The sequence below is a fragment of the Microcebus murinus genome, chromosome 11, assembly GCF_040939455.1.
Source record: "Microcebus murinus isolate Inina chromosome 11, M.murinus_Inina_mat1.0, whole genome shotgun sequence".
Classification (NCBI taxonomy): Eukaryota; Metazoa; Chordata; class Mammalia; order Primates; family Cheirogaleidae; genus Microcebus; species Microcebus murinus.
Window position 1 is genome coordinate 672,416 of NC_134114.1, and position 107,585 is coordinate 780,000.

At 62.7% G+C, this 107,585-nt stretch overlaps 4 protein-coding genes across 5 annotated transcripts; 2 read left to right on the forward strand and 2 right to left on the reverse strand.

Annotated features, from left to right (window-relative positions):
• The first annotated feature begins 516 nt into the window (after nucleotides 1-516).
• On the forward strand, nucleotides 517-20,503 carry SLC6A19 (solute carrier family 6 member 19). The gene is made up of 12 exons (XM_012774129.2): nucleotides 517-845; nucleotides 7,574-7,714; nucleotides 9,470-9,607; nucleotides 10,364-10,545; nucleotides 11,978-12,088; nucleotides 12,333-12,445; nucleotides 13,417-13,545; nucleotides 13,631-13,787; nucleotides 15,760-15,964; nucleotides 16,045-16,204; nucleotides 16,380-16,542; nucleotides 18,425-20,503. The coding sequence occupies exons 1-12, from the start codon at nucleotides 644-646 to the stop codon at nucleotides 18,626-18,628; spliced, it is 1,905 nt and encodes a 634-aa protein (XP_012629583.1). The 5' UTR covers nucleotides 517-643; the 3' UTR covers nucleotides 18,629-20,503.
• A 251-nt stretch (nucleotides 20,504-20,754) lies between these two features.
• On the forward strand, nucleotides 20,755-35,476 carry SLC6A18 (solute carrier family 6 member 18). Its single transcript, XM_012774127.2, has 12 exons — nucleotides 20,755-21,009; nucleotides 26,823-26,963; nucleotides 27,234-27,371; nucleotides 27,655-27,836; nucleotides 29,794-29,904; nucleotides 30,653-30,765; nucleotides 31,643-31,771; nucleotides 33,285-33,441; nucleotides 33,910-34,114; nucleotides 34,438-34,597; nucleotides 34,784-34,946; nucleotides 35,204-35,476. The coding sequence occupies exons 1-12, from the start codon at nucleotides 20,826-20,828 to the stop codon at nucleotides 35,366-35,368; spliced, it is 1,848 nt and encodes a 615-aa protein (XP_012629581.2). The 5' UTR covers nucleotides 20,755-20,825; the 3' UTR covers nucleotides 35,369-35,476.
• A 4,293-nt stretch (nucleotides 35,477-39,769) lies between these two features.
• TERT (telomerase reverse transcriptase) lies at nucleotides 39,770-62,685 on the reverse strand. Its single transcript, XM_076008361.1, has 16 exons — nucleotides 62,529-62,685; nucleotides 60,781-62,442; nucleotides 57,004-57,196; nucleotides 55,540-55,720; nucleotides 54,834-55,013; nucleotides 54,194-54,352; nucleotides 51,373-51,468; nucleotides 51,069-51,154; nucleotides 50,036-50,149; nucleotides 49,158-49,229; nucleotides 47,050-47,238; nucleotides 46,320-46,446; nucleotides 45,196-45,257; nucleotides 42,848-42,972; nucleotides 42,207-42,344; nucleotides 39,770-41,911 (listed from the first exon to the last, which is right to left on the reverse strand). The coding sequence occupies exons 1-16, from the start codon at nucleotides 62,683-62,685 to the stop codon at nucleotides 41,808-41,810; spliced, it is 3,645 nt and encodes a 1,214-aa protein (XP_075864476.1). The 3' UTR covers nucleotides 39,770-41,807.
• Nucleotides 62,686-74,792: 12,107 nt separating this feature from the next.
• CLPTM1L (CLPTM1 like) lies at nucleotides 74,793-97,296 on the reverse strand. Of its 2 annotated transcripts, none has more exons than XM_012774123.3 (17): nucleotides 96,918-97,296; nucleotides 96,506-96,606; nucleotides 94,496-94,685; nucleotides 92,958-93,103; nucleotides 91,894-91,972; nucleotides 89,163-89,280; nucleotides 88,841-88,935; nucleotides 86,865-86,949; nucleotides 85,579-85,682; nucleotides 84,863-84,928; nucleotides 83,782-83,832; nucleotides 80,930-81,012; nucleotides 80,321-80,355; nucleotides 79,230-79,285; nucleotides 79,103-79,147; nucleotides 78,255-78,370; nucleotides 74,793-75,377 (listed from the first exon to the last, which is right to left on the reverse strand). In XM_012774123.3, the coding sequence occupies exons 1-17, from the start codon at nucleotides 97,077-97,079 to the stop codon at nucleotides 75,293-75,295; spliced, it is 1,617 nt and encodes a 538-aa protein (XP_012629577.1). In that variant the 5' UTR covers nucleotides 97,080-97,296; the 3' UTR covers nucleotides 74,793-75,292. The 2 variants fall into 2 exon arrangements, with proteins under 2 accessions (XP_012629577.1, XP_012629576.1); XM_012774122.3 differs by having other exon boundaries at nucleotides 92,958-93,106.
• Nucleotides 97,297-107,585: the final 10,289 nt, after the last annotated feature.

Sequence of the window (107,585 nt, forward strand, 5' to 3'; positions counted from 1 at the left end):
CAGAGGTGGCCAGGGTGGTTCCGGCCCGTGATAAGCCCAGGGTCCTCTTGGCCCAGCCTGGAGGGCCCCCTGGGCCCCTGGGTACTGGTGGGAACCCCCGGCCCTTTGAGCAGCTATTCAGCGCTCGGGCTGGGCGGGGCTGAGCTGGGAGGGGCGATGGCCACCCCCAGGCCATGGCTCCACTGCCCCCCCTCCAGGCCAGCAGCCCCCACACCCAGCGTGGGCTTCCTGCAGGTGGGCATGTGCGGGCGGCTGGGGGCAGGGCCTGGGGTCCCGCTGAGCCAGGCGGGTCAGCAGAGAGCCTGTTTGCCTTGGGTCCTTGCTCAGGGGAGTGTCCAGGCAGCCACCTGGCCGGGAGGGCGGCTCACCTGTGCGCGTTTGCACAGGGGAGGGGCGGCCTGCGCCTTGGAGCGGCCTCCGGTGGGCGGCCCCGCTGGCCCCAGGGCGGGCGCCCCGCAGATAAGGCATTAACAGTCCAGCGGACGGACGCGCCCTGCAGATCTGCTGACGGCTCCGTTCTGCCCAGTGCCTGGGGTGAGGTGCCAAAGGTTCTCTATAAAGCGCGGCACTCTCGGCCCACGGCCACTCGCCCTCTGGCTCCTGCCCTGCCCACAGCGTGCTCGGAACCGGCCCAGAGACCACCATGGTGAGGCTCGTGCTGCCCAACCCCGGCCTGGAGGAGCGGATCCCCTCGCTGGACGAGCTGGAGACCATCGAGCACCAGGAGGCCGGCTCGAGGCCCCAGTGGGACAACAAGGCCCAGTACATGCTCACCTGCGTGGGCTTCTGCGTGGGCCTGGGCAATGTGTGGCGCTTCCCCTACCTGTGCCAGAGCCACGGAGGAGGTAGGCCGGGCTGCCGGGCGGGCAGGAGCTGTGGCATGCGCAGTTCACAGCGTGGGCGCCCGGTGCACGGGAGATGGGGCCACGCCGCACCCGTCCCGGTACCCCGGCTGCTGCTGAGGCAGCGGAGCCCTTTGCTGGCCCCAGAGCACAGCCCGACGGGAGGCCGGGGACAGGGGACAGTGGCCTCCCAGGCAGAGCCCCTGCCCTGAGGCTGCGAGGCCAGCCCTGTGCAGACACCTGGTGAGGTGCATCCTCTTGTGCCCCAGCAGGGCGGGCCTGTGGCCCTGGGACAGAGGCGAGAGCGTGGCTGGGGCAGGTGACCTGGATGGACGGGCGGGCAGCCAGAGCTTGTGCTGCTGGACTCCAGGCGCAGAGCCGGGGAGCCACTGAGGGTCCTGCTGTCCCCAGCTGAGCCGCCTCCACACTGGCTGCAGGACGTCCCTCTGTCCGGCCTCCTGGTGGCCCCAGGGGGGCGCAGGAGTTGCCTGAGTGATCCCCTGGGTGCCCTCCTGCATCTGACAGGTGCTTCCAGGCCTGTGAGGCCCCCGTGCCCCACCCTGAGGGGCTGTGCCTGGACCTTGGGCCACAGGTGGCCGTGGGCGCGTGGGCACAAGGCTGCTGCCCTGTGCGTGGGCGGCTCACTCACCACGGGCTCTGCCGGCTGGCCCGGGTGTGTTCTCAGCAGCGGCCTCCTGTGGGTTTTAACAGTCTCCCCTAGATGATGTGCTCTCCATAGTGGTGGCCGTGTCTTTCCCAACCTTGAAGGACTTGCCGTCACTCACGTGGGCTTTGGGACGTGGAAGTCCCGGAGGGAAAGCAGGAAGGTCCTCCTGAGTCAGCTTTTCCTCCCGCGTGGGCAGGGGGTCCGGTCGGTGTCGGGGCGCAAGCCGTCTGTCTCTGCACTGGCGGGGGGTCAGCACGACGCCCAGGAGCGTGGCCCTCTCGCCCGTGGCAGCATGTCGCTGCCCCCCAAGGACGTGCCGTGTGGTGGGCGTCCGGCGGGCCGTGCTGCAAACTCAGGCAAGGAACCTTGGGGGATGGACGCACTGGCAGAGCGTGCGGGGCCCTGGTTCTCTGTGCGTGGCCTGGCAGGGGCTGGGCGTGGGCTCCGGGTGGACAGGCCAGGGCAGAGCAGGGCCCTGGGTGGGTGCACGGCGGGGTCCCATGTCCCTCCCGCCCAGGCAAGTGGCACCTACACCTGGCCCCTCGCCCGCTGGGATACCAGGTCCCCTGCTGGATTTTGAGGCCACTCGTCGCTGGGCCCCCCAGCTGCAGTGGTGGCAGCTGGCACCCAGGGTCTGGCCACCCCGCTGGCCTGGCAGGACGCAGGGTCTCTCTGCTGTGTGCTGGGCAGGATGCCACACCCCAGCCCACCCGCCCGCAAGGACGGAGGCCCCAGGGGGGCAGGGCGGGGGCCCGGCTCTGTGCCGCTCACCGCCTGTCACCGGCGCACCTGTTTCGTGACATGTGTGACCCGGGTGTGGCTCTGGCAGCTGGGGCTGCGGAGAACAGATGATGGACTCTGAGGAATGCAGGGTGCCCTGGGGGACAAGAGGCTACCGCTGGCAGGGACGCCAGGTCCGCCGGCTTCCCGAGGGCTCTGCGTGCAAACCTGCGTCCGTGACAAGGCCCCTCCTGATGGACGAGGGTCCTCGGCACTGACCAAGCAAGGTGGCCAGAGCGACAGGTTCGTCCTGTCTGGGATGGTCCTTTGGGGTTAACCCCCCCCCACACACACACACACAGCCTCCTGCGGGCTCCAGACCCCACAGTTCTGCCCCCTGGGTGAGCACAGGCGGGCGGCAGGCAGGGGCATCTCCAGAGCCAGCCGTGCCCACCTGCTGCGCCCACCTGCCTGGGGCTCACCTGGAAACGGACGTGGAGGGGAGTCCGCCCGCCGGATGTGGGGGCAGCAATGGAGGGTCGTGCCCACTTGCCCCCTGCTGGGGTCAGCCCCGCCCCACCTCCCGGTCCGGGTCCCTATCACCCACGGTGCTGAGAGGGCAGCACAGGTGGAGTCACCTTCAGGCCCAGGGCACCTGCCCAGAATGCGAGGTTCTCCACGAGTGTCCCCCACGCCGGCCCCACGCTCTGGCACAAAGAGCCCACTGCAAGGACCACGCCTGCCCTGCCTCACCTGTGGCTGCCACCTCCCTGCTCCAGGGAGCCCGGGCTGCCCAGCGCCCACCGGGGGCTGCCTTTCCCCTTGGTCCTGGTCCTGCATCTCCGTGCTCAGCAAACCCTTCAGCATCACCCCACACCCCAGACACCACCTGCTGGACAGAGGGGAGGGGACAGCTTGGTGCCTGCTCTCAGAACCTGCAGCTGCCCCTCCTCCTTCTCCTCTTCCCTCCTCCCTCCTTTTTCCTCCTCCTCCCCCCTCCTCCTCCCTCCTCCTCCCCCTCCTCCTCCCCCATCCTCCTCCCCCTCCTCCCCCCTCCTCCTCCCCCTCCTCCCCCCTCTTCCCTCCTCCTCTCCCCTCTTCCCTCCTCCTCTTCCCTCCCCCCTCCTCCTCCCCCCTCCTCCTCCCTCCTCCCCCTCCTCTTCCCCCTCCTCCTCTCTCCTCCTCCTCCCTCCTCCTCCTTCCTCCCCCTCCTCTTCCCCCTCCTCCTCTCTCCTCCTCCTCCCTCCTCCCCCTCCTCTTCCCCCTCCTCCCCTCCCCTCCTCCTCCCTCCTCCCCTCCCCTCCTCCCACTTCTCCTCCCCTCCCCCTCCCCTCCCCCCTCCCCTCCCCCCTCCCCTTACTACTTTTTTCCTCCTCCCTTCCTCCCCTCCTCCCCTCCTCCCCTCCTCCCCTCCTCTCCTCTATTACTCCTCCACCACACCCTCCTCCTCCTCCTTCCCTAACTTTTCAAGAAGAGAGGGGACTGTGGTTCATGCTAAGTGTCTTTTTCCTTCTGGGCACTTTCTCTTATCCCTGTCCCTACCGTTATCTCTGCCACTTGCTTCCACCTGTGAAAGACAAAGGCCAGTGAGGCGGCAGCTATCTGAGGTCCTGGTCTCTGGGGACCTTTGGAACCTGGGGGGGGGGTGCTGCTCCGCCCCCCTGGCAAAGCCTTGGGCTCCTGGGGACACAAACACACAGCCGCTCTGCCTGCCCCAGTGGGAGAAGTGGGGCTTCAAGGAGAAAATTTGCACCCGGGGACTGGATCAGTCACTCGGGTCCTTGCTTGAGTTTCTCGGGGGAGGCTCATGCCCAGGGACCGAGTCCCTAGTCCCAAAGGGGACGCTGCCCCCAGGAGCCCCATCTGTGTCAGCAGCTGCCGGACTCCCAGGACAGGCTGCATGTGGCGCGAGGGAAGGCCCGGCACACTCGGGGTGCAGTGGGCATGTGCCACGCCTCTGTTCACTGCTCCATTCCCAGCCTGACCCGTGGGGGTCAGGGATGGGGCCCTCTTGTCCCGAGGAACTTTCAGCAGGGAGGACTGTCGGGAGCAAGGGCCTCTGCCAAGGCTTCCAGAAGAGGGGGCATCAAGTAGGGTTTTTAAGGATAAGTAGGAGTTTTCCCAACTTAGGGCTGGGTTGTGGAGGGGACGGGAGGGGATGGAGGGATATTAGGGAACCACGCACTTGTTTCTTCCTGGTAGTTTTCCCCAAAAGAGCGGCAAATCAAGCTCCTGGCTCGCCGGGACCTCAGGTGTCCCTGCAGGTGAGCAGACAGCTGCGGCCCCACCCCTGGGCCTGGCTCCGGGGTCTCTCCTGGGCCCTACCACCACTCTCTGCTTCCATCTTGCAGATGAGTCCAATGTCCGGCCGGCATGGCCCACTCCCCCTGCCCCTGGGGTCCCTGAGGGACCCTGTCCCTGGAGCCCAGGTCAGAGAGGGGCTGTGCTCGCCGGCCTGGGGCCAGGGCGGGCCCTGTGGTGACAGGTGATGGAGGGAGGAGGAGAGGGAGGACAGAGAGGAGATGGAGGTAACCTGGGAGAGGGAGGGTGAGAAGGGATGGGAAGGCCACATGGGAAAGTCCCGGGCACTGGGCTTCCTGTCCCCCTCCCCCTCCACCCCTCCCTCTCTTTCCCTCCCCTTCCCTCCTCCTTCTCCCTCCCCTTTGCTCCTCTCCCCCTCCCTCCCCTCCCCTCCCCTCCCCTCCCTCCCCTTTGCTCTCTCCCCCTCCCTCCCCTTTGCTCCTCTCTCCCTCCCTCCCCTCCCCTCCCCTCCCCTCCCCTCCCTCCCTCCTCTTTGCTCCTCTCCCCGTCCCTCCCTCCCTCCCTCTCTCCCTCCCTCCCTCTCTCCCTCCCTCCCTCTGTCCCACAGAGGGCACCAGCTCAGGGTCAGAGGTTGGGGGGAGGGGGACATGATAGGGGGACAGGGGCTAGGGATTGAAGAGATTTGGAGGATATAAGCAAACAAGCAGGGAAGGGGGAGTAGAGGAAGTGCTGGCTCTGCCAAGAGAGTCCAGGCTGCAGAGTGGCGTGGCGGGGTGTCCCCTCTGTGACAGGCAGGGTGAGGAGGGACCCCCTACTCTGGGAGCACGTTCTCAGCCCCGCCCTCTCTAGGCCAGTCACCCAGCACTGAGGGGTGGTCCTTGCAGAGAGGCCCAGGCGTGGTCCTTGCAGAGAGGCCCCGGCGCCTGGGAAAACCGGCTGTGGGTCGGGTTGTGCTGAGCCCCGTGGCTCAGTCTCAGCTCTGCACCGAGCACTGACAACCTCCGACCTTCCTGACCGCAGCGGTGCTGTCCCTAGACTGTGCCCTGAGCCTGCACCCGTGGCCACCCGGCCAGGTCGGGCGCACAGGACAGGCACCTTCCTACACGGAAGCCAGGGGACCCCTGAGGCCGGGGAGGGCTCGCTGCGTGTGGCTCTCATCCTGTGTGGGGACGGCGGCGCCGTGCCCGTCCCCCACTTGTCCGCTCCTGCTGTGGCCGGCTGGGCAGTGCCCCGCTGGGGCCTGGGTGCCGGCAGGGCCCACGGGCCTCCCACCCGCCGAGGGGCTCAAGGACAAGCCCGTCCCCTATGGGCTGAGTGACCGGGACCCTGCGGCCGCTCTGTGGCTGCGGCTCGGACGGGAGGCCGACCGCGTTTCTCAGCCGTGGCCGTTCTACAGAAACAGGATCTAAAGGGGTGGGAAACGTGAGCCTGACACCCTTCCAGACGTTGTGCTGTTTTGCGACTCTTACCTGGGTCCGCAGTCCCCGAGCAGGCTCTCCTAAGGCTGCGTCCGAGCGCCGCACCTGACTGGCACAGAAATCGAGCATTTCCCGTGGGGTTAGCGTAGCTCTCTCTTTAATTTAATTCAAGACGATCCCTAAGCAGCTTCCCAGCCCACGTGGACACCCACGTGGACCCCGCGTGGTCAAGAGAGTGAGCGTCTTGCCTTCTGGCTCCCTGGGCCGTTCCATCTCCTCTCGCGGGTCTGCCTCGGAGTCGCCAGATTCCAGAACCCAGATGTCACCCCAGTTCAGTGTTTGCTCCGTGACGGTGCCACGCTGGAGCCCACAGTGGTGGCTGGGGAGCCACGTTCCCTGTGAGACAAAGCTCGCGTCGTGACAGAGGCAGACACGTATGAACGTGGCTCTTCTTTTCAGTTTGCCGCGGTCACACCCAGAGCACACGTGGCATAAACCTGCCACGGCAGTCGCCATCACATGTCTGGCCGGGGGTCTGACACGCTCACAGAGCTTGGCGCCCAGCCGCCACCCGCCTCCACACGCTTTATTGAGTCTGCTGAGGCCCCGCGCCCGGCACAGACCCCCCGCGCCCAGCACCGACCCCCCGAGCCCGGCACCGACCCCGCGCCCTCCCGGCCCGCAGCCACGCCCTCCTCTGTCCGGGGAACCCCACGTCTCTGGGGCTGCGTGCGGTGTCTGTGTTTCTGTGATGGTGGTGCCACTCAGTGTGAGGTCCTCAAGCCTCACCCGTGTTGTGGCCAACGTCAGGGCGTCCTCTCTCAAGGCTGAGCGTGCGCTGAGCGTGCATGGGCCACGCCGAGCTTGTGCATCCACCTGTCGGTGGACGCTCGCGTGGCCTCGGCCGTTGTGGAAAGTGCCGCTCTAGACACGGGATCTGCTGTCAGTGCCCTGGGGACAGACCAGAGGGGAGCTGCTGGGTCCCGTGACAATCCTAGTTGTTGCTTTTCGAGTGAGTCACCACCTTGCCACCTAGCGCACCGCAGGCTCCTCGCTTCTCTGCCACACTCGTTACCGCCTGTTTGCCTGTTTGCATGGCAGCAGCCGTCCCGGGGGCTGCGAGGTGGTGCCGCATCGTGGCTTGACTTGTGTTTTAAGATAAAGGACATTTGGTGTCACAGATGAGCCGCTGCAAGCTCAGGGACGATCCTGGTGGCAGGAGGAGGACGGGTCTCCCTCCAGGCACAGGGTGTCCCAGGGAGCAGCCCCTCTTGCAGGTGCACTGCTCCAGGGTGCTCTTGAGCAGCTGGGGCGGCACCGCGGGTGGGCACAGCCCTCTGCCGTGGACTGCCCGGTTGCAGGCTGGCGGCTCCTGGGCAGCAGGGGGCTGGAGAGGGCCGATTCCGTGTTGCCACGGGGATGCCTGCTGTGCTGTGCCATTCAGGGCACGGGGACCTCAGTGGCGCCTCCGTGAACGGCCACAGCTCCCCAGGGCCCCACACGTGGTCTCAGCCCGCTGGATGGCTGGGACCGTCTGGCTGGGTGGTCCTTCTGGGACAGGAGCCAGCTCTGACCTGGTGCAGTGGACGGGCCCTCACGTCCCAGCTCTGTCCATGCCCGGGCACCGCTGCCTGCCCAGACTGAGCTCCCCACGCATCCCCCAGGTGCCTTCATGATCCCCTTCCTCATCCTGCTGGTGCTGGAGGGCATCCCCCTGCTTCACCTGGAGTTCGCCGTGGGGCAGCGGCTGCGCAGGGGCAGCGTGGGCGTGTGGTCCTCCATCCACCCGGCGCTGAAGGGCTTAGGTGAGTCGCGGGCCCCCGGGCACCTCCCTGCCTGCCCTGGGGAGCGGGACGTCCCGGTCAGTCCCCGCCCCAGGCCTCCGGAAGCCCCGCTAGGCTCTGTGGGCGGGCACGTGCAGTGTCCGGGGCGGGCCACTCCTGGCCTCCAGGAAACTGCCAGGGCAGCAGAGGCCACGGCAGCCCTGGCGGCACAGGGCACAGGACGCTGGAGGACAGCAGAGTGACCCCTGCCTGCCCAGAGCAGCCTCCGCATGGGCCCGGCCCCGGGAGGGGCGCTGGCCGCCTGGTCTCCCGCCCTCTGTGCGGCACCCAGGCACAGTGAGAAGGTGCCCACAGTGACCCCGGCCCCAGCTGTGGTCAAGCCCTGAGACCGGGGGGTGGCCCCATATGGCTCGTGAGACCTCAGGATACAGACAAAAGAGCTCCAGCCAGAGGAGAAGGGGGCGGGCCCCCCAAAAGGGATTCTGAGCCCAGGAGGCATCTGCCCTTCTGAAGCCTTGGGGCCTACCCCTTCCCGCACCCACGCCCACCTGCCCCCACGCCCACCTGCCCCCACGCCCACCTGCCTCCCACGCCCACCTGTTCCCACGCCCACCTGCATCCCATCCCCACCTGCTCCCACCCCCACCTGCTCCCACGCCCACCTGCTCCCACCCCCACCTGCTCCCACGCCCACCTGCTCCCACCCCCGCCTGCTCCCACGCCCACTTACCTCCCATGCCCACTTGCCTCCCACGCCCACCTGTTCCCAAGGCCACCTGTTCCCACGCCCACCTGCTCCCACGCCCACCTGCTCCCACGCCCACCTGCTCCCACGCCCACCTGCATCCCAGCCCACCTGCTCCCACTCCCACCTGCTTCCATGCCCACCTGCTCCCACACCCATCCCAGCCCACCTGCTCCCACTCCCACCTGCTTCCATGCCCACCTGCTCCCACACCCATCCCACCCCACCTGCTCCCACGACCACCTGCATCCCAGCCCACCTGCATCCCAGCCCACCTTCTCCCACGCCCACTTGCTCCCATGCTCACCTGCTCCCACGCCCACCTGCTCCCATGCCCATCCCACCCCACCTGCTCCCCACACCTACCTGCCTCCCAGCCCACCTGCTCCCACACCCACATGCTCCCCACACCCACCTGCATCTCATGTCCACCTGCTCCTACGTCCACCTACTCCCACATCCACCTGCTCCCACCCCACCTGCATCCCACACCCACCTGCTCCCAAGTCCACTTGCATCCCATGCCCACCTGCATCCCAGCCCACCTGCTCCCACGCCCACCTGCTCCCCACACCCACCTGCTCCCACACCCACCTGCATCCCATGTCCACCTGCTCCCACGCCCACCTACTCCCCACCCCCACCTGCTCCCACACCCACCTGCCCTAGCCTCCAGTTCAGTTTTCAGGGCCTCCTCCCTCCCTCCCTCCCTCCCTCTCTGTCCTTCCCCACCTCACACGTGCACATTCACCACACACGCGTGCGCACACACACACACTTGGTTTTCAACTTAAAACGTCAAGACAACATGGAGCACCTAGATGGCTCTTTACAAAGGCCCTGCAGCCCCCCTGCCTGCACCTGCCCAGGAGAGGCGGCAGGAGTCCCCGCTCTGGTGGGTCAGGGGTGGGTGTCTGCTCAGCCCGGCCACCGGCCCCCCATCGCTCCCCCCTCCCCCCCCCAGGGCTGCCCGGGTGGGCGGGCAGGGGCGGGTGCTCGGGGCCACTCCGCAGCAGCAGTCCCTCCCGCAGGCATCGCGTCCATGTTCGTGTCCTTCATGGTGGGCCTGTACTACAACACCATCATCGCCTGGGTCATGTGGTACTTCTTCAACTCCTTCCAGGACCCGCTGCCCTGGAGCCAGTGCCCGCTCAACTCGAACCTGACAGGTGAGCTCCCCGCCTCCCCCACTCCACAGGCAGACCCCCCCCGAAGGGTCGCCCCCCAGGCTTCTAGCACGGAGACACTCACGGCTCAGACCTGTCAGAACCCGGGGCGCTGCCACGGCAACGGGCATCTCCACCAGCCACAGCACGGGAGAAAAGCCCTCAGAAACGGTGGCTGCCACGTTGGGGTGGCGCAGTGGCGGGCGAGGTGGTCGGGACGGCCACCGTGGGTCCCGCCTCGCCCGGCCCTCGCCTCCCGCCCAGGCATCCCGAGGGGTCTCTACACACTCGGAGCAGCTCCGCCCGCGTGTGCCTCTCCCCACTCATCCCCGCCGCCCGTCCTGGTCCCCGGCCCCTCGCCCTCCCCGTGGCTCTGCCGGGGCCTGGGCACGTGCTCAGCCACCACAGTCACTCGCCACACCAGGGCCGGGCCGCCTGCTCGGTGACCTCTGGGGTCGCGGCTGTCACAAGGCCCCGCCACGCGCCCCGTGCCGCACTCGGGCTGTCCGGCCCTGTCCACCCTGATGCTGGCCAGGGTCAGGCAAGCGGGAGAGACCCACCGCGAGAGGCGTGTTGGCGTGTGTTAGCGTGTGAGCTGTGCACACTGCCTGTGTTCCGTGCACTCGTGTGCGTGTGCTTGGTGTCAGTGCGCCGGGAGTGTGGCGGGCGCTTCCCCAGCTCAGGGCCCCGTGGCACCTGCTCTGCCCGTGGCTCCCTCCTGGGAACACCCCCCTGATGCGCGTGCACGCGTGTCCGCAGGCTACGTGGAGGAGTGTGCCAGGAGCTCCTCCGTGGACTACTTCTGGTACCGCGAGACGCTCAACATCTCCACCTCCATCAGCGACTCGGGCTCCATCCAGTGGTGGATCCTGCTCTGCCTCACCTGCGCCTGGAGCGTGCTCTACGTGTGCATCATCCGTGGCATCGAGACCACGGGGAAGGTGCCGTGGGCGGGCCGGGCGGCGCCCTGGGGCCGGGTGGGGCAGGCTGCCCCTGGGGCCCACCCGAGGGCCCACCATGAGCCTCTGCCCTGGCGCATGCACAGATGGGAGGGGCCCACGCGGCCCGGCGGGACCCGGTGCTGGCCTGGTGCTTCCAGATGGCCCCCGGGAAAGCCCCAGCGAGTGGAGGGTCCCCATGGTGACGGCAGGGGTGGGGAGGGAGCGGGCTGTCTGCCCAACACCGCAGAGAGGAGCGGAGTCCCGCCTGGCCGGCCCTCCCCTGGGGCTGCTGCGCCTGAGGGGCCTGCGCTCCCCGTCCCCTGTGGATCCCTGTCCCACATACCTGTCCTCACGTACCTGCTCCCACACACCTGCTCCCCCACCTGGCACCACACCTGTCCTCACACCAGTTCTCGCATACCTGCCCCCACCTGCTCCATACACCTGCCCCCACACACCTGTCCCCCCACACCTGTCCTCATCTACTTATCCACACACACCTGTCCCCCACACCTGTCCTCACATACCTGCCCCCACCTGCTCCATACACCTGCCCCCACACACCTGTCCCCCCACACCTGTCCTCATCTACTTATCCACACACACCTGTCCCCCACACCTGTCCTCACATACCTGCCCCCACCTGCCCCATACAACTGCCCCCACACACCTGTCCCCCCACACCTGTCCTCATCTACTTATCCACACACACCTGTCCCCCACACCTGTCCTCACATACCTGCCCCCACCTGCCCATACAACTGCCCCCACACACGTGTCCTCACATGCCTGCCCCCCACCTGTCCTCATCTAACTATCCCCATACACCTGTCCCCCACACCAGTTCTAGCATACCTACCCCCCACCTACCCCCACACACCTGTCCCCCCACACCTGTCTTCATCTACCTATCCCCACACACCTGCCCCCACACCTGTCCCCACACATCTGTAATACATCCCTGCCACCCCACACCTCCCTCCACATACCTGTCCCCACACACCTTTCCCAACACTGTCTCCACACATCTGTAACACACCCTTGTCCCCACACACCAGCCCCACGCACACTTGTCCCCACGCACCTCCCTCCACACTCCTGCCCCCCCACACCTGTACCCCCAGACCTCCCTCCACACACCTACCACCCCACACCTGTCCCCACATACCTGCCCCCCATACACGCACCCCCCTACCTCTCTCCACACTCCTGCCCCCCCACACCTGCACCCCCAGACCTCCCTCCACACACCTGCCACCCCACACCTGTCCTCACATACCTGCCCCCATACACGTGCCCCCCACCTCCCTCCACACTCCTGCCCCCCCACACTTATCCCTATACAGCTGACTCCACATACCTGTCCCCACACACCTGCCCCCACACCTGCCCCCCCCACACCTTCCCACACCTGCCTACACCTGCCCTGCAGGCCGTGTACGTCACCTCCACGCTGCCCTACGTGGTGCTGACCATCTTCCTCATCCGGGGCCTGACACTGAAGGGCGCCACCAACGGCATCGTCTTCCTCTTCACGCCCAACGTGAGTCCCTGCCTCCGCCCTGCTCAGACCTCTCGGGCCTCCCGGGGGCGGCAGGCACCTGTCCTCCCGCCCCGGGCCGGCTAGGGCTCAACTCGGGCCGGCTAGCCCACGGCCCGCGGCCTGGCCGTGCCCCCGCGGACGGAGACTCTGCACGGGAAGCACCTGCCACGAGAGGCTCTCCCGTGGGCCACGGCGCCGGCGGCCAGTCCTTGCACGGCACCGCTGAGGTCTCTGTCTGGCGCAGATCACGGAGCTGGCCAACCCGGTCACCTGGCTGGACGCGGGAGCGCAGGTCTTCTACTCCTTCTCCCTGGCCTTCGGGGGCCTCATCTCCTTCTCCAGCTACAATTCTGTGCAGTGAGTGTGGGGAGCCGGCTGGCGGGCGGGCTTCCAGGAGTGTTTTGGTGCTGTGCCTCAGTTTCCCTACCACACTGCGGTACTCTGTTGTGAGGATAAAAAGATGGCAGAGGCAGCGGGCGCTCGCTGCACCGTGACCAGCTGCCAGGTCAGGGTCTGGCCAGGCCACCTGCACCTTCCTCGGCACCCAGTGCACGGAGGGGCCTGGCCCTTGGGTGCTGCCTGGGCCTCCACTCCACGCTGCCCAGCTCTGCCCTGCCCCGGGCCCCCAGACGGCGCCCCGAAGCCCACCACCAGGCCAGGCGCAAGGCTTCCCGCGGACGCCCGCCCTGCCCACCAACCTGCACACCCCCTGGGCAAGGCCTCGGGGACCCCCTGGGGACCTCCCAGTTCAGGACAGCCCCTCCCCCGAGCCCCGCTGGCCTGTAGTGTGTGCCCAGGCACCTCCCCTCGCAGCGGGAGGTAAGGCAGGGCCCCCGACACCTGGGGCCCCGGCGCTGGGGGGGCCTACGTCAGCGTGGGCTGGAGCTGGGGGCCCCGGGCCTGCACCAGAGGCCAAGGGGGGCGCCAAGGCCGGTGCCCCTCCCTGCCGGCTCTGCCGGCCGGCCTGGCGCGCCCTAGCCAGACCCGTGACCACTTTCCTCCTTTCACGCTGGGTGGAGGGGAACAGGGGACCCAGCCCCTCCCACAACTTCTACTAAGTGAGCACCTGCGACCCAAACCAGGGGTCTCCAAGCCACCAGGTGGCCGGTGAAGTGACGAGAAGGGCCTGGGGCTCGGGGCACGGCCTTCCGGCCACCTGTGTCCCTGGAGCCCGCTCAGAGGAGGACAGGCTCCCGCCCGCCCGGCTTCCCGAGGTGGCTGAGACCAGCTCTGGGCGGGGTGCGCCGTCTCTGACGCTCCGTGCCCAGCGCAGGACTGGCCGTCCCGGATGAGGCGCGGTGACGCTGCCATCCCCGTGTCCCCCGCAGCAACAACTGCGAGATGGACGCGCTGATCGTGTCTGTCATCAACGGCTTCACTTCGGTGTACGCGGCCACCGTGGTCTACTCCATCATCGGCTTCCGCGCCACTGAGCGCTACGACGACTGCTTCAGCACGTGAGTCTGCAGCGTGGGCCGGTGCCGCCCTGGGGCAGCCTGGGGCCCGGCGCGGGCGCGGCCGCTCAGCCCCTCTCCTCCCCAGGAACATCCTGACCCTCATCAACGGGTTCGACCTGCCGGAGGGCAGCGTGACCCCCGAGAACTTCACGGAGGTGCAGCGCTGGTGCAACGCCAGCGACCCCGCGGCCTACGCCCAGCTGCAGTTCCAGACCTGCGACATGAACTCCTTCCTCTCGGAGGTGAGTCCCCCGCGGGCGGCGCTCTGGGCGTGGCTGGGGGAAGGGTGAGGCCGCGCCGCTCGGCTGGGGCCTCTGCGCGCCTGTGGCCCTCACGTCACCAGGGTCTGGGCTGCCGCTGGCGTCTGCAGGGACACAGAATCCCACCGCCCGGCCCCCGGCCCTCCCCCCAACACTCAAAAACACCGCTGGTGGCCGCCTGTGACAGAACTCCTTCTGCAAACACTGGGGAATTATTTGACTGTTTTTGAACGTACTGGGCAACCAGAGGCACATTTAATCTCAGGCTGGACAAGTTTTCTCAGCTGTCACCGTGCCGAGGAAAGTCACGAACCCTCGCCGATTGTGACGAATGTCTTCGAGCCCCGTGCTGATAATCGGTGCAGCTCAGACGTGGCATTTTTTCTATTTTTGTTTTTTAGACAGAGTCTCACTCTGTTGCCCAGGCTAGAGTGAGTGCCGTGGCGTCAGCCTAGCTCACAGCAACCTCAAACTCCTGGGCTCAAGCAATCTTGCTGCCTCAGCCTCCCAAGTAGCTGGGACCACAGGCATACGCCACCACGCCCGGCTAATTTTTCTATATATTTTTAGTTGACCAATTAATTTCTTTCTGTTTTCAGTAGAAACGGGATCTTGCTCTTGCTCAGGCTGGTTGGGAACTCCTGACCCTGAGCGATCCACCCGCCTCGGCCTCCCAGAGTGCTAGGATTACAGGCGTGAGCCACCTCGCCCGGCCTACACTGTTATGATTTATAGACCAACATTTTCTAACTTTACTTTTGCAGCTTCCTTATTTGGGAGGCACCCCGTATTTTTGCCGTTTTGGGGGTCTGGCGCCGTAGCGGTAGTGGCCCTGACACGGGAGCCATGCCGGCTGTGGTGCCAGGCAGAGCCCGGGCAGAGAGATCTCGGGTCCTCCCAGCCATTCCCCAGGGGCATCCGGAGGGCTCCACGAAGGACCAGACGGGTGCAGGGTCTCAGCCTCCTTTCTTTTTTAAAAAACACCTTTATGGAGGTGTGACTGTGCGCCCTTGTGTGTGTCGCTGAGACTCGTCCCCCTGCAGGCTCCCGTCCACGATGGCCCCCGCTCCCCCAGCCCCAGGGCCCCCTCCGCTGCTTCTGTCTCCCCCAGTGACTTGTCTTTCTAGAAGTTCCACAGACAGGGAACACAGTCACAGGCCACCTCGCGGCCGGTCTTCCCCGTGCCATCATTCTGGGACTCACCTGGGGCCACGGCCCCACGCTCTCCTCCCCTGCGAGCCACGCGCCTGCCAGGCTGTGCCTGCCCTGCGCAAGTTCCCTTCAGACTCTAAAAGCCGCCTGCAAGGCAGCACCCCAGAGCGCCTCGGGTCAGCATCCTGCCCACGGAACTCACACATGCACCGTTAAGCTGCCTTGGGCCCCGAGACCCCACCAAGTCCTGGACCGTTCCCTACCGGGAGCCCTGTGCGCGGAACAGCGCACCCAGGCCCGGCACCCGCAGGGCTCGCTCTCCAAGTCTGCACAGCCGGGCCACCGGCCACTGGGACTGGGAACCCGCTGCCGGGTTCCGCTGACGGTCCAGGGCCCCGGGCGGTGGCTGACACACCCTCGAGCCTGTGTGCACCGGGCTGCCTGCGTGTGGCCCTCCAGGGCGCCAGCTTGGGTGACCTTGTCAGGTGACGTCTTGGAAGCTTCCCACGTGGGGAGCCCGTCCAGGGGTCGGAGGGCCCATCATGCCGTGGCTGGCGTGCGTCCCAGCACTGGGCTCCTCCACTGCTGGGGGACTGGGCCACTTGTAACTCACAGTGCAGCTTTGCGAAGTCCACGCGGGCCCAAGCGGACGATGCTGTCGCTTTGCAGACGGCTCGGAGCCACGCGCCTTTGCCCCTGGCGTGGCGGGCAGAGGCGTGGGGGGTCGTGCGGCCCGCACCCGGTGGGGGGCGCCGCGGAGACGGGTGGTCCTGTTACCGTGCCCCCGCCCGTCCCCCCGCAGGGCGTGGAGGGCACGGGCCTGGCCTTCATCGTCTTCACCGAGGCCATCACCAAGATGCCGGTGTCCCCGCTGTGGTCGGTGCTGTTCTTCATCATGCTCTTCTGCCTGGGCCTGTCCTCCATGTTCGGGAACATGGAGGGTGTCGTCGTGCCCCTGCAGGACCTCAGGATCGTCCCCAAGAAGTGGCCCAAGGAGCTGCTCACAGGTGGGTGTGCGGCCGGCCGGGCGGCGGGCCCTGGGGCGGCGCGGCCGCAGTGCCTGTGACCGGCCCTGCTGCGCCCGCAGGCCTCATCTGCCTGGGCACCTACCTGCTGGCCTTCATCTTCTCGCTGAACTCGGGCCAGTACTGGCTGTCGCTGCTGGACAGCTACGCCGGCTCCATCCCGCTGCTCATCATCGCCTTCTTCGAGATGTTCTCCGTGGTCTACGTGTACGGCGTGGACAGGTAGGCGGCGGGGCTCCCCGGGCTTCCGGGCCCTCCGGCCGGCTCCGGAGCTCCGCGCACGGTGAGCAGCCTACCAGCCTGCCCACAGCCCGAGTCCGGCGGCAGGGGCGGCCGTGCCCCCCCCCCCCAGGGACCGCAGTCCCCTGCGCGGCCCTGACGCCGGCCTTGCTCGCAGGTTCAACAGGGACATCGAGTTCATGATCGGCCACAAGCCCAACGTGTTCTGGCAGGTTACGTGGAGGGTGGTCAGCCCGCTGATCATGCTGGTCATCTTCCTCTTCTTCTTCGTCGTGAAGGTCAACGAGGAGCTCACCTACAGCGTCTGGGACCCCGGCTACGTGAGTGGGGGGCTACGTGAGTGAGTGGGTGGGGGCTACGTGAGTGGGGGGCTACGTGAGTACGGGGGGCTATGTGAGTGGGGGGGCTATGTGAGTGGGGGGCTACATGAGTACGGGGGGGCTACGCGAGTGGGGGGCTACGTGAGTGGGGGCTACGTGAGTGGGGGGACTACATGAGTACGGGGGGCTACGTGAGTGGGGGGCTACGTGAGTGGGGGGGCTATGTGAGTACGGGGGGCTACGTGGTTGGGTCTACGTGAGTACAGGGGGGCTACGTGAGGGGGGCTACGTGAGGGGGGCTACGTGAGGGGGGCTACGTGAGGGGGGCTACGTGAGGGGGGCTACGTGAGTGTGGGGCTACGTGAGTGTGGGGCTACGTGATTGGGGGCTACGTGAGTGTGGGGCTACGTGAGTGTGGGGCTACGTGAGTGTGGGGCTACGTGAGTGGGGGCTACGTGAGTGGGGGGACTACATGAGTACGGGGGGCTACGTGAGTGGGGGGCTACGTGAGTGGGGGGGCTATGTGAGTACGGGGGGCTACGTGGTTGGGTCTACGTGAGTACAGGGGGGCTACGTGAGGGGGGCTACGTGAGGGGGGCTACGTGAGGGGGGCTACGTGAGGGGGGCTACGTGAGGGGGGCTACGTGAGTGTGGGGCTACGTGAGTACGGGGGGCCTACGTGATTGGGGGCTACGTGAGTGGGGGGGCTACGTGAGTACTGGGGGGGCTACGTGATTGGGAGCTACGTGAGTGGGGGGCTACGTGAGTACAGGGGGGGCTACGTGAGTACTGGGGGGGCTACGTGATTGGGGGCTACGTGAGTGGGGGGCTACGTGAGTACTGGGGGGGCTACGTGATTGGGGGCTACGTGAGTGCAGGGGGTTTATGTGAGTGTGAGGGGGCTACGTGAGTGGGGGGCTACGTGAGTACGGGGGGCTACGTGATTGGGGGCTACGTGATTGGGGGCTACGTGAGTGGGGGGCTATGTGAGTGCGGGGGTCTATGTGAGTGTGGGGGGCTACGTGAGTGGGGGGGCTACATGAGTGCGGAGGGGTCTACCTGGGTGCGGGGGGATCTACGTGAGTGCGGGGGGGCTGCATGAGTGGGGGGGCTATGTGAGGGAGGCTATGTGAGGGGGGCTACGTGAGTGCAGGGGGACTACGTTAGTGCGGGGGGGTCTACGTGATTGAGGGGGTAGGGTCTACGTGAGTGCAGGGGGGCTACGTGAGTGCCCGGGGGCTACGTGAGATGGGGCTACGTGAGTCGGGGGGCTACGTGAGTGGGGGGACAACGTGAGATGGGGCTACGTGAGTACGGGGGGGGGCTACGTGAGATGGGGGCTACGTGACTGAGGGGGTGGGGTCTACGTGAGTGCCGGGGGGCTACGTGAGTGGGGGGGGCTACGTGAGAGAGGGTGGGGTCTACGTGAGTGGGGGGGCTACGTGAGTGCAGGGGGTGGGGTCTACGTGAGTGCCGGGGGCTACGTGAGATAGGGGCTACGTGACTGAGGGGGTGGGGTCTACGTGAGTGCAGGGGGGGCTACGTGAGATAGGGGCTACGTGACTGAGGGGGTGGGGTCTACGTGAGTGCGGGAGGGGCTACGTGAGTGGGGGGGCTACGTGAGTGAGGGGGTGGGGTCTACGTGAGTGCCGGGTGGCTACATGAGTGCAGGGGGTGGGGTCTATGTGAGTGCCGGAGGACTACGTGGGTGCGGTGGGGGGGTGGGGTCTAGGTGAGTGCAGGGGGCTATGTGGGGGGCGTGGCGGCAGGAGGTCGTGGGGGCAGGGGAGGCCGGAAGAAACCCGGGCTGCCCACCCCACCCCCGCAGGCCCTGTGCCCTGGGGCTCCTGACGCTCTGTTCCCCACGTGGCTCTCTCCCCAGGAGGAATTTCCCAAGTCCGAGAAGGTCTCGTACCCGGACTGGGTGTACGCCGTGGTGGTGGTCGTGGCCGGGGTGCCCTGCCTCACCATCCCTGGCTTTGCCATCTACAAGCTCATCAGGAACCGCTGCCAGGGGCCAGGGGAGCACCAGGGGCTGGTCAGCACGCTGTCCACGGCCTCCATGAACGGGGACCTCAAGTGCTGAGGGCCCAGCCACAGTGCCCGCAGACTGTCGGGAGGGGAGCCCAGGCCCCGGGGGTGGTGGCTGGGCTGCACGTGTGTGTGAGCGCATGAGTGTACAGTCATGTATGTATTTTACATGCACACGTGTATTGTGTATGCATGCATGTACATGTATTACATGTGTTTGTGTACATTGGTATGTGTATACATATTTATGTGTGTACGCGAGCATGTATATATGTATGCATCAGTGTATTGTGCCTATGTGTGCCGTGTGTATCTGTTTACGCATGTTTGTGTGAGCACGCATGTGTAAGCGTATATACACATGTGTGCATATGTGTCTGAGAGTGCATGAATGTGTATGTGTGCAAGAGCACATATACGTGTGTATATGTGCTATTTATGTATGTGGACACACGTGTTTGTGTGTATATGTGTATACATGCACGTGTTGTGTGTGTGAGCACGTGTGCCTGAGTGTCCATACATGTGTGCATGCATGTTTACATGTATACGTTCATGCCTGTGTGCACTTTGTAGACACGTGTATATATGTTCCCGGCACGCACGCACCCCAGGGCCCAGCCTCCCTCCGTGCTTGTTGTCCTTGCCAGTGACATGCGTGTGCTGAGCCCGAGGGAGCAGCCTCGGTTGGGACTTGCCACACCTTGCACACGCCCCACGGAGAGGTGGGAGCTGCAGCGTGGGGGGAGGCACCTGCTGGGCTTCACCTGATGCACAGCGGGGACTGCAGCGTGGTGGCCACCGTGGGGATAACGCTCACTGCCCGCCTGCCCTGGCTCCTCCCCTCGCTGCTCGCCCGCCCTGGGGACTCCCAGGGTGCGGTCAGGCCCGGTAGCGCCCGAGCACTGGCTGGCAGCGAGTTTGGGAGGACTGGGCGTGTCCTGGGCTGTCCGTGCCGGGCAAGTTCTGCGTCGCGGCTCTGCTGGTGTGATGAGCACCCGCCCCTTAATCGGTGCTCTGGCACCACGAGTCGATGCACAGTTAAATAAAACCCAACTCGGCATAATTTAAGGCAGAAACCATGGTTTGTGTTTTCTTAAAGGATATTAACTGTGTGAATTTTTAGCCAGATGTTGGAAAAGGCCAGTTACAGGGTAACTCAGCTTGGCCGCCATCCGTGAGGGCCCCGGGCGTCCCGGGCACCGTCAGCAAAGCCCCTGAGGCCCCCCACCCGTCAGGGCCACTGAGCGGAGCCCACCTGGTGTCTGCCCTTCCCCCATCACGGGGTGAATCTTTTCGGGGATGTGGCATCCAATGCCAGGCCAAAGGCACCAGCACTCAAGGTATGTCCTCAACGAGCTGGTCGCCTCTGCCTCAAGTGGAAAAACCTCGAGTTTAAATTAAGCTGGAGTTTGAGAATTTTCACAGGTAGGACGGAGAGATCTCGGTGGGTCCTGGTGCCATATTCGTCCTGGCAGCCTCGAAGCCACATTTGCCCCTTCCAGACACCTCTGTCCTGACATGCTCCGTGGGCGGCTGGCTGGGCAAGCCACGCAGGTTGTCGTCCTGGCCACGGCCATGAGCCCAGGAAACAAGCTGCGGACACCGTGGCCACGTGCAAGACCCCCAGACGGTGCCCCGTGGAAACCAACCCCGGAAGTCTGTGCGCCACAAGTCCACTCACGCAGCCGTCATGCAATGACGAGGCTGAGGAGGGTGGGTCCTCAGCTGATAGAATGTTCTGGATCTTGTGCCAGTGCCCATGTCCTGCCACGAGGCAGTCCCAGAGCTTTGTGAGATGTCACCGTTGCGGGGAACCGGGCAACAGGTGCATGGGATCTTCTCTGTGTTATTTCTTCCAGTGGAATGTGAGTCTATGATTGTCTCAAGATGAAAAAGTTAAATAAAAATAAGTAATTTTAAAAAACAATCGAATGTGCCCCAGTCTTGGGAGTCCTGGGTGTCCCCGACAGGCATCACGAGGCTGTCACTGGAAACAGCTCTCACGTTGGAGGTGGCACCAGGCTGGGCTGGGAGCGTGGGACACGGAACGTGGGAGACGGGCCGGGATGCGGGCGCCGGGCGGGCTGGGGGGTCAGGACGAGGGCCGGCCCGAGTTACCAATTAACCAGATCCACTGGTTTTCCTTTAAATAAATGAAAGAATGCGACTGAAGGGGAGGCTGCCCGTGGCTCCCACAGTCCACGGAGGTCCGGGAGGCTGCCTGGTGCCCCCTCTGTGCCCCGAACCCCATGCCCCGGGCTGACCCAGCCGGCATGGCCCAGACCCTGGCACTGGACTGGCTGGGGGACGCCCCCAAGGACGGGAGGCCCAAGTGGGACAACAAGTTCCAGTACTTCCTGAGCTGCCTGGGGTTTGCCGTGGGGCTGGGGAACGTGTGGCGGTTCCCGTACCTGTGCCAGACCCACGGGGGAGGTAAGCCTGCCGCCCGCGCCCCAGCGCCTTAGGGGAGCCGTGCTAGTGCTCGCCCCGTCCCTGGGCGGGAGGTGCCCCTGCGGGACATCGTGGTGCCGTCGCCCATGGAGCCAGGTCCCTCCAAGGTCCACCCCGTGGCCTTCTGGGTCTCTGGGGGCTCCCAAACAGGCATCAGGGCGAGAGGGGGCCGCACCTGTGACCCTCCCCCACACGGTGTTCTCTGACCTTGAGCATGGCGGGTCCCTGTCCCAGTCCAGCCACGGGCAGCAGCGGTTTGCGCTGTCACTTCCTCAGCGCGTCCAGGGTGGGCCAAGTTTCTCCCGGGCTCTGCGCGATCCCGGGCCTCACCCCTCCTGCTCGGCCTAGCGAGGACCTCCCGACGGAGCCTCCCCTCGGGAGTCCAAACCTCGGGAAATTCGGAACCGCAAGTCGTTTTATCTACAGTTAAACTCCCCCCCCACACACACACACACAGGCGTGTGGGTAGAAGGAACACGCTCTGTCCTCCGTGCCGGGGACACGGGCGGGGGGTGGGGGCAGGTGCTGCCTGGTGCCGTCACTGGTTCTCACCTTCCTGGCCGGGCTGCCCAAGGTGCCCCTGGGGCTCCGCCGGCCCCCGCCAGACTGCAGGGCTCCCGAGAGCCCCACGACTCTTCCCGGCCCTGCATTACCTCCACCATGTGTCTCGGAAGACGTTTCTCCATCTGGGAACCTGGGGAGGTGACTCTGGCCTCACCACCCAGGGCCCGGGGTCGGAACTGCCGGACGCGTGTGGCCTGGTGTCCCCGATCAGGGAGCAGCCCTGCCCCAGGGGCAAGCCGGCCGCCCGCCTGGCTGGGATGGGCAGAGCTGTGTCTGGCGTAGATGGAGGAGTGGGGAGGGCTCTGTGGGGTCTGGCACTGGCCAGGCCGTCGAGAAACCCGAGGAGGGAAAAGCACTTTCTCCTGCCACTTCCCTCGTCCCTTGTTGCAAGGACACTGCTTCCTGAAAGTTTATTTTTTTCTGACTAAAAAGGTTCAGGCTCGGCCGGGCGCAGTGGCTCACACCTGTAATCCCAGCACTCTGGGAGGCTGAGGCAGGAGGATTGCTTGAGCTCAGGAGTTCCAGACCAGCCTGAGCAAGAGTGAGACCCCATCTCTGCTATAAATAAAGAAAAATTGGCCAAACAACTAAAAATAGAAAAATTTGGCGTGTGCCTGTTAGTCCCAGCTACTTGGGAGGCCGAGGCAGGAGGATCACTTGAGCCCAGGAGTTTGAGGTTGCTGTGAGCGAGGCTGATGCCACAGCACTCTAGCCCGGGCCACAGAGTGAGACTCTGTCTCAAAAAAAAAAAAAAACAAAACAAAAAGGCTCAGGCTGGACGTGGTGGCAGGTGCCTGTGGTCCCAGCTGCTCGGGAGGCCGAGGCGGGAGGATGACGGTAGCCGGGGTCGGAAGCTGCAGTGAGCTGTGATCGCGCCACAGCACCCCAGCCTGAGCCACAGAGCCAGACCCCGTCTCTAAAAATAAATTAAAATTAAATTTTAAAAGGCTCCCTGCATGTAGAAAATTTAGAAAATGTTCACAAGTGTAAAGAACAAAAAGAGTCGCCTGTTATTGCCGCCCTGGGGGCACCGGGGTCTCTGGGGGTCTGGGGCGAGATGGGCTCCTTGGGGCTCGGGCCCGCTGGCCTCGGTGCAGTCCTCTCGCCGAATGTCTCGAGGGCAGAGGGCAGGAGGGTCCCGTGTCACTCCCCGGCCCCTGCGAGGCTCTGTCTGCACAGCACAGGGAATGGCGGCCGGCCGTGGAGCCGGTTCACTTCTCGCTGACCAGCCCCGAGGGCGGGGTGCTGGGGACCCTCAGCGGCCCAGCCTTGGGGGTCTGCAGGTCACACCTTATGGAGGGAGGGGCTGGCACAAGCCCCGCCTTCGGTGCTGTCCAGGGAGGACAGGCCGGGGGCTCCGCTGTGTGCCTGGCTTGTGGGGCCCCTCCGCCTGGGAGGTCTTTAGCGGCTACTTCCAGGTGGAGACCCCTTGGTCAGACGTCGTGAAATGTTTGTTTAACTCACATTTCCCCAGGGGCTGCCTGGCCGGTGATCCCACCCCTGGCGTGGGATGCCCATGCCTGATCTCACTTTAACAACCGTGACTTAGTTTCAAAATAAGACACAGTTGAGCAGCAGACACTGTGCGACATTTTATTTTATTTTATTATTTTATTTTATTTATTTATTTTTTGAGACAGTCTCACTCTGTTGCCCAGGCTAGAGTGAGTGCCGTGGCGTCAGCCTAGCTCACAGCAACCTCAAACTCTTGGGCTCAAGCGATCCTTCTGCCTCAGCCTCCCGAGTAGCTGGGACAACAAGCATGTGCCACCATGCCCGGCTAATTTTTTTTCTATATATATTAGTTGGCCAATTAATTTTTCTATTTATAGTAGAGACGGGGTCTCGCTCTTGCTCAGGCTGGTTTCAAACTCCTGACCTCGAGCAATCCGCCCGACTCCACCTCCCAGAGTGCTGGGATCACAGGCGTGGTCCACCGCGCCCGCCCTGTGCAGCATTTTAAATGTGCACGAACTCGTTGCTCAAAAGTGAACATCGCTTTCTCTCCTGTTCCTAACTATTCAGCTTTATAGGTTTTCTCTTCAAAGGTAAGACTGTAGAGCAACACTGTATTGAGTGTAGGAAACAGCTTTGCAGGGAGCTGTGCCACGTGCAGTCAGCACCTTAGAAACAGGAACACAGACCCGTAACCTCCAAGCTGGACCGAGCCCGCTGCTGTGATTAAGTCTCGGCCCAGGAAGCTTTGGTGGCTCCGGGCTGCCGCCCCCGCCCAGCCACAGCTGCGGCCGCTGCTCCAGCCCAGCCCAGGGTGCACAGGGGCCTCCCTCCCGCATCTGCCGCCTGTGCCTGGAGACCTGTGGACTCTTGCACCGAAGTCTCACCGCACCGGTTACTGTGGTTTTGTGACAGGTCTCCACACACGGTGGAGCTCGTCTTCCTGCTCATTCGCCTTTGAAATTCACCGGCTGTTACTTTCCAAACGAGTCTCACAGCCAGGGGGCCAACTTCCAGGAGAGAGTCTGAGCGTGTCTGCGTGGATCTGGGGACTTCCCACCCTGACGGGCTGGCCACGCGCCCACAGGCCGTCGTGGCAGCTGTGGGTCCATGGCCCGGGGCACCGTCTTCCTTCTGCCTTCGTGCGGTTTTCTCCGTGAGGCCGGGGTGACCAGCGGGTTCTCCCAGACCCTCCGCATGGTCAGCTGCAAACACAGTCAGCCGTTCACGACCACCTTTGCCACTGAACTTGCCCTGGTTGGTTATAAACAGGAGCTACGTGGACCTTCCCTTCCGGCCACGAAAATCTACCCCTTCTTTCTTCAACTTCTGCTGAAATGTGTGTTCTTTTTTTTTTTGAGACAGAGTCTCGCTTTGTTGCCCAGGCTAGAGTGAGTGCCATGGTATCAGCCTAGCTCACAGCAACCTCAAACTCCTGGGCTCAAGCAATCCTCCTGCCTCAGCCTCCCGAGTAGCTGGGACTACAGGCACCACCATGCCCAGCTCATTTTTTTTCTATATGTATTAGTTGGCCAATTAATTTCTATTTATAGTAGAGATGGGGTCTCGCTCTTGCTCAGGCTGGTTTCAAATTCCTGACCTCGAGCAATCCTCCCGCCTCGGCCTCCCAGAGTGCTGGGATTACAGGCATGAGCCATCTCGTGCTCTTGCCGACCTTCCGGAGCCTGCAGCACAGCGGCCTGGCCCACGCTGCCCCACCCACTGGACCTGTGGCTCATTACCTGAGTTACGTCCACGAGGCTTTAAGTTTAAATAAGCCTTAAAACGCATCCGGGGGGCCACGGCATCAATGCGTCTGTTTCATCCTATCGTTAGATCCTAGCTACACGCCTTCAATCTTGTCATTGGAAACAAGCTTCTCATGTCTCCCTCCCTAAACGGGGCAGGCCCAGCTGCACCGAGTCAGCGGCAGACAGCAGCTCCCCTCCCCTCCCGCGGGGCCTCCGGGCAGTACCGACCTCGCCCGGGAGCCGGCCGCCCGATCCGGGCAGTGGAGGACATGCCTGGGCCCAGAGCCCCTGCCTGTGGCCTGGCGCCCACACAGCGCAGGCCCTCTCCACACACAAGGGTGTGCTCCGGGGCCTGAGAGTGGCCGGGGAGCTCCGCGGGGACGTGTCTGAGCGCGGATGTGAGGCCGGGAGGCCACACCCCTGCCCCGAGACCTCACTGTGCAGGAGGGAGAGAGGGGCTGGTGTGGACCCCGACTTATACCCGCCCCTGGCCCTGCCACAGCAGGTGCAGCCTCTCCCAGCTGGACACCCTGGAGGGCCCTGGGTTCTGGCTGTCACAGTCACGCCACACCCCGGTCCCTGCTGCCCTCACCCGCCCAGGAAGCAATTTGGAGTGTCTGGTGCCTCCATTCGAGGCTGAACCCCCAGATTTCAACTCTGTTCTTCGACACTTTCTTTCGTTTCTGCTTCTGTGTGAATGACACCAATAAGAGCCGTGTTGTCCCCAAGGGCTGGCCCTGGAGTCCTGCCCCCAAGACCCCACCAAGGACCGGGGCTCAGTGGCTATCTGCCTGCTCTGGGGCCCGCTGTCTCCACGTCAGTGACAAAACACCTGACGGTGACACGAAGCCAGAGTGAGGCTGTGTCGACAAACTCTGCAGGCACGAGCCTCGTGGCAGCGAGCTCTCGGGAGCAGAGAGGAGGGGGATTGCCGGGGACACCGGCTGGCCCCTGTGCTCAGAGCCCTGGGCCACCAGGGCCACCTGCAGCCTGGCCGGCCCCTGTGTGTGGGCGGGGAGCCCAGGGCCCAGAGACACAGAGACCTAAATCCTCCCGCAGGCTGCACCCAACAGGAGGGAAGATGGCAGCTGCCAACCCCCCGCAGCCCCAGGACGGCCGAGACCAGGCCACACCCGAGGGACAAGGTCTCGTCCTCGGCAGCCTGAGCACGGCCACGGGGCCCGGGTTGGAGAACCTGAACCTTCCCGGCAGGTCCTTCCCGGCAGGTCCTGCGGGTGGAGGCTGAACGTAGAGGGCAGGTCGCAGGTACCCTCGGGGCACCAGGGCCTGTGGCTGCGCCCGCCACCGCTCACCCCGCAGAAAGGCTCGGCCACCAGGCCCTGCTGGTGGCGTCTGCTGGTTGGGGGAGCTGAGCCGGGCGAGTCCTCCCTGCGGGACTGCGGGCCCTGTCCGGCCGGTTCCGAGGCGTCGGCCTGGCGGCACGGACGGCGAACAGAGGCCATTCCACACGGACGGGGACGGATCCAGCCCGACTCCGCTCTCGGGGCCTCCGAGGCCTCGCTCTTGGGCACAGAGACGCCCTCCAGGCCCCAGGGCAGCCGGAGCAGGGTCCCGGTCCCCGCACGGACAAGCCACGTGCAGCAGGAAACCCGCCTGGGAACCGCCGTGGAGCGGGAGGTCACTGTGGTGCAGGACCTTCCCGGGCAGCGAGGGCGGCAAAAACGCCACGCAGAGCCGCCAGATGACACCAAAACACGCTCAGCTAACCCGTTTCTCTCTGCAAATCCGAGATTTCAGGAAAACCGCGTCTAAGGGAGGGGCCGCTTTCCTGCGGGGAGGCTGTCCCCCACACACGCAGGGCGCGGTCCTGCCAGGCCCCTGGGTCGTCCGACCCACGGCCACGGGCCTGGCCGGCCACGGAGCGCCCGCGACCAGCCAGCGCCCTGGGGATCTCGAACACGGGCCCGCCCAGCCCCGAGTGGGCGCCAGGTCACGGAGACTTGGGACCCTGGCCCCGGTCCCAGCCCTGCCCCGCGGGCGCGCGCTGACCCCGTGTCCCCGCAGGGGCCTTCCTCCTGCCCTACGCCGTCGCCCTGGTCTTCGAGGGCATCCCCCTCTTCCTCATCGAGCTCGCCGTCGGCCAGCGGCTGCAGAGAGGCTCCCTGGGGGTGTGGACGGCCATCTCCCCCTACCTCAGGGGAGTAGGTATGCGCCCTCCGGCCCCTGCGCGGCGGCGGGCGGGGACGGCCGGGGGTCGTGGAGCGGGGGTGGGGGACAACACCCAGAGGGGAGCACGGCCGAGTACAGGCCGGCGGTGTGCGGCTGGGAGTCAGAAATGGAGAGTGTGTGCGGAAGGACATTCCAGAAGGCCTCGGGAACAGGCCAGGCCCTTCAACACACGTTGCTTGGTCTCGCTGTGTTTCGTCCCGGCTGGCTCCAGGCGGGGGAGGGGGGCTGACGCCGCCGTCTCCGCAGGGCTGGGCTGCCTGGCGGTGTCCTTCCTGGTCAGCCTGTACTACAACACCGTGCTCAGCTGGGTGCTCTGGTACCTGCTCAACTCCTTCCAGCAGCCGCTGCCCTGGAGCTCCTGCCCGCTCGGCCTCAACAGGACAGGTGAGCTGCGGGGCTGCTGGGCCCAGGGCGCCCTGGCCTCACTGCCCTTCCGTGCTCGCCCGCTGCGCCCAGGGCCGCCGAGCCCCGGCCGGTTCTCGGGCACGCCGGGGTCGCTGTCCAGGTCCAGACTCGGCCGGGGGCCCCCTCCGGGGACACCTTGGAGACGAGGGTGACAGTCGTCTTTCCCACGGCTGCTCGCGGGCACTCTCTTCCTTCGTGCTCCCACGGACCGGGACGTCACCCCGGGCGCCGCGCCAGCCTGTGACGGCCCGCGCGGTTGCAGGGCTCGAGGAGGAGTGCCAGGGCAGCAGCGCCGTGAGCTACTTCTGGTACCGGCAGACGCTGAACATCTCGGCCGACATCAGAGACAGCGGCTCCGTGCAGTGGCGGCTGCTGGTCTGCCTGGCCGCCTGCTGGGCCGTCGTGTACATGTGCGTCATCAGAGGCATCGAGACCACGGGGAAGGTGAGCCCCCACCCCACGCCCAGCTTCCTGCAGCCTCGGGGACCACCCCCGCCTGTGCGCGCTTGCTCTGTGCGCCCGTGAGCCCCGCCATGAGGGGCACGCGCGTTCAGGACGACTGCGTCTTCTTACGGCGTGGACCCCTTTGTCACCGTGACACCCTCTTCTCAGTCCTGGTGACGTTCTTTGCTCTGAGATTGACTTTGTATCAGAATGGCCGTTCCGGCTTTCTTTTGACTGTGTTAACAGAGTGCACGCTGGGAGTGTGTTTCTTTGTTTTTCTTTTTTTGAGACAGAGTCTCACTATGTTGCCCAGGCTAGAGTGAGTGCCATGGCGTCAGCCTAGCTCACAGCAACCTCAAACTCCTGGGCTCAAACAATCCTCCTGCCTCAGCCTCCCGAGTAGCTGGGACTACAGGCATGCGCCACCATGCCCGGCTAGTCTTTTCTATATATATTAGTTGTCCAATTAATTTCTTTCTATTATAGTAGAGACAGGGTCTCGCTCTTGCTCAGGCTGGTTTCGAACTCCTGACCTGGAGCAATCCGCCCGCCTCGGCCTCCCAGAGTGCTAGGATTACAGGCGTGAGCCACCACGCCCGGCCATGGAAGCGTGTTTCTTATAGACAGCACACAATGGAGTCTTGGGTTTTTTTCAACCCAATCTGACAATCTCTGCCTTTTATTCGGCGTGTAGATCATTTACATGTAATGTGATCATCAACATAGCTGAGTTTAGCTCCAGCATTAGATTTATCGTCCATTGCTTCTGTCCGTTCTTTCTTCCTGTTTCTCCCTTTTTCCAGCATTATTTATTTATTTGTTTATTTTTTGTGATTGCACTCTAGCTCTCTGGTTGGCTTTTTACCTCCAACTCTTTGTGTTGCTGCTTTAGTGGTTGCTTTAGGGGCTAAGACATGTGTTTCTAACTTGTCACGGTCTATCATCACGTGACTTTGTGTCGCTTTGCATGTAGTTTAAGAACCTCGTCACGTTTATTTCAGGTTCTTTCCTCCCAGGCTTCGTGCTTTGGTTGTCATACATTTTACTTGTGGTATGTTATAAAGAGCAAGTACACAGTGATCAGTTTTGCTGTGAACAGGTAATCTCTCGGGGCATGACTGGTCCAATGTCACGCATGCTGGTAGACTCTTCTTAGGTGACGGCCCTCAGTCCACACACCCCGGCTACGCCTCTGGCCCGTGGGCCACGGAGCTTTTTGCCCTGTGCCCTGTGCATTTTCTCAGTGAGCTGAAATTAAAATTCTTCTTGTGGGAGGATTTTCATGCTTGAGAGGACCAGAGTTACTGAATTAGACCAAGCACCTAGTAGACCTAACAAGCCAGCCAGAAATTCCAAATCATCCTATCACGAAAGTCCCTTAAGAACACAGCATCCCGGGCGATTCTGCAGAGCTGGTCTGAGCTGGAGGCCCCGGGCCAGGGCGGGGAGGGAGGAGTGTCCACTTTCAGAGTTTTCACGTGGACGCCAGGTGTGCAGACCCTCGCACAGTGCCCTGGGAACTGGGCACTGGCTCTGCAGGGCGGGTGGGCAGGTGTGGCCGGTTGGGGGAGCCTGGGTCAGCACAGCAAGGGCTGAGCGAGCCTAGGGTGGAAGGAGGGAGGGGTGGAGGCCAGAGCAGCTGGGGGCCTGGAGGGGACATGGCCCAGGCCGCCGGGGCCCCGCCTCGCTTGAGAGAGGCCTGCCTGCCCCGGGCGGGCAGTGCCCACCTTGGCCGACTCCATGGGGCGCAGATGCGTCAAGCTGGTGACAGTGTGACTGTTCGTGTGAGCCCCACACCCTCCGAGCTCGTCCCCCACGGCCCCACAGTGCCCAGCCTGTCCGAGTGACCCCAGATGGAGTCGGCAGCTCCAACCATGAGGCACCCGCCGTCCCCGCCTGCTTCTCCGAGGCTCATCTGGGGAGCAGGCGCCGTCTCCAGCCCGGTCTCTGTTCCCAGGCGATCTACTTCACGGCCCTGTTCCCCTACCTGGTGCTGACCGCCTTTCTCGTCAGGGGGCTCACCCTGCCCGGGGCGGTGCACGGACTCACTTACCTGTTCACGCCCAACGTAAGTGGGCCTTGCAGCTGAGCCCAGGCCCACGGGGGGGGGGGGGAGGTGGCCCATCCCCTCGAGGGGCAAGAAGCTCAGGGCAGAGTGGGGGAGGGGAGGAGGGCCTCAGGGGTGGCAGGAAGGTCAGGCTTGGGGCCAACCTGGGACCTGTGGACTCTGGCACCTGCGGGACGCCAGGTGGAGACGGTGTCAGGGGCAGGGCGAGGCCGGCTGGGGACCTGGTGCCCCACCCCGGACCCCACACCACCGAGGGCCTTGTCCGTCTGCACCCACCTGGGAACCACAGGCCCCCAGGGTCTGCCCGGCCTGCACTCTGTTAGCACACCCCACAGCACCCCACACGCGGCACCCCTGCCCAGCACCCGAGGGAGGCGCCGGGGGCTGGCGTGAGGGAGGGCAGCTGGGTGCCAGCTCGTCTGCCCAGAGACCCAGCTGAGCCACAGGTGTGTGGGTCCCCCAGGCACCCGGCACCCCCCTACCTCGGGGGCCCTGGTCTGGGAGCAGAGTGGACCTGCGCAGCATGAGCAGGCTCCGACCCACCCGGTCCTCACGCGGCCACATCCTGGCGGGAAAGCCGCCGTGAGCCGCCGCTCCACGCCCGCGCCATCCTCAGCTGCTCCCGGTGTCTGAGCAGGCCACACCCAGAACGTCCCAAAAGAAGCCCTGGGAACGTTCCAGAACCGTCAGGGCCGCCGGCCGGCGGGGTGTGCCTGTGGTGAGGGACGGCTTCCCCGACTCGTTCCAGATGCAGACTCTGCAGAACCCACGCGTGTGGCTGGACGCGGCCACCCAGATCTTCTTCTCTCTGTCCCTGGCCTTCGGGGGACACATTGCCTTCGCGAGTTACAACCCACCCAGGTGGGCACGACCCAGGTGACCCTCTGTGGGCACGGCGCCCAGCCAGGGAAGCTCGGGGGGCGCACGGAGTGCGTGTCAACCGTGGCACGACGGAGGGTGACCGGTGTGGACCCGGGACAGACCCTCACGCCAGGCTGGGGCCCCCAAAGGCCTCCGGGCGCTGCGATCACCAAGACCTGTGTCCCCAGACGGGGTTGGTCGGGGCCGGGGCAGCTTCCTGGGGCCGCTGCAGGGAGCCGGCTGTGCCTGGGCACGGTCCACCCAAGGTGTGCGTGACACACGAGGCCATAAAAGCATAAAGCACAGCGTGCCGACCTCGACAGCCGCCCGAAACAGCCTCGAGGCCACATCAAGTGCAGTTTCACCGATCGTAAAATAGGGCCAGGCGCCTGGGACAGCCTGGCGCAAACCCGAGTCCCTGCAGTTGCCGGTGTTTCCGCCCCTCGGGCCGGGTGGTCTCTGGGCGGCTCTGCCACTCGCGGCCTCGAGGGCGGGAAGTGAGAGTGGGGACCCCAGAGAGCTCCGACAAGCGTGACTGCAGACGCGTGTCTGCCTTGAGCACACACGCAAGCGCACCGCGTGCACTTCTCCTTTAGAGATGATCTCAGAACATCTGCACATCAGGCCTTCCTCTCGGGGTGCCCTGCCCTTGGCTGCCTGTCGCCCCCAAAGCCTTTGGGGGGTTCTGAGTCTCAGACCCTCAGCAGCCTGGAGCCGGGTCTGTGTGGAGGGCGCGGGGCAGGGGTGTAGCCCGTGCCGAGACCACAGGGCCGGCGCCAGGATGGGTGGGGGCCTGGAGGGAAGGCCCTCGTCCCCTTCTCCCTGAGGCTGCCCAGGGAGCCCCGCAGAGCCCGTGGTTGGGTGTGTCTGTGCCCAGGAACAACTGCAAGAGGGACGCCGTGGCCATCGCCCTGGTCAACAGCTTGACCTCCCTGTACGCGTCCATCACCGTCTTCTCCGTCCTGGGGTTCAAGGCCACCAACGACCACGGGCAGTGCCTGGACAGGTGAGCGCAGGCGCCGCGAGGGGCTTCTCGGGGCACCGGGAATCCCACACCGCTGGTGGAGGCAGCGTGGGGCGTGTCTTATTTCTGCAAGGCAGTGGGGGGATGGGGTCCCCCAAAAGTTCACGTCTGCCTGGAACCTCAGAACACGGTCTGATTGGAAAAGGGTCCGTGTGGATGAAACCTCAGCGCTCAGACGCGTCACCCTGGAGCGGGCTGGGTGAGCCCTGTGTCCTCATTAGGAGACGAGAGACACAAGGGAGGACAAAGGGCAGGAGGCGCGTGGAGACAGGCAGGGACAGCAGCGGCCACACGCCGGGGGACGCCTGGAGCCTCGGGAAGGCGCGTGGCCCTGAGACGCTTTGACTTCAGACATCGCCATTCTCCAGCACCGAGGGGAATAAAGGTCACCGTCTGTGTCATCTGTCACAGCCCCGGCCCCCACGTCTGGGGCTGCCCTGTCGGGGACGACGCTGTTAGGGCTCTGACAAGGCAGGTGCAGCCCTCGGATGCGTCCGCACTGCGGGTTCGCTGGGCAGACCAGCAGGTCCTGCTAACTCAGGGGTGACCGCGTCCCAGCGGGGGACGTTCGGCCGGGCGGAGAGGCGGTGCCGCTGGCGTCCGCACCGCTCAGCGCCCTGCAGGGCCCAGGACGGCCCACCCCGAACGCCCCAGTGCCGCGGCGGAGACACACGCACGCCGGCACGGACAGAGGCGGAGAGGCCGGGCACCCGCTCCACGTGCAGCCGGAATGCCGGAGCTCCAGGAGCCCCACGTGCTCCTCGAGGAAAGTTCCGGAGAGGCCGCAGTGCCCGTGCCCGGCAAACCGCAGGACCCGAGAGCAAGAGCAGAGGCTCTTTCCGCTTCTCTGAGGGAGCGACAGACGCCTGGCGAGTCTGCCCCAGAGGCATGTAAGGGCCTCTCATGCTCAGAGGCACCGAGCAGCACCTCGGACCGCCTGGCCGGGGCGCCATAAACAGAGAGATCGCCAGGAAAAGGCGCAAAACCTTGAGAGCGTGACACGCATCCCCTGCCGGCTCCGTGGAAGCCGCTACACCGGCCGCGCAGGCCAGGGAGGGTGGACGGTGGAGCGAGGGGTCTGCTGGGCCCGCGTCTGCTCCCCGGGTGCTGCGCCAGGACCTCCAGCCCAGCACAGGATGAGCCTACAAGTGCAGGGAGGCGGGGGTGGGGGAGCCAGCGGGGGCCTCGTCCCGCAAACCCCTGCCCGCAGCCTGGACACGGGGCCTCCGAGCCTGCCAGGCAAGGACGCAGCCGCCAGCCCACTGTCTCCAAGGAGCACCACGCTTCCAGGCCCAGGGGGTTGAGAACGGCACCCCTGCCCGTGCACGTGGTGCAAACAGCGTCCCCACTCAGTGCCGGCCCCCGCAGGAGCCCATGCCACCCCAGCAGGGGCCAGGAGGGACCAAGCCATCCGGGATGCAGGACCAAGGGGCTACTCCAGGGAGTCTGCGGGCCGGGCCGAGAGCCCGCGCTTAGCAGCCCACTCTGCCCGCAGAAACATCCTCAGCCTCATCAACGAGTTTGATCTCCCGGAGCAGAGCATCTCCAGGGACGGCTACCTGGCCGCCCTGGCACACCTGAACACCACCCAGCCGGAGAGGGTGGCCCGGCTCTCGCTGAAGTCCTGCCGCCTGGAAGACTTTCTGGACAAGGTACCCAGCACCCCGCACAGGACACACGGCTGCAGGCATTTCCCGTAGACCCCGCCTAAGTGGGGCCCAAAGGCCATAAACCACGACCCAGCCTGTCTCTGTGCCTCAGTTTGCCGGGCCTTGCAGGCAGCTATCTGGCAACACCCCTGCCTGGCAGGCCTGGGGCCGGGCTGACCCAAGAGAGTGGGCACTGCTGGTGCCCAGAGCCCGGGGATGGGACAGCCGGGGCAGGAGTCACCCGGCCCGGCCGTGGGCTGAGTCTGGGCCGGCCGATGCCTGGACCCAGGGGCACAGGCTGACGACGTGCAGCCATGGCTGGGAGGCTGGTGCCGGGGCAGCGGTGCAGAGTGCGGGACCCCGGCCCCAGGTGCCGTGTCTGCTCGCTTGTGGGGGTGCAGCCTCCGCCTGTCTTCCCAACTGCCTCTGCGTGTGCACCCACGTCCCACGCTGGGGCTCCCTGTGCTGCAGAGCGCGGCGGGCCCAGGCCTGGCCTTCATCATCTTCACGGAGGCCGTCGTCCACATGCCCGGGGCGCCCGCCTGGGCCGTCCTCTTCTTCGGGATGCTGTTCACCTTGGGCCTGTCGTCCATGTTCGGGAACATGGAGGCGGTCGTCGCGCCCCTGCTGGACATGGGGGTCGTGCCCAGATGGGTCCCCAAGGAGGCCCTCACTGGTGAGTAGGTGGCTCAGCCTCCCTGGCGGGCCCCATAGCCACCGTCCTGCCATCATGCCCACCTGCTGGCCGGACAGCCCTCCTCAATGGGCAGCGCAAGGGGCCGCATCTGAGTCCCAGGGCAAGCCCGGGCCAGGGTCCTCGCTGGAGATCGTCACAGGGAGCCACAGTGGAGGGGGGGAGGGTGAGGATTCCCCTCCCCCACTGCCTCTCCCGAAGGGGTCTTTCCTGCTCTCTGGGCACTATATGGGCAGGACCCTGGGACAGGGACTGAGTCTCCTGCTCAGACACTGGGAGCCTGACCCTGCCCCGCCGCCCGCCAGGGCTGGCCTGCCTGGTCTGCTTCCTGCTGGCCACCTGCTTCACGCTGCAGTCTGGAAACTACTGGCTCGAGATTTTCGACAGTTTCGCTGCTTCCCTGAGCCTGATCGTCCTTGCCTTCCTGGAGGTCGTCGGGGTGGTTTACGTGTATGGGATGAAACGGTGAGCTGTCTCCCCGCCAGGCGCTCCTCTGGGGCCCTGCCAGGATGGGACCAGGCTGGGGGCTGGTGGGCGAAGGCACAGCCCATAGCTGTCCTGGGGGGCGGGAGGCAGGGGGCCCAGTCCTGTGCTCTCAGCCCCGAGCGGGTCACGCGGGCTGCTGGGGAGCCTGAGCCCCGGCCTGTGCAGGTTCTGTGACGACGTCAAGTGGATGACCGGGAGCCGGCCGGGTCTCTACTGGAGGGTGTGCTGGACGCTGGTCAGCCCCCTGCTGCTGCTGACCGTCCTTGTGACCTACATCGCATTCCTGGCCCAGAAGCCCCCGAGCTACAGGGCCTGGAACCCCCAATACGTAGGTCCTGGGGGGACCCCTCCAGCCCCAGAACAGACCCCAGGCCTCTCGCACATTCCCACGCCCAGGAGAGGCTGCTCCCCAAGCCCCCAGACCCTGGCCCAGGGGTGGCCTGGCCCTCGGCGCTGGTTGGGGTCTTCCTCTCCCTCCTCCCCCACGCGGAAGGGACGAGGCGAGGCCTCCCGCTGCAGGGGCGAGGTCCGGCCTGTGGTCTGGCCGCGCCTGCGCCGCCCCCCGCTGACCAAGTTCCCCCATAGGAGTGGTTCCCGGCGCGGCAGGAGAAGCGCTACCCGGGCTGGGTGCTGGCCGCCTGCGCGCTGCTGTCCCTCCTGCCCACGCTGTGCGTCCTGGGCGCCGCGCTGGCCCAGCTGCTCGCCCAGCGCACACGGAGGTGGAGGCCCAGGGACGCGGACACGCGCTGACGCCACGGACGGGGCGTGGCCTGCCATGGGGCGGGGCCTCTCGGGGCTGGGGGAAGCCGGCTTTGCCCCGCCCACCGAGCCCGCTTCAATACATACGCATGCGCACTGCCCACTGAGCCTGCTTTCTTCCCCGACGTCGGCCTCTGGACCGAGAGCGTGGTCCCTGGGCGTGGGCGGCGCCTGCATCGGTGTCACCCCCAGGTCCTGCTCGGCACCCAACGACTGGGCGCTCAGCGCTGGGGGTCCCGGCTGCCTAGAGGACAGCCCAGAGGGTCCGCACAGGTGCGGGGCTTCGGTGTCTTCTTAGTCGTCCGTGAGAGCCTCGTGTTGGCTCGGGCGGGCAGCCTGGCTCCAGGGCCCCGCCCGCACCCAGGCTCTGGGGGTGGCGGGTAGGCTTCGCCTCCACACGACACGCCGCTCGCAGGTGGCAGGGCCCCAGGTCTGTCTCGGCTGAGACCCCGGGACAGACTATTCCAGGAAGCACAAGCCACCAAGCGGAGTCCGGGGTGCAGGGTCTGGGGTGTGGGGTGTAGGGTCTGGAGTACGGGATCCAGGGTGTGGGGTCCGGGTGCGGGGCCAAGGGTGCAGGGTTAGGGTCTGGGGTCGGGGTCCGGGGTGCAGGGTCTGGAATGCAGGCTCCGGGGTGGGAGGGTGCGGGGTCGGGATTGCGGGATCAGGGGTCCAGCTAGAGCCCTGCGGAGGGAGTCATCGGGGCCGGCTGACTTTTCCTGACATTATTTCCGAGAAACACTGCATTTTGACATTTTTAATTTTCCAAAGTGTCAAATCTGAGTTTGTTAAGAAAGTACAGGGATGGTCATGATGGAGACTCAGACTTTTGGGGGGAGGGGGAGAAATGGGCATTTATTGAAACCTTAAAATATGTACCCCCATAATATGCCGGAAAAAAAAAAAAGAAAGTACAAAAAAGGCTGATAGTGAAGGTTCCTGCGCTCCCAGGGGTCAGGCACTCAGTCATTCATTCGCTTTTACGTCCAGAGTCACTGGGCGCGCCCACGCCACGCCCTCCGCACTGCGGAGCCCTGCGGGGAAACCCGGCCTGGCCCCTCGCCCACCGCCTCCTCGGGCAGCACAGGGTCAGGTCCAGAGCGCCGGTGCTGGACACAGGTTTGCTTGTGACTTGCCACGGAGCCACGGGGGTCCTTGGCTGCGCTGCCAGGAGCAGCCCCCGCGGAGACCCGGACCCTCCGTCTTGGCCTTTTAAACGCGTGCTGGGCCGGGCGTCGCTGTCCGCGGTGCTGAAAAGCCACGGCCACCCACATCCTACGGAATTATCATCTATCAGTAGCTGTGACAGGTTTGTGCCTGCATGGCCTTGCCCACGGCCGGCTCAGACCTGCCCACAGAGACCTGGGTGCTGCACGCAGAATTAGCTCCAGCGTGCCCCCACCGGAGTGCATCCCCAGCCCACTGTAGGGGTGAGTCCTGCACCTTGCCCTTCCACCCTGCGACCACGATGCATCCCACACCTGTCGTGAGGCAGGAACATGCCACACAGAGAGCCCCTGGGTGTTGGAGCTACTGCAGAGGCCGGCAGGGCACCCTGGCCTCAGCCTCCCAATCCTGCCTCCTGGGAGCGTCACTGCAGCCCGGTGCCTTCCCCTGCCTGCCAGTCCTCTCCCCACTGTAACCGGCACAGAGTGGACTCAAGCAAAGGGCACTTGCTCTCAGAAGTCGCCAAGTCCCAGGGTGGGCTTCAGGCCCTGTTGGATTCAGGAGCTCACAGGACCCACAGGACTCTCTGTACAGAGTTCAGCTCTGCCCTTTGGTATCTTTCTTAAGTAGGGCTGCTCCATGGATGTTGTACACCCTTTTGGTTCATGATTCAGGGGAGATGCTTCCCTCTCAAAGTGCAGGATTGGCCGGGCCCGCAGTGTGGGAGGCAGGCGGGGTGGCTCTCTAAAGCAAAGCCTTAAAGTGGGGAGGGGTCAAGGCAACAGGAGTCCTCTGTGGTGGTGTCTTCCACGGCAGTGTCTCCAGCTCCCAGGAGCAGAGCGGGGGCCTGCTTGGAAGCAGACACAGCCAAGGGACTGTCTCCAAGACAGCTCTCGGGACGCCCTCCCGAGCTCCCCACAGGGACTAGGAATCCTGCCGTTGGCCCTGAGCGAGGAGAACGATGGCCGCGGGCAAACAGGGAGGCCCACAAGCAGCTCAGATGTATCTGAAGTCATATTTTATGTCAGGACCACGTTTCAGAAATAACCAGGGTGCTCTGTGGATGGCTCTTGCTGCCACCCAGACCAGACTTTTGGGTGTGGGGCATTGCAAAAGGGCCGGAGGGGGCGCCTTATGTGTGGGAGGGGCTGGATGCAGCAGTGTCGGCACCCCTACCCCGGAGCTTTGGAGTCTTTGCTCAGTGACCGAGAGACGAAGGGGTGACAGGTAGACAGGGAGGGCCGATGGACGCTCACCTCTCCAGAAAGCTCCACGCTGCCTGCGTGCTGGACGCAGCTGCGGGCACAGGTGGGTGGAGAGCAGGACAGACGGGGGTGGCCTGGCAGGTGCGCAGACGGTGGCCCAGCGAAGGCAGAGGCACACCTGCCCCTATCAGACACCCCGAGAGTGTACGGAGCTGGGGGAGGCCGGAGGGTGGCCAAGGGCCAGGCTGCAAGAGCACAGCCCACCCCGCGTGACCACACCCCACACCCAGGCACTTTCAGTCTGTCCCCCGCCCTTGGGAAAAACCTCAGACCGGCTGGGCTGGGACAGGAACAGAACGTTCTACTGCCCGACCAGGGTGGCTGGAGCAGAGCGCTGGCACCCCCGAAAACTACCCCCTTCTTGGCGATAGCAGTGTTGACCTGGAAATAAAGCCGGCCGCAAACAAGGCCGGCCAACCCCAGAGATGGACACAGCCCCCACCCACACGTGCCCTCCTGACCCCAGGCACTTCCCTCCCGGCCCCGTTCCTTCTGGGTCTGAGGCTAGGACCCCGTCTGGAGAGCTGGCCCTCACCCAGGTGGAGACAGCCCACGGCGACCAGTGCAGAGGCAGGTGGGCTTCTCTGTCCAGCAATTGGAGAAGCAGCGAGGGCAGGTGGAGGGAGAGCACGGGCTGAGTCAGCCGGTCACTGACCCCCCAGGGGGAAGTTGATGAAAACCTGGCTGGGCTCAGCCACAGGGGCCCTGGGCATCCACACCCAGGGAAGGAGGCGGGAAGAGCGTGGACGCCACAGGGAAGCAGCCCCACCCCAACCACGCGTGGGCCTGGGCCCTGAGCCCGAGTTGAGCCTCCTGGCCCAGCTGGGGTGGGGACCTGCGGCTGCAGATGACAGGCCAAGGGCTGTGCTGAGTCCCTGGCTCTGCTCTGTGCTGCCCGCTATGAGGCTAGGAAGGGGACCCAGCCCCTCCCCGACGCTCTCTGGAGCTGCAGCAGGGCAGACCTCGGATGTGCGTCAGACGGCATCATGGAGACGCCTGTGCCCTCCTCTGGGCCGCGGGAACGCCTGACACCCGGCTTCACACTCGGTGTGCCTGTGCTCACCCAGGCTGGGTGGAGGCTCCAGCCCAGCCTCAGCACAAAGACCACGCCAGCCTCAGGCCACCCAGGAGCTGCAGAAGCCCCTGCCCCAAGTCTCTGCACCCTCACCGGCACCCCGCCGGGACCGGCAGGAGAGACCCCGTTGCTCTGGGCACAGCCCCAGCTGGGCTGCAGGCGTGGAGCCGAGGTCTCGCCCTGGCACGAGCCTGTGTTCACCCTCAACACCGTGCTGCCATGTCACCAGAACTCGGTGGCTGTACAGGAACGACATGTCTTGTTCTGGGGCCAGACATCTGCCAGCGTCTCCCTGGGCTGACACCCTGGCAGCGGCAGGCTGGGGGCCCTCAGGATGCTCAGCGGGGGATCAGCTACTTCTCCAGCTCTGAGCAGCTGCCCTGGTGCTCCGCCTGGGCCCTCATCCACCTCAGGCCAGCAGCGGCCGGAGGACACACCCCACCGCTTCCAGGGACCCTGTGCTTCCATCGGCCCCCACACCCCAGGATGACCTCCCCACCTCAGGTCAGCTGACTGCAACCCCGGTCCCATCTGCGCCTTCAACATCCCTTTGCCATGTCTGGTAACAAGTGCCCAGGTTGTGGGGACCAGGACATGCTTGGGGAGGGTCGTTATCCTGGTTGCCATGGGTGCTGGGGTTCTGCAGCCGGCCACGGTGGGCGCCCCCTGCCCCTAGCACCCTTCCAGAAGCGTCCCCGAGGCCAGGTGCTGCACCAGCACTAAGGGTCAGGGGGCTGCAGGGCCCTGGCCGGCCTCACCCACAGCCTCCACCCCGTTGCTTCTTTCAGTCCCGTGCAACGGGACCCCCACCTGCTCCACAAACGTCCGTGTGCAGAACACGTGAGTGAGTCAATGAGCTTCACATGAAGCTGAGGTCTAGGGAAACCCAGAGGAGTAGGATTTCTCTCCCCTTTTAAAATTTTATTTTTGCATGTTGCCCTGAGACTTGACAGTCTGCATGGTGGTTTCAGAGAGAGAGAGAGAGAGAAGTCAGACGGGGGGCTCAGCTAAGCCACCGCAGAGCAGGCAGCTTTCCCATGCTTTGACACTGCCATGCACACGCCGGACCCTCCACAGAACAGCAGTCAGCACACAGAGAAAGGGCAGCCGGAACCGCGTGGAGAGTGGACAACTGCACAGTGACCCGGCTGGATTGTGTGTGAGCTGCGCCAGGGCAGGCAAGCTCGGCCCACGCCCGGCGGTGCCTCTGCTCTGGGGTCCTTGCCCTGCTCCGTCCAGCCTTTGGCCAAGGGACCTCTGCCCAGCGTGGCCGCGGCAGCTCCTCTCCTGCTCACGGCCGCAAAGGACCAGCTGCCAGGCCCCTCATCACTCACTCTCCCGTGTGCCAGTGCCGGGCACGTCCGTCGCACCCCGTGGCCTGGAGCTGCCACAAACCTGCCGGGCTCGGCCACTTGGACGCTCCTCGAGGCAACAGCAGCAGACAAGGCGGCAGCCCAGCCACACGGGAACCCCGGCACAGCCAACAGGACCAGGCCACGGCCGAGGCTGGGGCGTCCCCAGGTTGCTCACTCTTGGCCTCTGTGGCCGGCTCAGCCACCGGGCTGACCCCTGGGGCTGCTCCTTCCCATAAGACCACAGCCTTTCAGCCGCTGCTCCTCCTGTCCCGTGGTCCTTCTGGCTCTTTCCGTCTTTGCAGGGCGTCTGTCCAGCCCCACCATGTGCCCAGGGCCCATCCAGAGGCAGGACACACGGGCAGTGGGCTCGCCACCCTCACAACCCTGCCATGTCCACGGCCCCTCCGCTGCCCACCCGGCAGGACCCTCCAAAAAGATCCAGATGGCCTGGTCCACCCAGAAGGCGGCGGCCAGAGAACTGTGACTTTAGGCCTGAGCCGGGTGCTCAGAGGGGACCCGGGTTTTGTAAAGGATGGCGCTGCCCACGCCCCAGGCACCCTGCCGAGGGTCCACAGCTGCCGGCGGGCGGGGGCTGGGCCAGGCCCTGCTGTTCCCTGGGCCCCACCCCCACCCCTCCCACCTCAGCACGGGAAACCCCTGGACGCCAGCCAAGCCGTGTTCACTGCACCCCACCCCATGTGTCGTTTCTATGACTGCACACGTCAGCATGCCACAGACACTGCTCAAACCCAGAAACCCAGAGGTTCGACGTTTTCTACCCACAGCCGCGCACTGCAGCACCCACGGAGCCCCCGCCGAGCTTGGGGTCCCACTGCGCGCAGGGCATCCTTGTCACCCAGAGGCCCGGGTCCCGACCGGCGTCTCCACTGGGGCCGCTGGGCAGGCTTGACGGGGCCAGGGCTGGCAGGAGACAGGGTCGCAAGTCTGGTGGGGGTGGCCAGGGGGTGGGAGCCTCAGCGGCAGGTCCCTGGGGTGACGGGAGGACCCAGCTGGGAGCAGCCAGGTAGTGAGAGTGGCCCAAGGGCAGGTGTGCCCAGGGGCAGTGGAGCCAGTGGGGCTAGGCCTGTGTTTGCAAGGAAAGCTCAGTTACAACTGGACTTTGGATACAGCTGGGGTGAGGGCTGCCCCGGAGCAGACGTGGGCCGAGGGATGGAGCTGCGCCCACGCCCAAGGGCTGTGGCCATGAAGCTGGTGCAAAGGTGCAAGGGCCTCCCCAGACAGCCCGGCGCTGTGGTGGCAGCAGACGTCCCAACACCACCGGCTGGTGGATCCTCCCTCCTGGCACAGACAGGCCCACCCGCCCGCCTCCTCCTGGCAGCAACGGCACGGGCGGGTCCCGGCGGGCAGGCTCTGCTCCTCTAAGGACACCAGGAGGGGAGACCCCGCCCCCGGGAAGGAGCACATCAAGGATGCGTCCCCACCCCGCAAGCACCGCAGACCGGGTCAGGGACGAGCGGCCGGAGCCTCCCAGCAGCCCGTCCGGACACCAGCCGGGCGTGGCGGCTGCTGGCACCGTACCCTCCTCCCGGTGGCAGGCGGGGCCGCCGTCAGTCCAAGATGGTGTTGAAGTCCGTGGTCAGGGCCGGGTCGGCCGCGGCCTCCAGGGTGGCCAGCGTGGCCGCAGGGAGCTTCCGCTGCACTCTCGCCTGGGCTGCGGGAGAGACCAAGGCCAGACTCCGCTCCAGGCAGGTGTCCCGCACGGCCCAGGCTGGGGGGCCCCAGGGAAGGGGCAGAGACCCCTCCAGACGGCCAGTAGTGGGGGGCACTTGGGACAGGCTTGATGAGCTGCAGACCCCATGGGAGAGTGCACAGGTCAAAAGTCAGAGAGTTCCCGAGACGGGGGCCCTGCGGGGCAGGGGGTGGGAGCCGCCCCTCGGGACACCCACACCTGGTACCCTGTAGCTGCCGCAAGGCTGCACTGCACGCACCTCCCTCCGCCCCCTTACCTGTCCTGAGCGTCCCCAGGAGACACCTGTAGGTGACACGGTGCCGCGCCAGCTTGCGCAGGAAGGCGTGCTGGCAGAGCCACTGCATGGCCTCGCGGGGGAGGGGGCCGGAGGCACCCTTGGCCCCCAGCGACGTCCCTGGGGGGCAAACGCAGGCTGAGGGCCCCGCCCAGCCCAGCTCCCCCAGGGGGACGCCCGGCGCCGAGGACAGGGACCCAGAGCAGAGAAGGCTGGCGGCTCCCCAGCCCGGCCGGTGCAGAGGCCCAGAGCACCACGGAGCGCAGGGGCAAGTCGCGAGGGGACAACAGGAGGCGGCCCGCGGTTCGGAGTGCAGGAGGACGGCCGGCCAGTCCCACGGGACGGTCCCCATACCTCGAGGCCAGCGGTGAACGGTTAAGCCGCTGTTGGACGCGGCGAAGGGCAAGGATTCCAGGCCCGACTCCCGAGGCTGTGTGCGGGAAGGGGTCTGCCCCGCCCAGTGGGGACGGGCACGTGGCGGGTCCTCACCAGACGCCCCTGCTGGGGCAGAGGGAAGCGCCCACACACGGGGTCCGCCACACGTGCTGCTGGGCTCCCTGGGCTCTGGAGCCCTCCCCGACCTGCACATCCGTGAGCACAGGCCTCGCCCGCCCCGCCCGTACCTGCGTTCTTGGCTCTCAGGATGCAGTGGCCGCGGGAGGCCGTGTCCGAGATGACGCGAAGGAAAAACGTGGGGTTCTTCCACACTGGCTGGTTAAACGGGAGCTGCAGCACGCAGGCGTGGAACCTGAGGGCAGGAGAGGCCGTCGGATTAGAATGGGCTCACGTGTGTGTGCACATGTGTGCCTGTGTGTGTAGAGGTGCCTGTGTGTGTAGAGGTGCGTGTGCATGTGAAGGCATGAGTATGTGTGTGTGCGTGCCATGGGGGTGTACATCTGCGTGTGTAGGCATGCGTGTGTACCCTATGTATGGATGTGTGCATGCTCATGTATAAACGTGCATGAGCATTTCTGTGTGTGCATGTACACACGTGTGTTGCATGTGCATGTGACCACATGACAACCTCCTCCCCGGGTGCGTCGTGCACTGGGCTCACTGAGCACTGGAGTCACGGGAGAGCGATCCGTCAAGGCTGCCACCTGGCTTCTGCTCCTGAGATTTTTGTGCAGGTGGGGGTATATTCCCACTCACCCACAAGCAAATTCAGGTCTGCAGATCTTTTCTAAAGACACATAACATGGCCAAGGTCCCGGGGTCGGGTCAGGGCCGCACTACCGACCCAGGAGGAAACGCAGCTGCCTGATAGTGGTCTTGGGGTCCCTAGGCCCACGGGGATGCCAAGCCCCCCGGGCACAGGCCAGACGGCGCCATGGCGCCACGCGGATGAGCACGGCCTCGCCTGCCAGCCCGGCTGCCCGTGCGGTCGGGTCAGTCTCCGCCTGCATCTGACCTCCACCGCAGCGGGGCTCTCAGGTCTCCCCCACGTGGAAGCGGCGACATCCAGCCGGGGCGGGGCAGGCTGCGGCCGTCTATCATCCTGGGGCCGTGCGCCGGCCCGCCCTAACCAAGGGGCTACCAGGCCTGGGGCGGCAGGGGCCGCCCCCTGTTGAAGCCAGGCCCCCAAGGGGCTGGGCGCAAAGGCCCCGGGAAACTCGGGTGAGGCCGAGCCAGACACGGGAGCAGCAGCAGGCGGCTCGTGGCCACCGGGACCTCCAAGGGCGCCCAGCCCGCGCCTGGGCACGCCGCCCGCCTGAGCCGGCCACACAGGAAGCCCCAGCCAGCCGGGCCCTGGCCCCAAGTCACGTTGTCACGGCCGCCGCCACCCCTCCCCGCCGGGAGAGACGACACGGACGCGCGAGGAAGCGGCGGAGCTCAGCCGAACCCTGACACTGCGGCCGCGCCCTGGGGCTAACTCCACAACGGGAATCCCCGGGTGCCGGGGCTACACGGGCACTCTGGGCACTGTTGGGGACACCAGCCTTGCGCCGCGGCCTGGCAGCCCCGCACCCACGCCGCTCTTCCTCTGCAGCGAAGGCTCCCCCTGCCGCCACGTGGCGCCCTCTGCCCACACGGAGGCCACGGCATGGGAGGCTGGGTGCGCGGAGGCCGCAGTCCTCGTCCAACCGGAGCGTCCCGCCCCGCCTGCCCCGACTCGGCCTCTGCAGACCAGCCCCTCCCTCCACGCCGAAGCCGTCATCGAGGCGGTGCCCGGCCCGAGCCACACGGGGCGCGTCCCCACAGAGAGCAAAGCCCCCTCCGCGTCCCCGAGAAACGGCCGGCCAATGAGCAACGGCGCCCGGCCACACGGGGCGCGTCCCCGCTGGAGCCACCGAGAGCAAAGCCCCCGCCGTGTCCCGGCGAAGCGGCCGGCCAATGAGCAACGGCCGGCTTCCCGGGGGACACGCACAGCCCACGGTGACAACGCTCCCGTCAGGGCCTGGGACAGCGCAGACACTGCACAGACCCCACCCGGGGACTGCCGCACCTTGACCCTGATGCTCCGCAGGGTGGCCTGGGACCATGCAAGGGCAGGGAATGTTCCGGAAGCACTGCCGGGCCCGAGCAAAGAGGATGGCGGCTGTCCTCGGAGCGCCACAGCCCTGTGGCGCCTCGCTGGGTCGGGGCTGGCACCTCTCGCCCGTGACCGCCTTGCCCTGTGCCGGCGGGGACCCCACACCCACCACAGCGCCGCTGGCCCTGCCCGCTCAGGGAGCCACCCTGAGACCCGCCCACAGCATCTCCCGACTGCCCACCCCCCAACCCCCACGCCAGGAGGGGCCCCGGGTCAGCGCACGGGGATGTGGGGACAAGCTCTGCAGCCACCCCTGCCTGGGGACCGAGGCAGGCACTCCCACATCAACCAGGACACGGAATGCGCAGAAAAAACTCGAGCAGGCGCCACTTTCTGCTAAAACCCGAGAGCTCGGACGTGGAGCCCGAGACACAAGGAGACTGAAGCGGCCGCACGCGGGCGTATCTATCCGGCTGCGCCTCCCTCGCGCGGGCTCACCGGTAGGCCTGCAGCAGGAAGATCTTGTAGACGTTCACGCAGACCGTCTGCAGACTGTTCACCTGGGCCCGAGGGAAGGGGAGGAACCTCAGAAACCTCTCTGGGTTCTCACACTTTCACTTCGTGCTTCATCACCCAGGCGAAGGTGACCGGAAAGCCGTGGATGAGAGGCTGCCCCTCGGCCCCAGGGGACTCCAGGCAGGAAGGGGAGAGGCAAGTGCCCCTCGGCCCCAGGGAGATGCAGCCGGGACCCCAGGCAGGAAGGGGCGAGGTAAGAGGGCCCAGGGAGACGCAGCTGGGACCCCAGGCGGGAAGGGGCGAGGCAAGAGGGCCCAGGGAGACGCAGCCGGGACCCCAGGCAGGAAGGGGTGAGGCAAGAGGGCCCGAGGGGAGATGCAGCCGGGACCCCAGGCAGGAAGGGGCGAGGCAAGAGGGCCCAGGGAGATGCAGCTGGGACCCCAGGCAGGAAGGGGCGAGGCAAGTGCCCCGAGGGCCCGGGCCCCCAAAGGGACCGTCCGCAGGGGCTGTAGCTTGGAGCCTGAGCCGCCAGACCTGGGCCCCACCCTGCCAGGAAGGTACCAGGCCGGGGAGGGCCAGTGGGGACTGTGTGGGGTGAACGTGAGGGGCCCTCAATACAGGTGAGCATGTGTGTGCATGCCCACAGGCATGTACATGCCTACCATGAATGCGTGCACATGCGTGCAACCTGCTCACTCATGCACAGGGGAGCACACACGCATGCCTGTGGTCGTGGGTGCATTCGCACATACACATACCCCCACACGCATGCACTTGCACACACACAGGCACAACACGCATTTGTGGGCATGTGCACTCGGACATGTGCATGCTTGCATGGGCACTGCACCCATGTGGACACCCAGGCACTCACCCACACACGCACACACACCTGCTCACTCATGCATAGGGGAGCACACACACATGCCTGTGGTGGGGGGCCCATTCACACGTATGCACCCATGTGGACACCCACGCACTCGTCCATACATGCACACGCACACACGCATGACAACGGGCCTCGGACCGCACAGCCCCAGACGTGTATGCTCAGGCCAGCACCCCCCGAGCTCTGAGCCCACGCCGGCCACCGCGGGCCTGCCCACCTGCAGGTCCAGAAAGAGGCCGTGGCACTTCAGCCGCAAGACCCCCAAGAGCTTGCGCCGCAGGTTCCTGCCGGCCTTGAAGCCAGGGCTGAAGGTGAGACTGGCTCTGACGGACGTCCGGGCGAAGCTGAGACACAAGGAGGGGGTGTCACACTCCTATGCCTGTCCCCGTCCCCACCCCTGCCAGCTCCACAGCCTCCCCCCACCCCCCATCCCCCCACTGCCTGAGGCGTGTGCAGCCGGGAGCTCACTCAGCAAACACACACGTCTCTGGGGCTCTGTGCGCTCACGGCACGGCTGGACCCCTGTGAACTCACAGGCTCTGGGGACACGTGGCCTCGGCGCCCTGTGCAGAGACCTGCACACGCACAGCCAGGGCTCTGCGAGGGGCCAGCCCAGACCAGGGACCTCGAAACCACAGAGGCCACGAGGGCCATGGCGTGCGCCCTCCCAGTAGGGAGACACGAGTCAAAGAGGCCGATGTCTCTGGCTCCAGACCCAGGCAGTCCTGAGCACACGCCATGCCTGAGTCTGTCCTATAGGCCCCTTTCTCCAAAACACACACAGACACTGCCCACCTGTGGGTGCCTCACTCTGGTTTCTGCTCCCCGGGGCAAGAGAGGCAGCCTTTGGGGTCAGGGGTCGCCTGCCCCCACTGAAGCAGGAACGGGATGGGCCAACCCACGGCACCGCCTGCCGAGAAGGCTCCTCACCTGCCAGGTGCGCCTACCTGGAGTAGTCGCTGAACACCTCCAGGGTGCGGGTGTCCAGCAGCAGGCCGCACCAGGGAAACAGGCAGTGGGCCGGCAGCTGGACGCAGGCTGCGCCACCCAGGGCGGCGGCATCCACGGGGAAGTTCACCACCGTCTTCTCCAAGTTCACCACGCAGCCATACTCGGGGACGCCCCTGACCAGCGTCCTGCGGCAGAGAGGCCGGGTCAGCCAGCGAGGAGGGCTCCGCCCAGGAGGGGCTCTGACGCCGCGTGAGTGCGCCCAAACCCAGGCGGCCAGCCCGGCGAGCAGAGAGGACACGGCCCTGCCCGTGACCTGTGGATGCTGGCCCCGTCCCACGGCAGGGACGGGAGGGGGTGGGAGCCTGGGCAGCTGGGGCCTGGAAGGGCAGGGAGCCCGGGTGGCCCCGTGACCGTCAGCCCTGTGTCCGTGTGGCTTGCGGTAGACCAGATCTGGGCCCCAAATCCGCCTTATCACTCAAGTTCTTTTTTTTTTGTTTGTTTTGAGACAGAGTCTCACTTTGTTGCCCAGGCTAGAGTGCCGTGGCGTCAGCCTAGCTCACAGCAACCTCAAACTCCTGGGCTCAAGCGATCCTCCTGCCTCAGCCTCCCGAGTAGCTGGGACTACAGGCATGCGCCACCATGCTAATTTTTTCTATATATTTTTGGTTGGCCAATTAATTTTCCATTTTTAGTAGTGACGGGGTCTTGCTCTTTTTTGCTCAGGCTGGTCTCGAACTCCTGACCTTGAGCGATCCTCCCGCCTCGGCCTCCCAGAGTTCTACGATGACAGGCGTGAGCCACCGCGCCCGGCCATCACCCTCGTTCTTGGGACACTTCACGATCTTCCTGCCCGACTGCTTCTCCCGAGGGCACCTTGCCGTGGGCCTCGGACCCCACGGGGGTTCTGTGCCTGCGCCCGCCGACGTCACTGGGAAAGGCAGTCCTCCCCGTGTGGGGCCTCACCGCCAGCTGGGGGGCGGCCTGAGCCTGCGCGGAGGGGAAACTCCCCCGGGGACGGTGGCGTCCCCCCACGTGCCCTTCCCACAGCCCGGCCCGGCTCCAGGCTCCGTCCGTCCCACTGCGCGCCTGCCGTCCCTGCCACCAGCCTCCTCCTGTCTGGACACACACACCCGCTCGTCCTGTCCCCAGCACCCACCTGACCAACGCCCTCCCGCCAGAGCCACTTCCAGAACTTTCCACAAGGAAGCAGCAATCCGCCACTCTGTCCCCTCCACTGGCCACACGTGACTCCCGAGCCCTTCACGTGGCCAGTGCTGGGGACCTGGGCAGTCCCAACGTCACTTTAATCAACTTACACCCACGTGGCCCGCTGCGCTCCAGAACCGCTCGCTGGGCGGGGCGGCCCCCGAGGAGGGCGGGGCGTCCAGCGAGTCCCCACTCCGCACAGCCCAAGGCCAAGCAAACCACCTCTCGCCGGCGGCCTTTTTTTTGAGAGTTCATTTATAAATTTCAGCGATTCTCTGCCCCGGAAACATCACACGCTTCCGACACGAGCCCGCGGGCCCCGAGGGCTCTGGAGGCGCAGACCCCACCGGCCGCTGCTCTGAGGACCCGCGGCCTGGTTCTGGCCAGAGCCACAAAACCGACGTCCGGACCTGCCCCCGGCCCTCAATCGCCACCACGTCGTCGCAGGGCCGAATTCTCCCGCTGCCCCCGCCACCCCCGCAGACAGCAGCTCTGCAGTGGGAGCGTGACCTTCGACCCCCAGCCTCATCATGCTCCGAGGCAGGAAGCGCAGCCCTATGGCCCACCGGGGGGGCGGGAGCCGTCACCCACCTGGGGCCACTCGCCGCCAGCGCATTCCGTGCGCACGTGTCTGGTGAGGGTTTCCAGGGAAGGGACCCTGGCCGCCCCCCTCTGTCCTGAAGGCCAGCCCCGCCCGCCAGTCTGCGCGGCCCGACGCCCGGCCCTTGTGGCCCGGCTGTGGCAGAGAGGACGCAGGACGGCGAGGCCCAGGTGCCACGGCGACCCTGTGCGGGTGGCGGCCCACGGGCTCCGGGCGCAGACACAGCTCATCGTGACACGGCGTGTCGTCACACGCAGGCCGCCCAGGCAGCCGCACAGACGCGGGGCGCGGACTCACCTGAGGAAGGCCCTCGCGTGCGCCAGGTGAGGCGTGACCAGCAGGAAGTCGTCGACCAGGCGCAGCAGCAGCCTGCAGGCGGAGACAGCGGGCGGCCTCACTCCCCCTTCCGGGGACCACGAGGGACGCGGCGTCCCAGTCCCGCGTTTCCCCGAAAAGAAGCCCTACCCACACAACAAGCCCTGGCAGGATGTCTAAGCATTTGCGCAGCAGAAGCCCCACCCCGAAAATCAGCCCTAGTGACGGGCGTGGCCACGCAGCGCGTCTGCACAACCCATGCGTGTCATAGCGGAGCGGGAAAGAAGACGAGCAGCCCTTCTCCTCTGCCCCGTCCTGACAGCTAAGGTCCCAGAGGTGACCGGGAAGGTGCGGGCAGCCCCACCAACAAGGTCGGCTCCCCTGTCGGGTCCCGGCCGTCCTGTGTGTGCTGCAAGCTGAGGCTCTGGGGGAAAATAACACCTCCCCTGAAAACAAGCCCTGGGGTGTCTTCTTGAGGAAAAATAAACATAAGACCCTGCCTAATTTTCGGGGAAGCACGGCGGTTAAATGTTTGCATTTACACCAGCAAGAATAAAGCAGGTTCCCAAGTCAGCTGAACAAAGGCGTGAATTTCTGTCTGAGAGAAACGCCCTCTCTGCGTCCAACGCAGCGAGCCATCCGGAAGCAGCCGCGGGGTCCTGCGCAGCTGCGGGGTCCTGCCCGGCCGCGAGCCGAGCACACCAGGCTCCACCGGGCCTCAGCGTGAAGCAGGGATTCGCTCCTGCCCGGTTCTCTTAGACGAGACGATCGGAACACCCGGAGTCCCGGAGACACCTGGTGAGCCGAAGGCAAAGCGGCGCCCAGGCCGACAAAACGCGCGGCGCGCAGAGGCGGCTCACCCGTCCCGCCGTATCCCGGGGAACAGCCTCCGCTCCATGTCGCCGTAGCACAGGCTGCACAGCAGCGGGGACAGCAGGGAGCCCTGCGGGATGCCCCGGCACTGCACGTAGCACCTGCAGGGGGGCGGGGGGGGGGGAGGTGGTTAGGGGCGGCCGCGGCCGGCGTCACGCACACACACGAGTGCACTCAGACACCCACGCACACGTGAACGCCCGAGCGTGCCTGTGAGCTTGCAGGGACCTGACCACGCCCAAGTTGAAGACCCGGGTGCTGTTCACAGGCGTGCACAGGCATGTTCCTGTCAAAGCCGACCCTGCTGTGCACTCGCAATGTGTGCTTTTCCGGGATGCATCTATTTCTCTGCTTCTAACTGCACTTTAATATGCGTTATCGCTGTAATGAAATGTTAACGATCTCCTGTAATAATCAGTGAAGTCATTTTTTTAATGAAAATTTCCTAAGCTTAGCGAACAGCTGTCTACACCTGCGGAGAATTCCGTAAAGAGGCTCCACGTCCACGCCTGACCTGACTACCTTGCGTGTGAGCCCGGCTCCTCCCGCACGGCCTCCCCGGACACGGGCACGGTCCGTGCTCGGCGCTCGCCCAGAGGCGCCCGGCTTTGCCAAGACAGCATGAAAGCGTCGCCTGCAGGCGCCTGAGAGGCAGGGGCTGCGCCGCGGCCGGGAGGCAGCTCCCAGCCAGGGACGGGAGAGGAGAGGAGCGCGATGTCGCGCTTCACGTCCACGCAGGGGTCTGTGCCCCTGTGCCATGGGGTCGGCGCCCGCACCTGCCGGGGGTCGCGGGACGGAGGCGGGAACAGTCTGGGATGAGACTCTCTCAGCCGCAAGACCCGGTGGTGGCGCAGCAGCGGCACACGGCGCTCGCAGACCAAGGCCAGACACACAAACACACACACACACACACAAACACACACACACACACACGCCTGAGCCTGCGAGCCCGTGCCCGCTCCTGTTTCCATGCTGACGGACCCCCGGGCTGGCCAGAGCCGCCTGCGGAGCCCGACTCACCTGCCACCGACCCGGACCACATTGCTGCGCACGAAGAGCAGGAAGAAGTCAAACAGGCTGCGGCCGGCCTCGTTCAGCGAGGAGCTCTGGGGACGCAGACGGAGACGCGGGACGTGGGCGGCCCCGAGGGCACCAGACGGCCCCGAGGGCACCAGACAGCCCCGCACGCGGCAGCATGGGCAGTGGCCCTGCGTCCCTCATGGGGTCTGCCTCTCGGGGTGAAGCGAGCCACGTCACCCTCCCCCCAGGCGTGGACCCATCACCGGGAGCCATGGCGGCCCAGCCCCACGGGGCAGCCCCGGACCTGCTCGATGACCACGGCGTCCCTCAGCGAGCCGGTCTCCTGCAGGTGCTCCACGAACTGCCGCATGTACGGCCGCAGGTCCTCGAGGGTGGAGACCTGGCGGCAGAGAAGGCATGAGCAGGGGCCACCGTCATCCCCGCCACGAGCTGGCCACGTGGTCCCTCTCTCATGGACGCTGACGCCGAGCCGGGCCAGGGGAAAGGGACAGGGGCTGCAAGGACCCCAGGCCCGCACCGCGGCCACCTGGGACCAGTTCCCACGTCCAACCCAACCATGGCACCGGCACAGGCTCCCGACCCCAGAGGCCTCCCCGACCCACGTGCAGCCACGACTCACAGACAGGAAGGCCTGGGGGCCGCGGGAGGCAGACGGGCGCCTTCGTGTCCCGATCCCCGGGTTCTCCCAGCCGCCTGCTGTTCACCCAGAACCGAGTCGCACCCGAGGCCGACCCCCATGACCTCCCGCTTGTGAGGGTCCACGACATGTGTACAGCTGTGTTACGTTTTCATGTGTTCCCAGCACCCCGTGAGTTAGCCGTGGTGCTGTGGGTCAAAACCGCACATGGCAGGACCTCACCGTCAGAACTAGCCTAGAAAGCAGTGACGGGCAACAGACGGGAAATCCCACGTGTCTCATGATTAAGCAATAAGCAACACAGGTTACCCACGGGTGAACAAAAGTCACAACAAAACCAGAAAATATTTCCAGCTGAATGGTAAAGAAAAGAATACATCACAACTCGGAAGACGCTGCTCAAGCAGTTCTTAGGGAGAAATCTATAACTTCCAGTGATTATTTAAGAAAATTTCACGGCCAGGTGCGGTGGCTCATGCCTGTAATCCCAGCACCTGGGAGGCCGAGGCAGGTGGATCGCTTGAGGTCAGGAGTTCGAAACCAGCCTGAGCAAGAGTGAGACCCCCGTCTCTACTATAAATAGAAAGAAATTAATTGGCCAACTACAAATATATAGAAAAAATTAGCCGGGCATGGTGGCGCATGCCTGTAGTCCCAGCTACCGGGGAGGCTGAGGCAGGAGGATCGCTTGAGCCCAGGAGTTTGAGGTTGCTGTGAGCTAGGCCGACGTCACGGCACTCTAGCCTGGGCAACAGACTGAGACTGTCTCAGGAAAAAAAAAACAAAAACACGGTTTTAGGCATAAACAACTGATAAGGTGTACTTTGTTAAAATCAAAAACTTCTATTCGTCAAAAGACTCCACTTGAGAGTAAAAAAGCAAGATTGAGGCAGACGTGCTCCCGTGTCGTGTAAGAACACACGAAACGGGAAGCCGCTGGAACAGGCAGTTCCCCGGGAGACGCAAACGCGGGCCACCAGGAAAACCTCGGCAGAACCTCCAGGCTGGGCCCGGACGCCCGCACGGCAGTGCCCGCCCGGTGAGCTGACCCTGCCTCCACGCCTGGCCTCCACTCCTGGCCTCGCTCGGGGCAGGTGGGAACGAACACGCTCCGGTGACGCCGCTAAAACTACTGACCACAAGCAGCCTGCGGCCCGCAGTCCCGCACAGACACGAGGGCCTCTGCCTGCCAGAGACGCGTCCCGAGACGGGCACGGTGACGCCATCAGAGCAGCGCAGCCCAGGAGCCGCCTACAGGTCCGCCCCGGCAGAAAGGACAGACCCACATGGCACACGCACGCCCCGGGAGCCACCGCGAGGACGCCAGGTGCCGCCCAGCTGAGTCCTGGCTGTAGAGACGGGAGGCGCAACTGCGCAGCAGGTCAGGGCGGGCCACATGGGGCGGGACGGAGCTCTGCAGGGCACCCGGAGTCTATAGCACTGGCCAGCTACACCTGGCCGCAGGTGCGGCCACAGGCGTCCACAGCGTCACGTTCTGAGAGTCGCACACAAGACCTGAGGCTCCGGGGAGCTGCCTCCGCCTGTGCCCCACCTCCCGCCCGCAGCAGCGCTTTGGGGCCAGGCCCCGCAGCCCAGCACACTGACGCCCACTGGGCGGGACTGACTAGAGGGCCCCACAGCCCAGCACACTGACACCCACCGGGCAGGACCGACTCAAGGGCCCATCCAGCCCAGCACACTGACACCCACCGGGCGGGACCGACTCAAGGGCCCCGCAGCCCAGCACACTGACGCCCACCGGGCGGGACCGACCCGAGGGCCCCGCAGCCCAGCACACAGACACTCACCAGACAGGACCGACTCGAGGGCCCGTCCAGCCCAGCACACTGACGCCCACGGGCGGGACTGACTCGAGGGCCCTGCAGCCCAGCACACTGACACCCACCGGACAGGACTGACCGGAGGGCCCCGTCCAACACACTGACGCCCACTGGGCGGGACTGACTAGAGGGCCCCGCAGCCCAGCACACTGACACCCACCGGACAGGACTGACTGGAGGGCCCTGTCCAACACACTGATGCCCACTGGTGGGACCGACTCGAGGCCCCGTCCAGCCCCCGGGGCTCCCCAGGCCCCGCCCCCGCCCTCCTCAGATCCGCGCGGCTCGCTCAGCCCCACGGCACACACGTCCCGGCATGGGCTCCTGGCGGGGGCCCTAGGAGGGGCGACAGGCTCAGCTGCCACCGCGTCCCTCCTGCCACCCACGCCCGCCCGGGTGGCAGTCCCCAAGGCCCAGCGCTGTGATGGGACAGGGCACCTTTCAAACACACAACTCACCAGACCATGCACACGCGTGTGACGGGGGGGCCCTCCCAGTGGAGGAAGCTCCACTTAGTGCCCATGGAGGGAGGCCACGCCCCACATGTTCACGCCACAGACACACCGGGACACGGATGCACATGCATCCCAGACACGGCTGAGTCACACATGTACTGAGAGCCTTACGTGTCTCTTGAAGGACTTGCGGACGTGCCCGTGGGCGGCCCGCTGCACCGTGGCGTAGCGGCGCACGCAGTAGGTGTTCTCCTGGGGCCTGAGGACGCCGGCGACCACCTCCGCGAGCCTGTCCTGGGGGATGGCGTCGTAGGCGCCCGTCACGTCCACCTGCGCGGCACGGCGAGGGCGCTGGCAAGGGCTCGGCAGGCCCCGCCCCCGCGTCCTGCCCTGGGCCCCGCCCCCGCGTCCTGCCCTGGGCCCCGCCCCCGCGTCCTGCCCTGGGCCCCGCCCCCGCGTCCTGCCTTGGGCCCCGCCCCCGCATCCTGCCCTGGGCCCTGCCCCCGCCGGCACCCCCACGGTTGCGCCCCCTCCCTGAGGCACGGGCTGCACACGGGCCCTTCCTGGGGGGAGCCGGTACCCGGGACCCTCCCTGGGAGCGGGAGTCGCGGAGCCAGTGCAGGGCTGGGGGGTCACGGCCTCTGCCCCGGGAGCTGGATGCCCCTGTGGCTCCACCTTCCCACCCCCCCACCCCGCCAGGGCTGAGCAGGGACAACGCTCGCCTGGCGCGCCAGGGCTGAGCAGGGACAACGCTCGCCTGGCGTGGCCCATGGAGCCCAGCTGCCGCAGGACGACACGTGGCGGGGCTCACCTTCACGAAGTACAGCCCGGGCGCCGCGTCCCGTGCCCGCATGCGCAGCGCGAAGGCCCGCCAGGCCCGGTAGATGTCGTCCAGGCCCAGCACGGAGGCGCCCAGGAGGCCGGGGCGCCGGGTGCGCTCGTAGTTGAGCACGCTAAATAGGGTCTTGACGCTCGCGCTGAAAGGCTGAGCCTGCACAGGGGACGCGAGGGGAGGTCAGGACGGGCCTGGCCAGGACGCGCCAGCCACCGAGGGCCCCGTGCCGTGTCCGCAGACCGCCAGACCCAGGGTCTCGGGGGCCCATCACGGCATGCAGTGGCTACACGCGTGATCCTCATGTGATCCTTGCCCATGCCCCCACAGAGGCACTGAGGGGTCAGAGCTGTTGGTGACTTGGCAGCCACGGGGCATGGGGGTGGGTGGGGCCCAGGGTCCCCTCTGCCTTGGCGTGTGGAACCCGTGGTACCCACGGCGCCACGGCAGGGCTCCCGGGCCACGTCCGCGCCCGCTGCTCCCTGGGGCCCCAGAGCCCGGCCCTGCCCCCGCTGGGACCCCCCACGGGCTGCTCCTCCAGACCCGGAACCGCCGGCCTCTGGCCCAGCTCGCTGCGCCCGCCCGCAGCTCAGGCCGCGCCGTGGCCTCCTCCGGCCCTCGTCCCAACGACGCCAAAGGCGGCTCTCAAATGCTCCTGAAAAGGAAAAGGAACAGAAGCACTCACCCTCGTTGCTCTGCGGAACGTTCTGGCGCCCACGATGTAGTCCATGTTCACGATGGGCCGCAGCCCGCTGGGCTTGGGGATGAAGCGCAGCTTGGACGTGGGCAGGGCTGGCCCGGCCTCCCGGTGCCGCCGGAGCTCCGCGGCGGACAGCTCCCGCAGCTGCACGCGCTCCAAGTGCTGCCTGTGGCGGAGAGCCCTCAGGACGCGGCCGGCACCGGTACGCGACTCCCTTGGACCGGGCGGTGCCCGTGCCTGCTGCGGGCCTGAGCCCGCCCCTTGGACACCGGGCCTCGGGCGCGGCCACCGGGACAGGCGGGACCCTCCGGCTGAGGGTCGGAGTCTGCTCCCTGAGACCCGGCAGCTCCTGGGACCCGTGTCCTTGGGCCGCTCCCCCGAAACCACTCCTGGGCTCTGGGCTGCACACCTCAGCAGCAGCCGGCCCTCGTGGCCAGGCCGGCGTGGCCACCCAGCCGCTGTGGGCATGAGCACGCGGAGCCCACTCGGGCAGAGCGGCCGCTGCCCACAGGCGTGACAAGAGCACGATCTGCTCCCTCCTGTCGCTCAACCAAATCCTTTCCAAAACTGCACCCAAAAACGCCGCTTCGGGTCACACTCCGTCCAGCGTGTTTAACGACTGAGGACTGAGTCTGACCACAGGGGAGCCCTGACCCTCCCGGACGCGGGAGGGAACATCCCCAGTTCCCGGCAGCACCTGTGCCTCCAGGGCTGTGGGTATCAGGAGGTCGGCCCCCAGCTCCTCGGCAGACTCAGGGCTCCGGCGCAGGGTGAGGACAGCCCCCCAGGGGACCCCAACAAGCAGAGGTCAGGGAGCCTGACGCGGCCACCGCTGGGCCCTCCCCGACCGCCCCGGGTCAGCGGGGCCGGACGCGGAGCAGCGAGAGCCGGTCTGTGCCCCGCAGGGCCCCTCCCCCGGCCGCGGCCCTGCCTCCCCGCAGGTGCGCACCCGGCCGGCCCGCCATGCCCCTCCCTCTCACACCGAGCAAGGCCAACTCGCAGCTGTTCGAGCTGACCCCCCAAATTGGCTCCGCGGTGCTTTCTCCCGTGGCGGACGCCCGTCCCAGATGTCTCCAGCTCGAGCTGCCAGGGGGCAGGACGTCGTCCTCGCCCGACCGAGCCCAGCTACACCGGACGCTCCCGCGGGCAGTGAGTGAAGTGGTCTGACTGCGCCCCGACAGGAAGCGCCGGCCGGCGCCGCCCCTTTCGCAGGAACCCCTTTCCCCGCAGGGATCCCAGAGGCCGCCGGCCAAGCCCCTACTGTCCCGGGAAGGAACCGGGGCTCCCGGCGGTCAGGGCCCAGCACGGATGCCTGTGGGCCAGGACCACGACGGGGTCGGGTCCCGGCGCAGGGCCACACGGCCCAGGAAGCACGCACTAGCAGGGACTGGCTCGGGCTTCCATCCCGAGAACACGCAGACACACGCCTGCCCACGTTGGGCGCCATACCTGACGCCGAGACTCTGCAGCTGGCTCCAGACGCTCTTGCGGTAGAAGAAGAGCCTGTTCTTCTGGAACGTGGTCTCCGTGACGTAGAAGAAGGACCTGAGCAGCTCCGCCACGCACAAGCCCATCAGCCAGAGCAGGAACCGCGCCAGGACCTCCTCCCTGCGCCGGTGCTCCGCGGCCGGGACGCAGCCCCCTGCGCGAGGAAGACGCCAGCCACGGCTCAGCCCAGGTCCGACTGCCGGGCAGCAGCCACAGGCCACTCCGACCAACAGGGCTGAACGTGGTCCCACACGCCAGGTCCCGGGACTCGGCACAGAAGGGAGCCACACGCCAGGTCCCGGGAACACGGCACAGAAGGGAGCCACACGCCAGGTCCTGGGACGTGACACAGAAGGGAGCCACACGCCAGGTCCTGGGAACACGGCACAGAAGGGAGCCACACGCCAGGTCCCGGGACTCGGCACAGAAGGGAGCCACAAGCCAGGTCCCGGGACTCGGCACAGAAGGGAGCCACACGCCAGGTCCCGGGACTCGGCACAGAAGGGAGCCACACGCCAGGTCCCGGGACGCGGCACAGCGGAAAGTGTAAAGTATCTGGCTGACGGTGCTGCCACTGTGACGTGTTGAAACAATCGTGTTTTGGACGCATTGGTGTTTAATAAAACGCACCAGCAAGCTGGTTTCGCCTTTCCCTTTTCACGTGTTTAACACGGCTGCTGTCAACTCAAAGACTGTGCGTGTGGCTCACGTTCTATTCCCACAGGATGGGGGCCGGCCTGTCTGTCCCACCACGCACACGGACAGCAGAGGCAGAAGTGCTCCCGACGGCCACACACAGCTAGTGCTGGGGCCACACGGCTGGTCTGCACGGTTTCGAACTCGCCACCACGGAGCAGCCCGTGGCACACACACTAAGGCATGCTGGCCACGCGGGCTCTGGCCACGCACCACGGGCCGGTGACTATGCTCCCTGTGGTCCTCTGCATGAGTGCCCGCGCGAGGTGAGCAGAGGCCGCAGGTGTCACCGCAGGGCACAGACGGAGCCGGCTCACTGCCAACAGCTGACTCGAGGAAGACGTGTTCAGAAGAAGGGGACCCGGCGGCAGGGCTGGGGCTGAGGCGGCCATGAAGAGAGGGGACTGGCGGGGAGGGCGCTGGGCACAGGGACAATCAGTGCCGCTCACTCGCGGACGGAGGGGCCCGAGGCGCAGCCGGGCGGGGAGAGCGGCAGGTGGCCGAGTGGCGAAGGCATGAGACACACTCAGCCGCGAGCCGTGCTCACCTCCAGTAAGGGACACCAAGGCAGCCGTGACGCGGCTTGCTAACGCTCGTCAGACCAGGAACAAAGCCCGTGACGTCTACGAGGAGGCAAAAACACGGCACACGCAGAAGACGGCCCAAGAATCCAGACGGGAGAGGACGGGACTAGTCACGGCAGCCACAGGCTGGCAAGAAACGCGCCCAGACCATGGATCACGGCACACAGACGTCCCCGGTGTCCCAGGCGAGCAACGCTGCCAGAGGGGACTGCAGATGGACGAGAAGTTCTCCCGTCTGCTGTCCGTCAGACACACCCAAACTGCAGAACTATGAACAAGCTGAAAACTGAAGGAGGAAAACCGGGCAGGAACACGCTGAGCAGCAGCAAGGCCAGCGCGGCTGAACGGAGGGAAGGACCACCAGGGTGAGTCCCCGCGACGGCTTGATGGGCAGACGCTGGGCGGGGCAGCCCACCGCCAGGATCCAAACACGCACGGAGCACCCGTGAGCACCACCCACAAACCGGCTCACGAAACAGGTCTCCACCATTCCCCAAATCATTGGCACTGTGTAGACCACCAAACAACTCAGAAACCAACAACAAAAAGACAACTCAGGGCCGAGGGCAGGGGCCACCCTGCGATCCCAGCATGTTGGGAGGCTGAGGCAGGAGGATTGCTGGAGCCCGGGAGTTGGAGGCTGCAGTGAGTTGCGATGATGCCACTGCACTCCAGCCTGGGCAAGAGCGAGACCCCATCTCAAAAAAAAAAAGAATAGATAATTTAAAATACCCCATACATTTGGGGAAAAAAAATCCAAATAACTCACTGATCAAAGATGTCACAGAATAAGTTAGAAAACAGGGTGTGGCTGAGGCAGTGCTGGGACACTTGCACACAGGTTCAGAAGGTGGAAGGCAGGACAGGATGAACCACTGCAAAGCACGCAGCGCGCAGACACGAATACTGGGAAAAACCAGCGAGATTCCTGGTGGCGACGCAACAGAGCGCCCGGCCAGGCCCCGGGGAGACAGGTTCCCGGGGCAGGTCAGGGACACCCGGCCCTACTACGGTCCAGGAAACTCGACTGTGCGGCCCACGTGGGGCCCAATCCCCAGGAGGGGCGCCCGGAGGCAGAGCTGGCCTCGCAAGGGGTGGCGGGTGCCCGGAGCTGGGTGACAGGGGTGGTGGCCGCCGCCCGGGGGGGGGGGGCATGAGGAGAAAGCAGGGGCCGAGAGGAGGCTGCCGCGCCCACGGCCATCGCGCACAGGGAGCCCTCTCGGGGTGTCCCAGCAACCTGGTGGCAGGCTCGGGCAGCCCTGCGGGCCAGCCCCTGGGCCGGGGACGGAGCCGCCAGGCAGGGTAGGACCAGCGTGGAGCCTGGCCGCACAGAGGCTCCGTGGGCCTGACGCCAGGAGGGCGCTCTGGGCAGGCGGGAGATAGGCCCGAGGAGCAAAGGAGAAGGAAGTGTGGCAAGGAGCGCCCACACCCGGAAGAGGTGCGCTCGAGACCAAAACCGCGACCTGCGCCACTCAGCCAGGCAGTGGGCAAGCAGTGCGGCCACGGCCACGGCCACAGCCGAGCAAACAGCCGGGGCACGGCCCCAGTGAGCCAGGCAAAAGGCCCAGGGTCTCCTGTGTCACACGGGGGCCGTGGCCCCTCCAAAATCAGAGAAAGGCGATGCCGGGAAGCAGACTAGTTTCCGCAGAACTCAAACTCTCCTTTACGAAGGAAGCCGGAGGCCGAAACCAAAGGTGAGCCGCAGGACTGGTAGATCTGACTTGGTGTGTGGTCTTTAAGGTCCCTGTGCCGTGGCGTGTGGCAGGCGGCTGCTGTCAACAGACACGGACTGTGAGTCACGCAAGATGGAAAGTCCTAGGTCTGCTGCCAACGCTGGGCGCAGCTGCTGAGCCGGCACTGCGCACGCAGGGCAGACGTCAGGTGATTTTTACCACGATAAAAGAACACTTGTGTCGGGACGGTCACCTGCATCTCACCTCCCGCTTCCATCAGGGGAGCCCCCGTCTTCCCGACAAACCTTGGAACCGGGAAGGGGGTCACGAATAACCTGCCGGAACCTTCTTGACACCCCCTTCCCCCGCCCCCAGCCAGCAGCCCCGTCCCACCATGCACCCCACCTGCTCGCTGTGGCGGCCCCAGCGCCTGGGACCTACCCGTGTCCCAGAGCATGACTGAGAACCTGCAGGCTGGGCCAACCAGACGAAGGGACAGGGCACAGGGCAACAGCTGCGGGCAGGGACAGGGCACAGGCAGGGAGCACAGGGCATCAGCCGAGGGCAGGGACAGGGCACAGGCAGAGAGCACAGGGCATCAGCCACAGGGAGGGACAGGGCACAGGCGGAGTGCACATGGTGTCAGCCGCGGGCACAGCGAGATACCGGCGTGCCCAGTGAGGCTGAGGCACATACAGGCCCAGGGCTCCTGCCTGCCCCGGGCGCCCTTGTCTGAGCCCCTGCACTGCACACGGGCGTGGGCCCGGAGGCCAGCACCGCCTCACCTGGGCTGCTACCAAGCCAAGCGCAGTCCTGCACTTTCATCCTCCACGTCAGCTCCTGCCTGGACAGCCGGGCTCGCTTCCCCAGAGAGACGAACTTCTTCGTGTTCCTCAAGAACCGGCGCTCGTTGTGTCTGGAGCCCCAGAGGCCCGCGGGCACCAGGCGGTGCAGACAGGCCCGCAGGAACGCGTACACCTGCCAGGGGCTGCTGTGCTGGCGAAGCAGCCGCACCAGGCGCTGCGGGCACGCGCTGTCCTTGGGGGTGCAGGCTCCTGCAGCGGGGTCGGCCCCGCCGCGCACTGGGCAGTGCGCCCTGAGGAGCGCGGCGTAGGGGCACCGCGCGTGGTTCCCAAGCAGCTCGCGGAACAGGGGCCGCATCTGCCAATAGCGCGGGGGCAGGCGGCGCGGCCTGCGGGGCGCCCCTGCCCGCCCTGGCGTCGAGCCCAGAAAGATGGTCTCCACAAGTGCGCGGGCGCCGGTCAGGCTGGGCGGCAGGGAGCTGAGCAGGAAGGAGGGGTGCAGCCGCTCCCTGTCGCCCGAGCAGTAGAGGAAGTGCTTGGTCTCCACGTACATTTGCGGAGGAGACGCACCCGCTGGCCGCGGTGTGGGTGGGGGGCCCACATGGCACGTGCCGCCCACCAATGGGTAGGAGCCACGTGTCCCTGACCGCTCGCCCACGGAGGACGTGGCTTCCATGGCGGGTTTGGTGGGAGCCACGGCGCGGGAATCGTGGTCACTCGGCCCATGCACACTGCCTGAGTGGGCCCCAGACGCCTGCCCGTCAGGCCCCTGTTGCAGGTCGCGGCCCTGTTCATGCCTGCGCCTCTTGGCGGAAGGAGGACTACTGCCGAAGCTGCCAGGACGCCGCTTAGCACCCTGGTCTGGCAGGCGCAGGGATACCCGGGCCTCGCCATCGCTGTTGTGCGGCATCGGGCGCTTTGATCCTGGGCCCGTTTGAGTCTGGCCTGAGTGTCGCGTGGGCCGATGTCTGGGGGGCGCGCCAGGCCGGGCCTCCGTGGCAGCACAGAGCTCGTACAGAGGCGGCCCGCACACCTGGTAGGCGCAGCTGGGCGCCACCAGCAGGTAGAGAGAGCAGCGCGACAGCAGGTGAACGAGCACGTCGTCCCCCACGCGGCGCAGCAGCAGCCCCCATGCGCCGCTGCCGCGCAGGGTCTCGGTCACCGTGTTGGGCAGGTAGCTGCGCACGCTGGTCGTGAAGGCCACCGGCGGCCCGCCACGGGCTCCGTCCAGCAGCGCGAAGCCGAAGGCCAGCACGTTCCTGGCGCCGCGCTCGCAGAGCCTCTGCACGACCCTGGCCACCAGCTCCTTTAGGCAGGACACCTGCGGGGGCAAAGGAGTTCTGAGTCCAGAGAGAGGTGCCGGGAGCCCGGGGCGCGCTGCTCCGCGTCCCGCCTCGTTCCCCGCGGCCGGCCCCACGCCCGCACCAACACGGATCCCTGGGTGGCCCACCTGGCGGAAGGAGGGGGCGGATGGGGGCGGCCGCGCGCCCCAGGGCACGCACACCAGGCACTGGGCCACCAGCGCGCGGAAGGCGGCCGGGTCCCCGCGCTGCACCAGCTGCCGGCCCTCGGGCCCCAGGCGCCGCACGAACGTCGCCAGCGGCAGCACCTCGCGGTAGCGGCTGCGCAGCAGGGCGCGCACGGCTTTGCACCGGGGCGCGCGCGGCATGGCCCGGCCGGGGTCCCCCCACGTGCTGAGGCACCGCGGCGCCGAGCGGGGAGGCGCGCACCTTCGCTCCTCTTGGCGCCCGCGCCGCGGAGGGAGGACGGTCGGGGGCGGGGCCCGCGGGAGGAAGGGGCGGGGCTGGAAGGGGGTCGAGAGCCTGGGATCCGGAAAGGTCCCGCGGCTGGGGCTGGGCTGGGGGCCGAGAACGGGGGCGTCGCCATGCGGCGCGGGGCGGAGTCAGCCCGCGGGAGGCGGGGCTGCAGAGGAAGGGGCGGGGTCGCTCAGGGGCCTGGGTCGCCGGAAGCCTCCGCCCAGCCGGCCCCTCCGCCCCGCGGGCCGCTGCAGTGCCGCGCGTCAGCGTCTGGTGTCACCAGGGGCCCGGGGCTCTGGCCGCGCAGCTCTTTGGTGCGGACCCGCGCGCCGGCCCCCCCAGGGTGCAGGGGCCTCAGCGAGGGTCTCACAGCCGGGAGGGGCAGCATCAGCCAGGGCTCCGGGGGTGTCCGAGGGAGGGACCTAAATTTACGTGGAGTCCCGGGGCCCGGGTGAGTTCCGCGCCCCTGTTCTGTCACTTTGTCACACGAGTCGGCCGGGCCCGAGGGCCGCCCTGGGGTCCGGATCCAGAGGGGCTTCGGAAAGGGCGTCGAGGGCGCAGGCATGTCCTGGGCGCGCACGCCCAGGGACCCGGAGCTCCTCCCTGCCACGCGGCCCCCCGCAGGTTCGGGTCTTGACCCCAGCCGAAGTTTCTTCTCGCAGGTTCTTAGGCTTCTGTTGTGGGCCCCATTCGTAAGCGAACCAGCCCAAACAGTTCCCTGTTAGTCACCGCCAGGTCGGTCCCATCCGAGGAAGGGGGGAAAATCAGCCGCTGTTCGTGCCATGCCGCGTGGCATGGTCGTGGGGCGCCGCGCACCTCCGCGGGCTCTCTTCCTGCCAGTCCCGCCAGCACTGCCCGCCACGTCCGGCCGCTCCCACCGCGCGGGGGAAGGCCAGGTGCAGCGGGGACCTGCCACACGTCCCCAACTTCGAGCCAGCGGCAGAGATCCCACAGCCGTTCAGCCCCAGACCCAGGATGACGGTTGGGAGGGAGACTCGAACCCCCGCGAGACAGCGGAGGAGCCGCAGCCAGACTTTGCCCAGGCCCAGGCTCGGGGATGTTGGAGTTGGACTCGCTGGGAATGGGGACCCTTTGGTCCCCCGAGACGCTGTGGGGACGCTCTGAATCTGGCAAAGCTGAATGCTAACACATAACCTTTCCTGCGTTAAGAACTTGGACAGAAATTGCTTTTATTCGTGGAGGTGGCGTCTGAACAGGCCTCTGCACCCTGCCAGGCGGGCGGATCCTCATTCTTACCTGGCTCCAGCTGGAGGCTGGCCTGGTCTGGTGACACTCAGGCCTCCGCCCTAGGAGGTCTGTCTTCCAGGCCAAAGCCCCCTGCCGGTGGGTGTGCTGGAGACCTGCTCCGTCTGCCTCAGGGAAATTCGTCCCGTGGTGAAGTCAAGTTGTGGCTTACTCCCATTCCTCCCAGGGAAGCCAGCTCGGGAAACATAATTTAAAAAAAGAACAGGCCGGCGCGGTGGCTCACGCCTGTAATCCTAGCACTCTGGGAGGCCGAGGCAGGCGGATTGCTCGAGGTCAGGAGTTCGAAACCAGCCCGAGCAAGAGTGAGACCTGGTCTCTACTAAAAATAGAAAGAAATTAATTGGCCAACTAAAAATATATATACAAAAAATTAGCCGGGCATGGTGGTGCATGCCTGTAGTCCCAGCTACTCGGGAGGCTGAGGCAGTAGGATCGCTTGAGCCCATGAGTTTGAGGTTGCTGTGAGCTAGGCTGACGCCACGGCACTCACTCTAGCCTGGACAATAAAGTGAGACTCTGTCTCAAACAAACAAACAAACAAACAAAAAAGAACAGAAGGAACTGGGGCAGAACATCGCTTTCATGTGGCCGAGACCATGGCTCAGAGAGGGACCCCTCCCCCAGCTCACACGCTGCTCTCCAGACCCGCAGCGCTGCATGCACGCACGGCTGCTCTGTCTTCATCTCACCTCGTAAAACTCCAGAAAGGTCCCAAGAAATAAATTTACATTGCTGGCCTAAAGTGAAACACAACGAAATGCCATTCTTGGTCTGCCGTTCAGGGAGGCAGGGCCTTGTCCTGCGTCCCAGATGTGGGGTCCCCACTGCCCTGAGGAGCTGCAGCCGGGTCGGGGACGCTCCCCCCTGCCTACGAGGGACTAGAACACATTGAAGAAGAACAAATTCTGAGTAAGGAGGGAGAAGCTGAATCCCATCAACTCCGTGCCAGTGGGTGGGACCTGAGTCTAGGGGGATTTTTCAATAAACGACGGAGTTGGTTCCAGAGCAGTGGGCCGGGCACACCCCTTCCTGCGCTCGCGGCCAGACGGAGCGCTCAGGGCCGCTGCAGGACGGGGTCATCTCAGGCCACCCCGTGCACAGGAGCCAGAGCCTCTCTGGACGGCGGCTGGGCCGGGCCGTGCGTGGGGCCGGCCACACCCGCTGCACGGGCCTCGTGCCAGCCCCCCACAGGCATCCTGGACAGACTGCGGCGTTTGCCGGAGAAAGGACATCGGGACACCGTGTCAGGACTCAGCAGGTTGGCAGCCAAAATAAACACGGCAGCTCGAGAGGATGCGCCCGGGTTTCTGTCCTGGCGAAAGCTAAGCACAAAAGCAGCTGAGACAGGACAGAGCCAGTGGCAGCTGCGCAGACGCCACGCCTGGGAGACGCCAGGCCTGGGAGAAGGCGCCTCGTTCCTGCCCCGGGCTGACCTCAGTCCTGTCCTGGCTGGTGTGTTTCTTTAACCTTCATTGTGAAATCGTTTTAGGTCTGCAGTGTGTCGGTTTCCTGCTGTCGCCCCGGCAGATCCAGTCAGTGCCTTACAGCAGCACGAGTGTCCTCTCCCAGCTCCGGGGTCCCAGGGGGCCGAGGCTCGGGGACCCAGTCCTCCCGTTTCCGTCCGCACTCCCGGGCCCTCCCCGAGTCAGCAGCGGGCGTCTTCAGTCCCCACGGCTCTGCTACCATCGCTCAGGGACCCTCCTGCCTCCCTGCGGGCCCCCGAGGATGAGGGCAGGGCCACCGGGTGACCCAGAGTGGCCCCCACCGCAAGATCCTTAATGAAACCACACCTGCCGGGCCCCCGTGCCGGGTCAGGGCCACTCACAGGTGCGAGGATGCCGACCTGGACGGTGCTCTGCCAGGACGCGCGGGCTCTCCGGGTCCTTCTGCCCCCAGGTTCCCACTGCACACATCCCCCGAGCTCACAGCTATGCAGTTCTCAGTTGGAACCGGGGCCGGGATCCCCACCCCTCCCACATCCTGACCTGTGGGACCAACAATCTGCCCCGGGGTTGAAATATTTTTTTATTTTAGCGTACTATGGGGGTACAAGTGTTAAGGCTACATATATTGCCCATGCCCCCCTCCCCCCTTAAGTAAGAGCTTCAGGTGTGTCCATCCCCCAAACATTGCACATCTTACTCGTTGTGGTTGTATACACCCCTCCCCTCCTCCCCCTTCCTGCCTTCCCGACACCCGATAAATGTTGCTCCTATATGTCCACTTAGGTGCTGATCCGTTAATACCAATTTGCTGGTGAGTACATGTGGTGCTGGTTTTTCCATTCTTGATATACTTCACTTAGTAGAATGGGTTCCAGCTCTATCCAGGAATACACAAGAGGTGCTAGATCACCGTTGTTTCTTAAAGCTGAATAGTACTCCATGGTACACATATACCACATTTTATTAATCTACTCATGAATTGATGGGCACTTGGGTTGTTTCCACAGCTTTGCAATTGTGAATTGTGCTGCTACGAACATTCGAGTGCAGGTGTCTTTTTCATAAAGTGACTTTTGATCTTTTGGGTAGACGCCCAGTAGTGGGATTGCTGGATCAAATGGTGGATCCACTCGTATTGCTTTGAGGTATCTCCATATTGCTTTCCACAGAGGTTGAACTGGGGTTGAAATCTTGTCCCTTTGAGACTGTCACTTGCACAAATCATGTCACCTAAGCGTGGAGACTGCGTTTTCATGCGGCGTTGGGGGGCCGTGCACAGGCTGCTCCTCCTTAGTGAACAGTCCGATCCGGGGACGGACAGGCCAGTTTGTTGGAGGACATCTGGATGTTTTCCCACTTCGGAGCTGTCACATATAAAACTGGACATTCAGGGACACGATTTTGTACGTCATGTGCATAATTCCATCAGTTCCCATTGTTCTGGGGCAACACCCGGGAGAGCAGTTGCGGGTTGCAGGGTGCAAGTGTGTCTAGTGTCTAGAAACTGCCACACTGGTTTCCGGGGGGGCTGTGCGCTTGCGTTCGCGCCAGCGCAGGCCCCGTTTCTCCGCGCCCCTGCCAGCGTCGGGTGGGTCTCTGTGCGTGGGGACATCTCATCCTGGCCGGGAGAGGCCTGGAGAACTGCAGGCTTCCCAGCAAGGACGGGCCGCCTGGAAACCGTGGCTCGGAGCACGTGGCTCGGCGCCGGGTCCAGGCCCAGACGCACCCGGCGGTTGGGATGAGGCAAAATCTCTCCCTCCGGCGTGTGGAAAGCTGCGCAGAGGAAAGGCAGGCGCCGCGCAGAGCAGCCGGGCCAGTCAACGTTAGGCGGGGAGAAGCCAGGGCTGGGCAGCGTCTCCGGAGACGCAGGGCTGGAGGATGGGGTGTGAGGACAGGCGCCCCAGGGGCAGCCCAGGCAGGTGACCGGGAAGCCGCCACGGAGGTGGGAGGAGCCACCCACGTGGGAAGCAGCCGGCCGTCCCTCCGAGGCCCTGAGTCAGGACTGCCCCGGGCCCTGCGACCCCCAGGGCCTGTGCGTCTGGGGGGACAGAGTTCCGGCTACGGCCGTGACCCCTGACCGGTGGCTGCGGCGGGGCGAGTGCTCTCTCTTGGATCCCCTCCCTCGGGGACCGGGCAGGGCTCCGCGCACACCGAGTACAATGGTGTTTTGATGGTCACGCCCAAAGAGGTTACTAGAACGGCTGTTTAATTTATGGCGGTGACAAAGATAACATGAACAATGGCTTCCTGTGTGGAGCTCTGTGCTCTATGTGGCAGCGTCATGCGGTTACCTCGTTGTCACCAGACAGCCACGAGCTGGAGTGTTGGTGACGAGTGTCACCGCGCAGGCTCCGAGGTCGGGGACTTCTGCAGAGCATGCAGCATGGGAGCTGCCCTGGGGGGGGGAAGTCCAGCCCAGAGGTCCCACGTGCACAGCCGCGGTGCCCTTGCCGCGCCCGGGAAGGGGGGGGGGGCGGGTCCTGTGCTCCCAGCCCACAACCTTCAACCCCTCCTTTGCGCCCTGCCGCCCTCACGCGCCGGCCGTCCCGCCTGTTTACTTTCTCTCGCTGCTTAAACCGCCTCTCGAAAACCAATAAAAAGTGCTTAGGGCAAAAGGTCCTTGAGAACGGGCTCCTTTAATCCTCGAACCTTGGCAGACAGGCGCAGTTCCTGTCTCGCGTCTGAGGATTTCTGCGCTCCTGGATGGTATTTGATGAAATGTAAAAAAACAGTAAGATGAAATTACCCGTTTGGACGTCGAAAGGTTGAATTTGCTCATAGAATTAAGTCTTTCCCCCACCCCCGTGGGAACTCCTGCCCCGGCACCGACCCCTCTGCTCGGGGACCGGGGCTCGGCCTGCAGGAGGGGGGTCCCCTCCGGGGTCCTGAGACACTGGGGCTGGGCCGGGCAGCGGCCGTGGGGTCCTCTGACCCCGTCGGGTGAGATGGGAAGAGAGAGGGGGGATGATTTCGCCCGAGACCTGCCTCTGGAGCAGCGTTAGGCTCTTACCTCGAACTTCCCGGGAGTCTGCTTGGCCACCGTGCCAGGTGAAGGTTCGAGCCGAGATCCCAGGAGATGCCCTTGACCCTCGCATCCCATAGTCGGCCCCGTCACCTCCAGCTTGGGTCTGTGCAACGAGCTTCCACCTCCCTCCGCTCGTGCTGGCCACGCTTTGCAGGCGGCATCCAGAGCGAGCTTGAAAAGCACAGGGAGAGCCCGGCGGCTACCTCGCTGCCCCTGTGTGAGAGCCAACTGTCCAGCGCAGGGTGTCCGGCCCAGCCTCTGCCAGCCATAGGGTCGGGCCAGGACCCTGGGGGGGTAGGTGGGGGCTGAAGCCGCTGGGCCCACAGAGCCCCCCGGGGCCTGCCGGACGCTCAGACTCTCCCTGGAAGAAATCGAGGAACATATCTTTCAGGGCTCCAGGATTTCGGGGGTCTCTGGATTCACACAGATTAAGTTTAGCCGAATATGAACACAGACCCAGAAACCCACATACACACATGCGAGAAAACAGACACCGTGAATGGGTGAATGGGTAGGAAGACGCACACGCAACACACACGGTCAGACACGCACACCTGAGCCTGTAGGAATGATCCGCTTCATGACACGATGCACATCTATTTTATACGTCTAGGAGACAAAAGAGGGAAGGTGAAGTGTCACTGAAGAGCGGGAGTGTTAGACTACACCGGGAAGGTTTAAAGAGAACCAGAACGGACTTCTAGAAATAAAAAGGGCGTCTTTCTCTGAAGCAGGCTAGAGAAATTTTGAAAAAATAGAAATAAAAATGAATAAAAATTCAGTAAGTGAATTAAGTATTCGGTCAAATTAGCAATATGGAAAATAAGTCTATCTAAAGAAATCACACAAACTTCAGCGTGTAGGGACGGGGAGTCTGAACGGGAAGAGGCCGCGCGGAGAACAGAGCAGAGTACCCTGAGAACGGCACAGACCTCCAGGGAGGAGGACGGAGCCCCGTTTGGGAGAAAGTGGGCCAAGTTTTCTGCTGCTGGGGAGAGACACGAATACCGTTAGGACAGGCACGAGGGAAACACAAGAACAGCAGGATGTCGAGGAGGAGGGCTAGGGCGCGGGCAGGTTCCCCGCTTGCAAAAACACGCCAAAGGGGTGGAAAGACAATCGCCCTCTGCCCACCTGCCGGTGTGTGCCCAGAGCAAACCACCGTCTGTCCAGAATGAGGGTAAAATAAAGACGTTTTAAAGTAAGCTTATTCAAAAAAGAATTACTTTACTGAAATGATGTTTTGCAATGGTGAAGGAGCCAGCCGGAAGCTGAGTTTCTGCAGGAGGGACTGCAGGGTGGGAGGAAACGGCACAGGTGAGATGGAGCAAGGCGTGAGTCGCCAGGTAAAGAGGTAAAGGTGAAACGTGTGACGATGGCCGTGCCGAGTGTGAGGGTGGGTCAGAGCCGAGTGTCCCAGGCCGTCCCCTTGCTTGGGGCCACCTCTGGCTGTGACGTGTGCATGACGCTCACGTGGGAGGGGCTCCACCCTCTTCGTTTTCTGGAAGGGCCTGGGACGGTCTCTGTCACTCTCTCCTTAAGTGCCAGGAGTGTCCGTGGCGAGGCCACCGTCCCGCAGTGTTCTTTGTGGGAAGGTTTTCAAATACAAGTTTATTTTATTTACTTTTTTTTGAGACAGAATCTCATTGTGTTGCCCAGGCTAGAGTGAGTGCCGTGGCGTCAGCCTAGCTCACAGCAACCTCCAACTCCTGGGCTCAAGTGATCCTCCTGCCTCAGCCTCCTGAGTAGCTGGGACTACAGGCATGCGCCACCACGCCCGGCTGATTTTTTCTATGTATTTTTAGTTTTCCAGCTAATTTCTTTCTACTTTTAGTAGAGATGGGGTCTTACTCTTGCTCAGGCTGGCTTTGAACTCCTGAACTTGAACTCCCACCTTGGCCTCCCAGAGTACTAGGATTACAGGCGTGAGCCACCTCGCCTGGCCACAAGTTTATTTTTTTTAAATAAAAGACTATTCACTTACCAGCATCACCTTAAGTCAGCTTTGGTAGTTTGTCTCTCTCAAGGACTTTGTGCACGTGTCTAAATTGCTGGACATATCGGTATGAAGTTATTGACGATATTCCCGTACTGTTTTCGGAAACCCGCAGGGTCTGTAGTGACGTCGCTTCTCTCGTTTCTGAGAGTGGCCGTCACTGCAGATCGCTCCTCTCCAGCACTAGTTCTGGGGTCCACGGTCTGCTTCTCTCACTCGCCCCCGCCTGCCTTTGGTTCGCTCCCACTCAGCTGGAAACCCCACAGCACGTTGTTTTCATTTCAGCTCCTCAGACTGTGACCTTATGAGCAGTAGGACTGGTGGGTGTCACTAGTTAAGACGGGGTCTTCAGGCTGGCCTCACCCACAACGACTCCTGCCCTCGTGAAAAGGAGACATGTGGGCACAGAGACAGACACGCGGGGACCCCGGGGGAGGCCAGCCAGACGCCCCAGCCCCCACAGTGGCCTGCCCGGCCGGCGGCAAATCTGGAACCTCTGGCCTCCAGAGGGAGGCTGTGAGCCTCCATTCAGCCGCCCGGTCCGTGGAGCTGCTGCAGATGCCACTAAAGCCACGAGGACGATATGAACGAGGACGTTACCCACCGCATCTGAAAGTTGAGAGCCAACGGACACATTCTTTAAACAAACGAAATCATACGACCTCAAGGGGAAGCAGCGAGCCCGCGTGGCGGCGTGACCGCAGGACTCAGCCCCTGAGTCAGAGCAAACCAACGCCCCCACGGGAAACCTCAGGCCCCGGCGGCCCCAGCGCCAGGCGCCTTGCGCGTCCTGCGCGGAGACTCCGGGCAGGAGAAAGAGGAAATGCTTTCCAGCTCGCTGCACGAGGCCCCGGCAGCCTCGCTCGGGTGTGATTCTGGGGGACAGGGAAACGTGGGGACGTGAGCGCTTCACGGGAGGATGCCCCGACGGTCACCACGGCAACGGAAGGTGTTCGGCACCATTAGTCATCAGGAAAGTGCAAACTGCAGCCTCAGAAAGATGCCACCGCCACACGCCGGAACGGCCGCCGTGACCAGACGGCAGCGCCAGGAGCCGGTGTGGCCGGGGTGCGCACGGAGCTCTCACTCCTCACGGGGGTGGGCAGGTCGTCACCGTCCGTGCAGACAACCGGTGACGTCAGTTTTCTGAAGCTCACACACGTGTTCCGTGGCAGCTGTGTCCCTCCTGAGTCCAGGCCCCCACGACAGGCACAACCGTGCTCGGTGACCTGATCTGAGCCCCGTGGGCACAACCTGCACCATGATGTGTTTGCGCCACGGAACGCTGCACACAGGAAACGCTGCAAATGTGCACCGAGCGGCAGCCGGGACGCACGGCAGACCAACTCTCAGCGGAGAAGCTGGGCTCCGAGGGAGCCCGAGGTGACATGTGGCTGGTGTCCCGGTGTGGATGCAGGGGCCGCTGGGCTGCGCAGGGCACGTCTGTCAAGGAAGGGCTTGAGGAAGGGCTCACCTCTGGCTTGTGGGTTGAATTAACAGGATACAGCCGGTCTGGATGTCATGGTGAGGAAGGTCCAGCCTGGGCAACCGGGCACAATGTGGCCCAAGACGTCCAGGCCCCAGCTCCAGCCCCTGCATGCGTGGCCTGGCGTGGCAGGACGGACCTTGGGCAGTGACCCTCAGAGGAGAGAGAGCGAGGGCCTGACCAGGGCGGCAGGGCTGGAGCACCCGGGGGCAGCTCCGGGTGAAGGGCACTAGCCCTGCCATGCCCAGCCGGGCCTCCAGGCTGTGACAGCGAGTCCTTGGGCTGGAGCCGCGGCGCCGTGGGGAGCTGTGGTGGCGTCGCAGGATGTGGACCTGGGCAGCCGGCCTCACGTCCCCGTGGGTCCCATGTGGTCTTCAGGAAAGGGGTGAGTTCTGGCCTGGGGCACCAAGACCTGCTCAAACACGCGTCACTCGCGGAGCACACCGGCGTTGGCAGGGCTCCCGGGCACCCTCCTTCCCGAGACCCCCGCCTGCAGGGCACCCCCGGGCTGAGCCCAGCGGACAGGGCCCCATGCCTTTCTAGAGACCCAACAGCCACTGCATTGGCTTCCACGGGCCTCGTGAGGGAGGCTGGCATTTGTCTAATTTTTGAGCTTTTACGCTACCTGTGAGGAAAGTCTGGTCTGCAGTGTGAGTGGCCAGTGCTGGGGGGGGGGGGCCCTGCTTGCTCTGGCAGCGGCTGCCTGGAGCAGGGCCACCCTGCCCGGGGCCGGGATGTGGAGACTCCGCGTGCGGCATGGCTCTGGGTGCTGGCTGAGTCCCAGGTTTCCACCTGCACAGGGTACGACCTATTGCAGACACTGACCGCAGCTCCGGAGGCTCCCACACGCCAAGACTGACAGGAGGGTGGGCTTTCTCCGGGTCGCACCTGTAGTCACCACGTGAGACGTGGCCTCTGTGTGAGGAAACAGTAACGGAATTCAGAAGGAAGTGTGTGCAGCACTCAGTTCTCACGGGAAGGGTGTTGGGCGGGCGGCGCAGGCGCAGGACGCCCGTGAGCCCAGAGGTGCCCGACACGGCCACGTGCGTGGAGAGCACTGTGGGTCCACGGAGCAGCAGCCCACGGGGAGAAGGCCACGGCCGCCGGAACCAACGCTGAGTCCTGGAGTGGAAGGACTTCTAAGGTCTCGCTCTTCAACTCACTGGACTTACACCTCTGCTCACCGCCTCGCGTGGGCAACTCATTAACACCCGGGACCAGCTGCACCTCACAAAGGAACAACCTGCAACCGGGTGTTGAGTAACCACTTCTCTGGAAAAGAACGTGGTCCTTCTTAACATGTGCTTAAAAGAACGTGGTTTTGTTAACATGTGGTTAAAAGAACATGGTTTTTTTAACAGCTGTGTACAGCGGCTGCTCCGTGTGACTCCACTCACAACACAGGAGTGTCACTGGAAGCCAGTGCTGGGACGTCAGGACAGAGGCCCCCGCGGCGCAGGCAGCACAGGGACCTCCCAGCCGGGCGTCCCCACCGGGTACCTGCTGGGAGACACGCTCTGCTGTCAGGTTCACAGCTTGCCCTTTCTGGAACACGTCAGCTACAACGGCAGCAGGTGTCAATGGCAAAACTAACAGTCCTTGTAACAGCTATTTTTGATGTTGAAACTGAAAAACAGGAGTAGCAAAGAGAACTGAGGCTGACACTCTTCAGGCTTCTAATCCAGGGAAGTGGGTCCCACAGCAGGTCGTTTTCAGGTGGGGCTGGGCCACACGACCTTGCCCGGACAGAGAAACAACAGCCAACGCTGGGGACCGGCCTCCAGGGCCCCGCAGGCTAAGCTGGTGCCGTCTGCTCAGCAGTGAGTTTGGTAACAGCCGTTCCCATGTGTGGAGCTACTGGGATGTCGGGAAGTGCCGGGGGGACCCTGCCAAGGCACAGCCAGCGGTGTTACGATGCTGCCTCCCTTCCTCCAAAGACCATCTCAGGTGTGGAAAGACCCCAGGAAAGCCAGTGCTTAGGTGCCCCGGGCAAAGGCACTGGGTCTGTGGGCATGAGGCCTAGTGTAAGTTTTTAAAAGTTCCTATTCTCCTGACGGCCCTCAGTGCCCACAAACAGGCTACAGCACCCCCCCCAGGGGACCAGGGCACCGTGCAAGGCTGGTTCCCAACCTGCTCATGGCCCCCGTCTCCCCACCTGTGTCCCTCTGTCCCAGGGCCTCCGAGTGACAAGCCCCGATCCTTCACATGCTCTCTGCTTGTAAAGGCCCATTTACAACACATGGTCTGAGTACCTGATTATAAGACCATATATTTGTATTCACATTTTAACTGACAAAACTAAAAAATGGAAACTTGAAACCAACGAGTTTTTCTTTCAAATCATGGACATTTACAAAGCACGTATCATCTAGTGATTCCCTGACAAGTACCTGGATTTGGCTTTCAGTTTGAACACCTGGAATTGTGCCTCTTGTCCATGTGAGCGTGTCGCCATGGCCCACGGGCCTCCGAGGCCCCAGGCTCAGCGCTGGCGTTCACACAGGGCCCGGCCGGGAGGAGAGGGTTCAAAGGCCGTGAGTTCTGGGGGGCAGAGCCGCGAGCCAGCGCTGAGCGCCAGGCCTGTCTCTGGCTGGAGACACAGCCGAGTTCCACAAACACGCGACAGAGCTGATAAAGGCGTGATCTGAAAATTGCGTTCTCAAGAATGTAATTTCACTGAACACGATTAAACTTCGCTGCCCACCAAATCTTAGCATCCTCCACCCATCTTTAAAAATACACCTTTCTATTGTACCTCTTTCTCTGCTTTAATCCAGGACCTTTCTCTTCACAGAGATATAATTGACCTGATCAGTCACGATTCCGTGTAATAATTCAGGCTTAAGTAACCAAGGCCTAAGTGTTAAGAGCATTCGTAATTCATGGCTTGTGGCAGCCTCTATACATCTTCTCTTTTTAATCATAAATAAATCTACATTATGTGTTAATTCCTAGAAAAAGGTCAAACTTAAATAAATATCTGACATACTTTCCATATCCTACCAGGTCAAGAAAACTGTCACAGCCAGAAAAATTTATTTTAAAATAGAAACATACATAAAGCTTTAAACAATCAAACTTTAAACAAAAAGGAAAATGCCGTTTGATCCCAGAGTCCATATGGAATGAATTCCATGTGCATTTGAAATTCACATAAGGAGCACTTAAAAAACAACTTGAAATGGAAATTCCACACCCTCCCTGCCCCCCCGGCCCCGGCAGGCTGGGAGCAGGACATGGCACGGCCCGCCCCCGACACCCCTGCTGGGAGCTGCCGCAGCCCGGCGACCGCCAGCGCCAGTTCCACGGCCACGACAGATGCTCACACGTGGCGTCGTGATGCTGCCGGCGCCTCCAAATCCAACACGAGGGGAGCTCGGGAGACGTACGAGAAACGTTCAAAGGAATTTTGGCAACGCAGAAGACGTAACGTCCAGGAGGTTCCACCAGAAACTTCCAGAAATACTCAGTTGCCGATGCAAGCTCTGCGCAGCCGGCAGCCCAGCGTCCAGGCGGTGTTCAGTCTGCGTGCGGCTTCTGCGCGGGCTCCTCCCCGTAGGACTCCCCGAACTCGTTCACTCTGCTCTTATCCACGGGATAAAGCCTGCAGGGACAGACACGGCGAGTCACGCACACCGGCCAGAGCTGTGACCACCTGCGGGGCAACACGTGAGTCTCGGTTCTTTCCAGCAACGGCACGGTAACACGGCCGCAGGAAAAGGCGAAGCGGCGGGGCCTGCTGCCTCCTGTGGGGCAGAGCAGCCCGACCCCCATGTTTGTCGGAATAGGCCGGTGGTGCCGGCTCCTGTGGGGCAGAGCAGCCTGGCCCCCGTGTTTGTCGGAATAGGCGGGTGGTGCTGCCTCCTGTGGGGCAGAGCAGCCTGGCCCCCGTGTTTGTCGGAATAGGCCGGTGGTGCTGCCTCCTGTGGGGCAGAGCAGCCTGGCCCCCGTGTTTGTCGGAATAGGCGGGTGGTGCCGGCTCCCGGCAGAGCAGCCTGGCCCCCGTGTTTGTCGGAATAGGCGGGTGGTGCCGGCTCCCGGCAGAGCAGCCTGGCCCCCATGTTTGTCGGAATAGGCCGGTGGTGCCGGCTCCCGGCAGAGCAGCCTGGCCCCCGTGTTTGTCGGAATAGGCCGGTGGTGCTGGCTCCCGGCAGAGCAGCCTGGCCCCCGTGTTTATCGGAATAGGCGGGTGGTGCTGCCTCCTGTGGGGCAGAGCAGCCTGGCCCCCGTGTTTGTCGGAATAGGCGGGTGGTGCCGGCTCCCGGCAGAGCAGCCTGGCCCCCGTGTTTGTCGGAATAGGCGGGTGGTGCTGCCTCCTGTGGGGCAGAGCAGCCTGGCCCCCGTGTTTGTCGGAATAGGCCGGTGGTGCTGGCTCCCGGCAGAGCAGCCTGGCCCCCGTGTTTATCGGAATAGGCGGGTGGTGCTGCCTCCTGTGGGGCAGAGCAGCCTGGCCCCCGTGTTTGTCGGAATAGGCGGGTGGTGCCGGCTCCCGGCAGAGCAGCCTGGCCCCCGTGTTTGTCGGAATAGGCGGGTGGTGCCGGCTCCCGGCAGAGCAGCCTGGCCCCACAAAGAGTGAGGCCTCGTTTCAGGGAACATAAGACTAGGGGCTTGAACAACAGCGAGGCGACAGCTCACGCTTACGGGGCTTCCCAGGGCCGCGTTAGCACATCACAAGTGCCGTTGAAGGGAGCCGTCCCTTCAACCCCAAGACGCCCCAGAGGGCCTTGCCTGGTCACAGGTTTAGAAACTGAGGCACGATGGACAGGGCCCCTGCAGCATGTAGCTCTGCGCAGCCCCTGACGATGAAATGAGGTTTCGGCTTTAGAGACGGACCCATCTCCCACTGAGGCCTGGTCCCTGCCCAGCACTGTCCCCAGGGCTGGAGCGGGACGCAGGTGCGTGAAAACCCCAGAGAGAACCGGGTTTCCGGGGCTTCAGGGCGCAGGAGGACTCAGGAGCTGCCTGAAGGGCCCCGGCCTGAGAGGGGACCCTGCAGAATGACTGCACCAGGCCCAGCTGCACCAGCTCTCCTCGGCGCAGTCTCTGCCGCTAGGGAAGCCAGGGACCGACACGGGTTCCGAAGCCGGTGCGCTCAGAGAACAAGACCCAGTGACTGCACCTGCACCTGCATGAGCAGCCCCTCCATCAGGGACAGACGCTGCCCTGCAACTCGCAGGGGCGGCGGGCGAGCCGACAGTGGGCCAGGGCACATGCCGGCTCCCGCCCCGCTGTGCAGATGTGCAGAAGGCCCCGGAATAAAGGGTCAGACATATGCACAGAATGACGCCAGCGTGACAGGGTCAGGGGTTCTGGACGGGCTGCAGGGCTGAGGCTGCACATGGGAGGGCGCAGCTGCTCCGAGGGAGCCCACAGGGGACCTGGGCAGGCCCCAGGAGGGGCCGTGGGGAAAGACCCCTCGTGGCAGCCCCTCCCTCCACGCCAGGACCCGGCCCGGGACTGGGCTGACTGAGTGGCTGCTGGTGTCCTTGCTGGGCTTTGCCGCTGGTGGCCTGGGGCATGGCGCCTCCCGAGGGAAGGGCTGCTACAGGGAACCCCAGTCCCCACTGGGGACACAGCACAAAGGGGAGGCCGGACACCAGCCCTGGAGGGGATGCAGCTAGAAAACTTGAGGCTTTGCCTTAGCTGGCAGTCTCCGATCCAAGCACGGAGCTGGGAGGGAGGCGGGATGTGGTCTCGCCCTGGAGACGGGTTCATGGGAGCGGCTGGGGCTCAGGTGGGCTTGCTCCTCACAAAGCTCCGCCCTACTGGGGCCTGGGGCCCAGGTAGCCCAGTGTCCACCAGCCAGAAACGCAGGGCGAGGCTGAGCCCTTCAGGCTCTCCCTGTCTCTGCCACAGCAATGACTGCGAAGGAGCGAACACTTCAGGGACAGAAACGCGCTCACGCTGGCTGGAGAAGAGCGCAGACAGAAATGAGCACGTCTAGAGTGCCGCCACCGTGGGACAGCGGGGACGAGTTCTCGCCACGGCACAGTGCCAGCAACTGCAACCCGAGTGTCAGGCTACCCAGGAAAAGCACCTGCGAGGTGTCTCCCCCTCCCCGATGGAGAGACAAGCGCAGGGTCTACGACCCAGGAAAAGCACCTGCGAGGTGTCTCCCCCTCCCCGATGGAGAGACAAGCGCAGGGTCTATGACGCAGGAAAAGCACCTGCGAGGTGTCTCCCCCTCCCCGATGGAGAGACAAGCGCAGGGTCTACGACGCAGGAAAAGCACCTGCGAGGTGTCTCCCCCTCCCTGATGGAGAGACAAGCGCAGGGTCTACGACGCAGGAAAAGCACCTGCGAGGTGTCTCCCCCTCCCCGATGGAGAGACAAGTGCAGGGTCTATGACGCAGGAAAAGCACCTGCGAGGTGTCTCCCCCTCCCCGATGGAGAGACAAGCGCAGGCTCTACCACGCAGTCGCCGCCCTGCACAGCAGCGCCGCGCAGACGCAGCCCGGCAGGCGCGGACGCCGGCACTCACCAGCGCTGGTAAAGGTAGACCAGGAACACCACGTCGTCCCGGAAGCAGGCCAGCCGGTGCGACGTGGGCATGGTGATGATGAAGGCGAAGACGTCGTCGATGAAGGTGTTGAACGCCTGCGGGGCGGGGAGGGAGGAGAGCCTCACACAGGGCTGGGCCTGCTTGCTCTGTGAGCTGAGACCAAAGCGCTCGACGACAGGCACGCAGTGCCTGTGCCGGCTCCTCACAGCGGCAGCGGGAGAGGCAGGAAGCGCGAGAAGTGCTGCTCTCCCCCGGGGCCCACGGCCCAGCCTCCCACCGCGGGGCTGGCCGGGGCTCTCGCCGTGCACAGAACCCAAAGTGCGTGTCGCGATGCCCAAGCCCAGAGCAGAACTAACTACCCGAGTGTCGCTCGTTCCTCCTGGAGCCCACAACTTTACTCCAGCAACCGCAGCCACGTGACAGCTGACCTCAGCCCTGCCGCGGCGCTGAGGCACCTGCAGCTCCGCGCCGAGTCAGGGCACCGCCCCAAGCTCTGCAGGCTGCACTCCCTACACCCCTAGGGGGCCAGAGTCAGCGAGCCAGACGCCGGGTTACCAGGGCGGGGGGGAGGGGGGGTCCTGTTTGTTTACAAGGGTTGCCAAGAAGGAACATGGCTTTTAACTCAAAACACCTTGTCACCACCACAGTCATGGAACTGTGGTCTTTTGGAGCTTTTCAAAGTTACCCTGTGGCTCTTCACACTTTAAAGGAGATCCCTTGAGACTTCTCAGCTATTTACCAACACGATGGGCTACCGGAAGCGCTTGGGCTGTGACGGCCCTGCGGGAGGTCGTGAGGAGCTGAGCCCTCACCGGGCGGGCACTCACCTTGTAGGTGAAGGCCTTCCAGGGCAGGTGCGCTACCGACTTCATCTGCGACGGGAGAGAGAGCACAGGTCAGGCGCAGGCCGCGGGGAACACAAGGCCGATGCCTGACAGAGCGGCGAGGGCTTACCTTGTAGTTCACGAAGAGCTGCGGCAGCATGAAGAGGAAGCCGAAGGCGTAGACCCCTGCGGAGAGAGACGGCACGCGTGGAGGGCAGCCCCGCGCTCGTGGCCTGCGTCCGAGCACTAGGGCAGAGCTCACATCCAGACAGCTCCGGGGAGTCTGCCTTGGTGTGATGTAGCTTTCCGGCCAGTAAACTTACCAAGAGTCAACGAGGACTCGGAGAGTAAAACTCTCAGGACTCAGCGAAACCCTTGCCCACAGGGCATCGGAACCTTCTGGGGCTGTGTCCTGGGGGGCAGGGGGCCAGCGGGGGACGCACACCCAGGGGCGTGGCAGTCGGGGAGCCATGATGCTGCGTGAGGCAGACGCTGACCCCAGGGCTCTTCCCAATGAGGGGAAGAGCAGGCCACTTCCCAAGGAGAACTTGAAGCTGTGGCCAGGGCAGGGTCCAGCAGGGCAGGGGCTGGGTGGCCATGTGCAGCCCTGCGTGCCCCAGGATGCCGGCTCCTGGTACGGGGGTCACTACCCCGACCTGCTGCACAAACCTCGGCAGGGTCTCTGCGGGGCACCTGTGTGAGGCAGAGCACCTGCTCTGTGCTAAAGAACCAGACACGGCCGGGGCTGCCTGATGCTCACACGCACCTGTCTTCATGAAGAAAACAGACTACAGCCAACTGCTGTGTGACGCTGCCTTGCTCAATGGTGGCTACGCACACCATGGCAGCTCCCATACAGCCCAGGTGCGTTGGGGCCGCACCACCTGGGTGTGAGTTCACTTTGTGATGTTCGCACCACAACAAAATCGCATGATGGTGCATTCTCAGACCGTGACTGCCTCGGTAAGTGACGCCTGCCTGCATGTGTTCTCGGCTCCAGGCCTGGGGGAGCCGCTGTGTCTGACTCAGACAGACCTGGCACCTGGAGCCCAGGCGGGTGTCCTGTGGTGAGCGTAGGGCCCCAGGCAGGTGCCTGCACAGGAGCACACGGGGCATCAGCCTTGAATCTCAGGGTGCCGGGCGCCCAGGGCCACAAGGCAGGAATGACACAGGCAGCTTCCACTGCAAACACTGTCACCAAGACGGGGACACGTGACTCACCGTTGACAAAGCTGTTGATCAACCAGGAGTACCAGCTGGAACAGAGAGCGGTTGTGAGCGTCACAAAAGCCCATCTCCCAAATCTTGTAACGCCTGTGTTAAACTGACTAAACTTTCATTAAACACCCTCTATAAACACGCGTGCACTCTCGCAGGGCTTCTCGGGCTGGAAGACACCGCCCACCTCCCTGCCGGGGACACAGAACCTCCCCACGGCCCGGCCCTCTGCTGCCCAGGGCTGTGCCCCCACCTGACCCCCACTCCTAAGAGCACACATGGCCCCGGGCCAGAGCCGGGTCCCTGCTGCCCCACCACAGGGAGGGATGGGGCGGGGCTGGGGGAAGCCGCGGCGCCACCCCCACCTGCACGCAGCACTTGCCCCCGGAGCTCAGCACGGTTTACTCTGAGCTGTTACCAAAATGGATTTCTTTTTTTTTTTTTTTTAGAGACGGGGTCTCGCTCAGGCTGGTTTCGAACTCCTGACCTTGAGCAATCCGCCCGTCTCGGCCTCCCAGAGAGCTAGGATTACAAGTGTGAGCCACCGCGCCCGGCCCAAAATGGATTTCCAGTTGAGCAGTCGGAAGGAGCGAGGTCTGCGCCGTGCCCTACCTTTTATACTTGATGTTGAGGAGTGAGTAGACGGCACCCCCGATACAGAGAGGGTACAGCAGGTAGGACAGGTACTTCATGGCCTGCCGAGGACAGATTCCCAGTCAGACACGCCCACCCCAGACCCCTGGCAGGTGCCTCACTGAATGTGGTGACAGCCAGGGAGTGAGTGAGGAAGACTTGCCTATAGGGCCAAGTCCCTGTGCTTACATATCAGTCCAACCACAGAACGCTCAACGCCAAGAGCAAGCCCCAAGGTGAACTGCAGATGTCGGTTAACAACGTATGGATTCTGGCTCGTTATGAACAAACAACAAACCAACCACCCCACAACAGATCAACAAACGCAATGGGAAGAAATCTGAAGATATTTCCAAATTGCGTACTGAGAGCGCCTCTAGGAATAACGTAACTGCACTACTGAGTGTGTTTACCTTGATTCGAGCTTCACTATAATCTCAATAAACACTGGAATGTAAACTGACCACCATTAACCCAAAGAGCTGAAACCATTCCTGTGCAGAAATGTTTTACTAATTCCAACCGAAACTTCTGGCCACACAACGGCAGTGTGGAAAAGCCGCTGCCCCAGATGTAGGGCCCACCCTCCAGGCCCCAGGGCCACCAAGCCCTCGGTGACAGCCGGAAGTCAGCCGGCTGCAACCACAGCAAACGAGCCTGGCACCTCGTGGGTAGCATCTCACAGATAATAACAACGTTCCCAACAGTATAGGAGACGGAGGTGCAGCTTCACCTGCCAGGCCCGTCCCTGTGAGTCCCTTTCCTCCCAGTGAGAAACTTAAGTTTGTTTGTTTTTTTTTTTTTTTTTTTTAACAATGCTATGACTGTGCTAGAGAAACTTAAGTTTGGAGGATTCACTCCTGGGACGCCTGCTCCAGGTGGGCTGAACATAATTCCAAGGAAACAGCTTCTCCACCAAGTGTCACAGTGAGAACAGCACCTGCCAGGTGTCCCCTCGAACAGCTTCCTGAGTGTCACAGTGAGAACAGCACCTGCCTGCTAGGTGTCCCCTCAAACGGCTTCCCCCATGAGTGTAATAGTGAGAACAGCACCTTTTTGCTAGGTGTTCCCTCAAATGGCTTTCCCCCGAGCATCACAGTGAGAACAGCACCTGCCAGGTGTCCCCTCAAACGGCTTCCCCTCTGAGTGTCACAGTGAGAACAACACCTGCCAGGTGTCCCCTCAAACAGCTTCCCCTCTGAGTGTCACAGTGAGAACAGCATCTCCTAGGTGTCCCCTCAAACAGCTTCCCCCGAGTGTCACAGTGAGAACAGCACCTGCCAGGCGTCCCCTCAAACAGCTTCCCCCTGAGTGTCACAGTGAGAACAGCACCTGCCAGGTGTCCCCTCGAACAGCTTCCCCCTGAGTGTCACAGTGAGAACAGCACCTGCCAGGTGTCCCCTCAAACAGCTTCCCCTCTGAGCGTCACAGTGAGAACAGCACCTGCTAGGTGTCCCCTCAAACAGCTTCCCCCTGAGTGTCACAGTGAGAACAGCACCTGCCAGGTATCCCCTCAAACAGCTTCCCCCCTGAGTGTCACAGTGAGAACAGCACCTGCCAGGTGTCCCCTCAAACAGCTTCCCCCTGAGTGTCACAGTGAGAACAGCACCTGCCAGGTGTCCCCTCAAGCAGCTTCCCCCATGAGTGTCATAGTGAGAACAGCACCTGCCAGGTGTCCCCTCAAACAGCTTCCCCTCTGAGTGTCACAGTGAGAACAGCACCTGCCAGGTATCCCCTCAAACAGCTTCCCTCTGAGTGTCACAGTGAGAACAGCACCTGCCAGGTGTCCCCTCAAGCAGCTTCCCCCATGAGTGTCACAGTGAGAACAGCACCTGCCAGGTGTCCCCTCAAGCAGCTTCCCCCATGAGTGTCATAGTGAGAACAGCACCTGCCAGGTGTCCCCTCAAACAGCTTCCCCCTGAGTGTCACAGTGAGAACAGCACCTGCCAGGTGTCCCCTCAAGCAGCTTCCCCCATGAGTGTCATAGTGAGAACAGCACCTGCCAGGTGTCCCCTCAAACAGCTTCCCCTCTGAGTGTCACAGTGAGAACAGCACCTGCCAGGTATCCCCTCAAACAGCTTCCCTCTGAGTGTCACAGTGAGAACAGCACCTGCCAGGTGTCCCCTCAAACAGCTTCCCTCTGAGTGTCACAGTGAGAACAGCACCTGCCAGGTGTCCCCTCAAACAGCTTCCCCCTGAGCATCACAGTGAGAACAGCACCTGCTAGGTGTCCCCTCAAACAGCTTCCCCCTTGATCATCACAGTGAGAACAGCACCTGCTAGGTGTCCCCTCAAACAGCTTCCCCCCTGAGTGTCACAGTGAGAACAGCACCTGCCAGGTGTCCCTTCAAACAGCTTCCCCCTGAATGTCACAGTGAGAACTGCACCTGCTAGCTGTCCCCTCAAACAGCTTCCCCTCTGAGTGTCACAGTGAGAACAGCACCTGCCAGGTATCCCCTCAAACAGCTTCCCCCCTGAGTGTCACAGTGAGAACAGCACCTGCCAGGTATCCCCTCAAACAGCTTCCCCCCTGAGTGTCACAGTGAGAACAGCACCTGCCAGGTGTCCCCTCAAACAGCTTCCCCCTGAGTGTCACAGTGAGAACAGCACCTGCTAGGTGTCCCCTCAAACAGCTTCCCCTGAGTGTCACAGTGAGAACAGCACCTGCCAGGTGTCCCCTCAAACAGCTTCCCCGAGCATCACAGTGAAAACAGCACCTGCCAGGTGTCCTATCAGCGTCTGTGCTGAGCACAGCCCTGCAGACCCTGCTCCCTGGGGTCTTACTCGCCCTGTGTGCAGTGTGTACACACCTAGAACCAGCCGTCACTCACCTGAGTGTCGTACTCCTCGGTTTTCCTCTCGGATTCACTGTAAGTGCCAAACTGTTGTGAAATTCAACACAGCAAAGTTAATCAACTCAGAAGGGATCCGAGCACAGCCCAGCTGACTGGGGAGTGTCACCCACGGCTGTGACGCTGACAGTGCCTCGCCCAGCTGCACTGGCCTGGCTCCCCGTGATGGAACGAGACTCAGGCAGGAGCTTGAAGCCAACCCAAGGCAGGCCCCTTCCGGGGCTGGGCGGGTCTTACAGACTCCCTCCTGCCTCCCCAGCCCCAGGCCCACACCACAGCAGGGCTGCCTGCAGGCGGGAGCGTCCCATAGCAGCTGCTCTACTTGTCGGGTCTACGCAGCGAGAAAGCCTCCTTGCAGGGAAACGTTTCTGACGCTGCTCCAACGCCAGCAAGGGTGGAGCAGTCGCTGGGCTGGTGCTAAACTACAAGATGCCAGGTTGCACCCACCAAGCTTTCTGTCCCAAACCTCACAGCCTCGAAAAGTGGGCACAGCAACTTCCGAGGGTCCCACCTCAGCCAGCAACTTCCGAGGGTCCCACCTCAGCCCGGTCCTCCCACGAGACAGCAGCCCCGAGAGTGTAAACTGCCAGCTCGGGCATCTAACTCCAGCCCCGATGTGCCGGGAGACTTATCCATACGTGGGAACTGGGGACAACTGTCCCTCAGCAGCAGCAGCCACCGCACTTGAAACCGGCTGGACGGCTTCCCCAGCAGTCCCCGCCACCCTGGGGCCTGGTGGGGCCGGGCAGCCCAGCTCCCCTCATTGGGCTGTGGTAGGACGGGGCTGGGGGTCTGCTCTGAACGGCCTTAGAGCCAGGCCCCATCTCGGGAAGATGAGGAATCACACCACCAAGGAGGTCCACGAGGACCTGTGGCACCCACAGTGTACCATCTCCGGGGTACACAGCAGGATTAAAGGACCACCTGCCCTGGGAGGTCAGCGCCTAACCAGGTGCAACACCTGGTGGGCGTGCATAGGCTGGTGGGAAATAGAACCCGGACCAGGGCAGGGGTGGGAGGATGACAGCGCCCCAGAGAGGTGGCTTGGGCAGGAACCTACCTGCAGCTCCGGTCTCAGGCCCCTCCAGACCACTGTCATCTTCAAGGCCTTCTTCACCTTCCACAGCTGGGGAGAAACAGGCCGTGCATTTCAGATCCCAAGGCTCAGGGGAGCCGGGGAGAGCTGCTTGCACAGCAAGGGCAGGTCTCGAGCCTGGGTCACTTGGGCCACCTCGTGCGCCCCCACCTGGCCGCCCCTGCCTTCTGCCCTGTCACCACCCACTGAGCTGCCCCTAGACAGGTGGCAGCCACAGGGCCACACCCACAGGCGCAACACGTGGAGCCTCGGGTTCTGGCTCAGGTTCCTTCACGGGCGGTGAGTGCACAGAGGCCCCCAAGACAGGCTAGGGTCCCACCCTCCCGCACCCAACCCCAGCAGGCCCCTCACAGCGTGGCTCCCTTTGTAAGTCCCCAAACCACCAGGGCCAGACCCAGGGCATTAAGCGACCTTAGCTGCTGTGCCTCAGTCTCCAGCAAAGCACCAGCTTCTCGAAGACCACGCCGGGTGCGGCACGGCTCTGCCGTGCTGCGGCAGTTTACCAAGTACGCTAGAACACCTGGCTTGATGGCGACCTTGTCCACAGACACCATCAGAAAGGCCACCTCCTGTCCCCTGGTGCTTCCAGAACGCGGAGACCACTGGGAGTGCATCGCCACTCCCTAAGCGCCCAGGTCCCAGACCACCTGCCCAGCGCCGGGGCAGAGCCCAGGACTCACCTCGATAGCGGCCCCGATGCCGGCCGGGACCAGCACCAGCAGGCTCGTCTGCTCGTCCAGCAGGAACAGGAAGATGACCACCGTGCTGAAGCAGCGCCAGAGAACTGCGACGGGAGGCCAGGCATGGAGGGAGGTGCGGGCAGTCCTGCCCCCGTGCCCTCGGCCCAACCCCCGCTGCCCGGGAAACCTCGAGTGTCCCCCCTTAGTCCTCATCACCCCGTTTAAGAAACAATAGTGTGGACTACTACGCAGGTACAGAAAACGTTCTCACAAGATCATAAAAGGCCACAAAACCGAACAGTCGCAGGCCAGCCCTGTGAGCATGCGTCTGACCACGCCTACAAGTGCACGGCAGGCAGAGGACACCGAGGGGACCGGCTGGCGGGGACTGGGAGGCTTTCCCCGTCCTCACAGCACCCCTTCCTGCCTGCACAGGGCTCTGGGGTAAACAGAGCCTTGTGTAACGTTGCGCTTCAAAGGCCACGCCAGCTTTCTAAGGTCTTCCTCCCTCCTCCAGGGCCACGTGCAGGCAGGGGTAGCAGAGCCCAGAGCCACGGGACAAGCTGGTCACAGCCACACCACTGTCTGCTGCCCACCCCACCTGGACGCCCGAAAGGCCAGGGTGGGGATCTGGGAGGGAGGCCCTTTCCCTCCCAGGACAGGGGCCCTCAGCCCCTGGTGACACCGCAGGGTCACCTGAGTAGCCAGGACCACTTGGGACCACCCACTTGGGCATGTCTTTTCCACATGACAGAAAAGACTTTTTCTGTTGGAGACACGTGTTCGGGGCTGGCCGACAACTGCGTGGCTGTACCTTCCCTCCCACGTGCTGCCCGCCCTGCCCAGCACAGCATCCGTGTGCTCAGCACCTGCCACCACCCCAAGGGGCACACACGGGGCCTGAGTGAGCGGGAGGACAGCCAGGCTGGAGGCGGCCAGGGAAGCAGGCAGGCCCACGGGCCCAGCCCGACCGCAGGCCCACGGGCCCAGCCCGACCGCAGGCCCACGGGCCCAGCCCGACCGCAGGCCCACGGGCGCCTGGGGAGGTCGCAGAGGCGCAGGCCCCTGCTTCCCACTGCGCAGGCCCACATCCCACGCTCACCGAAGGTCCCAACCACGCCATGGGCTGTGTGGCCACCGGCAGCCACACCAGGGTCACTGTGAGGGCTCAGGATGCCTGACATACGAGGCGTCCCCAGGCCGACCCAGGGTGGCGTGTGCAGCGCTTCTCACAGACTCACTCCTGACACCGGGCCATCAACAGCAGAGCGAGGTCTGACCCCTACCTGCCTTGGTGGACATGCCGATCATGCTCTTCTTCTTCTTCCAGAAACTGATGTCATTTTTAAAGGCCAGGAAATCGAAAAGCAGCTGGAAAGAACAGACGGGAAAGCAGCTCGAGTCTCAACGTGCTCCTAGCACCGCATCCCAACCCCAGAGGCACACCCAGGCAGATGCCCACACCCTGAAGCCACACCTCCACGTGCCCTGCCTGCCACGTCAGAACCGTGGAATTCCAAGGTGGCCTTTCTCTGGGGCCCTTCTAAAATGCTTTGACTGGGATCATGGGGAGGACGCCCACAGAGACGTTGGGATGTCCACTTTCTGCTCTGATTCCTCAGAGTACGTGCTGGCCAGGCACACCCTGCCCTGACCTGCCCCGCCCTGCCCCCAAGCCATGGCTATTTAGGAGGGCAGCCTCCTGCTCTAATGCACAAGCTCATCCTTAGAGACACTTTTTTCCCCCTTTTTAAGAGACAAGGTCTCGCTTCTGTGGCCCAGGCTCGAGTGTAGTGGTGTCATCATAGCTCATTGCAGCCTCCAACTCCTGGGCTCCAGCGATCCTCCTGCCTCAGCCTCCCGAGTAGCTGGGACTACAGGAGCACACCACCATGCCTGGCTGAGACGTTGCCCTTTTAATAAAAATCATAACTTGATTTCTCAATATGGTTTTGGCAAGTTTTAGCTTGACTGGCAGGCAGCCAGACTCCCAGGCACTCAAAACCAGCGCTGATGGCATGGCCTGGAGCCTCCTCACCTTCCCACCCTAGTCAGGAACCCAACCTGATAGCCATGACGGCTTCCTCCTAGCAGCTCCAGACTCCGTGTACAGAAGTGAGGGTACAGCAGCCCCCACTTGTACACGTATGGAGCTGAGGGCACGGTAGGCCCTACCAGCACATATATGAAGTGAGGGCACGGCAGCTCTTACCTGCACAGGTATGAAGTGAGAGCATGGCAGCCCCCACCTGCACATGTATGGAAGTGAGGGCACGGCAGCCCCCACCTGCACATGTATGGAAGTGAGGGCACGGCAGCCCCCACCTGCACACGTATGGAAGTGAGGGCACGGCAGCCCCCACCTGTACATGTATGGAAGTGAGGGTACAGCAGCCCTCACCTGCACAGGTATGAAGTGAGGGCACGGCAGCCCTCACCTGCACAGGTATGAAGTGAGGGCACGGCAGCCCCCACCTGTACATGTATGGAAGTGAGGGTACAGCAGCCCCCACCTGCACACGTATGGAAGTGAGGGCACGGCAGCCCCCACCTGTACATGTATGGAAGTGAGGGTACAGCAGCCCTCACCTGCACAGGTATGAAGTGAGGGCACAGCAGCCCTCACCTGCAGTTCTGTTGTCTATGGCTTCAGTCACCCACAGCACAGTACAGTAAGATATTTTCAGAGTGAGACCACAATCATGTAACTGTCATATTGCTACAATTGTTCTCTTGCTAGTATCATTCTTAATCTCTTATTGTGCCTAGTTTATATGTCAGGCTTTATCCTGGTGCACACATGTAGAGAACACACAGTGTACATAGGGTTTGGTACTACCCAGGTTTCAGGCACGCACTAGGGCTCTTAGAAGGTGTCCCCAGAGGATAAGGGGACCACGGGATATACACAGGCCTGATCTTTCAAATCTTGAAGTCATGTAGAATTCATACGATGAAACAATTTAGTAAATGCATTCATTATTCTCACTGATGGGGACACCACTCAAAGCATTTTGGATCTTTCCCAAACTGCCCCAAAGCCAGCAAAGGCCAAAGTCACAGGTGCTGTGGCCCCGTGAGCCAGGAGAAAGGGCTGGGGCTGCTGTGCCCATGGAGTGCTACTGGGTGGCGGGAAGGCGCAGGGCCGCGGGGGCAGCCCACGTGAACCCCAAGCCCAGTGACCCAGTGGTGCCCGGCGCCAGGGAGCCTCCCCGCTGCCTGCGCCTCTCGTGCCCCGACCAGGGCACAGTGGACAACTCACATGGAAGGCAGCGACAAAGAAGGTTAAGGCCAAGAAGTACAAGTTGGTGTCCACGAAAATGCCTTTGACTTCATCGGCGTCCTTCTCTGAAAACCCTGCAGAGGAAGAGATGCAACGTGAAGGGCGACTCCAACCGCCCAACGTCAGATGGCTCCCGATGCAGAGAACGCAAACCTCGGTAGCAGCAAAGGTTCACGTGACCGAAACGGTGGCATTTCAAACATTACATTCTTAATAACCCAAATTTCCACGTAATCAAGCAGGTCGTTTCCACACAGATAACTGGAGATCAAACGCCGGTGAGCCCGGAAGCCGCACGCACCGAACTGCTGCAGCGAGTACACGGCGTCCTGCATGTGGATCCAGAAGCGCAGCCGCCCCAGCGAGACCTTGTCGTAGGACACGGTGAGCGGCAGCTCAGTGGTGGAGCGGTTTATGACCTGCGTGAGGAGAGCCACACGTGAGAACACACCACCACATGTGAGAACACGCCACCAACGCAGATGGGGTTGTAGCTGCCAGCCTCACTGAGCAGGTCCAGTCTCCCCAGCGTCCTCGCACAGCGCGGGACACTGTGCCTCTTCCTACTGCTCAGGTCACCGAGGCTGGTCCAGCAGGAACCCCACGCCTGGGCCCCCACGGCCAGGCCAGCTGGTGACTGCACTGCCCCTCTCCCATCACACTGAGTCCTGGGGGGAGTCCTGGGTTCCTCTCTCTACCCACCCGAACCCCATATCCCTTCCAACAGCATCCCCCTGAGGTCAGGGGCACCAGCAGCACCCCACCGTCCATGTGCGCCCCTCGACTCCCCAAGTCACATAACCCACAGGCACCTCACTGAGGGAGGGCGGGAGCAGAGCATGGCCTGCACAGTCGCAGCACCTGTCCCGGGAACCAGAGGCCAGGCGGAGGACACGCACAGCCACACGGGCGAGGTGCCCTCGGAGCCTGAAGGACGGAGCAGGGGGCAGAGGGGGGATGTGGGGACACTGGAGAGCTTCGGGAAGAGGCAGCCCTGGGCCCAGCTCCTGAGGACGCACAGAACTGGGGGGGGGGGGGTGCTTGAGGAGCAAACGCTTGGTCTGGCCGTGCACGGGCCAGGTCCCAGGGTAGCAGGGGGAGAGGGCGCGGAACAGGGTTCACCAAGGCGAGCCCACACCCGACAGCACACGGGCAGTGACCGCCCCCACGGGTCCAACATGCACAAGTGCCACATTCCAAGTGCTGGACCCTCCAGCGAAGCTGCACTGTCCGACCTGCCTGCCCTGACGCATACCCTCAGCCCCGCTGGAGTTGGCTGCCGGAATCACGCCAGGGTTGACCAGATGCCAGGCCTGAGCATCCCGGGCACCATAGCCCACGTTGGGTGCCAGATGCAGCACATGGCCTCAGTGCAGGGGGCGGCAAGCTGCTGGCGGCACCCAGCAGGCCGTGCCCCGCTTCCTGCTGTTCTCTAAAGACGGCATCCCCTGAAAATTGGCTACAAATGAGACAAAGCAACAGTGCCACATAAGAACGTGGCTGGGGAAAAGCTGGCCACTGAACACTCGTTCCTGCAACTGTCAATGGGGCTCTCCCCAAACCACACAGCGAGGGTTAAGACCAGGCGCTCCTTAGGAAAACGCAGGCGCTCTGCAGACGCTGCTCTGCAGCCTCCAGCCTGACAGATCTGCAGACGCACACCCAGGACATCGACCGCATCCATCCTCTCACGACCCGGTGTTTCCCAAGTGCCTGCCAGGAGCCAGCAACAGGAGGCCTGACACCGGGTGACCGGGGTGGGCGCTGTGCATCACAAAGCACCATGGTGTGCCTTTCAGCGGAAACTGGAATGACCTGAGGTTTGCAGACAGCACCAGGCACACTCCAGAAAACAGAGAAGGGAGCCATGCTGCAGGGAGACCGCGCGGGGAGGCTGAGCAGAGCCAGACCTGCTCACCAGCCACTGATGGCCCCGGCCCAGCTGACAGGTCGTGCGGGGGCAGGCGGAGCTCCACAGAGCAGAGGACCCCGTGTCGGGGACCACAGCGGCACCAGGGCTGTGGTTCCTCCACACCAGTCAGCAGGAGCTGGTAGAGTCTGGGCAGGCATCTGAGCAGCCGGGTGCCAGGCGCTGCTGAGCAGCCGCTCACCCTGGCAAGCTCCCACTCTCCCTGAGGCTCGGTTTTTTCACCTATGAAATGGGGACTGCATCTGCTTCAGTCACCAAAAGCTGTAAGAGAAAGAACTCGTGGCCTGGCTTCCAGAGACGGCTCCCAACGGACAGCAAGAGGTTAGAACTCAGCTCTTTGCTTCTATGTGACCCTAGCCCAGGAGGTCACCTCCTAACCCCAAACAACCTCACCTGTGCAACAACCTCACCTGTCGTATGAGGAGACAGCACCACTGCTCCTCATACAACTGCTGAAGTGGTCACAATGTGCTTGGCACAGTGCCTGGTGCATACTAACATCAAAGATTAACCACTTTTATTGCCCTCACTATCAGCCAAAGGTCGGCCACACTCCAGCTACTCTCAAAGCAACCCGTGAAGAAATGGGCACCGTCACTGCCTGAAGCCACGAGGCCACTATAGTCCGCAGGGCGGCCACTTCCCACAGGCCTCTCAGCCTGTCAGGGCAGGCCCAGGAGTCCGAGGCAGGGCCTGGGACACACCCCTCAGGCGTCCTGCGCAGGCCCAGTCCTGCGGGAGCTGTTTCCCAAGATGCTTTCCGAGCTGACCCAGGCATCACGTCAGAACACGCACGCAGAGGCTGTCTCACACGGCACTTGGGCACCTGCACTGCCCAGGTTATCTTCTGAGAGCCTTTCACTAGGGGACTCAGGAGGGAGAGTGTCGGGAAGACCCCTCACTGGCCAGCAGCAAACCCAGAGCATGACCAGGTCCACGACCCCGTCAAGGACTCGCACGTCGGAGGCAGCACTTCCCACCACAGCTACAGCTCTGCGTCGAGCCGCCCCAGCAACGCTGAAGGCCGGCCAGGGCAGAGGGGACAGCCACCGACCGGCCATGGGCGGGTGCCTGGGCCTCGGCAGGCAGGGGGCTTGCTCACCATCAGGTCCTTTACCCGGTTGCTCAGCTGGTCGATGAACAGGATGGGCAGGTAGTGCACAGTCTTCCCCAGCTGGACCCTGCGGGCAAGCACAGTTCCCTATGGTCAGCAGGACGCCTTTCACCTGCGGGTAACCTGAACATATCCAGAAGCCGAGTCTCCCCCGAGAAAGCCCACTCAGCACCATCTTCAGTGGCTTCTTGGTGACAGTAGGCCCAGGATACAGCCTCCCAAAGAGAAGCATCCAGCAATATACACCTGCGTGAGCTGCCACCCTCCCTTGCACAGCTGTAGCCACAGGCAGGACAGGCCCCTGTGGCCACTAGGAGGTGGGGGGATGATGGAGCCTGGGGCCTCTGTGCATGGACTCGGGGGTCCCATAACACGGAGGTAGACCAGGAACGACCACCTGCCACCCGCACCTGGTGTGGCACGGCTGGAGAAGGGTAGCGCAGCTTTTCACTGGGTGACCGTTTTTGTACCTTTTACGTTTAGTCACATGTATCACATATTTAAAAATAAGATGAAAAATTTTAAAAAGAACATAAAAACCCCGTGACAATACCCCAGGCATTACTGATGTGGAGAAAGGCGATTCTGAGCGTGGCCGTTTCCAGAGGTTGCGGGGCGGTGCATGAACAGGGCTTCCCTGGGGCTCCCCAAAGGGCACAGACAGTGGTAACTGAGCTGACCAAACAAATTAATCTCAATAGCTATGTTTAACTAATGACAGCAACTGATACTAAAGTAAAAATCTGAAGGCAAATTTTAAGTAAATGTACACATGTTAAGATAAACAAATGAGGTGAAGAGGTGCACGGCGCCTCCCTCTTTCCCCCAGCAGAAGCCCTCCCAGGAGCATAGGGCAAGAGGGATCCGTTCGAATCTCATTCATTTCCCTCCGATCCTTGCTGGGAACTTGGGTCGGTGTGACCTGTGAGAGCCGGGGGGGATGCTGGGGCCAGGCGCCAGGTACAGCACCGGTGGGTGCTGGCTCGCCTGGGCCGGTGGCTCCCACTCCTGCCACCGCGCCACCCACTCCGTCAGCCCAGGGCGGCACTCACATCTTCATGTACCGGTGCACGTCGGCCGGCAGGGAGGACCCGTCGAAGACGAAGTTGTCCACCATCACGTTCAGCGTGAGCCTCGGTCTCCAGTGAGAAACCGGCTCGTCCAGGGCGCTCGACGGCTTCTTCTCTGCCTCGATCTGCTGCTGAAGCAGAGGAAGACAGAGGTGGTGCCAGGGAGGAAGGTTCTGTCGGGGGGGCCTGGGCAGCAGGGCGGTCAGCAGCGTCACCATGCACAGACCGGCCACCCAGGCGGCCGCAATGTGGGAAGGAGCCCACTGGGGAGGGGGAACCTACAGCTACTGGCTCCCCCAGACCCTCACCGCATGCCCTCTTTCCTTCTCTCCCCAGAAGCCGGGGGAGCCATCCTGCAACATGTGGTCGTGAGTGCACCAATCCCTTTTTTAGGGTGCCAAGCTAAGCAGGCCCACCTCTGGGACCCTGGACAGAGCAAAAGCCCCATGATCTTGGCAGCGGACGGTGAGTCTGGAGGTAACTCAGCCCTCGGTGCTGCGGAGACTAAATAGGAGATGGCGTGTAAACCAAACGTGTGAGGTTGTCTGGGAGGAGTGGTGTGGAGGGTTAGGCGTCGATCCCCAATAAAATTAAATTCAGAAAAGAAACTCTGACAGGGAATCCTTTTTCCAGACCTGATAAATTCTATGAAACAGTATCATTTCCTGAAGACACACTATGATATTTAGTTAGCTGTAATAATTTACATCGAAGATGGTTCTCCAAATAGAGCAGCAGCTCACATTCATTCACACTTGCTACATTCCAGACAAGGCTCCAATGCTGCACGTCTATCCCTCACTGTCTCCTCAGCATGGCTATGAGGGCCAGCGCAGCCCTGGGACAGGCCAGAGCTGGCGCGGGCAGGATTTTCAAAACCTGCCCTCAACCCCAAGGTGTTTGGAAAAAATTCAAGGCCAATTCCTGAAAAGCTGACATCTTTCTTCCTTTGTAAATTATCTCAACTTCTAGTCAACACATATGTTGGAACTTCCTTGTCTTACCCATGGCCGCATTAATGATCAATTATGTGAGTTTCAGTTTTTCTTTGCATGCAGCTCTCTACAGAAGTATAAAATGTAACTTGTACACATACTTTTTCGATACTTTTGGATTCTGAGAATAAACATCTAAGGATAGGCCAGTCCTACACATGATATCGTCTGAGCCCCACTCTAAGTGACGGCTCCAGGTGAGAAGGGTGTCGTGAGCTCTGCAGGACCCAGTGGGAGGGGACAGGTGCTCCCCAGGGACTGAGAAGGCCCAAGGCCTGAGAGGGAACCTAGACAAAGAATACTGGTCATCACTTAAATTGTCCCCAATTTGATTTAAAATTGATCTGCAAACCTTTAGGAAATTATTCAGCTGAAAGGTAGAAATGCATGCCAGTGACATCCACATGGCTTCGCTTTCCAACAAAGTCACTACAGCCTCAACCTCGGCTGCCTGTGTGGAAAAACACACACCAACTCTAAGTGGGAGCACGGGCTCCTGCAGACAGCAACAGGGAAGACCCTTACCTGCACGGCAGGCTCCCCTGTGAGCAGGTTGACTTCTTCTGGCTTGGGGACCATGTAGGTGGTCAGAGGACTGACGAGGTGCACCTGTTTCCCGTCGTGCCATGGCAGGATCCCGGCGTGGTGGAGGAAGATGTAGGCGTACAACGTGCCATTGTTCCTTGTTTTCTTTGGTACAGAAACATTGACTGTCCTAAAACAGAACAAATTATCATCCCATCCACACACGTATCATATTCCATGTCTATACACACGGAAACCACTCAAACAGCTTCATAAATGATGCTGTTTCAAGTCAACTAATTTTAGTTCAGAAGTACTAAAAATGAAACTCACCTGCCTATGACTTTACTAATAATAGCCCAAAGGCAGATGTGTCCTAAGTTGTAACTGAAAGAGGAGCCAGTGCTTCCTGCCTCCAGCTCGTGAGGCTCAGAGAGGTCATAACTCACCCGAGGTCACGGACCTAAGGTGGCCAGGTGGAAACCGGCACCCGGGCCTGGCCGGGACACTGGCTGATTTCCACAGCACACTAAACGACACAACATCAAAGTCACAGAGGGAATGTTCAGACCCAAGTCTCACAAACTAAGTTTAGCCACATATGCTACATGTGCTTCTTTGACACTATTGGAAACGATCAGAAATTTAATGTGGTAGTTTTTTGGGGTTATAGTTTTAAAGAAAGATGGCAGACCATTAGCCACAAAAGACCAACTCTCAGGCCTCTGGCTGGCCCCGACTGTGCCAATATCCTAGAGGCACACCAGGTAGAGGTGCCACCAGCTGGCATACCTCCAGGCCTCAGCCCAGGTGCCCGGCTGCTCACTCGCACTGCACGGCTCACCTCCATGCTGCACTAGACACACACCTCCCTGCTTAGGATTCATCCTTCCTCTTTACAATCTCATGGCTGAAGTTCTAAGTAATTCCCGCCACAGTGGGACACAAAGGAATATGGACACCCCAGCACCCAATATAAAGAGTGTGGCTCAGGTACCACAACGTCTGATGGCTTCGCTCAGCAGCGGTGTGAGGCTTTGCCCACCTTCCTGAGGGCACTGCTGGTGAGATGAACACTGAGCTGCCAAGGCAGCTACCAGGGGGCTGAGCCAAGGGCACTCACTCCTCTCCTCCTCCAGTCTATCTGTCCTCACTGACTGGCACAGGGGTATTCACACCTGTGAAATGTAACCCAACACAGACATGTCCTGAGCATTTTTTAAAAATGTGGCTGCTGTAAGTGAAAGCTGAAAGAGCCAGCACTTCCTGCCTCCATTTCACAAGGTCTCAGGGCTGGGGTGGCCAGGCAGAACCTGGCACCCAACGGCCGGCTTCCCCTCCCCAGTGCATTGCCTCCAGCTGTCCCACTGGGGTTTCCTGACAAGGAGGCATTTATTCCAGTACAAGGTCTCACAGTTTCATCACTCTCATCTGACACTCCCCAGGCATGAAGAGGAAAAAGGTAGAATCGCAAGAAGCAAATGTTTAAAATTATACCTGAGTTTAAGAAATTAGAGCCATATGTTAGATGCAATTTTAAAAAGTTACCCTACATATCTGCACATTGTCTGATTTATTCTAACATCACATGTCACTAATGAATTTCTGCAAAATTGTTTCCTCCACCCCATCCCTTTTCCTTTACAAGTAATTTACATAAACTACTTCTACCAGAAAAAGACAAGTTGCCCACAACTGTGTAAGAGCTCAGTTCTCTACCACAGCATCTGAATGTGACACCTGCTTCCACTGGAACCGTCCCCCAGGCTGCAGCTGTGCATCCCACTGCCATAGACATTAGTGTGTGCTACCTTCGAAATCACACCTGCATCATCTACTGTCAAGTCTGAATGCTTACATGCCAAGTACAGATCTCCAGTTAAAACCTCCCACCGCTTTGAAGACATTAGTAAGGCTGTTTCTCCAAGGTAAACTTAACACTAAACCATAAGCAATCCAAACATTAATAACATTTATCCTGTTGCTGGCACCTTTGTCCTACACCCATACCTTTCAAATTTGGACTCCACGTCGAAGTCTTCCACATTCAGGACTAGGTCGATGTTGTTCTCAGCACCAAGGTTGGACCGCGTGGTGGTGTACACACTCAGCTGGAAAGGGGCGTCAAGAAAGTTAGCTGGGCAAGGCTCCGGGCAGAGCACACCCCCCAGGAACAGGCACACCGGAAAGCCGGTAGCGGGACGGGGACAGGTTCCACCCCAGTTCCACGCAGCTCGGGCCTGGGCAGGACGGCAGAGTCTGCTATGCGGAGTCTGCTCTGCAAAGCAAGAGCTGCCAAAGCGTGAAGTCGGCAGGGGACCGACAGGGCAGCGGCTAGACCGACCGGGGCGCCTCCCACGCGGGGTGACCAGGGCCTGGCCGCTGCGCCTCCAGCCGGCCGCCAGGACAGCCCGGCGCTCACCTGCAGCTTGGGCCTTCGCGCCAGGTACGGCTGGATGCAGTTGGCGTCGCCGGCGCACGGACGGGTGTAGACGATGCCGTACATGACCCAGCAGGTGTGCACCACGTACACCACGAACACGCCCACCACCAGGCTGGTGAAGGAGCTGCGGCCGCTCCACATGGCGCCGCCGGCCCGGTCCGCGCCGCGCCCAGCCGGCAGCTCCGGCCGCCGTCGATCACGGGAGAGCCGCCGTGCGCCGCCGCCACCGCCGCCGGGGAACGAACGCGCTACGCGCCGCGGGCCCCCGGCCGCCCCGCATGCTCCGGCCGCCACCCGACCTGGCGCTTCGGGATTCGCCGGCCCGAACGCCGCTTCCGGGCCCCGCCGCCCGCCGGAAGTGGACGAGCCGCGCGGCACTCTGGGAAGCGGCGATCGGGCTGCGCACGCGCACGCGCACGTCCAGTGTGCGGCGCGGCGTTTGACGTCACCGTCCGCGCCGCCCTCCCGGCTTGTGCGGGAGCCCCAGCAACATCCCGACCCGAGAACTCCGGGACTCCCAAGTGGGGTGAAATGTTAACATCTGGGTGTTGACGGGAGAAAATCCACGCTGTAAAATAATTCAAAGAGGTTCATTTTGAGCCGAGTGCCGCTGGCGGCAGCAAGTGGCCTCAACAGGTCCTGCGGCCATGTCCGGACGCGCGGCTGCAGCGGGTTGTAGAAAGGCGGGACCTCTGGGGGGCTTACAGGTTACAGGCGGGTTCAGAGCTTTGATTTGTGACGGGTTGAAGAGAGGAAGCTTTGCCTTGTGAAGGAGGATAAAATCTTGACCCCCTCCACCTGCCAGAATAGACTCCCTCTTGGTCAAGGGGCCCCAGAAATACATTAAGGCTGAGTTGCTGGCAATGGGAAGGAAGGTCAGACCTGCCTCGTCCTGCTACCTTCCCTCTGGGAGATGTCCTTTGTGACTCATTGGCAGGCCTAAGGCCATGCAGGACAAAGCCGGAACCACACCTGCAGGTCCTCAATCTACTTAATAGATCACTTGAGTCTGGGTATTTGTTCCTGGACTTATCTTTGATTAACAGACTTACTTAAAATATTTCAAACCTTTAGACAAAGTTTCATTTTGTTAACGGAAAAAAAGCCAAACTCTGTAAAGTAGTTTTAAAAAGATTTACCAGCCACCAGACATATTTGTTGTCCTAATTGAGGACCCACAGGTGTCTTGCATACCCTTAGGCCTATTAATGGGTTACAAAGGATATCCCCAACAAGAGAGGGGTGCATGATGAGGCATATCTGACCTCCCCCCTCCTGGCAAGCAATTTAGTTTTAGGATATTCCTTTGGCCATGAGGAGGTCCATTCAGTCAGCCGGTTGGGGGTGGGGGGTGAGCTTTAAGATTTTATTTTAGTTCACAATTCCCCATTTTTGGTCAAGATCTGTCAGAGGCAGCATCTGTGACCAAATTCTTATTTTGTCCCATCCGTTGCCAGGGTGGTGTGGCTGTCTGCCCTGGGTCTATCCAGTTCCTCGGTGGGACCCTTGTGGCCAAGAAGACTGAATAGCCAAGAGGGAGCTTACTGATAATTAAAAGTTTAGGCCAAACAGTACTGGAGGTACACAGGCACTCATCAACACTTTAAAACCTTTTAGGTGGACGCGAGCTGTGCTGGGCAGCAGGCAGTGAGGATCCAGAGTGCCCCTCCGGCCCCGCCATGAGGCTTGCGCTGTGGGTCCCGGTCCTAGTCATGGTGCTATCAATGGTTTTGGAAAACCCAACCCCAGCCCAGGAAGCCCCTGACATCTTGGAGATGCCGAAGGAGTTTGGCAACATCAAGGAATATAAGGCCCGGGAAGCCATTGACTGCATCAAGCAGAGGGACATTGTTAACAAGACCCGGGGTTGGTTTTCAGAGACATTCAAGAAAGTGAAGCAGAAATTCAATCAAATCCTGAACACCTTTAGGGCCACACCCCAGAAAGAGGCTCCGAAGTCCCCCAAAGCCCAGAATCTGTCTCAAGACTCCCTCCAAGATGCCCCAGGTCCCTGCCAACCACCCCCAACCCCCTACCAACAAAACTCCCATAGAAACTTCAAATAAAATAAAACCTTCTAGGTGACATAAGAGTAAAATCCAAAATGTCAAAGGCAAGGCTACAAAACTAGTTTATAAGTGACGAGCTATTACTTGGGTTTAGTGGTAGACTTGTAGCAAATGTGAGCATCATTAACATTTAAGCTAAGGGCATTTAGAGACTTTTATTGTGTCACACTATTTTAGTCTCTTTAGTAATTTATATGCTAAGGTGGCTGATAAATTACTCAGAATAAACTTTCAAATATTTCAGAATTTGGATTTTTCCGTCCACAAATGGCAGTTTGATTTCTTTTAAAAAAACCTTTACCCTTTTTTTTCTTTAGTTCAAAATGAGTTTTCAATGTTTGCATTTTAAGGAGAACTGGCAGCAGGATCTCTAAGTAGCCTTTCAATTGTAAATACCATAAACAATGAGTTACCTTATCATTAATAGAAAAAGTTAGCAGGTTTTAGAGTAGCCAGAAAAGAGATAGCTTGAGACATTTAAACTCTACAGTGGTAGGTCCACCATTTGAACTCTGAACATTTTCCTTGATGTAATTTGCCCTTTTGTAAAAATTTGTGCACAAGAATTAACTATAACCAGCTGGAGCCCTGGAAAACCTGGCATGCCTTTGAATCTTTTCATTTGCAAAAATACTTGCAAGTAGAGGTGCCACAAACCGGCTGGGGTCATTCTCCTTGTCTTTCCTCATTTTTAAAGAGTTTCCCATTTTTCTTCAAAAGAAGCAACCGAACTGCTATACAGGGTTTGGTGTTTGGATCAGAATGCACTGATTGTGGGTGGGGCTCCTCAACGTCTCACCACTGAGTTGGTCCCACTCTCTTACATATCTCAGTTTCTCTCTTGGTTTCTCTCTCTTACTTGTCTCAGTTTCCTTGATGAGCCTTCTTTTAATTAATTTGTTGGGGGGGTTCCCTGTGGGGCCACTCTTGCCTGGGGGAATTGCCCCAGGCAACTCCCACTTAGGACCCCCGTCACTCAAGGCTGCCAAGGCTGGGAGAAGTAAGATGCCCCCTCTCTTCGGAGTTCAGGAGCTCAGTCTCTCATTTATCTACAAACAAGATAGTTGAGTTTCCTCTTTCAAAAAATACACAAAAAAGCCAATTGAGATTAATCTTATAATAAAAAGATAATGGAGAAGACCCTCAGAATGCACCTCCAAATCTAAGTTAGGATCCCAAACAATAATTCCTAGGAAAAAGAAAAACAGCTCAGAGTAAACCAAGGCCATCATCCAAAAAGGGGAGGTCCGGAGCTCAGAAGGACTTACCAGTTCCGCCCAAGGAGAAGCTCAGAGTCAGAAGGCCCAAAAGGGCCATGCCAGTACCTGGCGCCGGGTTTGTGCTACTCCTTCAGCGGTCCTGAGTCTTCTCTGAGCCCCACGTCTGGGCACCAATCTTGTTAAAGGAAAAAAAGTCAAACTCTGTAAAGTAATTTTAAGGAGTCAAATTTGAGGACCATGACCTGGAACCACTCCCAAGAAGTATTAAGCAAGTGGACTCACTGTGGCTGGGTTACAGATTGGTTTTATACATTTCAGGGAGACGTGGGTTATGGGTAAAGTCATAAATCAATATGTGGGAGGCATACATTGGTTTGGCCCGAAAAAGTGGGACATCTTGAAGCAGGGGCTTATAGGTTATAGGTGGGTTTGAAGATTCCATTCAGTCAGCCGGCGATTTTATTTTAGTTCACAAGCCCCTGCAATTCTATGAGTTTTGACAAATGTCAGCACCACCCATCCCCTGGTACAGCAGAGATGTAGAATATTTCCATTGCTTCAAAAACCAAGACTAAAACTTTCCTGACCCTGTATGGTCAGTCCGTTTCGGTCCTGGTGGGTTAGAGGATCTCACGTAGGGGGAGTCATTCAGTCTTTCATGCCCACCTTCTTCTACTTGGCATAGTGTTTGTGAACTTCATTGTCATTGCATGTAACCATAGTTTGTTCCACTGAATGGCCAAGCAAAATCCCCTGGTACAGATGTGCCACAGTGTAACCACTCAACTGCTGGTGGGCTTTGGAGATGTTCCATTGTGGGCTCCTGTGAGCTGTTTGAGGTTACTGATGCCACAGCACTCCAGCCAGGACGACAGAGCGAGACTCTGTCTCAGCAAAGAAGAGGAGGAGGAGATGAGGACACAGACGACACGAGACGCGGAGGGGTGTGAGCTGGTCCGCTGTGAGCATTAGAGCACAAATTTTTTATGGCCATTGTCTTAGTCCTTTTTGTGTTGCTATAAAAAATACCCGAGGGTGGGTAATATATAAAGAAAAGAGGTTTATTTGGCTCACGGTTTTGCAGTCTGTATGAGAAGTGTGGACCCAGCATCTGCTTCTGGTGGGGCAGGGGGGCTCAGGGAGCTTGCAGTAGAGGCAGGAGGCAAAGGGGAGCAGTCATGTGCCTGACAGGAGGCAGAAGGTCGGTGCCAGGTGCTTTCAAGCAACCAGCTCCCATGTGACCTGGCAGAACTCACTCGTTACCGTTACCATGGGGAGGGCACCTGCCTGGGTGGCGGAGGGAAGAATGAAGGGCCTGTCCCGGCCCCTGCAGAGGCGCCACAGGTGGGGTATAGTCAACAGACACTGATTCTCTCCAGTCCTGGAGGCTGGAGGTCTGAGGTAAAGGTGTCTCAGGGTTGGTTCCTCCTGAGGCCTCCCTGCTTGGCTTACAGATGCCGCCCCCTCCCTGCGTGGTCACAGCGTCACCCCTCCGCGTCTCGTGTCGTCTGTGTCCTCATCTCCTCCTCCTCTTCTTTGCTGAGACAGAGTCTCGCTCTGTCGTCCTGGCTGGAGTGCTGTGGCATCAGGAACCTCAAACTTCTGGGCTCAAGCGATCCTCCTGCCTCAGCACCCCGAGTAGCTGGGACTACAGGTGTGCACCATCACGCCCCGTTAATTTTTCTTACTGTGTCGCTCAGGCTGGTCTCAAACTCCTGAGCTCAAGCTATCCTCCCACCCTGGCCTCCCAGAGTGCTGGGATTACAGGCGTGAGCCACCGTGCCCGGCCTATTTCCTCTTCTTATAAGGACACTAGTCCCAGTGGGTTGGGGCCCACCCTACTGACCTCATTTAACTTTAGTCCTTTCTTTAGAGCCCATCTCCAAATACGATCACATCATGTGGTCCTGCGGGTAGGACTCCTCATATGAAATTGGGGGGACAGTCCAGGCCCTTGCAGCCCCTACTCCATGTCATTGTGGAGCCTCCTCAGAGTGTCGGCACAGGCTATGTAGTATAGTATTGTTTTTCAGTTTTTTTAGAGACAAGGTCTTGCTCTCTCGCCCAGGCTGGAGCGCAGTGGTGCGATCACAGCTCACTACAGCCTCCAACTCTTGGGCTCAAGAGCTCCCCCAGCTCATCCTCCTGCATACCTGGGCTACAGGTGCCCCCACCGTGCCCAGCTAATATATTTTGTAAAATTTTTTATAAAGACGGGATCTTGCTGTGTTGCTCAGGCTGGTCTCAAACTCCTGGACTCAATTGATCCTCCTGCCTCAGCCTCCCAAAGTGCTGGGATTGCAGGTGTGATCACTGCACCCGTCCAGGCTCTGCAGTTTTGAGCTTCAGGGGAATGAGGGTTTGAGGGGGTGGGTGGAGGGCAGGAAGGCAGGGAGCAGTGTTCACCTGCTTGGGACTCCGGGTACCCCTGCATCTCAGGTCCCACCTGGGCAGTGCTAGGGCGTGGAGCCACAAGCCGACCTTGAGTAACCAGGTGGGTGTCACTAAGAGAGGGGAGTGCCCTGAGAGCCAGGGTGGGCTCTCCAGCACCCAGATTTGGACCCTTTGGTCCCCTGCCTGAATGCTGAGTGCAGCGAGAACGTCACTGGCTGACCAGGTCACTCACCCTCATCGACGGCCCAGTTTCCCAGGAGGAAAATCGATGAGATTGCGGGTTTCTGCCTTAGAGCACACAAGCCCTGTTATTATCTTACACAAAGCCCAGCCAGCCTCCCACAGAGCTTTCAACATGACTTAGCGTCAATATTGGGGCTTTTGTAGTCACCTCAGGAAACCTATCTTTGAACAAATAATAGATTGCATTCTCTAGAACACATGCAGAGCTAAACAGCTTTTGACAGCCAACATGCTCATGGCAATGGCTGTTTTAGTGGCAGGAAGAGACAGTTCAGCACAGCCGTGCCTGGTGCTTCATGGAGCTTACGTGAGTTCTGTACTGCTGTCTCCCAGCCTGCAGCCCTCTGTTCTGACTGGCCCTATAATTGCCCCTTGGACCAAGTACAACGATGATACCTCTGGGGTCTGTCACCTTGAAACCCAAGTGTAAGGGCAGAGAGCTGTCCCTGGAGTGGTGACACCACTGCAGACTGGGAGGACCCAGGCTCCTGCAGGTACATGGGTGCCTCAGACGCTTGGTGCAGGTATACGCAGGAGCCCCCACCTGCCCAGGTGCATGCAGGGAGCAGACAGGATCCCCCACCCACCCAGGTGCATGCAGGGAGCAGACAGGAGCCCCCACCCTCCCAGGTGCATGCAGGGAGCAGACAGGATCCCCCACCCACCCAGGTGCATGCAGGGAGCAGACAGGATCCCCCACCCTCTCAGGTGCATGCAGGGAGCAGACAGGAGCCCCCACCCGCCCAGGTGCATGCAAGGAGCAGACAGGAGCCCCCACCCTCCCAGGTGCATGCAGGGAGCAGACAGGATCCCCCACCCACCCAGGTGCATGCAGGGAGCAGACAGGATCCCCCACCCTCTCAGGTGCATGCAAGGAGCAGACAGGAGCCCCCACCCGCCCAGGTGCATGCAAGGAGCAGACAGGAGCCCCCACCTGCCCAGGTGCATGCAGGGAGCAGAAAGGATCCCCCACCCTCCCAGGTGCATGCAAGGAGCAGACAGGAGCCCCCACCCGCCCAGGTGCATGCAAGGAGCAGACAGGAGCCCCCACCCACCCAGGTGCATGCAGGGAGCAGACAGGAGCCCCCACCCTCCCAGGTGCATGCAGGGTGCAGATGTAGGCAGGAGTCACACCCACCCAGGTTCATGCAGAGTGCAGACAGGATCCCCCACCCTCCCAGGTGCATGCAGGGAGCAGACAGGAGTCCCCACCCTCCCAGGTGCATGCAGGGAGAAGACAGGAGTCCTCACCCACCCACGTGCATGCAGGGAGCAGACAGGAGCCCCCACCCGACCAGGTGCATGCAGGGAGCAGACAGGAGTCCCCACCCTCTCAGGTGCATGCAGGGAGCAGACAGGAGTCCCCACCCTCCCAGGTGCATGCAGGGAGCAGACAGGAGTCCCCACCCTCCCAGGTGCATGCAGGGAGAAGACAGGAGTCCTCACCCACCCACGTGCATGCAGGGAGCAGACAGGAGCCCCCACCCGACCAGGTGCATGCAGGGAGCAGACAGGAGCCCACACCCGACCAGGTGCATGCAGGGAGCAGACAGGAGTCCCCACCCTCTCAGGTGCATGCAGGGAGCAGACAGGAGTCCCCACCCTCCCAGGTGCATGCAGGGAGCAGACACGAGTCCCTACCCGACCAGGTGCATGCAGGGAGCAGACAGGAGCCCCCACCCTCCCAGGTGCATGCAGGGAGCAGACAGGAGTCCCCACCCTCCCAGGTGCATGCAGGGAGCAGACAGGGGTCCCCACCCTCCCAGGTGCATGCAGGGAGCAGACAGGAGTCCCCACCCTCCCAGGTGCATGTAGGGAGCAGACAGGAGTCCCCACTTGACCAGGTGCATGCAGGGAGCAGACAGGAGCCCCCACCTGACCAGGTGCATTCAGGGTGCAGGTGTAGGCAGGAGTCACACCCACCCAGGTTCATGCAGGGAGCAGACAGGAGCCCCCACTTGACCAGGAGCATGCAAGGAGCAGACGGGAGCCCCCACCCGACCAGGTGCATGCAGGGAGCAGACAGGAGTCCCCACCCTCCCAGGTGCATGCAGGGAGCAGACAGCAGCCCCCACCCAACCAGGTGCATTCAGGGTGCAGGTGTAGGCAGGAGTCACACTCACCCAGGTTCATGCAGGGTGCAGACAGGAGCCCCCACCTGACCAGGTGCATGCAGGGAACACACAGGAGCTCCCACCCGACCAGGTGCATTCAGGGTGCAGGTGTAGGCAGGAGTCATACCCACCCAGGTTCATGCAGGGTGCAGACGGGAGCCCCTAGGTACATGCAGGGAATGGGAGGCCCCACGTCACAGAGACGCGGCTCCAACCCCAGGGACAGCCCAGAAGGCTCCTGACAGGACGCGCTGTCAGGTAACTTAAAAGTGTAAGTCCATGAGAAGGTGCCGCCCTGAGACCTGCTTGTGTATTTATTCAGTTCAGTACCCACAGCCTCCCCCAGGTGGGAGTAATGGTCATGCCCACTGCACGGAGGAGGCAAGAGGGGGTTTTCCCCAGGTGCTGGGGCAGGGTCCGGGCTTTGGATGCCCCCGCAGGTGTGCAAGGGCTGGATGGTGGGGAGGAGGAAGGAGGTGGAGAGACGCTTCTTTGGCGGTTGCTGATGCCCCACCTCAAGGGGAGGAGGCGGGGGCGGGGCTGCCTCGGGTCTGTCTGTGTGTCCTGCCCTCTGGAGGAGGGGGGGGCAGGGCTGCCTTGGGTCTGTCTGTGTGTCCTGCCGTCTGGAGGAGGCGGGGGGCAGGGGCTGCCTTGGGTCATCTGTGTGTCCTGCCGTCTGGAGGAGGCGGGGGGCAGGGGCTGCCTTGGGTCATCTGTGTGTCCTGCCATCTGGAGGAGGTGGGGGGCGGGGCTGCCTTGGGTCTGTCTGTGTGTCCTTCCGTCTGGAGGAGGTGGGGGGCGGGGCTGCCTTGGGTCTGTCTGTGTGCCCTGCCGTCTGGAGGAGGTACCTGGGGCAGGGAGAGGAGGGCGAGTCATGGGAAGGGCTGCAGCCCCCAGCCACGGGGTCCCAGCAGGACCCCCTACTCAGGCCATCTTGGGTGTTGCAGGGGGCAGCGGGCCCTGCCACCGCAGCTAGGCAGTGTGTCCACAGGGCCAGCGCCGCCCGCCCACGGAGACAGGACCGGGCCCTCAGCCCGGCCCTCGGAGTGGGGAGAGGCCTGGGCGGAGCCCTGACGCCCGCACACACGAACACATACGATGGGCTTGCCCGGCAATTCCACAATAACGTGCATGGTGCATGGTGTCATCCCACGGAGGACAGCGTGCTCAGGCACTGCCTACACCACGGCCACGGGGCTCCCGTGTCCCGGGAGGACTCTGGCCGCGTTCTAGCGCAGGCGTCAAAGCCCGTGTTTTGTGCCGCTAAGATTAACCCCATCTTTTTACGACGGGTCACCAAGCTGATTTTTGTGAACTGGTATATGCGCAGGTAGGGAGAGTCCGTGACCTTCGTTTCGGGAGAGTGTGCTGCACCTCGAGACTCGGGTTATGACGGCAGGCCACGGAGCCCGGCGAGTCTGGGACCAGCAGGACTCCGCGAGGATTCTCAGGTCCCGGCGGGAAGAAAGGTGACGCGACTGGACTCTGAGCACCTTCCTCCCCGAGGAGCAGGCCCGCCCCAGGGTGCCCCGGAGCCCGCCCTGGCTGCTGCAGGCCAAACTCTTCGGCCCCGGGCATCAGAAGGAAGAAATGTCTGTTAGAAGACAGGGACCTCAACCGAGAGCAAGGAAGTGACACTAGGATTTTCTCCTCCAGCGGTGAGACTCTCATGTCCACGGTGGCCCCACGCTGGGGTCCCAGCGGCCACGCGGGCCTCCCGCTCAGGAGGTTTAATGCTCTGCGGTCGCCATCCTGAAATGCTTAACGCGGGTCCTGCACCCTCGTCTTGCGCGGGGCCCCCACCCCCACCCCGTGTGTGCCTGGCTCTGGTGACCACGGCGTGTCCGTTGCATGCTCAGTTCAGGACACGCATGAGGTGATGTCAGACCTGCTCCCTGGGCCCGGGTCTCACACAGGCCCTTCCTCCTACAGCCCGTGGCCAAGACGCCGCCTCCCACAGAGGGGGCGGGTTCTTCCCTTCCCCGCCCCTTCTATCCGCTCCCTTGCTGCTGCTTGTGTTCTGTTTTGGGGATCCCACCATCCTGGTTGGTTCTAATCAAGTGTTTATTGGGGGATGTGCGAGATATTTCTTCATCTCTCTGGGAGGAGCACACAGGCTGCGGCCCCTGACCCTTCCCCGTCGTTTCCTCCCAAAACAACCACAGTGCCCAACCCCGGGGTGGATACAGTGAGGTGGCCGCCAGCTCCTGGCCGTGTCCCAGGGAGAGCAGGCGAGAGGGACTGGGATGTCCGCACGGGTGCCGGAGTGAACTCAGGTGGCACCAGCACCTAGTCTGCTGTCCCTGGGCAATGCAGCCACAGTGACTTCTTTCTTTTTCTTTCTAAGCTTTTAAAATGACCATTTTGTGGCACGATAGAACATTTTAGAATTTCAGATATGGTTTCTCTGTGTGAAAAGGACTTAGAGGTATCAGAATGTTTAGCAGCTGAGGGGTCAAGATACTATCTCTGAACACACACGCTGAAAAGCTACCCACACATTGACCTTTGATTCCTAACCTGGCGCGGGCTTGGCCGGGACGGGCAGGGCAGGCCGGCGGGGCGTGCAGCAGGCCGGCTGTCTCGAGGCACGGCTTAGCGGGGGCG

Coding starts and splice junctions, on each gene's coding strand:
- TERT (XM_076008361.1), bottom strand. CDS start 62,685: ATGGCGACGCCCCCGTTCTCGGCCCCCAGCCCAGCCCCAGCCGCGGGA. Junction 49,230..50,035: donor CCCGGGATACGGCGGGACGG/GTGAGCCGCCTC, acceptor CTCCGCCTGCAG/GCTGCTGCTGCGCCTGGTCG. Junction 46,447..47,049: donor GTGTTCAGCGACTACTCCAG/GTAGGCGCACCT, acceptor CTTGTGTCTCAG/CTTCGCCCGGACGTCCGTCA.
- CLPTM1L (XM_012774122.3), bottom strand. CDS start 97,079: ATGTGGAGCGGCCGCAGCTCCTTCACCAGCCTGGTGGTGGGCGTGTTC. Junction 94,686..96,505: donor GTGGAGTCCAAATTTGAAAG/GTATGGGTGTAG, acceptor GTTCTGTTTTAG/GACAGTCAATGTTTCTGTAC. Junction 89,281..91,893: donor ACCGGGTAAAGGACCTGATG/GTGAGCAAGCCC, acceptor CTCCTCACGCAG/GTCATAAACCGCTCCACCAC.
- SLC6A19 (XM_012774129.2), top strand. CDS start 644: ATGGTGAGGCTCGTGCTGCCCAACCCCGGCCTGGAGGAGCGGATCCCC. Junction 10,546..11,977: donor GCATCGAGACCACGGGGAAG/GTGCCGTGGGCG, acceptor CCTGCCCTGCAG/GCCGTGTACGTCACCTCCAC. Junction 13,546..13,630: donor TACGACGACTGCTTCAGCAC/GTGAGTCTGCAG, acceptor TCTCCTCCCCAG/GAACATCCTGACCCTCATCA.
- SLC6A18 (XM_012774127.2), top strand. CDS start 20,826: ATGCCCCGGGCTGACCCAGCCGGCATGGCCCAGACCCTGGCACTGGAC. Junction 21,010..26,822: donor GTGCCAGACCCACGGGGGAG/GTAAGCCTGCCG, acceptor GTGTCCCCGCAG/GGGCCTTCCTCCTGCCCTAC. Junction 31,772..33,284: donor CACGGGCAGTGCCTGGACAG/GTGAGCGCAGGC, acceptor CTCTGCCCGCAG/AAACATCCTCAGCCTCATCA.